This window comes from Microtus oregoni, unplaced genomic scaffold (genome assembly GCF_018167655.1).
Source record: "Microtus oregoni isolate MIOR12 unplaced genomic scaffold, Mior012 000155F_ref0000269, whole genome shotgun sequence".
Classification (NCBI taxonomy): Eukaryota; Metazoa; Chordata; class Mammalia; order Rodentia; family Cricetidae; genus Microtus; species Microtus oregoni.
Window position 1 is genome coordinate 634,522 of NW_024544810.1, and position 121,896 is coordinate 756,417.

Here is a 121,896-nt window from a genome sequence, read left to right on the forward strand (position 1 = left end):
TATGGCTGAATGGTCTTTTCACAACAGAAATCCTCAAATAATGAGTAGATGTGCATCAGTTTATTCTTACTTGCTCAGAAACTAGGGTCTTCCTTAAGATTTCAATCACTCCAGAGCTGATTACTCAAGTAATATTAAGTTCTTCTAGCCATAGCCTATAGCCATCTAGAGTAACATGATCCTAGAGGCACCCTTATTGTGGAAGGCAGCATCTCTGTGAGAAATTATCTGAATATAACTTCCAAAACAGGTTGACAAGTCATCCCAATTCTAAGAGACTTGAACACAACTCGGGCAAAATGTGGGATGAATGGCCTGTAGGTGGGTACACCTGCAGTGGTGCTGTTTCTGGGACACCACCTTGATGAAGCAAAAGAACCCCTCTACTTCATTTGGAAAATGAATCTTGGATTCTCATATTGAAATCACCAAATATTTACAGAGTATCAATCATGTAACAGTCTTAGAGAAAAGACTTATTTCCAATCCAACTAGTTTATTGTTATTGCCACTATTGCTATATCTAGTTACCCTAAGGTTTCAGGTATAAAAACAGATGCTCAAACAGGGAAAATGATTGATTTTAGATCTGCCAAGTAGCAAGTGACAGCTAACATTTCAATTCAAGTATGTTTGATTTAAAAGAGATGCCACTTCCATTACATTGGGTTGTCAGGAAACAAAATCTACTGACTTTCCTATTTCTATCAATAAGCATTTGTTGAAGAAGTGAGTGTCGGAGTGAATGATAGACATATAGAATTGGTAGAGGGACATGGGAAGGAAAAGGAACTTAGGATTTGTGGGCATCCATGTGTGCTAGGACCCAGGATGAGGACATCCTTAAATTTGATTTTAATAAATCTTTACAATCATCCTTCAACAAATGTTATCTAGCATTTCATTTTCCAGATGGGAAATTGAGGACAACACATGTTCTACAAATGCTCAAGTTAGCAGAACAAAAATTTGGAGTTTGGTGTATCCCGCTCTAAAGTTGATTCTTTTCACTACACTGGCTTGGCCTAGAAACCTCTAGACTAGAAACCAAGAAGGAACTGGTAAGAGTCCATGTGGACTATGAAGAAGGGCAGCAACTGAGTAGAACAAAATAAACTAAAGTCCTCAAGACCTGAGCAAGTTGGAGGTAAACTAGATACTAATCATAATTTGAATATGGTTCTGAGAGACTGTCATCAGCTGGGTCAGAGCTATAAAAGGAACTAGATGACAACTGGCTTCCCGTTTGGGGTCCTGATGTCACCCTTCCTTTCAGAGATATATTTAGCCCAAAGTATCTGGTTTGGACCTCAAAAAACAGAGCCGTGATGTGGGATCCACTTATATCCCAAAGGTGAGAGTGGCTGCAAAGGTGTGGTAAGGCATGAGCCAATCTCAAGAGTAAGTTTTCTGACACTTGGCCTATAAATAAAGATAGATCAACCCTCAGGATAGGGTATACTAACACTGTCTCAGCTGATCCTTCCCCTGAGAGGGTTTCATCTGTGTCAAACAATCAGACGCTGAGAGTATCTGATATACTTAGCAGAGGGATGGTAGCCTCTAAACTTTCTAAAGACTCGGTTTTCAGGGGTTGTCTCTTACTAAAAGGAAGAGAGAAGAGCAACAGCTGGGACCATTTTTCTTGCATTAAACCTTCCTGTTCCACTTGGCTTCCCAGGCACGATATGATTGAGCCCTAGGCAGGTGGTTTCGAAAATATGGCTTATTAATAATCATCACCTATAGTAATGCCACTGAAGGTGAGTTTGGGTGTAATTAACATTTTGTTTTTGAATACTTATGACTCTGGCTTAGAATTAGAGTCCAATAGCATTAGGGCATGATGGAAAGTCAGAGACTGAAGTCTTCAGTCACAACTATGCTATGTCTGACCTCGGACAAATCTCAGTCTCTTTGAGTCTATTTCTCCATGCATAAAACAAGAGGATCCCTTAAGCTTTTAAAACCCTCCTAGTTCTGACAGAGTGACCACCATTCTGTCTTCATTACTCTTTCCTCTTTCCTCTTACTACCTCCCTAACTCCAATGGATTTCTGAGAGATGTTCTAGAAGATCCGAATGAGTGATTTTTTTTTTGGTTCCTCCTTCCTAAAATGTTGAGAAGAAACCAGTTAGAAATAAACTGAAACAAAGAGTCTCACAGGTTTCACACAGATGACTATAAAGGAAGAGATGGGAGAAGGAGTAGGTCCTATGCATCTCCAAAGCCTTTGAGATTGAGAGAATCTTGAGAACACGGGAACAAGGATTCCAGGAACATTTATAGAATTCGGAAAAAAATTCTATAAAATTATAAGCAAAATCAGCATTCATAAAAATTATGTTGCAAAAAGGATTAAAGATGAGGTAGGACGCGTACAAGGCCCAGGCACCTGATATTTCTTTCAATTGTGGCATGAATTGTGAATGAAGAGCCTGACAAATAACTGAGTTAGAAGGACACATTCTAAAATTCTATGATATAACTAAGGAATTGCGTGGAAAGTTTCTGGATTTTAAATCACATGAATTAATCATTCCAGAGTTCAGAGGGGCTATGCATGATAAGTGCTCACTAAAGGAAGACACATAGACCATATGTCTAAGTATGAGGCAACAGAGATAGGGCCGTAGCACCCTCATAGAATGTTGGAACTATGGGATAGTTTGTTTTAAGGACTGCACACTGTTTCTACAAGGACACAGAATAGGGTAGAGAGTAAGAAGTAGAGCATGTGAGGTTTAGAACATACTAAGTCCAGAGAAATGGGGACAGAGGTGATCTTTTGGAAAAATAGTATCCTAGTTACTTTTCTATTGCTGTGAAGAGACATCATCACCAAGACAACTCAAAGAAGAAAGACTTTAATGGGGACTTACAGTTACAGAGGATGAGTCCATGACCATCAATGGAGGGGAGCATGGCAGCAGGCAGACAGGCATGACACTGGAGCAATGACTGAAAGTATACATCTGATTCACAAAAATGGACACACACACATACACACACACACAGAGAGAGAGAGAGAGAGAGAGAGAGACAGAGAGAGACAGAGAGACAGAGACAGAGAGAGACAGAGAGAGAAACAGAGAGAGAACTAGAAATGGCATAGGCTTTAGAAACCTCAAAGCCACCAAGTGACACATCTTATCCAACAAGGTCATGCTTCCTAATCCTTTCCAAACAGTTCCACCAACTGTGACCCAGGCACTCAAATAAATGAGCCTATGGGGCCATTTTCATCCATGCCACCACATTCCACTCTCTGGCCCCCCGCAGCTTCATAGCCATATCATAATGCAAAATGCCCTTAGTCCTACTTCAGAGTACCCCATGATCTTTAAATCACAAAACAGTTTCAAAGTCTAAAGTATCTTCTGAGACTCGCGGCAATATTTTAGCTGCAATCCCTTTGTTTTTGTCAGTACTCTATTACTGTGAAGAGACACCATCACCACAGCAACTCTTATAAAGGAAAGCATTTAATTGGGCTGGCTTACAGTTTCAGAGGTTTAGTCCATTCTCTTCATTGAAGGAAGCTCGGTGGTATCCAGACAGATAATGGTGCTGGAGAAGTAGCTGAGATCTCTAAATCTGGATTGGCCAGCAGCAACAATTCCACATCTCCAATATGCAATTCTTTATGAGTCTGTGGGGGCAATTTTCATTTAAACCACCACGTTCCACTCCCTGGCCCTCATAAGCTTGTAGCCATAGCATAATGCAAACTACATTTACTCCATCTTCAAAAGACCCCATAACATTGTTTAAAACTCCAAAGTCTTTTCCAAGACGCATGGAAATCTCTTTTCTTTATTCCTTGTGGCTTCCACATCAAGCATCTCCCCAACCCATGCTGCTGCATGACAGATGGGTAATAGGGACAGCTCTCCCAAACTCACAACTTCAGGGCTGGCTCACCCACACCTCCACCAGTGGGGCTGGCTCCGCTGGGTTGCCCACTCAAGGTGCAGAGCCTGATGTCCCAAGTGTTGCAGCTGGTCATGGGCAGGGGCAGCTTTCTCACCTGCCTCAGGCATTGTTGAGTGGGGGTAGGCATCTCTCCCCCACCCATGTTATGCCAATCTCTTAACTATAATCCCCCTTAAACTCAAAATGAAAAAGCAGATCACATACTTTCAACATACAGATATAAAGTACCATTCCAAAATGTAGAGAAAAGGAACATAGCGAGCAAATATTGGACCAAAGCAAAACTGAAAACAAGCTGGACAAATTCCAAACTCCGCATCTCCATGTTTGATGTCAAAGCTTTCTTCAGATCTCCAACTCCTTTCAGCTCTGTCGACTGTAACACACTTATTTCTCTTGAGCTGGTTCCACTCCCTGTTAGCAGCTCTCCTCAGCAGGTGTCCCACAGTTCTGGCATCTCCAACTTCTTGGGGTCTCCAAGGGAATCCAGGTTTCTCCCTCACAGCTTCACACAATGGTCTCTCTAGGCCTCCATGCAGGGACACCCATGACACACTCCTGAATTCAACACCTTTACTTAGTCATGGAGGGAGATTCCATAACCCCTTTCTTGTATACTTGACTCTAAAGATAGAACCACATAGCCAACACAGCCAAGTTCTGCTGCTTGCTAGGGCCAGAACATGGACCCCTCATTCAATTACATTTTAATCAGATTTCTGTTCTCAATTTTTTTTATTATCCTTCTCTCATATATTACATCCAGACTGCAGTTTCTCCTCCCTCCCCTCCAAGTCTCTCTCCCCCATCTCCCTTCTCTCCAGATCAATGTCCCCTCCATTTTCCTTCAGAAAAGTGCAGACCTCCCTCAAACATCAACCAAACATGGCATAATATGCTACAATAATACCAGATACATACAATCCCATCAAGGGTGGACAAGGAAACCCAGTATGAGGAAAAGGGTCCTATAAGTAGGCAAAAAAGTCAGTGACTGCCCTTGCTCCCACTGTTAGGAGTCCCACAAGAATACCAAGCTACTGAGCCATAACATATGTGTAGAGGACCTAGGTCAGACCACTACAAGATCTCTAATCTCTGTGAGCACCCATGAGTCCCAGTCAGTTGATTCTGTGGTCCATGTTCTTGTGATCCTGACATCTCTGGTTCCTCCCATCCTTCCTTCCCTACCTATGAAGGACTCTCCCAGAGCCACCTAATGTTTGGCTATGGGACTCTGTATCTGCTTCCATCGGTTGCTGGATGAAGTCTCCCTGGTTTCTCTGATGAGAATTATGCTAGGTTCTGGTCCCAGAACATTCTGCAGGCAGGACAAGCTGTAAGTTGAAGATTTTGTGGCTGGGTTGGTGTCCCAATCCCTCCACTTGAGGTCTTGTCTGGTTAGGGAAGATGGCCGGTTGGGGCTCCGTGTTCCACATTACTAGGTGTCTTTGCTAGAGTATCTTAGTTAGGGTTTCTATTGTTGTGATGAAACACCATGACTTTGAGAGGAAAGGGTTTATTAAGCTTACTCTTCCATTTTGTTCTTCATCATTGAAGAAAGTCAGGATAGGAACTTAAACAGGGCAGGATCCTGGAGGCAGAAGCTGATGCAGAGGCCATGGAGGGAACCTGTTCATTGGCTTGCTTCCCATGGCTTGCTCAACTCACTTTCTTATAAACAAAAGAAATTAGGAGGTATCACTATTGCTAATTTCAAGCTGTACCACGTAACTGTAGTAATAAAAAAAACTGTATGGTATTGGCATAATCAAATCGAATCAAGAACCCAGCTGTTAATCCACACACCTATGAACACTTGATTTTTTATTAAGAATCCAGAAATATGCAATGGAAAAAGAAACAAATGGTGCCGGTCTAACTGGATGTCAGTATATAGGAGAATGCAAATAGATCCGTATATATCACCCTACACAACACTCAGGTCCAAGCAAATCAAAGACCTCAGCATAAATACAAATACACTGAGCCTGATAGAAGAGGAAGTGGAGGAAAGCTATAAAAAGATTGGCAAGGGAGACAACTTCCTGAAACAGAATGCCAATAGTGCAGGCACTGAGGTCAACAATTAATAAATGGGACCTCATGAAACTGAAAAGTTTTTATAAGGCAAAGGACACTGTCAATAGAATAAGAAGGCAGCCCTGAGGATGGGAAAAGATTTTTATCAACTCCACATCTGACAGAGGGATAATATCCAACAAAATATACAAAAAAACTCAAGAAATTAGACATCAACAAACTAAATAATACAATTTAAAAGCAGTGTATAGATCTAAACAGAGAGCTCTCAATGAAGGAATCACAAATGTTTGTGAAACACTTAAAACAAATATTCAAAATCCCTAGCTGTCAGAATTTCTTTTATTGTATAGGATTGTTTTAGATATCCTTCATTTTTTTTTCATATGAAGTTGAGTATTGTTCTTTCAAGGTCTGTAAAGAATTATGTTGGAACTTTGATGGGGATTATGCTGAATCTGTAGATTGCTTTTGGTAGGGTGGCCTTTTTTACTATGTTAATCCTACCAATCCATGAGCATGCGAGATCTTTCCATCTTCTGATATCTTCTTCAATTTCATTATTTAAAGGTTTGAAGTTTTTATCATGCAGGACTTTCACTTGTTGGGTAGAATTACCCCCAGATATTTTATATTATTTGTATTTATTGTGATTGATGTTGTTTTATGATTTCTTTCCCAGTCCATTTTGTTTTGCAATATTAGTCTAAGATGTGTTACATTTGTTTATGCTGTGGAATGTTTGTTTAATGATGCAAAATGTGCTGCATTCTCTTATGTTGCATTTGTTTTACTCTGTGAAGCTGTGTTACGTTGGCTGTCTAATACCTGATCGGTTTAATTAAGAGCTTAATGGCCAATAACTAGGAAGGAAAGGATAGGTGAGGTTGACAGGCAGAGAGAACAAATAGGAGGAGTAGGAAGAGGAGAGAAGTATCTGAGGGGCCAGCCACACAGTCAGCTATTGAGTAAGAAGTTAAGAAAGGTGTGTAGAATAGAGAAAGATAAAAGGTCATAGGCAAAAGGTAGAGGGGATAATTTAAGTTAAGCAAATCTGGCTAGAAACAAGCCAGGCTAAGGCCAGTTATGTATAAGAAAAAATAAGGTTCCATGTATTAATTTTGGAGCTGGGCGGCGAGCTCCAAAGAACAAAGGGCAAAGAATAAAAAACAAACAGCAACAACAAAAACAACTACACTAGTGTAGCTAAGTCTTTATCTTTAAATTTATCTTATTTTTCTTTAGATTTACCTTTCTTTTTCTTTTCTATTTTTGAGATAGGGTCTCACTAGCTTTGAACTAATAAAGATCCACTTGCCTCTACAGGTGCCTTCTGAGTCCTGGGATTAAAGGTGTGTGCCACATGCCAAGATTGATATATTTTTAACTTTTTAAAAATTCCTCATATTGGTTTCACCTGGTTATAATCCCACCAAGAGTGAATGAATGTTCTGCTTTCCCCATATCCTTATCAGCATTTGTTGTCAGTTGTTTCCTTGATCTTAGTCATTCTAACTGGGCTAAGAGAAGTATCAAAGTATCTCTAAGTTGTATTTTCTTGATTCCTAAGGATGGCAAACATTATTTTAAAGATATTTCTTGGCCGCAGTATAAGCCTAACAGAACACTGACCATTCCCTCTCTGCCCACGTAAGTATCAGCCATCAAAAAACTGAAAACTTCCAATCTCATTGGGAACCAAACAACAGACTCTATCAAGAGAAAAGGTGCTGGCTTTCTAATTATTGCTATTCCTCGGGCTCTAGGAAAGTACTCAATATTTGGTTAATGAATGAAAGAAGACAGAGGCTTACATCTCATATATGTACAACCAGAACATCATTGAAGTTTTTCAGTTTACCTGGTCGAGAAAGGGGAGGTTCATATTCAGCAGACTGGACCCAGGGAAATACATTTCAGCACAATAGCCATGACTTCTAAGCCTTTAGGGAACAGAAGTCAAAATAACTCCCATGGTATTAGTTTTTACCAAATGACTAGAACCTTCTGCCTATTTCTCTTTGGGGAAGGATGGTGATCAACTTCAGAGCCATTTTAATATCTAGGGACATTAAAATATTAATCAATTTTAAAATGTTTGAAACTGAATCCCAACTTTACTCTTTTTCTGTTGGAGTCCCTAACAGGACACACAGCCATTCTAATTTTGTTTAATTTGCAACTGAATTGAAGAAAAAGAAATCAACATTGGGCCCTCCCTGCACTACAAAAAGGTTGCAAAAACAAAGATAAATATCTATGGTGTACTGAGAAGCCCACCAGATTCCAGTGGATAGTTCTAACCCCAAGGTGACATAGATGATCCTGATAAAACCCAGTGTATCTAAAAACAAAAAGAATAAGAATCATTAATGTGGAAAGGGACTTGTGGGAAATGAGAAAGTGGTTAATAGGGATGAGGATGATTATCAAAAGTTTTAAAAATTATCTCTTGGTGTAAGCTCCAGAATTATTTTATTTATAAGATGATTTGCTTATGGATCTTTTGGAGGAGTTAAGGATTTCTCTTTTCTCCCTCCAAGCCATTCATCTTGGTTTTATAAGACAAAGGCATACACATTTCATTTTAATAACAGCTTGTCATTGACTTTCTGACAAAAGCAGAGTATTCCCAACTTTCCATAAAATATGAGAGCCTAGAAATTACCTCCACATCCTTTCCTGTCTTGTTAGCTTAGATGTGAAATGTCTTTTCTTATGTTAAGTTTTTTCTTTAATAGTTTTAAAAAAAGAAAATTTAGATTTAAGGAGAAAGGACTGAGCCAGCAACCAAGGCCAGAGCAGGCCTGAGACAGCAAACTCCACAGGAGCAGGTACAGGGAAGCAATTGCTGAGAGAGTGGGCCAAAGTCAGAGACTTCTGTGAATGTGGGCATGAGTCTGAGACCTCCGAGGGAGTGGTCCTGAGCCAGGACCTCTGTGGGTCTGGGCATGAATCTGAGACCTCTGAGGGAGTAGACCTGAGCCAGGACCTCTATGGGTCTGGACTTCAGACTGGGACATCCGAGGGAGTAGGCAGGAACCAGAGACCTCTGCGTATCCAGGCATGAGTCTGGGACTTCCAAGGGAGTAGATCAGAGCCAGAGACCTTTGCAGGACCAAACCCAAGCCAGAGACCTCCACAGAAGTGGATCCAGACCAGGGACATTTACAGAAACAGGTCTGAGCCAGCAACCTAGGCCAGGGCAGACCTGAGATAGAGAACTCCACAGGAGCAGAGCAAACCCTGGGAGCACCAAGTGACCTTTAGGAACACGGAGTAACCAATGGGGTGACAGGAACCATGGCACTGACTGTACTATGAGGAGCAACCATCTGAGCCTTGGATCCACTGGCACCTGAAAGATTGATAACCGGAGTCACAGACAGCACCAACACCACCAAGCAGGCAAAACCACAAAGAGCAACATGACACCAGTGGCCCTATACCAGCAAGACTTGAAAAGCCAAATATAGATGAAGCAGAAGAAAATGACCTAAAAAAATAACTTTAGGAGAATGTTTAAGGCTCTAAAAGAGGAAATGAAAAATTCCCTCAAAGAAATGGAGAAAAAGACAAACAAAAAATTGGAAGACATCAACATATCCCTTAAAGAAAACCAAGAAAAAGCAATCAAACATATGAAAGAAACTACTCACAATCTGAAAAAAAATGAAATAGAGACAATAAAGAAAACACAAGCCAAGGAAATTATAGAAACAGCAATGATCAGGAACTACAAACACAAGCATAAACAGCAAAACACAAGAGATGAAAGAGAGAATCTCAAGCACTGAAGATACAATAGAGGAAATATATTTGTCAAAGAAAACATTAAATTTAACAAAATTATAGCGCAAAATATCCAGAAAATATGGAACACCATGAAAAGACCAATCCTAAAAATAATATGTATAAAAGAAGGAGAAGTTCAACTCAAAAGAACAGAAAATATATTTAACAAAATCACAGAAGAAGACTTTCTCAACATAAAGAAAAATATGCCTATGAAGATACAAGAAGCATACAGAACACCAAATACACTGGATCAAAAATAAAGTCCCCTCACCATGTAAAAATTGAAACACTAAACATACATAATAAAGAAAGAATATTAAGAGCTGCAAAGGAAAAAGGCCAAGTAACATATAAAGGCAGACCTATTAGGATTACACCTGACTTCTCAATGGAGACAATGAAAGCCAGAAGGTCTTGATCAAGCGTTATGAAGATATTAAGATACCACAGATGCCCTTCCCTGCTCCCCTATCCAACCTTCCTTTATGAGGGCTGCTGAGAAGCCAAGGACAATGGCACTGGGTTTTGATCCTACTTCATGTTCTGGCTTTGTGGGAGCCTAGCCAGTTTGGATGTTCACCTTCCTAGACCAAAATGGAGGGAGTGGACTTTGGACTTTCCACAGGGCAGTGAACCCTGAGAGCTCTTCAGACTGGAGAGGGAGAGGGAGAGGAGTGGGGGGAGGGGGGGAGGAATGGGAGGAGGGGGAGGGAAATGGGAGGCTGGGAGGAGGCGGAAATTTTTTTTTCAATAAAAAAATTTTAAAAAAAAAGATACCACAGATGGCAGCCCAGACTACTATACCCAGCAAAACATTCAATCACAATAGAAGGACAAAACAACATATCCCATGACAAAATTAGATTTAACCAATACCTAGCCACAAAGCCAGCCCTACACAAAGTACTAGAAGAAAAATTTCAACCAAAGTTGGCTACATCAACAAAAACACAGACAATTGATGATCTCACAGGAGTAAATCCCCAAAAAAGAGAAAAACACAAAATAACATCACCAACAACAAAAACTAAATTAGCAGGAGATAGCAATAACTGGTTGTTAATATCCCTTAATATAAATAGACTCAACTTACCTGTAAAAAAAAAAGACACAGGTTAACAGATTAGGTACAAAACCAGAATCCAACCTTCTTCTACATACAAGAAATACACCTCAACCTCAAAGACAGAGATTGCCTCAGAGTAAGGTGTTGGGGAAAAATTTTTCAATCAAAAGGACCTAAGATTCAGGAGAGCACAGGAGACCCTGGAGCACGAGCTGAAGGTACTCGGGCTCCCTTACAGGGGACCTTGAGGCCTGCCAGGTAGGCAGGCACTCACCACTCTGGGTGGGTAGCCTTAGTGTAGGAGCTTAAAACTGTTCTTGAGCACTGGTCCTAGCATAGAGCAGGGCAGGGTTGGGGGGGTGGTGCTGGGGGGCTGGGTCGTGTGTAAGAAAGACATCCCTGCAGAAGGAGCTGGGGGAGGGGGGTTTGTGCTCTCTTCCGGGACAATCCGCCCCAGGATAGCACACACCCGTCCAGATGTACTCACTCATAATTGGGTTCTAGCCATAAATAAAGGTCAGTGAGTCTATAATTTGATATCCTAAAGAAGCTAAATAAGAAGGTGGACCCAAAGAAAAACATATAGCTATCCTCCTGGTTATGGGAAGTAGACAAGATTGCCGGGCAAAAAACTGGGATCTTAGGGGTGGGGTGGGAGAGGGGTAAGGGGAGATGGGGAGAGAAAAGTGAGAAGGGGAGGATGGGGGGAACTTGGGGAAACGGGATGATTGGGATAAAGGAAGGTTGGATAGGGGAGCAGGGAAGCACATATCTTAATTAAGGGAGCCATCTTAGGGTTGGCAAGAGACTTGGACCTAGAGGGGCTCCCAGGTGCCCAGGGAGATGTCCCCAGTTAGCTCCTGGGGCAGCTGAGGATAGGGAACCTGAAATGACCCTATCCTACAGCCATACTGATGAATATCTTGCATATCACCATAGAACCTTCATCTGGCGATGGATGGAGATAGAGACAGAGACCCACACTGGAGCACTGGACTGAGCTCCCAATGTCCCAATGAGGAGCAGAAGGAGGGAGAACATGAGCAAAGAAGTCGGGACCACAAGGGGTGCACCCACCCACGGAGACAGTGGGGCTGATCTATTGGGAGCTCACCAAGGCCAGCTGGACTATGACTGGAAAAGCCTGGGATAAAACCGGACTCTCTGAACATGGCGAACAATGAGGGCTGCTGAGAAGCCAAGGACGATGGCACTGGGTTTTGATCCTACTTCATGTTCTGGCTTTGTGGGAGCCTAGCCAGTTTGGATGTTCACCTTCCTAGACCAGGATGGAGGGGGGAGGACTTTGGACTTTCCACAGGGCAGGGAACCCTGACTGCTCTTCAGACTGGAGAGGGAGGGGGAGAGGAGTGGGGAGAGGGGGAGAGGAGTGGGAGGAAGGGGAGGGAAATGGGAGGCTGGGAGGAGGCAGAAATTTTTTTTTCAATAAAAAAAAATAAAATTTTTTTAAAAAAAGGACCTAAGAAACAAGCAGGTGTAGCTATCCTAATATCGAACAAAATAGACTTCAAACTAAAATCAATCAAAAGAAACTAAGAAGGATATTTCATATTAGTCACAGGAAAATTCCATCAAGAAGAAATCTCAATATTGAACATCTATGCCCTGAATACAAGGGTACCTTCATATGTAAAAGAAACACTTCCAAAGTTTAAATCATACATTAAACCCCAAACACTAATAGTGGGCGACCTCAACACTCCACTCATACCACTGGAAAGGTCAGTCAGACAAAAAATTAACAGAGAAATAAGGGAACTAACAGATCTTATGACTCAAATGGACTTAATAGACATCTATAGAATAATCCATCCAAACATAAAAGAATATATACCTTCTTCTCAGCACCTCATGGAACCTTCACAAAAATTGACCAAATATTCAATAATAAAACAAACCTCAATATATACAAAAAAATGGAATAACCACATGTATCTCATCACCATGGCTTAAAATTAGAATTCAACAGCAACACTAATTCCAGAAATCCCATAAACACATGGGAATTAAACAATGCTCACCTGAATCATCAATGGGTCAAGAAAGAAATAAAGGGAGAAATTAAAGACTTCCTAAAATTCAAAGAAAATCACCACGCAACATACCCAAATTTATGGGACACAATGAAAGCAGTGTTAAGACAAAAGTTCATAACACTAAATGCCTACATAAAGAAGCTGGAAAAATCCCACACTAGTGAATTAACAGAGCATTTGAAAACTTTAGAACAAAAGGAAGCAAACTCACCCAAGAGAGCTAGATGTCAGGAAATAAATTGAGAGCTGAAATCAACAAAATAGAAACAAAGAAAACAATCCAAAGAAACAATGAGACAAAGAGTTGATTCTTCAAGAAAATCAATAAAATAGACAAACCTTTATCCAACTAACCGAAAGGCAGAGAGAGAATGTCCAAATTAACAAAATCAGAAATGAAAAGGGGGACATAACATCAGACCTGGAGGAAATTTAGAGAATCATCAGGTCATTTTTCAAAATCCTGTACTCCACAAATTTGAAAAATTTAAAAGAAATGGACAACTTTCTGGATAAATATCCCTTACCAAAATTAAATCAAGATCAGATAAGCAAATTAAACAGACCTATAACTGCTGAAGAAATAAAAACAGTCATCAAAAGTCTCCCAACCAAAAACAGCCCAAGACCAGATGGTTTCAGCTCCAAATTCTACAAGATTTTCAAAGAACTAATACCAATACTCCTCAAATTGTTCCACACAATAGAAACAGAAGGAACATTGTCTAACTTTTTATGAGGCTACAATTACCCTGATATCCAAACCACATGAAGACATTACTAAGAAGAGAATAAGAGACCAATCTCACTCAAGAATATTGACGCAAAAATACTACATAAAATACTGGCAAATCGAATCCAAGAACACATCAGAACCATCATCCAACATGATCAAGTCGGCTTCATCACAGAGATGCAGGAATTGTTCAACATACAAAAATCTGACAACATAATCCACTATATAAACAGACTGAAAAATAAAAACCGCATGATTCGATGCTGAAAAAGCCTTCTACAAAATACAACATTCCTTCATGTTAAAGGTCTTGGAGAGAGCAGGGATACAAAGAACATACCTAACCATAATAAAGACAATATACAGCAAGCCAACAACCAACATCAAACTAAATGGAGAGAAACTCACAGTGATCCAACTGAAATCAGGAACAAGACAAGGTTGTCCACTCTCTCCATATCTATTCAATATAATTCTTGAGATCCTAGCTAGAGCAATAAGACAACAAAAGGAGATCAAGGAGATACAAATTGGAAAAGAAGAAGTCAAACTCTATTTGCTGATGATATGATAGTTTACATGAGCGACCCCAAAAATTCTACCAAGGAACTTCTACAACTTATAAACCCTTTCAGTAATGTAGCAGGATACAAGATTAACTCAAAAGAATCAGTAGCCCTCCTATTTTCTATTTTTTATTTCATTCTTAATGTCTTCTTTGACCCATTCACTATTCACAAATGAACTATGTAATCTTCAAGAATTTTTGCACTTATTAGAGATTTGTTTGTTGTTGACTTTAAGTTTTATTACATTATTGTCAAAAAATCAGTAGCCCTCCTTTACACTGATGAGAAATGGGCTGAGAAAGAAAACAGAGAAACTGAAGGGGAGGGGAGAGGCAGGGACGGGAGCAGAGAAAAATGTATAGCTCAGTAAAATCAATTTTAAAAAAGAAAACTTATAGTAGCCCCAGATAAAGCACCCTGTTTGGAAGTAATGATTAATATTCATTGCTGACTTGGCTGCTTTTTGTGTGCAATGGTGTTTGTAGAGAGGATTAACTAAGGGGAAGACCCACACTGAATACCAGCAATCTCATGCTATAGGCTAAGGACTTAGAATTAAAGGATGAAAAGTAGAATTCAGCTGAATGTGAGCATATCCCTTTCTCTCCTTTCTGATGTGCTATGATGTGACCTACTTTCCTCCATTATTCCTTCTGGGCTTGACTGAACCCAAGGAAACTATAAACAAAATGAGGAATTCCTCTCTTAAGGTATTTCTCAGGATTTTAGACATAGTGTCAAAAAGTAATATATTTATTTTTACCCTGAGAAAGAACGTGTGACTTCAGATAAGTATGGCAATAAAGAACAGAAATATCCCATTAAAATTTCCCAAGGAAATGAGAGAGTATAAAAGGGTATCAAGGTTGGAGCGCTTTTGTCTCCTCCACAATAAAGAACCAATAAATGAATTCTGAAATTCCTTTAATAAAGTTCTGGGAGTAAACAAAAATTCATTAGATCCATGCATATAAAAATTTAACCCCTAAATGTAAGTTTATATAAATCTGTATAAGCTTGCAAAATTAAAATAAATCTTAACATAGTTTAAAATTTTTACTAACCAAATTACCGCGTCAAGTAATTTTACATGTTTACTCATTTAATCATAATTAAAATTAAGTAACATAGAACCAAAAATTCCCAGAAATATTGGGATTTTGCTGTTGTTTTCTGAAAGATTATTTGTTTATTTAAGGTATATATGTGTGTGCCTGCGTGAGTTTACATGCACCACATAAAGATTTATAACTGTTGAATCAACCGCCTCTCCAGACCCCAGATTTGTTTTTTTTTAATTTTTTCCCAGAAATTTTAGGTGGAAATGACAAATGTTATGAAATACCTCCAGGAATTCATTTCCTCTAGCAACAGTATACACATTCACCTTAAATGGAATATAGGCTCTCACAGTATCATGCCACTTCAGATGGCAACAGCAACTAAACTGTGGTCTTCAAAGCACTGTGGAGTTTTAGGATTGTGAACAGCTATTCTGGATTTTCCCTCATTTTACAAATAAAGAGAGTAAACTAACGAAAGGTCCAAGAAACTAAATGCTTCCCTGCTAACAGATGATGGGCAGCGCTAAAATGGAATCTAGGTAGCCTGGCTCGAATCAGTACTCTTGCTTTTGCCAGAGGCTTTTCCTCTACTCTTGTTCGCTAAGCTGTTCAACATGCTCAGCCCAGGACTCAGTGTCTATTGTCATTGCTAGGCTTCCTCTTCTCCTCCACAAGACTTGCCTATTGCCTAGACTCTGAGCCTTCAAAACTACATTTTAAATTCTGGTCCCTCAGTTAATCTTAAATAAGCCAGGGGGCCCTCACAGTGCTTTGCTCCTACCTTGTTTCAAATGGTAAGGAGCTGGAAGATATGTGTTTAAACCCCCCCCCCCCCACACACACACACCACCACCACCACCACCACCACCTTGCACGTTATCCCAGCGTCCTAGTAACGGCGGTATCTATTTTGTACCTAGGTGGCTTGGCTCCAAACACTTGTTTGAAATGAATGAATTCGGGCATCTTCTGAATAGAGGAAAGAGTTTACTCTATGAACAAGAATGCCTAGCCTGCGCATTTTTTAAAATGAGAGAGAGAAGCAGAGGGAAGAGGAGTTTGTCTATGAATAGATATGGGAATAGTTGCTATAAGAAAGGAGTAAGGTTCTGTATTTCCCAGAGGCAATGTAGCAAAAGAAGTTCAAGAGAGACTTACCACCGGGATAGAGAGGAGGAGGCACGTCAGAATGAGTTGATGTTTCTGCTTACGGAAGGCTGGTAGGAAAAGAGCACGTCCGTGGGCCCAATATTTCACGGAGAAGGGAGAAATAAAATGACTGTTAGGTAGGCAAGGGTGAAGAGAGGGTCCTTTCAATAGCCGGCATAAAAGTCTAAGGAACGAACAGATTGGCGCAGTTTCCTGTTTCCTAACCCTTAACTGCAATAGCATCAAAATAGCACAGCAGTGCTACCCAGTGGATAAGTGTGGAACTGCAGGTCACAGAATCTAAAGTTGCACTCAACGCTGAGAAAAGCAATTCAGTATTTCTTGCTGACAGACTTCTCAACCTTTGACTACAACCAGTCCCTCCGATATTCCTTCATTGCTTTTCAGGCTCCTCCATAGGTTTTGTTCAGGTTATACGCTTTCCTAACCTCCTCAATACAAATCCTGCCTGCTCTTCTAAGTGTTTTCGTTTGTTTGCTTTGGGATTTTGTTTTTGTTTTTGGCATAAGGTCTCACATATTCCAGGATGTCCTTCAGCTAAGTATGCATTCCAATCTGGCCTTAAATTCCTGATCTCCTTGCTTTCACCTTCCAAGTTCTGGAATCACAGTAATAAACCACCATACCTCGCTTTAGGGTGGCTCCAAATGGCACAAAAACATTGAGATAGAAGACAGGAAAGCGAAATTCTATACTAGTTTTGGTAATTTATTCACTTAATGATCTTGGACAAGTCTCTAACCGTAGGCAGATTTTTCTTTGGGCCACCAGCTCACAAATAATGATGTGGAGACTTATCATTAATTGTGAGATTTCAGCCTTAGCTTAGGCTTTCCCCACTAGCTCTTATAACTTAAATTAACCTGATTTTATTCATCTATATTTTACCATGCGGCTTTTTATCTTTCTTTTATTCTGTATGTCTGACTCGCCCCATGTCTCATTGGCATCTCTTCCGTGCCTCTATTATCTTCTCCTTTCTCTTTCTCTCTTTCCCCAGAAGTCTCGCCTCTACTTCCTGCCTAGCTGTTGACAACCCAGCTCTTTATTAACCCAATCACAGCAATGTATCTTCACACCCTGTAAAAGTATCCCACAACAACCAACCTTTGGGGAATATGAAGTTCTAAGCTTCCAGAAGAGGCACTGAAAATATCACAGAAGGTCATTTGTAAGAGTACTTACATAAATAACAGTTCTAAATAAATAAAGGATACCTATAAAATTTCTTCTTGGACTACCTTGGGCTAGAAAATCCTAACCACTCCAAAAGTTCTTCTGCCACAAATTTCTGTTATTTTGTTATTTATTTGGCCCTTACACCATACACATATGTCTGAATTTTAAGAGGATTAAATGTAATTTGCAACATATATGGACATATATAGATTGAAATCTCTCTTCTGATACTTAATGACTCAATAGCCTTGAGAAGTTCATTTTATTTTGAATTGCCATATCATTATTTAAAAGAGCTAATAATCATTAATACTTGGTGATGGAGGAAGGTCATTGGCTAATAAAGGAACTGCCTTGGCCCATTTTATTGGTTAGAAGATAGGTGGGAGGAGTAAACAGAACAGAACGCTGGGAGGAAGAGGAAGTGAGCTCAGACTCCACAGCTCTCCTCTCGGGAGCAGACGCCTCAGAGAGACGCCACACAACCAGCTCCCAGGCAGACGCACGCAATGAAGCTCCGACCCAGGATGGACATAGGCTAGAATCTTCCTGGTAAGCGCACCTAGGGGCACTACACAGATGATTAGACATGGGCTAAATTAATATGTGAGAATTAGCCTAGAAGAGGCTAGATAGAAATGGGCCAAGCACTGATTAAATGAATACAGTTTGTGTGTTGTTATTTCGGGCATAAGCTAGTCAGGCAGCCGGGGTGCTGGGAACGCAGCCCCGCCGCTCTTATTACTACAGATTGGCGCCCAGACGTGTGGACAACTGAATCCACTGAAAGCCTGAGAAAGCTTGGGAAAGAGAAGAGCATGTTTTCTTGGTAGCTGCAATTTAATAGAGGCTTCCTGACTCAGCTTTAGCTGCAAAACCCTGCAGCTCATTAAGAGGTCCTACCACGAAACACTTAAATGGTGTTGACGAAAAGCTGAACGCATGCTTTTCGGTTTTCAGCCATAGCAGGAAAAAAAGTTGCGCCGTTTAAAAATGCCAGCTTTCTGGGCTGTCCTGCCAGGGCAAACTCTGACTCTTTTACACAGGCGGTTCGTGCGGTTTGCAAGCACAGGCTGCTGAAGCTCGCTTTCTGGCAGGGACCTTGAAATGCCATAGAGTTGTGGCAGTAAACATGACTACAGCCAGTACCTCAGCCATGAGGCTGGAAAGCTAAGGAATGGGCTACATCTAGCCGGCAAAGCCACGCCTTTAATCCTACTGATATTGCTTGGTAAATTAAAGACTCATGTGGTCAGAAAAAGAGAGATATACAGTAAAGAGAGATTCAAAGACAAAGAAAATTTTTAAATGGTTTACAGTGTGTTAAAAATATATGCAGACTAAAAGTTAAAATTCTTAAAGTAAAAAACAAAAAAAAAAGGAAGAGAGTTGTGTGTGGTAGTACACACCTTTAATCCCAACACTTGGAAGGCAGAGGGAGATTGACCTCTGTGACTTCAAGGTGTGGTAGCACACGCCTTTAATCCCAGTGCCTAGAAGGCAGAGACAAACAGATCTCTGTGAGTTCAAGGTGTAGTAGCGTAAACCTTTAATCCCGAATGCCTGGGAGGCAGAGACAGGCGGATCTCTGAGAGTTCAAAGACAGCCTGGTCTACAGAGTTACTTCAGGTCAAAGATACAGAGAACCTGTCTCAAAAAGCAAAGAGTTAAAAGTAAAAATAAACAAAATAGAGGTTAAAACAAAGTTGCACAAAGATGGAAAATACAAGGAGAATTTTGATACTGTATGCTATTATGCTCTCTTTAAATTATTTAAATGCTGAGGAAGGAGCAACAGATGCTAAAAGATATTTATTTATAAATGCTGCTGAGCTAATCCAACATAGATATTTTGATGCCTTGACTTTGAAATTTGGATCTAAGGACATGATGCTTTGGAAAGGAATTTCTTATTTTGTTTTCACAGAAGATGAGACGCTGTTCATTTCTTCTATTCCGATTTGGTATGATGGATCACGACCTCCTGAAGGGTTGGTGTGAACACCTTCAGAAAATTGCTTCGCTCAACTGCCAACTGAGATGAAACTAGCACACAGGTTATACCATGAAAGACCTAATTAACTACGCCCCCATTCAGCAGGAAGCAGTTTGGAGAGAAAAAACTATGCCTGTGTTCCCAAATATGGTTTATAAACGTTCTTTAACATTTAAAGGGGGATATGATAGAGATATGAATAATTTACATTGATATGGATTTTGTTTTAGTGATTTAAATTTAAGGTCAATTTTGTTATATGTACATGTGTTTCTGATCTTGATTAAGGAACTGTGATTGTGTAGTTCATTTAAAAATGTAATGTATAATTAGAAATATAGATTGTTAATAGATAATCATAATAGTCAAGTTTGTAGTCATGTTAGTTAAGATTTTCTAGATGTACATAGATATATTTTAGATAGGCATTCTTCATATCTTTCAAAGATTATAGAATATGGCATTTTAAATGTTTTAATAACTTAGGACTTTTCATGACAATGAGACACTCTGCTCCTGGCAGCACCAATCTACTTCAAAAGGAAGATGGGCATTGAAGAGGCACCTTATGGAGTTTGATAGCCATTTGGGCAAGAAACTGCTCTTGCCTGGACTATTGCATAAACTGGACACAGAGAACCCACAGAGAGAGGACTACTGAACTTGCCTAAGGTGAGATGATCTTTCGGGGTTCCTGATTCATGAAAGAGTCTGCGAGATATTCTGCAGGACACAACAGATAGTGACTGAACTGACTTTGAATTTTCCTGCTTTATGGAAATGTCTGCTGGATACCATGGGCCTGAAGGCTGAAGATGGATGCCCCAACGGTACAGAGGAACTTTGGGTGACTGTCCAGACAGCGAGATGTCTCTGTCATTTCTAGAGTTTTAAAAGTTGCTTTTTTCTTGTTTGCTTAGGTAGTATTGTATCTTTCTGGAGTCTTTGATGGAGTTAAGAATAGTTAGTTATAGTTATAGTTTTCCTTAGTTATGATAAAGATTATTGTAACTTTTACTTGATAACTGTTTTGTTATATATAATTTTGCTATGTTAAAGTTAAAGCCTTATTTTTTGTTTAAACAGAAAAAGGGGAAATGATGGAGGAAGGTCATTGGCTAATAAAGGAACTGCCTTGGCCCATTTTATTGGTTAGAAGATAGGTGGGAGGAGTAAACAGAACAGAACACTGGGAGGAAGAGGAAGTGAGCTCAGACTCCACAGCTCTCCTCTCGGGAGCAGACGCCTCAGAGAGAGAGAGGCCATGCTCCGCTCTCCCGGGCAGACGCACGCGATGAAGCAAGCTGCCAGGTTAGACATGCTGAACCTTTCCCGGTAAGACCAGTGCTCACAGATTATTAGAGATGGGTTGATCGGGATGTGAGAATTAGCCTGTAAGGGCTAGAGCTAAAGGGCCAAGCAGTGTTTAAATGAATACAGTTTGTGTGTTGCTATTTTGGGCATAAGCTAGCCATGCGGGCGACTGGGGTGCTGGGGACGCAGCCCCGCCGCCCGTATTACTACAACTTGGCATAGATGTTATAAAAAGATAAACAATTGCAAAGGCAGTGAATAAGCTACTTCAAGTGCATTGTTAGCATGAAAAAAGTCAATTGTAGTTAGGATGGAGTTGATCTCAATAAACCTTCATTGGTACACAGGTATGTGACACACTCTCAGTTCCTAAATTGATGAGTTCTGAGACAGAGGGAATAATTCAGACTCCAGCTTTGACACCAGCGATCAGAGAGCCCATAGAGCACTACCTATCTAAGCCATGCTACTCAACATGCCTGACTCAATGATTAACACAGACAGCCACAGCTTGTCAAGGTGAAAAGACTACAGGATTTGCAACCCTAAATGGACCACATATACCACAACCTAGCCTCCCAAGACTTAGCAATCATTACAAAAGAAGGGCAAAAAGATGGAAAATCCTGAGACATTAAATGACCACAAAACAAAATCAGTATCCTCTGCAGATATTTGGCAAGTGTATGTATAAACTCATAGTAATTGCGACACTATGAAGAAAACCTATGCAAGCCCAACCAGGCCAAATCTCAGACAGAGATGGAACTTCAGCTCACAATCCCATCCCTAGCCTTAGAGGTTTTCACAATATTTGGCTTCTAGGAGACAAAAAAAAAGAAAACAGTTTTCTCTGACAGTGTAGTCTCTGGTAAATTAACCACTTTTTGGAAGACTATATATCAAAGAATATTTAGGCAGTACATATTGGTCTTGAAGGATTTGGGGCTGGTAAAGAAGGAGAGGTAGATTTAGGGAGAGTTGACTGTATGAATATGATCAAAACACATAGTACAAAACTCCCAAAGAACTAATAAAAATAAAAATAATTATTACCAAAATCAATGGACAAAGGTACATGGGGAATCATTTTATGGGAATAACATGTTTATTTTGAATGATACAATAGCTCTAAAAATGGCCAGTGATTTATTCACACCATTATTGGTATATGTAAATACCAATAAACTATGTACATAACACGGCTACATTGAAAAATATTTTGCCATGTAAACTTTAATCCCATAAAATTTATACCAAAATTATATTAAAGTATATTACATTAAACTTACATCTCGAAGTATTTGGTTTATGTCTTCGGGCTTCTATGGCTGTGACAAAACACCATGACCAAAAATCAACCTGGAGAGGAAAGGGCTTATTTCATCTTATACTTCCAAGTAACAGTTCACCATCCAGGGAAGACAGGTCAAGAACTCAAGGCAGGAAACTGGAGGCAGGAGATGATGGAGAGGCCATGGTAAAGTGATGCTTACAGGTTTGCTCCTTCTGGTTGCTTGGTCTGCTTTTTTATAACATCCAGGGCCACCAGCCCAAAGGTGACCCCACTCACAATCATCTGGGCCCTCTCATGCCAACTGTCAGTGAAAAAAAAATGAATGCATCACAGGCTTGCCCACATTCTGATCTGGTGGTGGTACTTTTTTAAAACTGAATTTTTCTCTTCCAAAATGACTCTAGCATATCTTAAGCAGTTTGGATGCTCACCTTACTAGACCTGGATAGAGGTGGGCGGTCCTTCGGCTTCCCAAAGGTCAGGGAACCCTGATTGCTCTTCGAGAAGATGAGGGAGGGGGACTTGTTTGGGGGAGGGGGAGGGAAATGGGAGGCGGTGGCGGGGATGAGGCAGAAATCCTTAATAAATAAATAAATTTAAAAAAAAATAGACCACACCAAATAGCAAAGAAAAGGCCTCTATGAGACGGATCAGTCATTTATTATTTCTCAATCTCTGACACAATCTTTTTTATTGATTTTATTGAGCTATATGCTTTTCTCTGCTCCCCTCCCTTCCTCTCCCTTCCCTTTCAACCCTCTCCCAAGGTCCCCATGCTCTCAATTTACTCAGGAGATTTTGTCTCTTTCTACTTCCCATGTAGATTCGATTCATGGATGTCTCTCTTAGGGTCCTCATTGTTGTCTAGGTTCTCTGGGATTGTGACTTGTAGGCTGGCTTTCTTTGCTTTATGTTTAAAAACCACTTATGAATGAGTAGATATGATAATTGTCTTTCTGGATCTGGGTTGCCTCACTCAATATGATATTTTCTTAGATCCATCCATTTGCCTGCAAATTTCAAGATGCTGTTATTTTTCTCTACTATTTAGTACTACATTGTGTAAATGTACCACATGTTCCTTATCCATTCTTTGGTTGAGGGGCATTTGGGTTGTTTCCAGGTTCTGGATATGACAAACAATACTGCTATGAACACAGTTGAGCACATGTCCTTGTGGCACGATTGAGCATCCTTGGGGTATATACCCAAAAGTGGTATTGCTGGGTCTTGAGGTAGGTTGTTTCCTAATTTTCTGAGAAATTGCCATACTGACATCCAAAGAGGCTGTACCAGCTTGTACTTTGACTAGCAATGCAAGAGTGTTCCCTTTACCCCACATCCTCTCCAGCATAAGCTGTCATCAGTGTTTTTGATCTTGGCCATTGTTACAGGTGTAAGATGGAATCTCAGGGTTGTTTTGGTTTGCATTTCTCTAATGGCTAAGGATGTTGAGCATTTCCTTAAGTGTTTTTCAGCCATTTTAGATTTCTCTGTTGAGAGTTCTCTGTTCAGGTATGTACTTTATTTTTTATTGGATAATTTGTTCTTTTGATGACCAATTTCTTGAGTTCTTTGTATGTTTTGGAAATCATCCCTCTGTCTGATGTGGGGTTAGTGAAGATCTTTTCCCATTCTGTAGGCTGTCATTTTGTCTTGTTGACAGTGCCCTTTGCTTTACAGAAGCTTTTCAGTTTCAGGAGGTCCCATTTATTGATCATTCTTCTCAGTGTCTGTGCTACTGGGGTTCTACTTAGGAAGTGGTCTCCCGTGCCAATGCGTTCAAGTGTGCTTCACATTTTCTCTTCTATTAGGTTCAGTGTGGCTGGCTTTATGTTGAGGACTTTGATCCAATTGTGCATGATGATACATATTTTCATTCTTCTACATGTTGCTATCCAGTTATGCCAGCACTATTTGTTAAATATAATTTCTTTTTTTCCATTTTACATTTTTTGCTTCTTTATCAAAAATCACCTGTTTAAAGGTGTATGGATTAATATATGGGTCCTTGATTCAGTTCCATTTGTCCTCCTGTCTGTTTTTATTCTAACACAAGGCTGTTTTCAGTACTGTCGCAGAGTCTAAAGTCTGACACATTCTTATTGAACTATATTTACAATAAATGATACTTTTCTTGATTTTGTAAGAGAATAAAAAATTTTAATTGTCAGATCTATAGATTGATCCTACCAAGTCAAAGATTCTATTTTGTTTTAGAAGTGAAAATAAAATTAATATATAAAAGGCTTCAATATTGTATTATGGTTTCTCTTGCTGTGAGGAGACACCATAACCATCACAACTCTTATCAAGGAAAACATTTAACTAGGGTTGGCCTACAGTTTCAGAAGTTAGTCCATTATCATCATGGAGGTGTTTAGAAAGACATGGTGCTGAAAAGGGAGCTAAGGGTTTACATTTTGAGTTGCAGGCAACAGAAAAAGAACTATATTTCACCCTGGGCATATATTGAGTATAGGAGACCTCATAGCCTACACCCACAGTGTCATATTCCCTCTTACAAGACCTCACCTACTCCAACAAAGCCGCACATCTAATAGTGCTACTCCTATTGGGGGTCATTTTCTCTCAAGCCACCACATATATAGTTTTTTTGTGGAATGATGCTTATGTTGACAACTCTTACATGTATAAATCCTATTTTACTATATAAGCCTACTAAAAGTTAAGATATAGTAGACATATGTAAATCTGTTAAGAAGTACTAAAGTTTCAAATTAGTTTTGTTGAAATCTAAGAGATGGCTTTTTTTTATCAAAGCGTTGAACAAGATAAAAGTTCATTTAAAAAATTAAAAATCTACATAGAAGAAATATAAATTCTTCCCTTATTAGTACTTCTTGTAATAAAAATATACAAATAACATTATACAGAATGATCAACTAATATTTAGAAATATACTTGTATATATATACATATATGCATGTAATAACAATTAATGAAAAAGGTTTCAAATTTTAAAGAGAGCAAGAAGCGGTATGTGGGAGGGCTTGGAGGGAGGAAAGGAGAGTGATGTTATATTATAATCTCAAAATGAAAAAATAAGATAAATCCAATGCGTAAATAGATATATATGCTCATTTTTTTTATTTCTCTTAGAAACAGTGCTGTTCTCTAATAGTTAATCACAAAAGAATATGAGACCAAGCTCTGACCACTCAGATTTCATTCACAGATTCCCCTTTACTTTAGGAATAAGAGCCCAGAAAAATCTCAAGTTGGGTGTGTTTGTCTGCTTGCACTCTTTACTGAAAGTAAAACATTTTGTCTTAGCAAAATACCTTGGATTGTGTGGTCTTTGTCTTGGATGCGACAACTAATTTTAATCTCTTAATACAGAAGTACTGCTTTTAACAAAGAAACTTAAACAGCATGTTTAAGAGTCTAGGATATTACTCATGAGCCAAGCAAAGTGAACTTCAGGTATTTCTAACCAATGATCCATCCCTTTTATATATCTTAATTGCTTAAAATTGGGTCTAAATTGCTTATAATCCTCCTGTTTCAGCTTCCCAAGTTTTGGGATTACACACAACTGTTACCATGAAAATGTGACTTTATTTTAATTATGACATTCCACCTCTCATCTCTGAAGATATCACTGATTAAACATCTGGCAAGTTCTCTCTACCTTTCACTGGGAATCATATTTGTACAGTTGGTCTAACATTTTTAGATAAATGACAGATGTTGAGTTAATGACAATAAACAGGCTCATCTTTAACCAATTAAGATGTATAAAAGGAATGGAAAACTATTCTGACTTCAGAAGACACACTTCAGATATATCTATGAGTCAAACAGCGCTAATAAATAGGTTTATAGTATTTACTGTATTCCAAGGACCACTCTAAGTGCTTCATGAATATTAACAAATTTACACTTTCAATTACAGTAGGCTCTTCTTGCTACTAAACTGAGAAATTAGATGATACTTTGATGGGCCTGTCTTCTTATGTAACTTGAGCCTTTCCCTCCAAATACCCTTTCTTTGTTCTGGTTTTGTGACATTTGTGGGTTTTTTCTGGCATGGCTATATAGTCTCGCCTTTGTTGGCTAGGTTTTCTATTCTTTGGTTGGTGTTACCACAATCTGGGTAACATGGTCTGTAAAATTAAAAACAGATCATGGGTGGAAACTCTCACTATAATACTTAAAACTGAGGCTACAGAAATAAGACAAAGGAAATAAAGAAAATGAAGAAAATAAATTGTTCTTGTTTTAGGTAATATGATTCTATATTGAGAAAATTCCAAAATAGTCCATTAAAAGATTCATAGTACTGATCACCAAATTCAAAAAAAAATAGTAAGTAGTAAAATGAACATGTAAAAATCAGTAGCTTTCCTATTATACCTAATAAACTCACTGAGAAAAAAAATCATTAAAATGATATCATTTGCAATAGCCTCAAAAAATCCCTAGGAATAAACTTAAACAAGGAGGTGAATGGCTGCTACAATGAAAATTAATAAACACTGAACACAAATTGAAGGAGATCCCCACATCTGCAACAGAACACCCACAGCAGCCTTCCTTACACCACCTCCATCTCCTACAGATCCCGCAGGTCTTTCCCTTATAACATTCCTCCACAAACACATTGCTTTGTCCAAGACCCCAACTTCAGTAGGTGCCCCCTGCTAACTTTTGATGGGTGAGAGTCTTCTGTTTTGTGTTAATTTCATTGGTTAAATAAAGAGACTGCCTTATCCCTTTAATGGGACAGAAAATTAGGTAGGCGGAATAGACTGAACAGAATGCTGGGAGAAAGAAGCCGAGTCAGGCAGTCACCATGATTCTCCGACCCCAGACGGATGTAGGCTAGAATCCTTCCTGGTAAGACACAATCTTGTGGTGCTACACAGATTATTAAAAATGGGTTAATCGAGATGTGAGAATTGGCCAATAAAAGGCTGGAAATAATGGGCCAGGCAGTGTTTAAAAGAATACAGTTTCCATGTAATTATTTCAGGCAAAGCTAGCTGGGCGGCGGAAAGCGGCCCGCCGCTCTGACTACTACAAACTTTAGGGCAGCTCCTCCCAGGGCAGTTCCTCTTCAGTAGACTGAAGGCAGACACATACCATTCCTATTTTTCCTGAGATCCAATCCCCAAGTCTCATCCCTAGCTCTGTAGCATGAAAATTGAAGTGGTCTTCCTTTCCTTTCTGACCTCATCCTCAATGGATCACAAAGACCTTCTCACCTAATCTTCTTTCCTCCAACTCATCAGAACAACCCAGCCCACAACAACAGCATTCAATGAGAACATGCCAGCTAAACAGGCCAGGAAAATAGAACGCACAGACATTAAACTTTCTGAAAAATCAAAAAAAAAAAAAGGAAAGGAAACAAAAATAAAGAACAAAACAGACACCCAGCAAAGACAAATCAAGAAATCAGCACCTAGACATATATTCATCTTGAACCTGGATGCCTAAACACCACTATAAAAACATAAGAACAGCAAGGGCAATATTTTTTCCACTAGTGTCTAGCTATCTTACCATAGTCAACCCCAAATATTTCAACATAGCTGCTGCACAAGAGAAAGACCTAAATCCAACTATATGGAGATGGTAGAAGTCCTTAAAAAGAAAACTAATGAACCCTTAAAGAAATCCAGGAAAACACAAATAAAAACTGAGGATATTCATAGACCTCTTAAAGAAATCCAAGAACAAAACCAGTTGAAGGAAACAAAACTGAAAATGAAAATAGACTAAAATAAAACACAAACTGAGGGAATTCTGGAAATGAAAAATTTACAAATTCAGACAGAAACTACAGCAGTATGCTTTACCAACAGAATATAAGTTATGGAAGAGAGAATTTCAGGTGTTGAAGATATGGTAGAAGAAACGGATAAATCAGCCAAAGAAAATGTGAAATCTGGGACACTATGAAAAGAACAAAATATAAGAATAATAAGAATAGAAGAAGGAGAAGAAACCCACTTCAAAGGTCCGGAAAATGTTTCCAACAAAATCATAGGAGAAAAAATTCCTAAACTAAAGAAGGAAATTCCTATGAAGGTACAAGAAGCATACAGAACACCAAAGAGTTTGAAATAGAAAAGAATGTCCATTTGCCACATAGTAATTAAAACACTAAACACACCAAAGAATGGATATCAAAATCTACAAGGGAAAAAGGTCAAGTAACATATAGAGGCAAACCTATTAGAATTACAACTAACTTCTCAATGGAGACTCTAGATGCCAAAAGGGCATCAGGAGATGTGGTAAAGACTTTTAAGAGACTATAGATTATTATACAGCAAAACTTTCGTTCACCGTAGATGGAGAAAATAATATATTTCATGATAAAGTCAAATTTAAATAATATCTATCTACAAATCTAGCCCTACAGAAGGTACTAGAAGTAAAACTCCCACCTAAAGATGTGGTGAAATTTTGTTTGTGCTCTAACAAATAAAACTTGCCTAGAGATCAGAGTATGGAGCTAGCTACTAGTTAACTCATAGATGCCAGGCAGTGGTGGCACACACCTTTAATCCTAGCAGTTGGTAGCTCATGCCTTTGATCCCAGTACTTGGGAAACACGTGCCTTTAATCCCAGCATTACAGAGGAGGAAACTGGAAGTGATATGACTGGGCAAAGAGAGGAATATAAGGTGGGCAGAGACAGGAACGAGGCCCTTTTTAGACTGAGGAGTTGGTAAGGTAAGAAGTGATTTGCTTGCTCCTTTGTCTTTCTGATCTTTCAGCATTTTTAAACCTGCATCTGACCCAGACCAGAGTTTGCACTACATGAAGAGGTTAACTGAACCCATGAAAGCACAAGAAATAAATAACCTCACACCAGCAAAATCAAATGAAGAGAAATGCACACACATACAGCACAACCAACAACAACAATAACAACAAAATAACAGGAATTAACAATCATTGGTCATTGATATCTCTCAGTATCAATGGCCTGTGTTCCCCAATAAAGATACAGACTAACAGAATGAAAACCCCCAACCTAAAGTGGTTAATCACCCCACAAAGCAATGAAATAATTTCACACCAGTAAAACCAAAAGAAGGGAAATATACACATTCACTCACACCACCGCTAACAAAAAAAACAACAAAATAGATTTCAAATTAAAATTAATCAAAAGAGATGGGGAAGGACACTACATATTTATCAAAGGAAAAATTTTCCAAGATGACACTTCAATTCATAACATCTATGCCTCAAACAAAAGGGCAACAACTTTGTAAAGAAACCCTACTACAGCTTAAATCACATATTGACCCTAACACATTGATAGTGGGAGACTTCAATACCCAACTTTTACCAATGGACAATTTATCCATACAAAAACCGAACAGAGAAATGTAAGGACTAACTGGAGTTATAAACCACATGGACCTAACAGATATTTTAGAACACTTCACCCAAACATCAAAGAATGTATCTTCTTCTCAGCACTTCAGGGAACTTTCTATAAAATTGACCACGAGCTCAGACACAAAGCAAGTCTCCGTAAATAACAGGAAATTGAAATAACTCACTGCATCTATCAGACAGCCATGGATTAAAGCTGAATGTCATCATCAAAAGCTACAGAAAGTCTACAAACTCTTGGAAACTGAACAACTCTCTACTGAATAAAAAATGGATCAAGACAGAAATAAAGAAATTGCATACTTTCTAGAATTCAATGGAAATGAATACAGAACATAGTCAAACTTATGGGACACTATGAAAGCAGTGCTAAGAAGAAAGATTATAGCACTAGGTGCCTACAAAAAAGAAATTGGAGAAATCTCACACTAGCAACTGAGCAGCACACCTGAAAGGTCTAGAACAAACAAAAGCAAGCTCTCACAAAACGAGTAGATGGCAAAAATAATCAAATTAAAGGCTGAAATCAATAAAATAGAAAAAAAACAGAATACAAACAATAAATGAAACAAAGTTGGTTCTTTGGGAAAACCAACAAAATAGACACACCTTTATCCCAACTAACTAAAAGACAGAGAGACTATGTAAATTAAGAAATGAATCGGGGGACATAGCAACAAATACTTGAGTAAATCTAGAGAATCATTAGATCATACTTTAAAAACCTGTATTCCATGGTTGAATGCATTGGCACAAGAGACAGCTTCCTGAACTGAATGCTAAGATCGATCAACAATTAGTAAATGTGACCTCCTGAAACTTAAAAGCTTCTGTAAGGCAAAGGATACCATCAAGGGGACAAAATTCCACATCTGATAGAATAATAATATCCAAAATATATAAAGAACTAAAGAAACTATATGTTCAAAAACCAAATAATCCAATTTTTAAAAATGGGGTACAGATCTAAACAGAGAATTCTCAACAGATGAAATCTCAAATGACCAAGAAACACATAAAGACATGTTTAGCATCCTGTCATCAGGGAAATGCAAGTCAAAATTACTCTGAGATTTCACCTGTCAGAATGGCTAAGATCAAAAACACAAACAACAATTCATGCTGGTGAGGATGTGGAACAAAGAGAACATACCTCCATTGCAGGTAGGAATGCAAACTTGTACAGCCACTTTGGAAATCAATATGGTGGTTTCTCAGAAAATTGGGGCTTGATGTATCTCAAGACCCAGCTATACCACTCTTGGGCATATACTCAAAGGATGCTCAATCATACCATAAGAATGTCTGCTCAAATATGTTCATAGCAGTTTTATTCATAATATCCAGAAGCTGAAAACAGCCTAAATGTCCATCAGTCAAAGAATAGATAAAGAAAATTTGGTACATTTACACAAAGCAATATTATAACTCAGCTGTAAAAAAACAATGGCATCATGAAATTCGCAGGTAAATGGATAGAACTAGAAAAATATCATCCTGAGTGAGGTAACCCAGACCCAAAAACACAAGCATGGTATATATTCACTCATAAGTGAATAGTAACTGTAACATAACCAATAACCATACCCAGACCCAGAGAGGCTAGATAGCAAGGAGGGCCCAAGGGGGGACATATGGATCTCCAATGGAAGTGAAAATAGAAGAGATTTCATGGGTGGACTGTGGATGGGTAGAGATGAGAACATGAGAGATTGGGTTGGGGGTGGATGAAGAGAGAGAGTACTGAAAGAGATGACTGGAAATGGGGTGGCATTTCTTCAGGATCAAGTAGAAGCCTAGTACAAAAGAAACTCCTAGTGGTCTACAAGGATGACTCAAGCTAAGACTCCTAGCAATAGTGTATATATAGCCTGAACTGTGCCATCTCCTGTGACCAGAAAAGACTTCCAGTGGAGGCATTGGGACACCAATCCAGCCACACAACTTTCAACTAGTCTGTCCTGCTTATGAGATGTTCTGAGGTAATAAGGGTGGCACAGAGATCAGAGTAGTAGCCAGTCAATGACTGGTCCAGCCTCATATGTATACCATGAAAGTGAGCTTACCCTTGATATTACCTGACATTCCAGGACCCAAAGGTTAGATGGCCTAGAGACATAGGATAGAACCAAACATGATTGGAGGGGGGAAAAGGCAATGTAATGATGCCTAATGATATTCTGCTACACTTAAAGATTGGTGACTACCCCAACTGACATAATAGAGCCTTCATCCAGTAACTGATAGAAACAGATGCAGAGACCCACAACCAAATATTAGGCATTAGGCCAAACTTGGAGAATACTGCTAAAGAGGGGGAGGAAGGATTGTATGAACTGGGAGGGTCAAAGACATTACACGGAAATCCACAGAAGCAACTAATCTGAGCTCATAGGAGTGCGCAGAGTCTGAACTGACAACCAGGGAGCCTGCATGGGACTGAATTAGACCCTCTACATGTATGTGACAGTTGTGCAGTTTGTTCTACTTGTGGGATTCCTAACAATGGGAGCATTGCTGTCCCTAATAATTGACTAGCTTTTGGGAATCTGTTTGTCATACTGGACTGCCTTGCCTAGCCTTAATACAAAAGGAGGAGTTAAGTCCTACCTCAACTTGATAGGCCATGCTTTATTGATACACATGGGAGGCCTGCTGGTACAGGAAAATTGTCTATATTCTGTCAATTATGTTTCAAATAAATGCTGATTGGCCAGTAGCCAGTCAGGAAGCATAGGTGGGACAACCAAACAGGAAGTAGAGGCGGGTCAATGAGAACAGGAGAATTCTGGGAAGGAGGATGCCCATTCCTCCCCGGTCGTGTCCCAACCACAGGAGAAGGAAGATGTGATTGCCCCGCTGACAAAGGTACTGAGCCATGTGGCTAACATAGATAAGAATAAAAGGGGTTAATATAAGTTATAAGAGTTAATAAGAATCCTGGGCTAATGGGCCAATCAATTTATCATTAACATAGACCTCTGTGTGATTTCTTTGGGGCTAAATGGCTATGGGACCTGGTGGGAGGACAGAAACCAGGCAGGACATAAACCCAGACAACAGCCTGCCCCTTTCTGAACAAGAACAGAGGAAGAATGGATTGCAGTAAGAGGAGAGGAGGAAGGGAAAACTGTGGTTGGGATATTAAATGAATATATAAATGTAATTAATTTTAAAAATGACATCATGAAATTGGCAGGAAAATGGATGGAACAGCAAAAAAAAGTCATCCTGAGTAAGGTAACCCAGACTGAAAAAGGTCAATATGGTATGTTTGCTTAGGGTTTCTATTGCTGTGAAAAGACATCATAAGCATGACAACTCTTATTTAGGAAAGCATTTAATTTGGGTAGGCTTATGTTGTAAGAAGCTGCTAGTTCATTTCCCTACTGCCTGGCAGCTGAGACCAAAAATAACCACACAGAAAATGTATTAATTAAATCACTGCTTGGCCCATTAGCTCTAGCTTCTTATGGCTAACTCTTACATATTAATTTAACCTATTTCTAATAATCTATGTATTGACACATGGCAGTGACTTACCAGCAAAGTCTTGGCATGTCTGTCTCTGGCAACAGCTCCATGGCTTCTCTCTGACTCTGCCTTCATTCTCCCAGCATTTAGTTTAGTTTTCCCTGTATAGCTAAGTTCTGTCCTGCTTTATATGCCTACAGCAGTTCCTTTATTCATCAATGGTAATCACTGCATACAGAGGGGAATCCCACATCAGGCTTACAATTCAGAGGTTTAGTCCATTTCATCGTGGTAATGTGTAGACAGACATGGTGTTGAAGGAGCCAAGAGTTCTACATCTGGATTGGCAGGCATCGGGAAGAGAATGATACTGGGCCTGACTTGAGCTCCTAAAACTGCAAAGGCCATCCCTCTTGACACATACCCTCTAAAAACGCAGGACCTATTCCAGCACAGCCACAACTCCTAATAGTGCCACTCCCCCATGGGCCTATGGGGGTCATTTTCATTCAAACCACCACGTATGTATTCACTTAAAGGTGGATTTTAGCCATTAAGTAAATGATAACCAAGCTACAATCGGTAGACACAGAGAGGTTAGATAAGAAGGGAGGACCTATGTGTGACACATGAACCTACTTGGGTAGGGAAAGTAGAATAGATTTTTGTGGGTTTACTGGGTATGGGTGATGATGGGAGCAGAAACAATTTTGTTGGCAGATGGAAGGAGAGAGTGAAGGAGAAGACTTCTGGAATTGGGGATGCATTGTGGGGGTGTGTGGAATCCCAGTACAGTGGAAATTTCTTATAATCTATGAAGGTAATCTTAATAAGGATTCCTAGTAATGGGGGATAGATATGGAGCTTTAGTTAACCATCTCTTATAGCAAGGAAAGGGTTCTAGTGGCAGGAATGGGTTGAGTTCATTTGAGTTGTTGGCCAACGGCATCCCATGGAAATCCCCATACAACCTAGGCTGATGCCAAGACAAAGGGTTTCTCTCTACAAACTAACAGTGGGGGCACCACTGCAGAGGACAAAATTTCCACAACTCATTGAATATGGAGAAGTTGAGCTGGTGCCTCCATGAAGTCTTCACTCCTATGTTTTAGTCTTTTTGGTGCAGGGAAATACTCTGTAGGCTACTGAAAGCGAAACATGCTCATCAACCCAGCCACAAAATCTTTGACCTACAGTCTATCATGCCTGCAAAATATGCTATGGCAATGGTAAAACAGAACTTGTGGGAGTTGTCAACCAATATGTGATTTGTCTTCGGTCGACTCCATGAGAAGGAACCCATACCCAACACTGCTTGAATAACCAAGAACCAGAGACTAGATAACCCAGAGACCTATGGTAAAACTAAATATGACTGGTATAAAAAACAAAATCAATAAAATGATTTCTAATGCTGTTCTGCAATACTCATAGATCAGTGAGTTATCCAGTCACCATCAGAGAGGCTTCCTCCAGCAGCAGATGGAAACAGAGGCAGAGATCCACAGACAGAAATTATGCAGAGAGAAGCAGTCTACACTGAAGGTCTCTATAAAAATCCCTACCCTTAGAATTCAGGGACTCCTGTAGAGGTAGAAAGATTTTAAGACTCACAGGGGAGGGAGTATATTGGGAGAACAAGGACTTCTGGATCAACTAAGCACATGTGAGCTCATGGAGACTGAGGCAGAAAGCACAGGGCCTACATGGGTTTGTACTAGGTCCTCTCTCTCTCTCTCTCTCTCTCTCTCTCTCTCTCTCTCTCTCTCTCTCTCTCTCTCTCTGTGTGTGTGTGTGTGTGTGTGTGTGTGTGTGTGTGTGTGTGTATAATATATTTATAATAGCTATTAGCTTAGTATTTTTATGGGAATACTGATTGTGAGAATTAGTGGGTCTCTGTCTCTTGTGCATGCTTGTGGTTGTTTGAAAGAAAATGGTCCCAAAGGGAGTGGCACTATTAGGAGGTGTGGCCTTGTTGGAGAAAGTATGTCTCTATAGGGGTGGGATTCTGGTCTCCTATGTTCAAGCTACATTCAGTGTGATACAGTTTACTTCCTATTGCCTGAAGATCTAAATAAATATTCAACTCTCAGCTCCTTCTTCAGCATCATGCCTGCCTACATGTTAGCATGTTTCCCACAATGATGAGGCTAGACTAAGCCTCTGAAACTGCAAACCATCACCTCAAGTGAATGTTTTCCTTTATAAAAGTTGATGTGGTTGTAGTGTCTCTCTTTACAGCAACTGGAACCCTAAGACACTACTCTTAGGACTCTCTTTCTCGAGTTGGGTTGCCATATCCAACTTCAATATGATAGATTTTACATCATCGGATCCAGGGTTGAGATGAAGTGGGCAGGAACTAGGAGGAGTAGAAGGAGGGAAGATAATGTGGGATGTCCTTCTGTATTTGTGTTGCTTTTTATTGGTTGATGAATAACGCTATTTTGGACAATGACTTGGCAGAGCAAAGACAGACAGGAAATCCAAGCAGAGATATACAGAGAAAGTAGGCAGAGTCAAGGAGACACCATGTAATCACCAAAGGAGACAGACACCAGAACTTACCAGTAGGCCACAGCCTCGTAATGATACACAGATTAATAGAAATGGGTTAATTTGAAGTGTAAGAGTTAGTTAACAAGAAGCCTAAGCTAATAGATCCAACAGTGTGCAATTAACATATTTTCTGTGTGATTATTCAGGTCTGGGCAGCTGGGAAATGAAAGAGCAGTCTCTGCCTACAAGGAAACTAAACTAAAATGTTCCTTCATTTCCTTTGATAAATGAAATGACGGCCTTAGAGAACAATGAAGCAAACTTATAAAGTATATTATTAATAAGACATCTGGCCTAAACTTTTCAAAATATCAGTTACATGGGGGAATGATAAATAAACTATTTTAAATTAAAAATATGTAACGAATATAGCCTCAGAACTTATACTGTATTCTACTTACACTTTTTTTGTGGGGGGAGCATTGAATGTGTAGACTGTATACAGCATAGTGCAAATTAATTTTCTATGTTGTAGTCACAATATTATGATATAGCCGAATATACTCACTTTTAAAAGTTGCATACTAAATTATTTAGAATAAAGTGTCATGATATTTGATACTTATTTTCAAATGATTCTCAGAAAATCTTTGTGAACTGTATAAAAAATAAACTTTAACTAGATAACACAACAGTCTAGCAAATTTACCTGGCCAAATAACCACACCTAAACAAAGTTCAGTAGACCAATATAGAATGGAAACCAGTAAGTAGATATTCAAAGGATGGATGGTAAAATCTTTTTTCTTTTAATTTTTAAGATTTATTCTTTGAGAATTGCATACAGTATATTTTGATAATATTCTTTTCCTCCCCCAACTCCTCACAGATCTTCCCTATCTTTCTCTTTTAAAACAACAAACAGACAAACAAACATGGAATTGGGTTTGTGTTGGCCAGTTCCTGAGCACGGGGCCTACCCTAGAGTATAGTTGATATACCCAAGGTCACTCCATTGAAGAAAACTGATGTTTTCTCTCCCAGCACCTATTGATTGTGACTAGCTTCTTTGCTGAGGGGGAAGCATTTTGTCCACTTCCCCTCCTTACTGGAGTTTTGTTTGGCTTGAGTTTGTGGCAATGCAGGCCACTCAGATTGGTGATAGCATGGCCCTCAGACATCAACATGGCCTTAGGTGGCAGCCCAGGTGGCAGCCCAGATCACAGACATCGGTATGACCTTCACTGGTAACACAGGTCACACACGTCAACACAGACCCCAGCTTCAGTAGTGCCACAGACCTGGAGATAGTTTTTGGTGGCAGTGCAGGCCTGGGCACACATGACCCCAGATGGCAGCATAGGCGACCTATAGTAGCCTGCTCTTCACCATTGGTATGTTTTTAGTTCTGCCTCTCTCCACATGCATGAACCATTCTGCCTCTCCTTCTCTCCCATTTCTCCACTACATCCTAGAGGTGCCCACCCACTAAGGCCATGGGGCACTGGGTAGACCTGGATTTAAAAATAAACCAATTCAAACACAGAATGAGGGAAGACACAGCTTTGTAACAGTTATGGAAATACAGAATAAAATTCGACTCTTTAGGTAATTCAGAGAGACATTTAAATATCAGTTCTGCATGATTCATATATAACAGACTGCGTTCATGAATCAAAACGCCTGCGTCTAAATCTTATTCAACGTAGCTAACATGCAAACATGGGTAAGTCATTTAACCTCTCTGTGCTTCAGTTTCTTCATATGCAAAATGAGGATGATAGTTCATTTAAAAACTACTGTACTGTGATAATTAAATAAGATGCTAACTATAGAGAATAGTACCCAGGACCTAGGAAACAGTGGGATATGTGAGCGGTTATTTACCATTTTATCAATTAAAAACATTGTTCATGTTTTCCTTACTGTTCACTTTGACTACTGCTTAGACAACAAGCTCCAGTGAAAAACGCATATTTGCTCAGAATTGGGAAGCCAGTTTCAATCACTACCTGTCATTACCTCATTTAGAAAAGTTCCAGGTAATCAAGTTCTATCTGTTTGGATTCTATATCTCCGACTTGGAAGGTGTGAGAAAGGTTAGTTAAAAACCTGGGTAAAGGCATGCAAGAGTAGAAAATCTTTCAATTTGACAAGAAAAAAACCTATCTGGCTGGAAGTGGATTGATGAAATGTGGTCTCTAGAGGGTGCTAAAAACACACAAACTAGAACTATAATAAAGATTCTTGGGAAGCTTTAAAAACAGGGATTATTCTCTATAGCCATACTGATGAATATTTTGCAAATCACCATAGAACCTTCATCTGGCAATGGATGGAGATAGAGACAGAGACCCACACTGGAGCACTGGACTGAGCTCCCAAGGTCCCAATGAAGAGCAGAAGGAGGGAGAATATGAGCAAGGAAGTCAGGACCATGAGGGGTGCACCCACCCACAGAGACAGTGGGGCTGATCTATTGGGAGCTCACCAAGGCCAGCAGGACTGTGACTGAAAAAGCCTGGGATAAAACCAGACTCTCTGAACATGGCGAACAATGAGGGCTGCTGAGAAGCCAAGGACAATGGCACTGGGTTTTGATCCTACTTCATGTTCTGGCTTTATGGGAGCCTAGCCAGTTTGGATGTTCACCTTCCTAGACCTGGATGGAGGGGGGAGGACTTTGGAGGAACCCTGACTGCTCTTCAGACTGGAGAGGGAGGGGGAGAGGAGTGGGGGGAGGGGGAGAGGAGTGGGAGGAGGGGGAGGGAAATGGGAGGCTGGGAGGAGGCGGAATTTTTTTTCAATAAATAATAATAATAATAAAACAGGGATTATTGGTGCATGGAATAGTTGTTGCCAAAGAGCTCTAACCTGGGACTATTGTAGATAGGTTGGGACTCACCCCCCCCCGAATATAGTTACGGGTGGCCTAAGTACTTACGTATCAGCTATCAGCCTGTGTTCTATAATTCGGCTATAGTCACCATCAAAATGTAGTAATGAGCTGGTACTGACATTTTTACATTCTATTCTATCATAACTTTATCCCAGGACTATGTAGGATATGAGTGGTGCTGACAAGGAACACTTTGGGGGCAGATCTGGAAATGAGGGTGGGGAGAAAAACTTTCCTAGCTTAAGAAGGACAATGAATGCCCGAAAGATGTCCACTTCCTGGATTTGGTAAGTAAGTATATAATCCTTTGGAAAGAGAACTGAGCTAATGAGGCCACAATAAGCTCAAGTGGCAAAGAGATCCTAAATATTCTTGAGTGATATAAGAAGTGGGAATCTGGAAATTTTCTAGTTTCTGAGTGAGAAGCTTCAGCATCCTTCATCACTCCCTGACATAGGAGACTCTTTTCTTTTCCAGCTACGGGAAATTGAATTTCATTTAAAAACTACACTTTCTGCCTATTTTTAATTTTTGAAAAGCATAAAGATATGAAATAACATGAGTTAACATTTATCATCAATATCTCTCAATAAGAATGGTCTCAATTCCTCCAATAAAAAGAAACAGGCTAGGGCTGGAGAGATGGCTCAGCGGTTAAGAGCACTGATTGTTCTTCCAGAGGTCCTGAGTTCAATTCCCAGCAACCACATGGTGGCTCAAAACCACCTGTAATAAAATCTGGTGCCAATTTCTGGCCTGCAGGGACACATGCAGGTAAAACATTGTATACATAATAAATAAATAAATCTTTAAAAAAAAAGACACAGGCTAACAGAATGGATATGAAAACAGGATAGATCATTCTATTGCATATAAGAAATATACATCAATATCAAAGGTAGACATTGCCTCAGAGTAAAGGGTTGGAAAAAGGTTTTCCAAGCAATTTGACTTAAAAAGTAAGTTGGTGTAGATATTCCAGTATCCAACAATATCTAACAAAGTAGACTATAAACCAAAATTAATTAAAAGATACCGAGAAGGGCATCTCATACTCATTGAAGGAAAAATGCACCAAAAAGATGCTTCAATTCTTAATATCTATGCCTGAAATGCAAGGGCACGCACATTAGTAAAGGAAACATTACTAAAGACAAAACCCCACATTGTACCTCACACATTAATAATGGGAGACATCAGTACCCCACTCTCACGAATGACAGGTTATCCAGACATAAACTAAACAGAGAACTAATAGAGCTAACAGACATTATGGATCAAATGGACCTAACAGATATCAACAACATATTTCACCCGAATACAAAACATATATCTTCTCAGCTAATGGAACCTTCTCCAAAACAGATCATATACCCAATCACAAAGCAAGTCTCAAGAGATACAAGAAAATCAAAATAACCCCCTGCATCCTATAAGACCACCATGAATTAAAGCTGGATTTCAACAACAGAAACAATAGAATGTCTACAAACTCATGGAAACTGAACAAGCCCATATTGAAGGACTGCTGGGTCAAGAAGGAAATAAAGAAATTAAATGGAAGACTTCCTAGAATTCAGTGAAAATGAATGCATACCATACCCAAACTTAGGGAACACTATGAAAGCAGTGCTAAGAGGAAAGTGCATAGCACTAAGTGGTTCCATAAAGAAGTTGCAGAAATCTCATGCTAGCAGTTTGACATCACACCTGAAAGGTCTAGAACAAACAGAAGAAAGATTAACCAAGAGGAATAAATGGCAGGAAACATCAAACTGGGTGCTGAAATAAATAAAATATAAACAAAGAGGGGACTACAAAGAATCAATGAAACAAAGGGTGGGTTGCTTGAGAAAATCAAGATAGACAAATCCTTATCCAAACTAACTAAAAGACACACAGAGAGAATATCCAAATTTAAAAAATCAGAAACAAAAAGGAGGACATAACAACAGACACTGAGGAAATCCAAAGAATCATTAGGTCATACTTCAAAAACTTGTACTTAACAAAGTTGGAAAATCTAAAAGAAATGGACAATTTTCTCATTAGGTGCCACTTACTAAAGTTAAATCAAGATCAGATAAATAATGTAAATAGACCTACAACTCCTAAGGAAATAGAAACAGTCATTAAAATACTCACAACCAAAGAAAGCCTAGGGTCAGCAAGTTTTAGTGCAGAATTCTACCATAATTTCAAAGAAGAGCTAATATCAATATTCCTCAAATTAGTCCACAAAATAGAAACAGAAGGAACATTGCTAAATCGATTTTATGAGGTCACAGTTATCCTGATACCCAAACCACACCAAGACTCAACAAAGAAAGAGAATTACAAACTAATTTTCCTCAAGGACATTGATGCAGAAATACTCAATAAAATACTAGCAAACTGAATCCAAGATAACATAAAGCAGAGATGTAGGGATGGTTCAACATACAAAAATCTGTCAATGTAGTCTACCATATAAAGAAACTCAAAGGCCAAAAAAAAGATCATCTCATTAGATGCTGAAAACTTTTTGACAAAAACCTAAAGCTCCCCTATGATAAAAGGTTTAGAGATAACAGGGATACAAGGGACATATCTAAACACAATAAAAGCAATATACAGCAAGTCAATTGCTAACACTAAATTAAATGGAGAGAAACTCAAAGCAATTCCACTAAAATCAGGAATAAAAAAAAGTTGTCCACTCTCTTCAATATAGTCTTGATGTTTTAGCTAGACCAATAGGAAAACTATTTTTCTATTATAGAAGATCAAGGGGATACAAATTAGAAAGAAAGAAAGAAGTCAAAACATCACTATTTGCAGATGATATGATAGTATACATAAACAACTCCAAAAATTCTACCATGGACTTTCTAAAGCTGATAAACAGTTTCAGCAAAGTAGTTGAATACATGATTCATTCAAAAAAATCAGTAGCCCGCCTATATATAATGATAAATGGATGGAGAATGAAATTAGTGAAACAACATCCTTCACAACAGTCACAAATCATATAAAATATCTTGGTGAAACTCTAACCAAGTAAGTTAAAGACCCATATGACAAGAACTTCAAGTCTTTGAAGAAAGAAATTGAAGAAGATATCAGAAGATGGAAAGATCTCTCATGCTCATGGATCAGTAGTATTAGCAGTAAAAATGGTCATCCTACCAAAACCAATCTACAGATTCAATGCCATCACCATCAGAATTACAGAAAAATTCTTTATAGACCATGACAGAACAATACTCAACTTCACATGGAATACCAAAAATGTCAGGATAGCTAAAACAATCCTGTACAATAAAAGAACATTTAGAAGTATCGCCATCCATGATCTTAAGCTCTATCACAGAGTTATAGTAACAAAAATGATATGATATTAGCATAAAAACAGACAAGTGGATCAATGAAATTTAAATGAAGACAGAGACATAAATTCACATACCTAAGGACAACTGATTTTTGACAAATAAGCCAAAATTATACAATGGAAAAAGGAAAGCATCTTCAGCAGAGGGGAATGGTCTAATTGGATGTTGTCATGTGAAGAATGCAAATAGATTACAAAACTCAAGTTCAAGTAGATCAAAGACCTTAATATAAATCCAGGTACAATGAAACTGATAGAGAAAAAGCCTTGAACTCATTTGCAACCTCCTGAATTGAACACCAATAGCACAGACAATTAGATCAACAATTAATAAATGGGACCACATGAAACTGAAAAGCTTCTGTAAAGCAAAGGACACCATCAATAGGAAAAAACAATATCCCCCACAATGGGAAAAGATCTTCACCAACCCTGAATCTGACAAAGAACTAATTTCCAAAACATATGAAGAACTCAAAAAACTAGACAACAAGTTAATGATTGAATTTTAAAAAATCTGATCTAAACAGATAACAGAGGAATTTCAAATAGCTGAGAAACACTTAAAGATATGTTCAACATCCTTAGCCATCAGAAAAATGCAAATCAAAATGATTCCAATATTCCATCTTGCACTTATCAGAATGGTTAAGATCAGTAACGTAAGTGACAGCTCATGCTGAAGAGGATGTGGAGCAAGGCGAACACTCCTCTATTGCTGGTGGGTGTACAAATTTATATAGGCTCTTTGGAAGTCAGTGCAGCGGTTTCTCAGAAATTGGGAATTGACATACCTCAAGACCCAAAAGGATGCTCCATCATACTGCAAGGGCATTTGTTCAGCTATGTTCATAGCAGCATTATTTGTAATAACCAGAAACTGGAAATAAAGTAGATGTCCCTCAACCTAAAAATACACAAAGAAAACGTAGAACATTTACACAAAGGAGTACTACTCAGCTGTTAAACACAATGACATCATGAAATTTGTAAGGCAAATGGATGGAATTAGAAAAATTATCCTGAGTTTGGTATCCCAGACCCAGAAAGACACACATGGTATGTACTCACTAATTAGTTGATATTAGCTGTAAAGTAAAAGATGATAATGCTATGATCCACAGACCCAGAGAGGCTTAGTAACAAGGAGGGCTTAAGCAGGGACTCAAGGATCTCCCTGGGAAGGAGAAATAGAATAGATTTTACCAGTGGACTAAGGGCAGGTAGAGTTGAGAACAAGAGGGATGGAGGGAGGGAGAAAATACTTGGAAAATGACTAAAATTGGGGGGGGGGCATTCAGGGATGAGGTGGAAACCTAGTGCAATGGAAACTCCATGAAATCTACAAGAGTCACCTTAACAAAGACTCCTAGTAATGGGGGAATACAGAACCTGAACTGGCCATCTTCTGTAACCAGGCAAGGTATCAAGTGGAAGAACTGGGGCACCAACCCAGTCACAAAACCTTCTAACTACAGTTTGTCCCACCTGCAGAGAGTTCTGGGACCAGAACCTAGCAGAATCCTCATCAAAGAGACCAGAGAGACTTTGTCCAGAAACTGATGGAAGCAGATGTAGCACCCCACAGCCAAACATTAGGCAGAGCTCAGGGAAGGGAGGAAGGATCAGAGGAACTAGAGGGATCAGCGACACCATGGAATCAACTGACTGGAATTCATGGGGGGTCTGGCTTAGGTCCTCTGCCTATATGTTATGGGGTAGCTTAGTGTTTTAGGAAGGTTCCTAACAGTGGGAGTGGGGACTGTCTCTGACTCTTTTGCCTACTTTTGTGACCCTTATCCAGTCTTGATGTGATGGTACGTGCCTGGTCTTATGAAAGCTTGCTATGCTGTTTGGTGGATGTACCTAGGAGGGCTGCTCTTGTCTGAGGAGAGGTGGGGTGGGGTGGGATGGGGGAAACTGGAGGGTAGGGAGCTGGGAAAGAGAGACTGTGGGGGAGGAAGAGAGGGGAAACTGCAGTCAGGATATAATATATGAGTGAAAATTTTTAAAAGAGAGAAACTAAGTCCATCTTTCTGATGTCTACAAGAAACTCAACTTTGCCTTAACAGTTGGCACCATATAAACGTGAAATGATGGAAAACCTACTCAAACCAAATGGCAAAGCAAGTGATGCTATCCTACTAGCTGACAAAATAGACTTCAAACTAAAGCTAATCATAAAGAATAAAGAAGAACACTTCATGATAATGAAGGGAATGATTAACCAAAAATACATTATAATCCCAAACACATATGCACCAAATTCTGGTGCAATCAATTTTATAAAAAGGATACTACTAGAATTGAAGAGATTAATATCAATCCAATAATAGTAAGTGATTTCAATACCCCACTTTCTCTACTAGATAGGATACCTAAACAGAAAATAACAAAACAAAACAGAGAAACACAAAAGTTAAATGCCATTTATATCAAATAGACAGATATCTACAGTATATGCCACAGAAACATTAAAGAATATACATTTTCATTATGAGCCCATGGGAACTTCTTTGAAGTACACCACATACCAAAGCACAAAGCACACCTTAACAAATTCAGAAAATTTCAATTATGCCATATAGCCTATCTGATTATAATGCCATAAATCATAAAATTGACAGCAAATAAACCTACATTAAATCCAAAAATATATGGAGGTTAAACAACTCATCAGTGAATGATAAATGGATCAAAGAAAATCAAGAAATTAAAACTTTCCTGGAACTAAATGAAAATAATGCAACACAATAAAACCTCTAGGACACACAAAAACAATCTGATATATCTTTCGTACCACTTCCAACAACCCTACTCAGTATACAGATTTCCCATGCCTCCTCTATTGTCCAGTACAATGAGTCCCCCTCATCTCCCATCCATGCCTTTTTCTGTAACTGCCAGATCTAGCCTGGGTCCTATAACCAGTGCATGGATCTAGTCTGGCCTCTTCTGCCTGCACAGTGAAGGACCAACCCACAGGACCCTCCCATGCCATAACAACCTTTCCACCCAGTCAAATTTAATACCACACTCCAGGTTTGGGCCAGGAAAGATATCCTGGTATACCAGCCCAGTCCCCTTTGTCCACCTGAGTTCATCCCAACCAAGCTGTTTTCCAACCCTCCTGCATATACTCTACTGTAACCTTCTCTGTTCATAACAGACACAGAACTAACAAAAGAAAACATACCCAGATATCACTGCAAAAATGAAACAATACAAAAGAGCAAGCTAGTACCTTCTTTCCAAAACTCACTAGTCCTGTAGGTTTAGTTGCCAGTGGGAATGACCTAGATGAACTCCAGAACATGGAGTTCAAAAGAATGATCCTAAACTTCACTGCAGAGTTCAAGTTTACAGAAGACACAAAGAAACAGTTCAATGAAATTAAGGAAAAAGAGCTTAAGGAGAATAAACTTTTGATTAATGACCAAGAAACACAAACATAAGGCTGATAGAAATGTTGAGGACAATCCAAGGCTGGAAAACAGAATTTAATAAGGACAGAAAAACTTTGAAGAGGACTCAAGATGAAGACAAAATCGAGAAACATGTGGCCCAACTAGAAAACTGAAAGGAAAGCCTTACAAGTAGAGTGACTCAAACAGAAGACAGAAGATCAAGTTTGGGAGATAAAACAGAGGATCTACAGCAGATAAGCAAGGAAGATGAACATATAAAAACCAAAACCAAAAAAAAAAAGAAAAGGAACACACAGGAACATGATATACCATTAAAAAACTAAAAATTTGAATTATAAGCATAGATGAGAGAGAAAAGAATTTTAAGGCAGAAATATGGAACTGTTGACCAAGGTTTGTTCCTACCCTGACATCAAATAGTTATCAAAGAACTATTGGAAACATGTTTTTACATATCATGAACATATCAAACCTTCTGTGTGGTAGTAATAGGATCTGAGAATAGTTCCCAAACTAACTCATATTAATTATGTGTTGACGCATAGTTTTTTTTTATTTTTCCTAAACCTCTGCTTCTTCAACCTTTCTATTTCATCCATCCACACACTTACCTATTCAACATTCTAGTCTTTCAGCCATATACCTATCTATTTATTCACCAATTTCCCCATTGGTCTGCCCATCTATTATGTATCAGGAGTTAAGAAATATCTCTAGAGTCCAGTCCTGTAGATTTGAATCCTAACTCGCTTGTTTCCTTTTCTTTTCTTTCTTTCTTTGTGTGTGTGTGTGTGTGTGTGTGTGTGTGTGTGTGTGTGTGTGTGTGTGTGTGAGATAGTAGACAGACGATACAAAATATCTATGCTTCAACTTTCTTCTATGGAAACTGAATATGATGATAGTATCTAATACATATGACTTTCTTTAAAATTAAATTGGTTAATATATTTACAGTATTTTAAAGAATGTCTGACATATAACAGCCAATTGGAAACAAATGCTGACTGCTGTTGCTGGATAGCAATTAAGTTTCAGACACTTTGGTAAACTATGGATTAATGTAATTAAAATCTTTGACCCAGACTTTCAGAACCCCATATTGAGGAAAGGAAGTAAATTATAATTCAGTGATACATGTATCCAAAAGTAAATATTACAAGGTCTAGTAGTCATAGGATTGGAAGAACAAGATTGCTGGGGTTTGTACTGGAGAACATCTAATAAAGACAACACTAGAGTTGGGTGGTTATTTAATATTTATTTTATTTTATATTGTGTATATCTGTATATGGGGGTGGAGGGTGCTCCGGGTACATGTGAGTTCAGGTAACAGTAGCATCCCAAAGATTCCCCTGGAGCAAGAATTACAGGTGATTGAGAACTGCCCTAAGTGGGTGCTAGGAACTGAACTCTGTTAGTTGGAAAGATTAAAGGAATGAGCCAGAAAGATGGCTTTGTGAAGGTCCTTGCTGCCCAATCTGAAAACCAGAGTTTTATCTCCGAGATCCACATTGTGGAAAGAGAGAGCTAATTATCTCAAACTGTCCTCTGACAACCACACACACACACACACACACACACACACACACACACACACACACACACACAATGGCACATGCATATATGCATACAATAAGTAAATAAAAGAGTATCCATAAATAAACATATTTAATGTCAATTTTTTGTATCATTTGTCGATTTTAAGTTAGACCATAAGTTATATAACATTTTATTAACATTAGCAATAGCTAATCCATAATGTGCATTTTTATAAATATAATTTTGATATATAAATTAGAAGACCTTCTGATAATTTTTAAAAATGAGTTATTTACATTTTGTTTTAATGTGTAGGAGTGTTTGCATGAATTGATGTAAATGTACCACTTGGTGCTTGGTGCCCACATTGGCTAGAAGATAGAATTGGATCCTCTGGACCAGGAATTACAGACAATTGTGAGCACCCAGGTAGGTGCTGGGAATCAAATTCAGGTCCTCTATAAGAGCAGAAATGCTCTTAACCACCGAACCATCTTTCTAGCCCCAAGACCCTTTATGGTAAAGACATAGAATTAATCTTATTGGTAAGGTTTTAAACAGGTTGGAGCAGGCACCAACAGATTAGTTTTAAATGACTTCTCTCCATTAGTTTTACTTGAATCTTGGGAAAATCTATCTTTAAAAAGAAGATCATGGGTAAACAGGCAGTAGTTTTTACTTTATGAAATTATAAGTTTATGCTGAATTTTATCTTAGAAAAACGAGGTACTAAATATTATCTTATATTTTAATAACATCAATTTTATCATATAAAGGCGTATCTAAGTTTTTAATGCTACTGTTCATTGTTGTATCTCCTATAGTCCTAATCATACAAAGGAAACTGTATAAAAACATTGGAACAATGTATATTTATACTTGTATTACAGCTTCAATCTAATATATATAATATTTGTATATTACAAATATTTTAAAAAATGAAACCTATAGCTATTACAGTGTATATTGCCCAGAGGCATCATAACCAACATAAAGCAATTTTTTGACTTATTATTATTTTTACCCATGACTATCACACAAAATGAAATTAATAGCTTTTTTCTGTATGAGGATGTTTTGCCTTCATGTAGGCCTGAGCACCATGTGCATATTTGGCATCCACGGAGGCCAAAAGAGGGTGTCAGATTCCCTGAAACTGGAGCTACAGTGAGTTCTGGGAAAGGAGCCCATGTCCTTCAGAAGAGCAGCTGGTGCTCTTAACTACCCAGCAATCTCTTCAGCTCTGAAATTAATAGATTTTTAAGAGTTTGTTTTTAAAAAATTATTAAAATCTCTATATCCAATGTTAAGTTTTAAACTTTATTATTACAATGGTGAATGTTTTATAGGAATAAATAATATTTTGAAATTTTTATGATATATTTAACAGATTACAAAGTACCGGTTTCATGGATTTTTAAGAAGGTAAATTAGTATATTAATTTGTAGTTATAAGTCTTTTAAATATATATAAAACACTAATGTTTATGCATATACATACACACATATTTTTATTTTTTTAAAAGAAAACAAACTGCCATTTTCATCATACATACCAATCCAAGGTCCCACTTCCTCCACCTATTCCCCCATCCACTCCCCAGAGAGGACAAGGCACATTGCATTCGAGAAGGTCCAAGGCCCTCCCCACTATTTCCAGGCTGAACAAGGTATACATCCAAAGAGAATAGGATCCCAAAAAAGCCAGTACAAGCAGTAGGGATAAATCCTGGTGCTACTGCAAGTGGCCCCACAGTCTGCACCAGTCACTCAACTGTCAGAGGGACTGGTTTGGTCCTATGCTTGCTCCTTCCCAGTCTGGCTGGAGTTGGTGACTAAGGTAGACTGTTTCAGTGAGTGTCCCCATCATGGTCTTGACCTCTTTGTTCATATTCTCACTCCTCCCGCTCTTCAACTGGACTTTGAGAGCTCAGTGCAGTGCTCTGATGTGGGTCTCTGCCTCTGTTTCTATCAGTTGCTGGATAAAGGTTCTATGGTGATATTTAAGATATTCACAGCCTGACTACATGGCAAATCAAGATTGGCACCCTCTCCTCTATTGCTTAGGGTCTTAGCTGGGGTCATCCCTGTGGTCTCCTGTGAATGTCTCTAAAGCCAAGTTTCTTGCTAGCCCCATAATGGCTCCCTCAATCAAGATATTTCCTTCCTTCTTCTCATCCCCGTCCTTCCTCAGTCTTGACCATCCTGCTCCCTCAAGTTCTCCTTGCCACTCCCCTTCTCCCCTCCTCATCCCCTTCCATTCACCCTTCCTTCTGCCCTCACCCCATGCTCCCAATTTTCTCAGAAGATCTTGTCTATTTCAACTTTCCAGGTGGACTTATATATGTTTTTCTTAGGGTTCACCTTCTTACTTAGCTTCTCTAGGATCATGAACTATAGTTCAATATCCTTTGTTTATAGCTAGCAACTTATGAATGAGTACTTACCATATTCATCTTTTTGGGTCTGGATTACCTCACTCATGATGGTGTTTTCTAGTTCCATCCATTTGCGTGCAAATTTCAAGATGTGACCATCTTTCTTTTTAACCACTGAGTAATATTCTAATGTGAAAATGTGCTACATTTTCTTTATCCATTCTTTGATTGAGGGGCATCTAGGTTATTTCAAGGTTATGGCTATTACAGATAATGATGCTATGAACATAGTTGAATGATTGTCTTTGTAGTATGATTAAGCATCTTTTAGGTATATGCCCAAGAGTGGTATTGCTGGATCCTGAGGTAGGTTGATTCTCAATTTTCTGAGAAACTGTCATGCTGACTTCCAAAGTGGTTGTACAAGTTTGCATTCCCACCACCAATGAATGAGTATTCCCCTTACTCCATATCCCCTCCAGCATAAGCTATCATTGGTGCTTTTGATGTTAGCCATTCTGACAGGTGTAAGATGGAATTTCAGAGTTGTTTTGATTTATATTTCCCTGATGACTAAGGATGTTGAACATTTCCTTAAGTGTCTTTTAGCCATTTGAGATTCTTCTGTTGAGAGTTCTGCTTAGTTCTGTACCTCATTTTTAAATTGGGTTATTTGGAATTGGCATAAAAACAGAGAGGTTGACCAATGGAATCAAATCAAAGACCCAAATATTAATCCACACACCTATGAACACCTGATTTTTGACAATGAAGTTAAAATTATACATTGGAAAAAAGATAGCATCTTTCCATTTTATATTTTTTGTTTCTTTGTCAAAAATCAGATTTTTGAAAGTGTGTGGATTCATATTTGGGTCTTCAATTTGGTTCCATTGGTCCTATTGTCTGTTTTTATGCCAATACTATACTGTTTTCAGTATTGTCGCTGTGTAGTAGAGTTTGAAGTCAGGGATTGTGATGCCTCCAGAAATTCTTTTATTGTACAGGATTGTTTTGGCTATCCTGGGTTTTTTTGATTTTCCATATGAAGTTGACTACTGCTCTTTTGAGGTCTGTGAAGAATTTTGCTGGGATTTTGATGGGCATAGCATTAAATCTATAGATTGTTTTTGGTATAATTCCATTTTTATTATGTTAATTCTACCTCCCCAAGATTCTGGTGTCTTCTTCAATTTGTTTCTTCAAAGATTTAAAGTTCTTGTCATACAAGTCTTCCACTTGGTTGGCTAGAGCTACTCTGAGATATTGTAGCTATTGTGAAGGGTGATATTTCTCTGATTTTTTTCTCAACCCATTTATTATCTGTGTACAGGAAGACTACTAATTTTTTTTAGTTAAGCTTGTATTCTGCTACAGTATGAGTTTATGAGTTGTAGAAGTTCCTTGGTAGAATTTTTGGGGTTGCTTATGTAAACTATCATATCATCAGCAAATATTAAGAGTTTGACTTGTTCTGATTTGTATCCCTTTGATCTCCTTTTGCCCAGGCAGGGGGGCACTGAGCCACAGGCATGGTCTCAGCTACTTTCCTCCCCACGCCAGGTGGGAAAATAAGCATTCAGACCTGAAGTGGGTTGTAGGCATCAGCCCAAACCTTTCAGACCACATTTGTGCACCATTTGTTGGCAAAGGTTTCTGTTTCACCTGGTCCCACAACCATTCAGTCCCAAAGAAACACACATAACTCTACATTAATTATAAACTGGTTGGCCTATTAGCTCAGGCCTCTTGTTACCTAACACATCTTACATTAACACATAATTCTTGCCTGTGTTAGCCATGTGGCTTGCTTTTTCTGCATCTGGGTGATAACTGCAGACTGAGACTTTTCTCTTCCCAGAATTCTCCTGTTCTGGTTGTCCTGCCTTTACTTCCTGCCTGGCTACTGACCAATCAGCATTTTATTAAACCAATACAAGTGACAAATCTTTACAGGTACAATACCATGGTCCCACAGTATTTCCCTTTTTTTCTTTACGAAACAAGAACTTTAAATCTAATTTCCTTTGTTTATATTTTTTCTCACCTCTCTTGTTTTTGACCACATGAGTCTTTAATTGGCTAAGCCATAGCTTTGACAGCTGAATCCACCTCATTCCTTATCTTTCTGAGAGTCTAGCTTCATGGCAGAGGTACAGGTAGGAGCCATGTTTATTGCCACAACTCTATGGAGTTTCAAGGTCCCCCCCACCACCAAAAAACATGCTGTTGGCTATTTATAAACACCATTTAAGTGTTTGGTAGTGGGGCCTTTTAAAAGAGCTGCAAGGTTTTTTCAGCTAAAGCTGAGTCAGGAAGCCTCTCTTAAAAGAAATGTCCTTGCCTCTAGCAAACAGAGCCTTCACAAGAATATGCTGCTACCACGAAGTTGTGCTTAACTCTGTTCTTTTGTGTCTAGAACTACTTCTCAAGCTCTCTTAGGTTGTATGTGGATGTAGTTGCCGACATTGGCGCCATTTTATTGGCAGAGGCTGCTTGTTCATTCCTAGCTTCCCAGACCCAAGGCTGCTCATTTTTTTCTGGCTACTGAGACACAAAATAATCACAGACTGCATTAATTAAAACATTGTTTGGTCTATTAGCTTATGCATATTTCTAGCTAACACTTACATCTTAAATTAACCCATTATTATTAATCTGTGTATTGCCATGTGGTGGTTGCGGTCAAACAATAAGCTTCCGTCCAGCACCTGTCTCCTGCCATGGTGGCTACCTGACATCTCCCAAACTATGCCTACTCTCTCCCTACATCTCTGCCTGAATCTTCTGCCCAGCTCTACTCTGTTAAATCATTGTCTGAAAGCAGCTTCTCTATTAACCAATGGCAATAAAATATTCACAGCATACAGAGGGGAGTCCCACATCACATCATGATCCCAGTATGTGTGTATGTGCATGTGAGAGAGAGAGAGAGAGAGAGAGAGAGAGAGAGAGAGAGAAACACAGAGACACAAAGAGAGACAGAGAGAGACAGAGAGAAAACTAGAGTTTCTGGAGTTGAATAGAGCATCCCAGAGACCAAATAATTAAAGTGTCCTCCTTCCCATCTTCAGGTACCCACAAATATCCTTGAGAATGACCCCTGAACATAACTCTGAAATAATTAGTCTCTGAGGATTATTCTTCTTCCAATCTATGTTTAGAACATACTACTCAAATTTTCAGTAAAGTTTTAGACTTTGCTACTCAACAACCGGAGTACCTCAGGAAATGAGCAGTATATACTGTAACTTGTGTTTTTGACCTCTGTTGGTCAGTCTGCATGACTAAGATAACTCTGGATTCCTATTCATTTGCCTTTCAGATATGTTCTCCAAACGGCAGGTGTGTTGGCACATGTTTTTGATCCCAACACTCGGGCGGCAGAGGCAATCAGACCTCTTATTTTGAGGCCAACCTGATCTATGGAATAAGTTCCAGGACAGCCCAGGCTACACGGGGAAACCTTACCATGAAAATCAAAACAAAAACAGATATATTCTCTACCATTACAGAAATTATAGGAATTCCCTTTCAGATATGCAGATAGCAAGAAATTTTTTCCCCCAGTCTCTATGCCATCAAGAGATTATGACAGTTGTTTCCTCTGTTATACAGAAAATGTATATATTTTCAGTTTTTAATTTAATATTTTAAATTAGTATACAAAGTAATAGGTTTCAACCTGGAATTTCATGCTCTCCAATCTCCCTGCTCTCTGGTGCTAGTTCCCATTCCTCAGTCATTAGTCCCACTGCTTTTATGTATTCTATTAACCCTTTGTCTCCGTCATGGCCCTCCATTATAACCTCATTTCCCCCTTTCAAGATCTTTATTTTTAGTAACATAATCTTTGTAATAGCTACATGCATATACACACAAATAAAATTTAAATTCTAGGAAAGCATGTGATTTTGTACTTGTGAATCTGGGATGTTCCACTTGACATAAATTCCACTGTCATCCATTTCCAATTTACATGTCCTGATTTTGTTTTACAGCTGAAGAACATTCCAGTGCATAAATTGAATGTTTTCCTTGTCCAATCAACTGTCAATAAACATCCAGTGAACTGTGTAGTAATAAACACTGAAATAAGTGTAACTTTGGGGCTATATTCAGATAAAAGTACAGCTGTAGCCTGTTCTATTTTAGTTTTCAGAGAAACTTTCATGCTGATTTCCATCACGGCTGCAACAGTTTACACTCTCAGCAGCAGTGAATAAGAACTCTTCTTTCCACACATCCTCACCTGCATTTGTTTGTTTGTTTGTTTGTTTTGCTGAGCATTCCATCAGGACTGAGATGGACTCTCAAAGTAGTCTTAATTTGCATTTTTCTAATGGCGGTGGATGTTGAACACTTTTTCAAGTATTTTTTGACAATTTATATTTATTTTGAGAACTGTCTGGTCAGTACATTGGCCCATTTATTGGTTGAAAGATTTGGAGGTTTAACATTTATTTATTCTATATATAGCTTTTAAATCTAAACATTATTGATATGGGATGCCCTTCTTTAAGCTGTGAATATATTTGATAACCATTGGTGAATTTAAAAAAAAGCTGATTTTGGCCCATAGCCAGGCAGAAAATCCAAGAAAAGACAATGGCAAAAGAAGGTAGAGTCTGAGAGACACTAGCAGCTGCCAGGGAAGATGTGTGGTAACAATCCACAAACCCCATGGTAAAATATAGAATAATAGAAATGGGCTAATTAAGTTGTAAGAGATAGTTAATAATAAGCTTGATCTAATAGGCCAAATCAGCTTTTTTATTCACCAATGGTTATAAAATATATTTGTAGTTAATATTAAGACTCATAGTGCTTATTTGGGAACTGGTGGGTGGGAGAGAAACCGCCAGTTATGTATTATTTCCTTGTCTGAGGTATAACTACTAGCAAAGATTTTCTCCCATTCTGTAATCTGTTTCTTCACCACTCCCTGTTTTTTATATGCATAAGGTTTTAATTTCATATAACTTCATTTGTCAATTCTTACAGTTATTTCCTGTGCTACTAAGAGTCTTTTTTTTCCCAGAAATCTCTTCCCTATTCCCATATCTTAAAGTGTTTTACCTGTTTTCCTCTATCATCCCTTCAGGTTGATTTTTAATTTATTTAACTTTATTTTATGTGCATTATGTGAATTAATGTGAAGATATCATATCAGATCCCCTGGAACTGGAGTTACAGACAGGTGTAAGCTGCCATGTGGATGCTGGGAATGAACGCAGATCCTCTGGAAGAACATCCAGTGCTCTTAACCTCTGAGTCATCTCTCCAGCTGCCTTTCAGGTTTTATAGTAGTGTTTTTGATCCATTCTTGTTCTAGATTGCCTTTCCACTGCCATGGTAAAATATTAGCCAGAGAGAGAGGGGGGGAGGGGAGGGGAGGGGAGGGGAGGGGAGGGGAGGGGAGGGGAGGGGAGGGGAGGGGAGGGGAGGGGAGGGGAGGGGAGGGGAGAGGAGAGGAGAGGAGAGGAGAGGAGAGGAGAGGAGAGGAGAGGAGAGGAGAGGAGAGGAGAGAAGAGAAGAGGAGAGAAGAGAGAAACTCATGGAGGAAAGTGCTTACTTTGACTACATGTGCTAATCACAGTCCATTGTGAAAGAAAGTCAGAGCGGGAACACAAAGCAGAGAGTTAGAGGTAATAACTGAAACAGAGGGCATGAAAAGATAATGCTTACTGCCTTGTTCTCCATGGCTTGTTTGGTGTGTTTTCTTATGTATCTCAAACCACATGCACAGAAGGATACTGTCGTAAGTGAGCTGGGGGCCCTGCCACATCAATCAGTAATTAAGAAAATGTCTACAGACCAATCTGGAGGAAACATTTTATCAGTTGAGCTTCCCTCTTCCCAGGTGACTTTAGGTTGTTTCAAGTTGACAGGAAACCAACCAGTATGATTCTCAATTGCTTTTGTGCAGGATGAGAGGTGTGCTTTCAATTTGATTCTTCTGCTTGTGTTTACCCAGTTTTCTGGTACCAGTTAGTAAAAAAAAAAAAAAAAAAATGCCTACTTTCCAGTGTAGTTTTTCACTCCTATTATTAAAAAAAAAAAAAAACAACAGCTGGATGTATTTATGTGTGTTTATTTCTAGGTCTTGTATTCTATTACATTGTTTTACACGCCTGTTTGTGTGCAAGTCACATGCTGTGTTTGCCATGGTGGCTTTGTAATATAATCTGATATCAGACGTTATGATGAGCTCAGTACTCTTTTCATGTATGCTTGCTTTGGCTGTTTGAAATATTTTGAATTCCCAACGTGAATTTTAAAAAGTTTTTACTTCTGTAAAGTATGTTGTATTGGTTAGCTTTTGTCAACTTGACACAAACTTGAGTAACCTTGAAACCTCAATCGGGAATTGCCCTCTATCAGACTGGCCTATAAGTAAGTCTGTGGGGGGATACTTTTTATTAATAATTGATGTCTGAGGGCTCAGTCCACTCCTGGGCAGGTGATCTTGGGTTGTATAAGAAAGCATCGGGTTTAGCCATGAAACAAAAAACATTGGTAAGCAGCACTCCTCTGTGATCCTACCTCAGCTCTTGCATCTAGATTCTGCCCAGCTCCTACATCCAGGTCCCACCTCAGTTCCTGCATTCAGGTTCTTGCCTTGAGTTGCTGCCCTAACTGATTTCCCTTGAAAATGGACATTAACCTGTAAACCAAAAGCCTTTTTCTCACCAAAGTATGTTTGCTCATGGTGGTTATCACAGCAACAGAGAAGCAAACTAGAACAAATATTATTGGATCTTGGATGGGGATTTAGGTGAATATAGACACTGCTCTCAGAACAATACTCATTGGCACACTATGATTTTTGCCGAAGTGTGACCGTGGAAGGTTTTTTTTTATCCTCTTCTAGTATCTTCAGTTTCTTTAATTATTGTGTTAAAGTTTTCATTTTAGAGATCTTTTATTTCGTTGGTTAGGTTTAGTCTCAGATTTTGTGTCTGTTTTGTTGTGTTTTGGTTTTTAAACAAATTCAAACAGGATATTTTGCCAGTTTGTTTCACAGCAATTTCATACCTGGTATATAGAAAACTTCAGGGAGTACAGGAGATGGCTCAGCAGTTATAAACACTGGTGGCTAACAGCTCTCTGTAACTCCAGTTCCAGAAAATCTGAGGCCCTCCTTTAGCTTTCGTGGGCACCAGCCACACAGGTGGATTTCCAACATTTATTAAACAGGATATCTTTTCCCCCAGTATATGTTTTCTGTGTGTCTTTTAAAGTACTGGTTTTGAAGCTCTGTGGACTTTGTTCTTAGTCCTCTATTGGTCTACATGTCTGTCTTTGTGCCAGTATCATACTGATTTCGTCTCTATGGATGTTTAATATAGTTTGATGTCTAATAATGTGATAACCTTCAGCAGTGTTCATCCTGTTCGGATTGATTTGAATGTCTATGGTCTTTTGTGCCTCTAAACAAATTTTAAGATAGCTTTTATAGTTTTTTGAAGAATGTCAGAGTAATTGTGATGGGAATTACATTGAATATGTTCATTACTTTTTGTACTATAAGCATTTCATGTATTGATTATGTCAAGCCAGGAGAAATAAATATCTTTCAAGGTCTAGTGTCTTTCTTTAACTTCCTTTTTGTTGTTTTTAGCATTTTATATCTACCTTGTAGAAGTCTTTTACCTTCTTACTTAGGTTTATTCCTAGATTTAAAAAAATCAAATATTTTATTGAGAATTTTTGTAACCAAGTTCATCATGGAAAATGTTCTCTAATAAGGCCATTTCTACTCCAATAAAGTCGTTAATTCCTTAAAGCACCACTTCCTGTGGACCAAGCATCCAAACACACAAGTCTATGGGGGCCATACCTTTTCAAACTACCACACTGACAAACACTTTAAAAAGTTCAACTTTTTTTTTTCGAGAGGATAATGCATGGAGCAGCAATGAATGTGACTGAGCAAGTAATAAAAATGAGAGAATAATGTAACAACCAAACTTGTTTGCCTTGGATTTCCCATGTTCATAGCCTGAGCTAAGGCATAACTTTTTATATTAAGATGTGCACTCTTCTGTGAACCTGACCCAAAGAGCAAAATCAATGTCTCTGTTTTTCTACTAGGATATTCATTTACTAAAAACATTAAATTGAAGGAAAACAAATATCCAGTATAAATGTTGAAAGTAACACTGCTTGATAGTATTTGTTTGTTAATCTGGGTCACTTGGGGTTAGTTGGGAGTCCCTGGTTTAATCCATTGTTAAACTCTGTAAAAGATTTTTGAGAGGTATCCCTAAGTTCTTCCTCATCTGGTGGTTTCTGTGATATTCAACAAATAAAGAGCAAAAGCCTTGTGTGAAGGATGGACAGAGGGAGAGGAACAGACACAGATAGCATCCTGGTAGACATAGGGACACAGATCGAGACCCATACAACAGACAGGCTACAGATGGAAAACACATGGAGAAAAGCAGAGAATTCAAACTATGCTCACTCTTGGTTAAACTACCCCAAGGGTAAGTACATTGATTCCTTTCTTTAAAGTGATACCAAAACATACTGGTGACTGATTTTCACTAATGTGTTTAGCAGAAAGAAAGAAAGAGCTGCTAGGTTTGTGTCAGAGTCCTATCTGGGTCTCCTGTTTCTGTGATTCTAAGAGGTATCCATGAAAGTGAAAGGAAGAAAGAACTGGGAGAAAAGGATTGAGATGTTCAAATTAGTGGGTCATTAACGTGTTACCTGCCTCTCCCAAGATTATATTATGCAGAGTTATTTGGGAGTGCTGTTTGTCGCATGTCCCTGGGTTGACATAAGCCCAAGTGGGTTTAAGGTCCCTCTCTGTTCTGGCGATGCCTTTTGTTTGTTAGTCACTGGCATCTCCCCTAATTGCTATTCTTCTGCCGCTGAGTGGTATTATACCATAAGTCAATCAGAAAGGGCTTTACTAATACCCATGGGCAAGATGTTCACTCATCAGATGTACATAAGAACCTGTTTTATGGTGGTTCTCTCAAAAGAAGACAGGCTGAAAAAGACAAACAGGAATACTTCATTTGGCAGAGACAAGGACAAATGACTATACAAACAAAGCCAGTGTGCCAGAGAATAAAACATTACAAAGTTTAAGATACAAAATTCCTTAATTGGCAGCAGGCCCAGGCTGCTCCAGGAGCCAGCGTCAGTAATGTGGTGGGCCGTGGTGACAGCAGTGGCCTCCAGAAACTATCCAACCATTGGAGCTTCAGCCCTGCCTGCAAACAGAAGAGCGATCCCTGGAGCCGCAGCACTGCCTGCACCTGGAGGAGAGACCATCAGAGCTGGGCGCTCCACCTGCTCCAAGAGGAGCGCGCAGCTGAGCCTTGGGCCCGTATACACAGTGGAGCAGTGGAGGAGCGATCACCGGAAGAGGCTCAACCCTGTCTGCAACTGAAGGAGCGTTCAACGGAGCCACAGCTACACCAAATGGAGGAAGAGGGGATCCCCCAACGCACAGTCTCCACCTGTATAGATAGGAGGACTGGATGGGTAGACAACAGGGCAGGATTATGCTCAACAACACAATGAACAATACAGCACCACCAGAAACTAGCGGTTTGACAGCAAGAGCTAACCACCCCAACACAGATGAAGCAGAAGAGAACGTCACTAGAAATAACTCTATGTAGATGATAGAGGCCCCTAAAGAGGAAATGAAAAATTCTCTTAAAGAAGTGGAAGAAAAGAGAAATAAAAAATTGAAAGAGTCGGTGCTCCGGGTTCTAGCCACTCCGCCACCCTCTCTGTCACCTCGGCCGCTGCCCTCGCTCGCCATGCTCTCCGCCCGCGTCCCGCTCGCCACCATCACCGACCAGCAGCAGCTGAGGGTGTCGCTGCTGAAGCGACTCCACCTGTCCGAGAAGGAGAACACGCCCCCGAGTCTCAGCGGGACCCGCATCCTGGCGAGCAAGGCTGTCCGAGAAGGAGAACACGCCCCCGAGTCTCAGCGGGACCCGCATCCTGGCGAGCAAGGCTGCGAGGAGAATCTTGCTGAACCTGGCCGAACCGGAAAGTAAAGAATCTACTAAGCCCAGCGTTGAGGATGAGCCCTTACTGAGAGAAAATCGCCGCCGCTTCGTGGTCTTTCCCATCGAATACCATGATATCTGGCAGATGTACAAGAAAGCCGAGGCCTCCTTCTGGACGGCTGAGGAGGTCGACCTCTCCAAGGATATTCAACACTGGGAAGCGCTGAAACCCAACGAGAGACATTTTATATCTCACGTCCTGGCTTTCTTTGCGGCGAGTGATGGCATAGTCAATGAAAACCTGGTGGAGCGCTTTAGCCAAGAAGTTCAGGTTTACAGAGGCCCGCTGTTTCTATGGCTTCCAAATTGCCATGGAAAACCTACATTCTGAAATGTACAGTCTCCTCATCGACACTTACATTAAAGATTCCAAAGAGAGGGAATATCTCTTCAATGCTATTGAGACAATGCCTTGTGTGAAAAAGAAGGCCGACTGGGCCCTGCGTTGGATTGGGGACAAAGAAGCTACCTATGGAGAACGAGTTGTGGCCTTTGCTGCTGTGGAAGGGATCTTCTTCCCTGGCTCTTTTGCGTCAATATTCTGGCTCAAGAAACGGGGACTGATGCCTGGCCTTACGCTTTCCAACGAGCTTATTAGCAGAGATGAGGGTTTACACTGTGACTTTGCCTGCCTGATGTTCAGGCACCTGGTACACAAGCCGTCGGAGCAAAGAGTACAAGAAATCATCATCAACGCAGTGAGGATAGAGCAGGAGTTTCTCACGGAGGCCCTGCCTGTGAAGCTCATCAGGATGAATTGCGCCCTGATGAAGCAGTACATTGAATTCGTGGCGGACAGGCTTATGCTGGAGCTAGGATTCAGCAAGATTTTCAAAGTAGAAAATCCGTTTGACTTCATGGAAAATATTTCACTAGAAGGAAAGACAAATTTCTTTGAGAAGCGAGTGGGCGAGTATCAGAGGATGGGGGGTGATGTCAAATTCAGCAGAGAATTCTTTCACCTTGGATGCTGACTTCTGAGTAAACTGCCTGCTCTTTGCTGATTATTGTTCTCCCCTTGTCATAAAAAAATCAGCAAAAGCAATCAATTGGCTACACCGTGAATTTGTTAACCGGTATCTAAGAACTGGGTAGCTACCTCAGTTGGTCCCTTTTTGCTAGTTGTGTCACTAGAGGAAGGATGTTAAAGGTACTCGGATTCTTAGGGGAGATTCTGCCCTTGGCTTCTGGGAGTAGTGTGGGATAGCCTTTGGCCCCAAGCACCAACAGACCCAGGCTCTATGAGAGGTGACCCTCCAGCAAGCAGGATTCAGCATTTGTTGCCATAAGACTGTTTAAAAGATGTGAGCCTCATTCACTGCTTCCCGTGGACTCTAGCGTTTACTTAAGTTTGTAAATAAAACTAGCACTTTGCACACAAACATAGTACTGTCAAGGGGGAAAGCCTGCTTTATTTGGTTTCTACACCAAGCACTAAGTAGTGTTTTGTAAGAAGAGCATTGCCAAGCTTAATTCTTCAGTGAATTGAGATGCTTCATCATCGTTGAAGTCAGTCCTGTGCAATTTAGGCATTAGCCTGCTGGTGCTAATCGTGTACAAGGTGTGTGTGTGAGACCCCATACATCAGAGCATCTCTGCTTCACACAACCTCCAACTTTGAGTCACGAGAGACTTCGGCATGATTTGGAACACTTGCTGGCTGGCCCAAGCCCAGTCGTCATTTTTGTGAAAAGCGGTATTTTTTTTTCAAGGTATTCTTTGCCCCATTTCTAGTTAGTGCAGAGTCTTGAAAAGGCTTTGTAGATAGGATTTCCAGTGGTAGCCCATGCACCAGTCTTGGCTTTTGTCAGTGGTAAAGCCAGGGCTGAAGTCAGCTTTCCTAAAAGATGCAGATTTTTGAGTGTGTGAACAGGTACTATTGAAATTTGATCCACTTATTAACCCTGACTAGGCCTAGAACTTGCTGTTCAGACTAGGTTAGCCTCTTAAACTTAACCTGTCTCCCAAACACTGGGATTAGGGTTTGTGCCACAATGCCCGGCTTTACCTGGTGAATTCCTACTGAACACCTGAAACCGTACTGTGTGGGCTGTTAATGTGTGTTCAGTTCAGATTGCAGGCTGAAATGTGGACAGTAGATGCACCTAACAGCCAGTGCGAATTAGTCTGTTCTGTGTATTGATCTGTTTTCGTGTTTATGGAACAAAATCCAGAATTCACCCAGTGAGTTTGAGGCTAGTTAGGGGTACATACGTGAAGCGTCTTAAAACCCAAAACAATGAAAGCAAGCTTATTGGTTACTGGAGTAATACACATTGGCCTCTGGCCTTCTTGCTAGCTGATGTTATTGTGTTTCAGCAGTTTGACCCCTGATTTTTCTTTATTGTATATTTCCATATTTCTGTAACATGAGACCCTTTGTACCTTTTAAATTATTGTTACCAAAAATTAATAAACTGAAGTCTTGCGTGGCAAAAAAAATTTGGAAGAGTCAACAAAGCCCTTAAAGAAAACCAAGAAAAGGTGAACCCAAGGAAAAACATATAGTTATCCTCTTGGCTAAGGGAAGTAGACAAAATTGCCGGGGAGAAAATTGGGATCTTGGGGGTGGGGTGGGATGGGGGTAAGGGGAGATGGGGAGAGAAAAGGTAGAAGGGAAGGAGGGGGGGGACTTGGGGAAACAGGAGGATTGGGATAAAGGAAGGTTGGATAGGGGAGCACGAAACCACAATTCTTAGTTAAGGGAGCCACTTTAGGGTGGGCAAGAGACTTGACCCTAGAGGGGCTCCCAGGTGCCCAAGCTGAGGTCCCCAGTTAGTTCCTTGGGCAGATGAGGATAGGGAACCTGAAATGACCCTATCCTAGAGCAATACTGACGAATATCTTGCATATCATCATAGAACCTTCATCTGGTGATGGATGGAGATAGAGACAGAGACCCACACTGGAGCACTGGACTGAGCTCCCAAAGTCCCAATGAGGAGCAGAAGGAGGGAGAACATGAGCAAAGAAGTCGGGACCACGAGGCGTGCACCCACCCATTGAGACAGTGGAGCTGATCTACTGGGAGCTCACCAAGGCCAGCTGGACTGTGACTGAAAAAGCATGGGATAAAACTGGACTCTCTGAACATGGCAAACAATGAGGGCTGATGAGAAGCCAGGGACAATGGCACGGGGTTTTGATCCTACTTAATGTTCTGGCTTTGTGGGAGCCTAGCCAGTTTGGATGTTCACCTTCCTAGATATGGACGGAGGGGGGAGGACCTAGGACTTACCACAGGGCAGGGAACCCTGACTGCTCTTTGGACTGGAGAGGGAGGGGGAGAGGAGTGGGGGGAGGGGGTGAAGGGTGGGAGGAGGGGGAGGGAAATGGGAGGCTGGGAGGAGGTGGAAACTTGTTTTTTTTCTCCTTTTCTCGATAAAAAAAAAAGAAAAGAAAACCAAGAAAAAGCAATCAAACAGATGAAGAAAATGGTTCAAGACTTAAAAACTGAAATAGAGGCTATGATGAAAACACAAACCAAGGGAACTATGAAAATGGAAATCTGGATAAATGATCAGGAACTATAGTCACAAACAAACAGCGGAATATATGAGTTGGAAGAGACTCTCAGGCATTGAAGATATGGTAGAGGAAATAGATTCATTGGTCAAAGAAAATTTTAAATCCAACAAATTCTTAACACAAAATATCCCTGAAATCTAGGACACCATGAAAAGGCCTAACCTAAAAATAAAAGGAATTGAAGAAGGAGAAGAAGTTCATCTCAAAGACACAGAAAATATATTCACACATACCACAGAGAAAGTGGAACTTGAATTTCAAAAAAAGATAAGTGATCTCCATGGGGTACAAAGGAATATAAATTATTCACAAATCCAATGGCCAAAGAATTATTGTTAACTGTCTGTAGAAATCATATTTGTAAAGAAATAGTGGGAAGACTTTGAACATTTAGGACAGATGTGAAATATTCTGTCTAGAAATGATGTGATAACCTCAGATAAATGTGGGTTTTGACATAATCCTCAAAACATGGAACTATGACAAAGACAAATATTAAAGAGTCTGGCTATTTAGAACTTCCATGGTAGTCTTGACTCAGGCAAATTTTGGGAATAACGTATAGAAAAATCCTACTCGAGGTGCTTGGCTCTTTCTTTAATTTTTTTTTCTTTAGGATTAAATATCCTGAATTGCCCCCACCAATCAATGCAGGCTGTTACAGTTGCCAACTTGCCATTTTGGCTGAAAATACTCTTTCTTTGCATAGTCCAAAATTCAATACTTCGCTGAATATGATAGTCATAAATATCTGAAATTTATTACTTAGACTAGCTGATTAATGCATTAATCTATTACATTTTCTATATTAAAATCTTGCCATTTTGTATTATGTTCTGCAAAATAATTTATATACAGAAGCATAGGAAGCTTGTTGAACATGCAGATTTCCACAAACATATACTCAAAGTTCTGATTTAGTAGATGATTCTAGTAGTCTATAAGCCATACTTTTATGTTCCCAATGAACAACTTTGACTTTATTCTTTTTATTGCGATTACACTATTTAACAAGAAAACTACTTTCTTAGCAAACTTTTAAATATGTATTGCAATTTATAAATTTAAGTACAGCATTGTAGAGCAGTGCTCTAACTAGGAAGGAGAATAGAAGAGATCTCCTGGTTAAACTGGGGGCAGGGGTCAGTAAAGGGGAAGGGAATGGGGGATGAGAACATGAGGGAACAACATAGTTAAGTTGATGGAGGGATTCAGTAGGAGAGCAACGAAAGCAATATCTTGATAGAAGGAGCCATTATGGGGTTAGGAAAAACCTGAATCTAAGGAAATTCCCAGGAATCCACTAGGATAAACCCAGATAAGACTCCTAACAATAGTGGAGCATTGCTTGAACTGGCCTTCTCCTATAATCAGATTAGCGATTACCCTAATTGTCATCATCGAACCTTTATCCAGTAACTGATGGAAGCAGATGCCGAGATCCACAGCCAAGCACCAGGCTGAGTTCCAGGAGTCCAGTCGAAGAGAGGGGGAGGGATTGTGTGAGCAAAGAGGTGTCAAGATCATTATGGGGCTCAGAGGCAGCTGACCCAAGCTCGTGGGAACTCATGTACTTTAGGCCAGCAATTGGGGAGCCTGCATGGGACTTGAACTAGGTCTTCTGCATGTGGGTGACAACTGTATGGCTTGGTCTGTTAGTGAGGCCCCTGGCAGTGGGACCAGGATTTATCCCTGGTGCAGGAACTGACATTTTAGAGCCCATTTCCTAGGGTGGGATACCATGCTCAGCCTAGATACAAGGGAGGAGGGCCTTGGTCCTGCCTCAAGTGATGTGACAGACTTTGTTGACTTCCCATGGGAGCCTTACTTTTCTGAGGAGTGGATGAGGGGTGGAGTAGGAGGAGATGGAGGGGAAGGAGAAGGAGAAGGAGAAGGAGGGGGAAGTGTGGTTTGTATGTAAAATGAATATTTTTTTTTCTGAGACAGGGTTTCTCTGTAGCTTTGGAGCCTGTCCTGGAAGTAGCACTTATAGACCAGGTTGGCCTCAAACTCACAGAGATTTGCCTGCCTCCCTGAGAGCTGGGATTAAAGGAGTGTATCACCACTGCCCAGCATAAAATGAATAAAAATTTAAAATAAAAATAAAATAAAAATAAAAGGTGAAATGACACAAAGTTGTTTAGGTGTGAAAAAAGTTAATCTGGGGAAAACTGAGAGGTGGGAAGTGAACATGGTCAAAATATATTTTACAAAACAATCAAAAACATACTTTAAAGAAAGAAGGAATAGAGTTGGATTGATAAAGTGGTAGGGAGATCTGGGAGGGGATGAGGAAAGGGAAACTGTGATCAGAATATCCTGTACAAAAATTTTCTTTTACATTTAAGAAAAAAATAAATAACTCAAAAAGAACTAATTTTAAGATAAGATAGAAAGCATAGTTTGTCTTCTTTTTTTTATTTAAATTTATTTATTTATTAAGGATTTCTTTTTTTTTTAATTTATTTATTTATTAAGGATTTCTGCCTCGTCCCCACAACCGCTTCCCATTTCCCTCCCCCTCCCCCGATCAAGTCCCCCTCCCTCATCTGCTCGAAGAGCAATCAGGGTTCCCTGACCGGTGGGAAGCCCAAGGACTGCCCACCTCTATCCAGGTCTCGTAAGGTGAGCATCCAAACTGCCTAGGCTCCCACAAAGCCAGTACGTGCAGTAGGATCAAAAACCCACTGCAATTGTTCTTGAATTCTCAGTATTCCTCATTGTCCGCTATGTTCAGCTAGTCCGGATTTATCCCATGCTTTTTCAGACCTAGGCCAGCTGGCCTTGGTGAGATCCCAATAGAACATCCCCATTGTCTTAGTGTGTGGGTGCACCCCTCGCGGTCCTGAGTTCCTTGCTCGTGCTCCATCTCCTTCTGCTCCTGATTTGGACCTTGAGATTTCTGTCCGGTGCTCCCATGTGGGTCTCTGTCTCTGTCTCCTTTCATCGCCTGATGAAGGTTAATATTCATGAGGATGCCTATGTGTTTGTCTTTGGATTCACCTTCTTATTTAGCTTCTCTAGGAACATGAATTATAAGCTCAATGTCCTTTATTTATGGCTAGAAACCAAATATGAGTGAGTACATCCCATGTTCCTCTTTTTGGGTCTGGCTTACCTCACTCAGGATAGTGTTTTCTATTTCCATCCATTTGTATGCAAAATTCAAGAAGTCCTTGTTTTTTACTGCTGAGTAATACTATAATATGTATATATTCCATACTTTCTTCATCCATTCTTCTGTTGAAGGGCATCTATGTTGTTTCCAGGTTCTGGCTATTACAAACAATGCTGCCATGAACATAGTTGAGCATATACTTTTGTTGTATGATAGGGCCTCTCTTGGGTATATTCCCAAGAGTGGTATTGCTGGATCCTGGGGTAGGTTGATCCCGAATTTCCTGAGAAACCGAAACACTGCTTTCCAGAGTGGTTGCACAAGTTCGCATTCCCACCAGCAATGGGTGAGTGTACCCCTTTCTCCACAACCTCTCCAGCAAAGGCTATCATTGGTGTTTTTTATTTTAGCCATTCTGACAGGTGTAAGGTGGTATCTTAAAGTTGTCTTGATTTGCATTTCCCTGATCGCTAAGGAAGTTGAGCATGACCTTAAGTGTCTTTTGGCCATTTGAAGTTCTTCTGTTGAGAATTCTCTGTTCAGATCAGTGCCCCATTTTATAATTGGGTTGATTAGCCTTTTGCGGTCTAGTTTCTTGAGTTCTTTATATATTTTGGAGATCAAACCTTTGTCAGTTGCAGGGTTGGTGAAGATCTTCTCCCAGTCAGTGGGTTGTCTTTTTGTCTTAGTGACAGTGTCCTTTGCTTTACAGAAGCTTCTCAGCCTCAGGAAGTCCCATTTATTCAATGATGCCCTTAGTGTCTGTGCTGCTGGGGTTATACATAGGAAGTGGTTTCCTGTGCCCATGTGCTGTAGAGTACTTCCCACTTTCTCTTCTATCAGGTTCAGTGTGTTAGGACTGATATTGAGGTCTTTAATCCATTTGGATTTGAGTTTTGTGCATGGTGATAGATATGGATCTATTTTCATTCTTCTACAGATTGACATCCAGTTTTGCCAGCACCATTTGTTGAAGATGCTCTCTTTTTTCCATTGTATACTTTTAGCTCCTTTATCTAAGATCAGGTATTCATAGGTTTGTGGGTTAATGTCAGGGTCTTCTATTCGATTCCATTGGTCGACTTCTCTGTTTTTATGCCAATACCAAGCTGTTTTCAATACTGTAGCTCTGTAATAGAGTTTGAAGTCAGGGATGGTAATGCCTCCAGACAATCCTTTATTGTATAAGATTGTTTTGGCTATCCTGGGTTTTTTGTTTTTCCATATAAAGTTGATTATTGTCTTCTCCAGATCTGTGAAGAATTTTGATGGGATTTTGATGGGGATTGCATTGAATCTATAGATTGCTTTTGGTAGAATTGCCATTTTTACTATGTTGATCATCCCAATCCAAGAGCAAGGGAGGTCTTTCCATTTTCTGGTGTCTTCTTCAATTTCTTTCTTCAAAGACTTATAGTTCTTGTCAAGTAGATCTTTCACTTCCTTGGTCAGGGTTACCCCAAGATATTTTATGCTATTTGTGGCTATCGTGAAAGGTGATGCTTCTCTGATTTCCCTTTCTGCTTCCTTATCCTTAGTGTATAGGAAGGCAACTGATTTTTTGGAGTTGATCTTGTATCCTGCCACATTACTAAAGGTGTTTATCAGCTGGAGGAGTTCTTTGGTAGAATTTTTGGGGTCGTTTATGTACACTATCATATCATCTGCAAATAACGAAAGCTTAACTTCTTCCTTTCCAATACGAATCCCCTTGATCTCCTTATGTTGTCTTATTGCTATTGCTAGAATTTCAAGCACTATATTGAAGAGGTATGGAGAGAGTGGACATCCTTGTCGTGTTCCTGATTTTAGTGGGATGGCTTTGAGTTTTTCTCCCTTTTTATTTAATGTTAGCTGTTGGCTTGCTGTAAATAGCTTTTATTATATTTAGGTAGGACCCTTGTATCCCTATTCTCTCCAAGACCTTTATCATAAAGGGGTGTTGAATTTTGTCGAATGCTTTTTCAGCATCTAGTGAAATGATCATATGGTTTTTTTCTTTCAGTTTATTTATATGGTGGATTACATTGATAGATTTGCGTATGTTGAACCAGCCCTGCATCTCTGGGATGAAGCCTACTTGATCATAATGGATAATTTTTCTTATGTGTTCTTGGACTCGGTTTGCCAGTATTTTATTGAAAATTTTTGCGTCGATGTTCATGAGTGAGATCGGTCTGTAATTCTCTTTCTTGTTTGGGTCTTTTTGTGGTTTTGGTATCACGGTAACTGTAGCTTCATAAAAGGAATTTGGCAATGACTCTTCTGTTTCTATATTGTGAAATACATTAAGGAGTATAGGTATTAGTTCTTCTTGGAAGTTCTGGTAGAATTCTGCATTGAAACCATCTGGTCCTGGGCTTTTTTTCGAAGGGAGATTTTTGATAACAATTTCTAATTCTTCGTGAGAAACCGGTCTATTTAGATCATTCACCTGGTCTTGGTTTAGCTTTGGTATATGGTACTTATTTTAAAAAATGTCCATTTCTTTTGTATTTTCCAGTTTTGTGGCATACAGGCTTTTGTAGTAAGATCTAATGATTCTCTGAATTTCCTCTGTGTCTGTGGTTATGCCCCCTTTTCATTTCTGATCTTATTTATTTGCGTGTTCTCTCTCTGTCGTTTAATTAGTTTGGATAGGGGTTTGTCGATCTTGTTGATTTTCTCCAAGAACCAGCTTTTTGTTTCATTGATTCTTTGGACTGTTTTCTGTGTTTCTATTTTGTTCAGCCCTCAGTTTTATTATTTCCAGTCTTCTACTTCTCCTGGGCGTGTCTGCTTCTTTTTTTTTCTAGAGCTTTCAGGTGTGTTGTTAAGTCCCCAATGTATGCATTCTCTGTTTTCTTTAAGTGGGCACTTAGTGCTATGAACTTTCCTCTTAGCACTGCTTTCATTGTGTCCCATAGGTTTGAGTATGTTGTCCCTTTATTTTCATTAAATTCAAGGAAGACTTTAATTTCTTTCTTGATTTCTTCCTTGACCCATGTGTGGTTCAGTAGTTGACTGTTCAGTTTCCATGAGTTTGTCGGTTTTTTGGGGGCAGCGTGGTTGTTGCCTTCTAACTTTAATCCGTGATGATCTGATAAGACACAGGTGGACACTGATATTTTTTTGTATCTGTGGAGGTTTCCTTTGTTTCCGAGTATGTGGTCAACTTTTGAGAAGGTTCCATGAGCTGCGGAGAAGAAGGTATATTCTTTCCTATTTGGGTGGAATGTTCTATAGATGTCTGTTAAGTCCATTTGCTTCATTACCTCCAATAATTCTCTTAATTCTCTATTAGGTTTCTGTCTGATTGACCTGTCCCTTGGAGAGAGAGGTGTGTTGAAGTCTCCTACTACTAGTGTGTGTGGTTTGATGTCTGCCTTGAGTTTTAGTAATATTTCTTTTACATAAGTAGGTGCTTTTATATTGGGGGCGTATATATTCAGGATTGAGACGTCCTCCTGATGAATTGTTCCTGTTATGAGTATAAAGTGACCGTCTCGGTCTCTTCTGATTGATTTTAGTTTGAAGTCAGTTTTGTTAGATATTAGTATGGCCACACCTGCTTTTTTCTTAGGACCATTTGCTTGAAACACCTTTTCCCAACCCTTTACTCTGAGTAGGTGCCTGTCTTTGTGGTTGAGATGTGTTTCTTGCAAACAGCAGAATGTTGGATCCTGTTTTCGTATCCAATCTTTTAGCCTGTGCCTTTTTATAGGTGAATTGAGCCCATTAATATTAAGTGATATTAATGACCAGTGGTTGTTTTTTTCTCCGGTTATTCTTATTGCTTTTGGTAGTAGAGATTGTGTGTCTCCCTTCTTTGAGATGTGCTCGTGAAGGGTCATTAGATGCCTGGGTTATTGTAGGCAGTGTTGGCAGTGTTGGATTCCTTGGGTTGCGATTTTCCTTCTATTACTTTCTGTAGGGCTGGATTTGTGGCTACGTATTGTTTAAATTTGTTCTTATCCTGGAATGTCTTGTTTTCTCCATTGATAATGAATGCTAGCTTGGCTGGGTATAGTAGTTTGGGTTTGCCTCCATGGTCTCTTAGCTTCTGCAGAACCTCTATCCAGGACCTTCTGGCTTTCATAGTTTCCATCGAGAAGTCAGGTGTAAGTCTGATCGGTTTACCTTTATAAGTTACTTGCCCTTTTTCTTTTGCAGCTCTTAATATTCTTTCTTTAACCTGTATATTTTGTGTTTTGATTATTATATGGCGAGGAGATGTTTTTCTTTGATCCAGTCTGTTTGGTGTTCTGTATGCTTCTTGAATATTTAAATGAATATCTTTCTTTAAGTTGGGAAAGTTTTCTTCCATAATTTTGTTGAAAATATTTTCTGGGCCTTTGAGCTGTGACTCTTCTCCTTCTTCTATTCCTATTATTCTTAGGTTTGGTTTTTTTATTGTGTCCCATAGTTCCTGAATGTTTTGTGTTGAGAATTTGTTGGCTTTGCTGTTTTCTTTGATCTGTTCGTTTATTTTCTCTATGGTGTCCTCAGCATCTGAGTCTTTCTTCTAGCTCTTGTATTCTATTGATTATGCTTGTTTCTGTAGACTCTGCTCGTTGGCCTAGAATTTCCATATCCAGCTGGTCCTCAGTTTGTATTTTCTTCTTTGCCTTCATTTCAGTTTTCAATTCTTGAACTGTTTCCATTACCTGTTTGATGGTTTTTTCTTGGTTTCCCAGGGTATCATGTACGTATTTACTCATTTCTTCAAACTTTTTGTTATACTTCTCATCCATTTCTATAAGGGCATTTTTTACATGTTGTTTAAGGGACTCTATTATCTTCATAAAGTTGATTTTTTCCATTTCTTCTGTGTTAGGTTGTTCAAATACTTCTGTTGTAAGATCATTGGGTTCTGGTGTTTTCATGTTGTTTTTCGGATTATTGGGTGAATTCTTTTTTTTTTTTTTTTTTTTTTTTTTTTTGTTTTTTTGTTTTTCGAGACAGGGTTTCTCTGTGGCTTTGGAGCCTGTCCTGGAACTAGCTCTGTAGACCAGGCTGGTCTCGAACTCACAGAGATCCGCCTACCTCTGCCTCCCGAGTGCTGGGATTAAAGGCGTGCGCCACCATCGCCCGGCTATATTGGGTGAATTCTTGCCTTGGTGCCTGCCCATCTCCTCCTATTGATCCTATCCAATGGGTCCTTTAAGAACCGGATCAGGTTTCCTTGCTGGCCAAGGGCTCCGCTTACAAAATGCCCTCACTCTCTTTCGTGGTTCCTGCTGCAGGCCAAGAACCCTCTAACCCCTCCGAAGGATCTTCAGGACAGGACCAGGCTCCCCTTGTGCCAGGGACCTGGCCAACCAAAGGCCTACCTCTTTGATTCAATTGTAGTAGGGCGATCTGCTCTCCTTATTGCACGCCTGTCCCCGCCGCTTGGGTCTGCTGCTCCGCCGCGTCTGGCGGCTGCCGCTCCGCCGCGTCTGGCCGCCGCCACTCTGCTGTGTCTGGCCCTTATTAAGGATTTCTGCCTCGTCCCCACAACCGCTTCCCATTTCCCTCCCCCTCCCCCGATCAAGTCCCCCTCCCTCATCTGCTCGATGAGCAATCAGGGTTCCCTGACCTGTGGGAAGCCCAAGGACTACCCACCTCTATCCAGGTCTCGTAAGGTGAGCATCCAAACTGCCTAGGCTCCCACAAAGCCAGTACGTGCAGTAGGATCAAAAACCCACTGCAATTGTTCTTGAATTCTCAGTATTCCTCATTGTCCGCTTAAGACAAAAATTGATTGTATTAAGTTGTTTCTTTGTTGCAACGTTTTTGAGAACTTCAACTGGAAATTGTGTATTTTGTATAGCCAAGTACTAATTGTGCCACAGCATGCCAAATGTTATCAACATAAAGATAAGATTATAGGCTGCAATAATTGTGACAAACCTCTCTATTCATGATCCAAAGATCCATTATCCCATGTCTATTTTTATTTATTTCCTAACAATTTAATATGAACACATGAGAAACAGAGGTAGGAGAACCATCAGTTTGAGTCCAGTCTAGACTACATAATAAATAAAGCAATAACATAAACACAGACACATCTGAGTGTAGTAGCATGTACTTGTCATTTCAGCACTCCAGAAGCAAAGACAGGAGAATTTCTATTATTTCAAGACAAATCTGGGATAATTAATGAGTTCTAGTCCAGCCTGGGTTCCTAGCCAACAAAGGCAATAGAGAAAGTTCCTGTCTCAAAAAACTGAACAAGCAAACAATCAAAACCCTCACAGTTACTGTGCTATTTGTTGTGAAATTTATACTAAGATGCTGAAATAGAGAAAAATTATAGAATAAACAGAATATAATCAAAGGTTTTCTTCCTTTTTACCTGATTAGTATATATTCATTGGGATATTTTTCAATGTAAAATCCCACATTACCACTATGTAAATGGTGCTAATACAATTTCTTTCTATTATATAATTCAGACTTACCTTGTATTTTGGGCCTTAAAGTAGCACCACAGTATAAGTAAGTGGTTGAAAGTGAATATAAAATATGCATTAAATGAGGTAGAAGGTCATAAGATACAGCAAACATTGTGGGGGTAAGAACATTTTATTATGAAAATTGATCTTTAAGAATTCAAATAGACCCAATAGGTCAGGAACTCACTCTAAAAGAAGGTTCTAGATAAGAATAGTGGCACATACCTTCACTCCCAGAATTTGGAATGTAGAAGCATGTAGATCTCTGTGAGTGCAAGGCCAATCTGTCTATATAATGAGCTTCAGGCCTGTCAAGGCTATATGGTGGTATATATATATATATATATATATATATATATATATATATATATGAACTGAGAAATAAAAGCTGAACAGTGGCACTGATGAAAGAAATCATGAAAACTGATATCAATCTTAGTATGTATAATGATGATTGTCTATGAATAAAGCCAGAGCTTTAAAGATGGCAAACTTTATTCAAATCATTCAACATGAGATACATGTATATAATAGAAATAACTGTTAACCCAAACCTAATCTGTCCCTCTCCCATAATGATAGATATAGAAGCAGATTTATAGGCCCAGGATCACTAGATTTTTCATCTACAGATAGAAATGTGGGGAAATCTTCTCTAATGGTTGAGGGCAGAAATTATGTGCCACTTCCAGGCCCGGCCCATGGAAACTTCCACATGATCAACTATATTCTTTCCCTTGTTCCCATGGTAGAAATGGCAATGACTAGAACATTGTGAAATCTACAGTTTGAGAGTAACGGAGTCCATCTGAATGAGACTTAGAGTAAGTAGGAAAGCAGAAAAATTACCTTATACAACACAGACACACATTAAACTTAAAGAAAGAAGGATTTAGTTGAGCTATGGTTCCATCCTCATAAGAGTTCATCATCATCACAGTGGGAAAGCATGGCAACAGACAGGCAATGCTGCTGGAACAGAATTGGAGAGTTCACATCTAAAGCAGAAGAAAAAAGCAGACAGAGTGATGTGGGATTCCCCTCTGTATGCTGTGAATACCATTGGTTAATAAAGAAGCTGCTTTGGACCTATTGTAGTGCAGAATAGGGCAAGGTTGGAATTCCAAGTAGATAGAGGAGGGGAGAGTAGTCAGGGCCAGGAAGAAGCGAAGTAACTGCTGCAAGAGACAGACACCAGACACTGAACAGAAACTTACGAGTAAGTCACAACCATGTGCCGATACACAGATTAATAGAAATGGGTTAATTTAAGATATAAAGCTAGCCAATAAGAAGCGTGAGCTAATAGGCCAAACAGTGTTGTAATAATACAGTTTCTGTGTGATTATTTCAGGTCTGGGTGGCCAGAAAACGAACAAGCAGCCTTGGGTAACAGGGAGTGAACTGGAAATGACATCAGGCTTTGAAATGTCAAACCTGGCCACCAGTGATATACGAGACCACACCTGCTAAACCAACCATAACTGTGCCATCACCTGGAGCCCAAGTACTCAAATGCCACTATGAGCTCATTCAAACTACTACAGCTTCAAAATGCAACTGTTCTTTAGTCAATTGCCTATTATAAACTGGATGCTTGTTTAACATACAAAGAAAGAAACCAAAGAGTAACTTCCCTTAAAAAATCAATAAATCAATACAGAATGAAAGAGCAGGGCACTGAAAATGTAAAGGCAGAAAATTGGTGGAGAAATATCTTGAACAAGAGGTTTTAAAGGTATATGGAAAGACAGAATGGCACTTTGGGGAATCCAAGTGAAATCACCAGAGCAAATTTTTAAATTATATTTTGTTAGAAAATTTAAGATACTGTATAGAAAAAAAGATATTGTAAGGAATTGATGAATCCAGTTGTAAAAGACACAACTATGTGATGGCTCTGTCTAACTTTTACCATATGTAGCAATTAGTAGGTGCACAGTCAGTATCTGTTAAGAGAACTGAAGGGTCTAAAGGCTCTCCTACCAGTCCTCCTTTTTTGGGGGACTCTTTCTAGCAGAAAAGGCTAGACAGAAGCTGGGCAATTCTCTTTTGAATGCCACAGAGACAAAGAGAGCCTAAAGACGAAAGCACTAAAATTTAGAGGTCTCAAGTCCAAAGAGGCACTAAGAAGACTGTCACACTGCCACACTACGCTTCTTTGCGACAAGTTGCAGAGGAAGAAAACAGTAAGGAAAAGGTTTGGGCATCCTTCCACTTTCAGGATCCAACTGCATTACTTAAGACTTAGGGAAGGTGAGGTCACCCTCAGAGATCAGAATTCCTTTATCTTCCCCCCAAAGCTTGCACTTGGGTAGAACTGGAAAGCATCCATGTAGAACACGAGGAGAACACTTTCCCCTCATTCCAAATCCAGGAAGGAGAGGATACAAAACAATCTACCTCACAGCAAAGATACATCTGGTTAAACTAAGCATCAGAGGAGGATTGTGTCTGATTCTGTGGTCACTCCTGGGACTTCGGGCTTAGTACACGTACATAGAAAAATGACCAACTCTGAAAAATCTATCAGGGCCCTGAAATGAGCTGTGGCATTATGCCTCTTTTTCCATGAGTTAGGAGGGCCTTCTATTCCAGACATACTGCACAAATCTTTTAATCTAGTATCAACTCTGATCATCTTGGGCCCAAAAGAGAAAATGTTCTTTTTTACTCCTTCCTTCTTTAGTACCAAGACTCCATGTGTTCATGGTGGGCTGCATCTGCAGATAAGAAAAGGTCCTGATCTGTGGACTGATGCAGGTTCCAATAGCCCCAGGTCTTACTGCGTTTCTCTATTAATTACTTTTACATAGTGCCAAAGAAGAAATTCTCCAAAAGGGCATGGGGGGGGGGCCTTCCACACTATCTCACAAAGTAAACAGGGACACTCACTGGGCCTACACCTCCAGCCTGTGATGGTTGGCTCAGGGTATTTGGGCTTCCATAGTATACTGCTGCTTTAGCATAAGATATTTAGCACAGGAGGGGTTCATCATATACTATAATGCCCCAGGAAGGTAAAAATCTCCAGATGTTCAGTGCTCTCTATTCAGCACTTCCTCCAGCCTGCAGTTCACAGTGCCCATGAAGTCACCTGGAACTTCAGAAACTCATTCTAGTACACCAGAATTGGCACAGAGTAGCACAACTGTGTCAAAAGAACATCTGGACATCTGGGATTCAGCAAGCAGAGAAGTATCTAAGACAGGCACCACCAGTCAGGCCCCACTTTGGACCTCCCACTGAGGACACTTTTAGAAACAAGGATTTAGGTCTAGAATTTCTGACTCACAACATTTAGGATTAAGATGAATTAGAAGATCATGACTATGAAAGCCATAGGGACAGCTGACCTGAGCTCATGGGAGCTCAGGGATTCTGCATGGGACAGAACTAGGCCTTCTACATGTGGGGCACAGCTGTGTGGCTTGGTCTGTTTGTGGGGCCCCTAGCAAATGGACCAGGATCTATCCCTGGAGCATGAACTAGCTTTTTTTGGAACCTGTTCTCTATGGTGGGATGCTTTGCTCAACCTTGATGCAGGGGTTGGGGTGGGGTGGGGTAGTGGCTTGGTCCTGCCTCTATTTGATGTCCCAGGCTTTGTTGACTCCCCATTGAAGGTCTTACCATTTCTGAGGAGTGGATGGGGATGGGGGCTGTGAAGAGCAGAAGGAAGGAAGGGGGAGCTGCTGTATGTAAAATGAATAAAAATTTTGGTGGCGCACGCCTTTAATCCCAACACTCGGGAGGCAGAGGCAGGCGAATCTCTGTGAGTTCGAGATCAGCCTGGTCTACAAGAGCTAGTTCCAGGACAGGCTCCAAAACCACAGAGAAACCCTGTCTCGAAAAACCAAAAAAAAAAAAAAAAAACACAAAAAAACTTGATTGAAAGAAGTAGAATTAGAAGAAAGCACAAGAGAAAGTTAGTGCTATGCATCTGGGAATCCAAACTTCTGTTAGCAAAGGAATAATGTGGCAAAGAGTTATTTGCAATGCAAAACGTGAAATTATTGAAGTGAAAAATTGGTGGTGGTGCGTTTTAGTGTGTCGGAACTGAAATCTTTAGATTGTGCTGATGCTTTTATCTGGCACAATGCGGCTGAGCACAGTGGGGGTGGGGAATAAAATAGATGATTTCTTGGCATTATCTGTAGTGTAGCTTCGGCCATGAACTGAAATAATGTGCTGATGCATTTAAGTGGTCTCCAAGGACAATTTTGGAGAGATATTCATTGGAGGCCTCCGAGAACTGATCTAACCAGCTAACCACATAATTGGTCTTAGGCACAGTGCCAATTACTGATGAGGAAGTAAATTTTCTGATATTCTGGTGTCTCTCACCGTGAGAACAAAACAGTTTAAAGCCTGATTGACGGCAGGCTCTCCTGATATGCCATTGTGCTTAACTAGAGAGAGAACAAACTATAGAGACTGGGCTATTGTACATGCTAGCATGCAGGGAGTGGTCAAAATTCCTAGCACCATAGTCATACTGTAGAGGGGTAGCTAGGGATTGGGGATGTTGTACAATAGCACATTGCTTCTAGTCGGTGTGCCTTTCCATAGTTCTCATTTTGTTCTCTCTTTTCACTGTTGTGTAAACAATGTGCTGAGCTCATTGGGAATAATATTTTGGCAGATGTGGGATTTCCAGAAGTCTTGACAGTATCTAGAGCACTGCCTTGATTTATTTGCTTACTACCTAGGAGACAGAAAATTTCTTTGTATAGAATCCTGGTATTTGGCCCTGGCTGAGTTTCCAAATGTTCCATGCTTTGATATCATATTATATGGTTATTTCAGCATTGATTCATTGTTTGACTTTAGTCATTTACCTTCTAATTTCTTCCTTGTACATCCTTGTGATTCACCCCAATTTTGTCATTTTAAATGTCAAATGCTTTAAGAAGAACAGAGAAGAGGAAAAGAAAAATGAAAAAAGAGAAGTGATATAAATTGCCTGGGAATCTGAGCATTTTCAATTAGTGATAAATAGAATTTGGAAGCCTTGGTATTCATGGTTTCACAGTTCAGCTGGATTTAGGCCCTCATATTTTTTATCCTAGCAAAAGTCAGGCAAGTGACTGACGAGTTTCCATGCATCACTGTAAGCAGAGGCTGCTTTTTCATTTCTTGGCCTCCCTGACCCAAATAATCACAAAGAAACTATATTAATTACAACACTCTTTGACCAATAGCTTAGGCGAATTCCTAGCTAACACTTACATCTTAAATTAACCCATTTCTATTCATCTATTCATCACCATGAGGCTGTGGCTTATGGGGTAGGGTCCTGGCATCTTTCTCCTTAGGCAGCTACACGGGTGGCTCTCTGACTCTGCCTATTCTCTCTATATCTCTGTTTGGACTTCTCACCTGGTTTTGCCCAGCTAAGCCATTGGCCAAAACAGCTTTATTCATCAACCAATAAAGCAACACATATACAGAAGGAAGTCACATATCACATCACCACAAATGTCACAGGATTTAGGCCTTTTAAATGTCTAATTTCACCCTAGATCTTATTTGTCACAGCAAATCTAACCTCTCCCCATTATCTTTCTCACAGAGGGGACACTTACTGCCTTGCTTCCTCTCTTGTCATAGTCGTACTGCCTTATATACTATATCTCCACGAGGCTCACCCTCTCAAGACCCAGGAAAAAGATAATAGGACCTAAATTCCTCATTATTGTCTCTGTGTTGGCTCTCCTAGTTTCTCTAATGTAGGAAGACACATCTGATAAAAAGAAATAAGAACATTCTACCTGATCCTTGCTGAGGTACACAGTTATCATTCCACAGCAAGTGAAAAAAAATTGCTTTCATTCACTGTGAAACCTTGTCTCTAGTTTTTAGGAGCAAAAACCAGCTGCAAAGGGAAACTCCAATACACACATTTATACCCACATTATGTTTTTTAAAATCTTGAGTGTAGTTAAGGAGTAATCACAAGCATATCTTTTAAAGGATAATTTTTACAATGGTCAAAAATGGTGCTCTTCCATAGATGATGACTCAAGATGTTTACGGTGGGAAATATTTCCTCCTAAATGAGAAGTCGATTTATTTATGAGAGTCCGTGGAACAAGTTTGTAAAGTACATTACTCACTAATATCTAGGGCTTTCATGTAATAGGCCCAGCCCTCATTCCTTTTGATTATAGAAGCTGAATCAGACTAGCGTAGGATATAAATATACATGAATATGATTTTTTATTATTTTATTTTATGTGCATTGGTGTTTTGCCTGCATGCATATCTGCGTGAGGGTGTTGTATCCTCTGGAACTGGAGTTACAGGTAGTTGTGAGCTTCCATGTGTGTGCTGGGAATTAAATCTGGGTCCTCTTGGAGTGCAATCAGTGCTCTTAATTGCTGAGCCACCTTTCCAGTCACTGTGAATAGGATTTTAATAATCACATGGCCTTCATTATTTTATCATTTATGATGATTGGGGCTACAAACAAAATAAAATCAATAATTGCTTCACCTAGTGAAGTCTAGAAATGGGGGGGGGGAACTTTCAGGGTTGATCTTGTGACATAAGTTTTATTTCTCTATAATTTTATCATATTTTCTTTTTCATGCCTTATACTTTATCTTCAGAACAAGTACTATGACAGTTATGTACTATCATATAATTTTATATACCAGTGTTCATAAAAATTTATATACCACAGTATTCATGGAAAAAACGGAAAACTTTGGTTTTAAAATTTATTCTAGACTAATGAATAATAACTTTCCTTAGAAGCCACCAAGAAACTTCTTCAGTATAGGTTGCCCTGGTTGTTAGTCTTGATACAAATACTAGAAAAGTTAATGATATTGAGCCACTGCATTGTTGGTAGGTAAGTTTAGTTTCACCTAAGGCATAGGAGATACCTAAAGAAAGTTAGGTACCTTAATAAAATAATAATATTTTTATTAAGGAACGGGGAGTTAATAGATTTTACAAAAGCATGTTCCATTCCTTTACAGTGTGTTCCCTTTTATAGACAGTGTTTTCCTTTTATCAAGATAGAATGTAAAAGAATTCTAATAAAGATTTTAATATCGTGTTATGTACGTGCTTGGTGTGTATGAATGGGCATATGTACCACAGCATGGTGGTCACAGTGCATGTGTGTTATGTGTGTGTAGGTCAGAGAACAATCTTTATGTTATGGAGTAAATTGTCTCCTTCCACCTTTATTTGGTTCTGAAAATCAAACTCAAGCCATTAGGCTTTCATGGCAAGTGTTTCTACCTGCTAAACTATCTCACTGGTCCTTATAAGGGAGAATTTTTTACCTCCATGTATAATACTTCAGTTACAGATCATATTTCCCCAACTCCTAGCTAATTGTAGCTTTTGTTTTTGTTTTTTGTTTTTGTTTTTGTTTTTCAAGACAGGGTTTCTCTGTGGTTTTGGAGCCTGTCCTGGAACTAACTCTTGTAGACCAGGCTGGTCTCGAACTCACAGAGATACGCTTGCCTCTGCCTCCCGAGTGTTGGGATTAAAGGCGTGCGCCACCACCGCCCGGCTAATTGTAGCTTTGTATGTAATTTTTTTTTTTTTTGCTAGCAGCATATATTCAGAAGCATATTTCCAACAGCTTAGCCATACTATTGAAAAGAAAGTATGAGCCCCCTCTTTTCACTTTACATTGCTGAAATGTAAGCATGGTAATTGAAAACATCTTAGATGGCAATATGAGATCTATAGGTCGTGGATTATGTGATGAAAAAATGGAAAGGAAACCTGGACCCTTATCAGCTCATATTTTAATATGAGGAAAAAAATTCATTTTGGTTAAAACATGAACTGCCAGCTTTTAAAAGATTTATTATTTATTTATTTAAAAAATCTTCAAGGGTATCTTTTTTTTCTGCTCATCTCCTGTTTACAAGGCAGAATTTCATCTGTAAATTGTTCCACTACCTTGTCCTGCTTCCTTGGCATGAGCTGTGCTGGAAGCAGGCTCAAGATTCAGGGCAACAAACTTCAGCACATCTGGATTCCTGAGCACTCCATAGCCTTGCAACCAGGAAAGAACTGTATTTCTATTCACTGTTTCCCAAACCAGACCCACCTGATTAGCATGTTCAAAAATTTCTCCAGCATATTTAAAGTATTGACCGTGGTTGTGGTTTTTCAAATACCAGACATTTATCTCTTCCTTATCTTTAAAATTGTTTTCTTGCTCATGTTAATGTTCTTTCTTAATTGCATCTTAGTATAAAAACAAAAAACAAAAGCACAAATATGTGGATTTGCTGTGTGCACTGGTAGGTCCACAAAGAAAAATGCAAAAGTCTTTATGCCATTTACAGTAACCGCTCAAAATATCAAAAACTAGAAATACCATGTCTGCTCCAAGGTCAGCCACCTGGGACAATACAACATTCACTTTTTCAGATTTTTTTCTTCACCACTGTTTAACAGTGGAAACTAAAAAAAAAAAAAAAAAAAACCAAACAAACCCAAAATCTAATAGTTCAAATATATAGCAGTTACTGTGTACAGTGTGTCCCCATCCAATAACAGAATATGTTCACCCTTACCTCCTCTTTCCTTTCAGCTTAAGTGGAGGAAGGGGGACTAGAAAGTCACGTCGTAGCAATGAATCCCCTCAGAGAACTGCAATTTGCCAAGATTTTAACTGCCTCAGGGAAAATGCTACTGGAAGAAATAGTGATATCTATTTTCCAGTAAATGTGGAGTGAAAACTGTAGGAGAAGGGCTGCTTGTTGGTTCCCAGCCACCTGGCTAGCTTAGACCCAAAATAATCACACAGAAACTGTATTAATTAAATCACTGCTTGGCCCATTAGCTCTAGCTTCTTATTGGCTAACTCTTACATCTTAATTTAACCCATTTCTATTAATCTGTGTATTGCCACGTGGTCATGGCTTGCCAGCTAAAGTTCCCAGTGACTATTTCCAGCAGCTCCATGGCTTCTCTCTGACTCTGCCCTCGTTTTCCCAGCATACAGCCTAGCTTTTCCTGCCTAGTTCTGTTCTTCCCTGCCAAAGGCTCAAAGCAGTTCTTTATTCATTAACAAATAAAAGCAACACATAGACAGAAGGACCTCCCACACCAGAAAACTAATTTCCCCGCCCTTTTTTTTTTTTTCGAGACAGGGTTTCTCTTGCAGTTTTGGAGCCTGTCCTGGTGTGAGCCACCACTGCCCAGCTTCAGAAAACTAATTTCTACCTTAATTTGAGGTATAATCTCACTGTTTAAAGACACAGCTGCTATACACTTGACAAGTGTAGCAATCATACAGACTACCTGAAGGATGCCCCTAATCAGTCAGCAACATTACGATGAGCATTTTTGAAAACCCATTGTGAGTTTTTGTGAGAAGTTCCCCATAATTGGTAGTGTGGCTTCCTACAAACATGCTCTACTTGTCTAAAATCTCCTCCTTGGTTAGCATCTCATTCTTGCTTTTGTCTGCCTTGTAAACCAGGTGCCAGGCTGTGGCGGTCATAGTCCTGAGGCAGGATCCAGTGGCAAATCTCAACCTTGTCTAGCTTTTTCATCCTTGTGCTGATCTCAGAAATCATTGAACTATTCCCATTAGGACACAACTCAGTTTGGCTCAGGACTGTTGTCTTTGTGGGAAAAAATGTCTGCCATATACGCTTTCTGGTCCGGAAAACCATCCCCGTTCTTCTCAATGCCCTCTAGCATTTCCAGAACTACAATCCCCTGTTTATGTTCAGACTCCTCTGGGTGCAGACAGGAAGTGAACTCCTTCAGAGTAGCTGTCAGGTCACTGTCCTGATTTGAAGCCTTAAATCTTTTCTCATCATGTGGCAGTATCTTTTTTTATAATTTTAATTTTTTATTTTATTTTATTTTATTTTTTTCGAGACATGATTTCTCTGTAGCTTTGGAGCCTGTTCTGGAACTAGCTCTTGTAGAACAAGTTGGCTTCGAACTCACAGAGATCTGCCTGTGGCAGTATCTTTTTAAAAGTATGATGGTGGCCCTCAGCAGAGTTTCCTAGGTAGTTGATGTGGAAGCCCCCTCTGTATGCTGTGATTACCATTAATAAATAAAGAAACTGCCTTGACCTGTTGATAGAACTTAGGTAGGTGGGGAAGATGGAACTGACTGTTGGGAGAAAGAAAGGCGTAGTCAAGGACACACCATGGAGCCGCTGCTGCCTCTGGAGATAGACGTGCTGAAACTTTGCTAGTAGGCCATGACCTTGTGGTGATATACAGATTAATGGGGATGGGTTAAATTAAGATGTAGGAGTTAGCCAATAAGAAGTTAGAGCTAATAGGCCAAGCAAAGATTTAATGAATACAGTTTCTGTGTGGCTATTTCCTATCTAAGCTAGCCAGGCAGCCAGGAACAAACAAGTGGGCCTTCTCCAACAGGCACCCTGCTTATATTCTTCCCAGGAAATCTTTTTGTCTCTGTCTGTATCATAATCCTTCCAGACTTTAGCGACATTACCATAGCTGCATCTTTTCTGGACCTGGTTGATTCAAACGTTCAGTTCCTCAGTGGTGACAAACCCATTTCCATCACTGTCAACTTGATCAACAATTTTTCGCAACCCCTCTTTGCTCTCTTCCGGGCTTAGCTAATTGAAAGTCTTGGTGGCCTGCTTTCCGAGGCAGGCCTTGTGATCATACTGGCAGCTCTGATTGTCCAGGAGGCTGCCGCTTGCCCAGCTCCGTCTAGCAGCACCACACGGTCCTTGTGCCCCATGGGCTTATCCAGCAGAGCTAGTGCCAGCACCACCAGCAGCCCCAGGGCTGGTCCCAGGAGGCCACCGGGCGCCAACAGAGGGAGGGGGCAGGGCAGTAGGGGCTTGCAGCAGTGCTGCGGCTGCTGTCTCCTCCCCAGTTGAGGGACACACCCAGCTGGTGTAGGGAGACTCCAGGCTACCCCACTCATGTGCCCATTAGCCAAGGCAATGCCCGTGCTATTTATTTATTTTGATTAATGTGTATATATGTGCGCCTGAGTGTATGGATGTGTACCACTATTTTGAGACACATGAGAAATGTGAACTCATTCCAGATAGGAAACAGTACACAGACCAAAGTGCAGCTACCACCAAACTCCAACTTGGTAATTCAAGCAACCTTATTTGGGTTACTTACAGGAATGTGGATGAGGAGTTACATATAGGTGCACATATAAGTCAAAGACAGCTGCCTTGCCAAAAGCCCACCCCAGCATGAGTGGCACATGAAAGCTAGAAACCCCTGGAGCACACAGCACAACCTGTGGGCATCTTAAGAGGTTAAAGAATGCCTATTGCATATAGTTCCATTGATCTGTACCTTTTCCAGGAAACTTTGACTACTGTCTGCTTCTTCCAGGCTGTGTGTTCATTTGGTTTCAACAGTCCTTAGTGTGTGTGTGTGTGTATGTGGGGTGTATCTATATCTCTATATAATATCTATCTATCTATCTATCTATCTATCTATCTATCTATCTATCTATTATGTATCTATCTATCTATTATGTATCTATCTATCTATCTATCTATTATCTATCTATCTATCTATCTATCTATCTATCTATCTATCTATCTATCAACTTGAGGAGGGAGGAGCATAGAGAACCTGGTCAATATCAGGGACCTCCTGAAGCTATTTTAGCTTGTTTACTTCCTTAGTTTAAAGAACTTCTCTTCAGGATAGAGCATTCTACCTCCACTTAGAGAACATTTTGCTCTCTCACTCTCTATAAACATTGTTTCCTAACATAGCTAGTTGTATCACCTCCTCTTTCACATCTTCTGTCTTGAGTGTCCCTCAAAAATAGAAGGTTTTAATCTTTGAAGAAACTGCTACACAATAACACAAGCATGCAAGTGCCCACAGAGGTCAGAAGAGAGTCACATTCCCCTAGGGCTGGAGTATCTTGATGTGGGTGCTGGGGACTGTCCCGAACTGACTGAGCAGTGAGTGCTTACCACTGAGCTATAGCTCAGCCAAACTTTCACTTTTAAAACATGTCTTTTATAACAAAATGTTGTAGTGAGGAGCGGGCCTGCTTTTGGTCCCGGCCGCCCAGCTAGCTTAAACCCTGAAATAATTACACAGAAACTGTATTAATTAAATTACTGCCTGGTCCATTAATTATATCTAGCCTCTTCTTGGCCAACTCTCACATCCTGATCTAACCCATTTCTATTAATCTGTGTTCACCACGAGGTTGTGGCTTACTGGGAAAGATCCTAACCTACGTCCGTCTCAGGCCAGAGATTCATGGCGTCTGATGGACTCTGCTCTTCTTCCCAGCATCCAGTTCTGTCTTTCCCGCCTACCTAAGGTTCTGTCCTATCAAAAGGCCAAGGCAGTCTCTTTATTCAACCAATGAAAGCAACACATCCTACACCAACAAAATAATGCAATAGACTGTCCTTATCCTCCATTTTTTTCTTTTCATAATCTCATTTACTCATAGTCAATAATGGTCCAAATATATTAAGTTGCAAATTTTAGGAATTAAAAAATAAGAACCCTAAGTTTTAAATAGTATTTATTTCAGTATATTGTTATATTTTCTTTAATTTTATTATTATTACTAAATATCTTACTGTGTCTAACTTCTAAATTAAGCATTCTCATAGATTCATATGTATATAAAACAGTACTTCATACTCCCCAAGGTTTCATTCAACTACTGAGGCCTTCCAATTTATTCCCACAGATAATGGTAGAAAACTACTAATCCTTGCTTATTTTCAACGGTTTTAATATAAATTCAGTTAAGAAACTGAGTTTCAATGGGATGTTCTTCAAACTGAGGAACTTAAATGTATTCTCAGTGATCCCAAGGCTCTCCTACCCCAGGCCCATATTTGAGGTTGAATTTCCTCAGTGTTGGAGCAGCAGACATGTGGCTAGGAGCAATTCTGAATGACCCCTAAGGTTAGACTGCATTTAGTGTAGCGTTGCCCAAGTTCTTCAGTTTGTCTTTGTGGTGACTAATGCTGGATTACCAACAAGCAATACTGAATGTCAGAGGAGCTCTGAGTATCGGTTGTGGGTGACGGACTATCAAATGAGTCAAGACTAACTCGGTAAAGTCCATTTGCATCTCATCACAATTCAGATCTTGGTTATGAAGTTCATGACCCAGTTGTAGTATTTATTTCCTATTTATCCACCTAAGAACAGAAATAGGCAGAAAAATTACTGGCCCAGCTCTCTAGGTAACTGTGAAGCAAACTGATCACCTGCTTGTTCCTCATTAAAAATTTTAGCATCCAAAGACCACGATGAAGGCCGTTACCTGACTATTTCAGCTTACTGATGGTTAGTAGACTTCACTCAAACACTTAGAAAAGGAACAGATAAATACTAGGGCTAGAATGTTCCTGTGATTAACTATAGTTATGCCCAAGGATGGGAACTTAAAATGTTGTGTGATTATGAGTGAGCTGGCGCCCGACCACGTGGAGCTTTTTCGAGCCCTTTAAGGCTCTGGCCAGTTGGGGCTGCGCTGCGTTCATTTGGACATAGATACCCACACCACCTAGCGTCTCCGCCGCGCGCCGCTCTCCCCCGCTTCCCAGCAGAGAGCGATGGGATCTAAGAGCACCTAAGCGCCCCCGGCAGGGCTTGTGCCAGCGCTCCAGCCCACAGGCGCACTTGGTGCTGTGTCCTTGGCTCATGCCTCAGGTCTGGACCGCAAGCGGCAGCATCTTTGCGCGCCCCTGTTCCGTGCACCCACCCTGTCGTCAGCTCCCCTCCAGCCGGCCTGCGCGCTTGCATCAGATTCGCAGCCACCTCTTCAACCCCCAGCTCATGCCTCTGCCTCCTTGACAGCTGGAAGCAATTTTAGAGGAAAATGTCTCCTCTCCCAGCAGAGTTTGCCTTCAGGTTTAGGGACATCATTTAGGGGTTGGTTATAAGTGGTATGTGGTTGAGGGATGGGGGGAGATATTTTATAGGCTCAGGGGTGTTCTTAAAAAAAAGAGAGATAATTGGTGATGGGATAATAGATTGGTATTTGTGGTTATTGTTTTTAGACAATTATATTGGTATTGATTCTTGTATATTGATACAAAGTTAAATTATATTAAATATTGTATGCGAGTATGCTTCTACCTCTGTTTAAAACATTTTTTATGTATTGATATAGATTGTATTGGTATATATATATATATATATATATTTACTATATTGCTGTGTACATTTCTACCTCTGATCAAGATACTTATACATTGTTTACATTAACTCCTGGCTGGCAGTTGTGAGCCCACCAAAAAAGAAACAAGATGTGATTGCTTAGCTAAAAAAGGTACTGGCCATGTGGCTAATATAAATAAAAATAATGGGATAATGTAAGTTGTAAGAGTTAATAAAAAGTCTGAGATACTAGGCTAATCAGTTTATAACTAATGTAGACCTCTATGTGATTTCTTTGTGACTTAACGACTGTCAAAAGCAGGCAGGACAAAAAACTCAGTCAACAGTGAGCAAATGTTGATAGGTTTACTCAGAGTGGGGTTAATGCTCTGGTCAAACAAACAAATGCCAAAGAAGAGTTGTTTCTTTGAAGAGATTGGCAAACTCCTGGCCAAACTGAACAATAGTAGAAGAAAGAAGAGCCAAATGAATAAAATTATAAATAAAAAGGGAGAAGTGACAACAGATGCCAATGAGATCCAGAAAATCATAGGGATGCACCTTAAACACACATACTCCACTAAACTGGAAATTTTAAAGAAATGATGGATTTCTCGATGCACTGGATGCACAAAAAATTAACCAATATGAAAAAAATGTTTAAAAAAAGCTATATGCAGCAACATGGTTAAAGTACTAATTTAAAAGGCCCCCATCTAAAAGAAACCCAATATCAGCTGAATTCACTGAAGAATTCTACCAAAACTTCAAAGAACTAACACCAACACTTCTCAAGCTATTCTCCAAAACAGGAAAGGAATAAAGGCTTTCAAGATCTCTGTAAAGTCAGTAATTACCCTAGTACCAAAACCAGATAAGGATATAACTAAAACCAGAAAATTACAAGCCAATCTCCCTGATGAAATTACATATAAAAATTCTCATTAAAATATTGTGAACTGAAATCAAGATCATGTCAAATAGATCATTCATTGTGACTAAAGTTGGTTTCATTCCAGAGGTGCAGGAAAGATTAAACATCCCTCAAATTATTTATCTGGATTCCAGTTATTCCAAATCTGGACCAGAATATGAACAACCTCTTTTATTCCATCACTGTTTTTTAAATGACTTTTTCCTTATCTATTTCAGGAACAGTTACTCAGAATGAACTTTGCAGAAACATCCCCTTCAGAAGCATGCAAATGGTCTAAGGTTAAACAACTTTGGCAACTAGCATTGTGCATGTTTGTTTGTTGTTTAGCTAAGATATTAAGGGCCCTAGCAGTTGCATATGCTATAATTTCAGGAACAACTTATAATATGATAATATAGCTTAGCATATATATATATACATATATATATATATATATATATACACACACACACACAATAACTCTAAGACTGTCTTCTAGTCAGGTGGTCAGATCATAATAATGGATTATGTATTTAGTGGGGCATTCATTATATTTCTTTTCTTTTCTTTTTTTTATTAAGAAGAAAAAAAAACATAAACAAAAAACAAGTTTCCACCTCCTCCCAGCCTCCCATTTCCCTCCCCCTCCTCCCACCCTTCTCCCCCTCCTCCCATCCTTCTCCCCCTCCTTCCACTCCTCTCCCCCTCCCTCTCCAGTCCAAAGAGCAGTCAGGGTTCCCTGCCCTGTAGTAAGTCCTAGGTCCTCCCCCCTCCGTCCATATCTAGGAAGGTGAACATCCAAACTGGCTAGGCTCCCACAAAGCCAGAACATTAAGTAGGATCAAAACCCCGTGCCATTGTCCTTGGTGTCTCATCAGCCCTCATTGTTCGCCATGATCAGAGAGTCCGGTTTTATCCCATCCATGCTTTTTCGGTCACAGTCCAGCTGGCCTTGGTGAGCTCCCAGTAGATCAGCTCCACTGTCTCAATGGGTGGGTGCACGCCTCGTGGTCCCGACTTCTTTGCTCATGTTCTCCCTCCTTCTGCTCCTGATTTGGACCTTGGCAGCTCAGTCCAGTGCTCCAGTGTGGGTCTCTGTCTCTATCTCCTTCTATCACCAGATGAAGGTTCTATGATGATATGCAAGATATTCATCAGTATGGCTATAGGATAGGGCCATTTCAGGCTCCCGCTCCTCAGCTGCCCAAGGATCTAGTTCGGGACATTTGAAATGAGAACGTGTTGCTCTTGGGTCACTTCATTTTTCTGGCTGAATCTAACTCGTAGAAACTTTGTGGTCTAGCTCAAACTTAGGAATTATCCGAAGGAATGAACAGAACAATCAGTAGAACCAAGAGCCCTCTTTGTGTGTGGGGCAGTGAGGCATTAGCAGTTTGCTCTTAGCAGTTCCTAAATGGCGTGGACAGAGTTCTTATCTGCTATGTTTACTTCTGCTTCAAAAGAAAACAGAAGGCAAGCAGCCTACTCTACAGGGAGAACCCCAGCTCTCAAATGAAGCACAAAACAGCATGGGGCAGACTGAAGTGAGGTACTTGATCTGGGAGGAGTTGGGGTGGGTGACCTGAAAGTGGATATGATCAAAATACAGTTTACATGTATGAAATTATTTGTGTGTCTGTGTTGTATGTGTGTGTTTATGTGGTTCTTAGCAGGCTCCCTCCACAATTATGTCTCCATCATTTTTAAAGACTTTTTAGGGGACCACAGCCAAGGCAGCCATCTGTCTGTATGAAAAATGAAGCATGTTTTCCACCTATTTTGCACGGCAGGTCATGTGAGCAAAACAAAACAGGACCCTACTTCAGTCCAGCTGAATTAAAATCAGTGTGAAAAAGAAGGCTCAACTTAGTTGAAGAAGTACTGTAGGATGCTGGGTGTGGTGTTGCATGTCTTTACTCCCAACACTAGTTGGGTAGAGGCAGGTACATTTTGAGTGGCAGTCAGCTCGGTCTATAGACAGTTCCAGGATAGCCAGGGCTACAGTAAGACCGTCTCAAAACAGAACATCATATGTGTTACTGAGTCATAACCTAATATTTTAATTTCCACTGAAGGAAATTACTGATGGCCAATTGATCAAGGCACAAAAAATTAGGGCAGAGGCCTGGGCCACTTTGATATGATTCCAGTTCATTTTCAATGGACGCACTCAACTAGATAGACTTCTGCAATGTTCTTGCTCCCCAGTCCCGCCCTGGCAATCACACCTACCATTCCCTAGCTGAGCAGACCAGGACATAGAGATCATTCTCTGTGAAACATCAACTCCCCTCTGAGGAGATTCTCTATTTTCTCCTAATTTCCATCTGATTTTTCTTGATTCATGAGACCCTGGGAGACCACGTAGCTTCTTTGTTGGTCTGAAAAGGGAACCCAGGGAATCTCTCCCATTGTGCTCCTTTCTGGATGAGACTAACTTCATGAGTACAAATTAGTCCCTGACGATGTCCAGGAACTTCAGGGATGGGTCTGAAAGTGTAGATGATATGAAGAGCCCTGACTAGGACACAGGGCATAAGGTGAATAAAATACAGAATCAAATACGAGAGTTTTCTCTAATTTCAGTTTCAGCTTTGACTTGTTTTCCCTGTTGAGTAACTCCCTCAGTTTCTTGGTTTTCCCATTTCCCTTTAAGAGTAAACCCATCAGCCAAAGATCACAAGAAAACTATTGTGGAACAAACAACAAGGAAACACTTTAGCGACTGGAGGTCCCTCATGAACCCAGAAGTTTATTAGCATTCAGCAAATGAAATATACATTGTAACATACAGGCAGTGTATCAAGATATCCAGATGCCAGTGAGTACTAGAGATGGAGAGGTCACAATGCAGATGATTCCGTGATGTCCCAGGAATGGGGAGGGAAGCTCAGACACAGCAAAGAGCTCCACTCCCCTTTCTATACTGGAAGACAGAACTCTTACCCATGGAGTGATGATGTACTGCAGTTCCTAAAATCTTTCTCCTTCCCCCAGCCATTTTATTTAACATGACCTAAATATACATTCCTGGTTTACCCCAACCCTTCCCCACCCCCATATATAGCAGGGAAAATAAGCACCAATAGTAACAGGAATAATTAAAGCCCCCTCTTAATAAACTCAACCTCACAAATATACATGCCATGTGGATTTTCTTCTTTGGAATGATTATAGGATGGAGAAACCGTAGATCAAGCCACCCAGCCATGACTGTAACAGTCACCATTCCCCAAAGTGCCATCCTGGCTAAAGAGGCGGCTCAGCCATTAAAGGCTAAGGTTTAAAATCCAAAAGACAAGAGTTCGGTTTCTAAAAGTACCATCCACTTGTGAGCTGGAATAGGGAAGAGAAGAAGGAGGCAGGAAGGGAAAAAGATTCTCCCAAAGTAGCAAGAGGGAGTAAGGAATTACCTAATGTCTTTTGCGGACAATGTCACAATCTACTAAGTTCCTGGTAAGTACCATTCAAGGGTTTCCTCAAGGAGATAACCAATTCCTAGTGTTTCAAATATCATTGTCAACTGTCATCCCAAGTCTCTTGGTAAGAATGTAGCCCTAAGGCTCCTTTGGGGAAACTTAATACAACCAATCACACAATGTGGGCACGATGCTTTGCAAACAGAAGCAGAAACCTTAAAGGAAGGGAAAGAATAAAAAGGAAAGAGGCATGAATACTCTTCCGAATGTCGACACCCGGAGAAGGAAGGGCTCAAAAGGGAAACTTAAAGCTAAAAACATGCTGTCTGCCAGGTTGTACATGCCTGAGTTACCTGGTATTGGTCTTCGGTACCTGGGCATTGTCTGTCCTTACCGTGCAGAAAGAGAATGGATAGGGTAACACAGCCAGGAGGGAGAGGGAAAAGAGGGAGGGAGGGCCCTAGACAGTTAAGATGACATCCCTCTGCACACGCAGCAGCAACTTTTGTGTCATCTTTTTGTTGAAAACTGTAAACAGCACCGCTTAAAAATAAAATATATCAGAAAAGAACAATTGATAAACATTGTTTCCATGAATATAAAATGCAAACAATATAAAAATAGATAATTGGCTTTTGATGTATATATATTTATATATATTAAAAACAACTTGGATGCAACATACATATGGGTAAACTTGAAGTATCCCTGGTAAAGCCCCATGCCTCCCTCTATCAAGTGAGCCTAGGGGCCGAGGGCAGCGGTGGCGCTGAAACAGGTTGAAAAAGCCACTGGCGGCAGGATGAGAGCATGCACCCAGCATTCTGAGTGTGCAAAGCTACTTCCCTCCTTGGTATAGCACTAAGAGGAGGGACACTGGCATTTACTGAAACCATTATCCACAAGGCTTGTGGTCTGGTATCCGAGTTAAAGCCAGATGATCCCCCAAGGCAGGGCTTCCTTGGAGAATCTAAAGCACCAAGAAATTGGCATCCTGGCTTTGGAAGAGGCCTGCTAGGTGGCCTTCCGTACTCACATTCACTGGTCCTCTAAGGACTGGGCTATCGAGGAACACTCAGGATCAGAACTGACATTATAGTGTTGTTAGGTGACAAGATGATGCTAGCCCTCGTCAGTCATCACATCTCCCCTCGAAGTCACAACCAAATGCATTGTCTGAGGACCTACAATGGAGACAGGAGGTTCATCTGGCCACAGCCTCAGTGCAGACATGATAGCCACACTTCCGGTAGTTGGGGGTATATTTGGTGTCAGGCAAGGAAGTACATGCCCATGTTTGGACAGCTACCTGGAGACTGGTTGATTTTTCCCATTGTTAACCATGTTGTCTTATGATACGTCCTCAGCCAGATCTTCTTTCTTCTTCTAGGCTGCATCTTCCATTTATTTTATAAAGGAGTTTGCTTCTATAGCCATATATCTTACTGTTCCGCTTTAGGTTGTGAAGATTTTGTCCCCGGGCTAGCAGCCTGGTCAGTGAAAGGACTTTTAGCCAATTATGTTCTCCGACCCATAAACTTCTACTTAGCCCCAGGTCCTACTCTGAGGTATGAATTTTCAAAGCACAGCGAAATGTGTCTGAGTTATGGCAGGTCCCTTCAGAGACACTGCACTGTGCTGTCCTTCCGGACCTTGAGGGCAACGCTCAGTTATAGGTGAATCGCCTCTTCCTCTTCCAAAACAGGCTAGTAGCCCTTCTTCTCCAGTGGGTCATGGAGGCTGTTCACAGTTCTACTGCCTGCTGTGGATGGCAGCCAAATGTAAGCAGGAGCTCCAGCTGACTCGAACAGGCAAGGGGTGTGGCTTTTCCTGTTCTAAAGGCATTTGGTGGTTAATGACTACCATCCAATCAGGCCAAGCTCAGCCTCATCCTCCCAGAAGAGCTCTGGTGAGAGGCCAAGTGGTTAAAACCTGGACATTTGTCTCTTGGAACAATGTGGTTGGGGTAAGGAGGCCCTTTCTCACTCTCTGTCACTCTCCGCTTCCACAATGGATACACATCTTCATGATGTAGCCGACATCGACCAAGAGAGCTGCTCTGAGGTCCTGGAAGGTGCTGCTGGGGCCAGGCCAACTTGTGGAGTCACTTCCAGGGCTTTAACTTTTTCCAACCAAGTCTGCTCTTTTTTGGAGAAAGGTACAGGGCCAGTCCCAATCTTAGACATGGTGACAAAGACTATCATGGAGATATTCCCTGACAACAAAAGCAGGTCCACAAAGTTATCTTGACTCAGAAGGCCATCAGCATCTGTTTCCAAGGTAAACGGCCACATCTCTGGCAAGAGCTCTGTTGATTATCTTCACTTAATAGAGGTGAAGATGGTTCTGAGGTGAGAACGGGGACAGGGCAGAAGCTAAAAGAGTACTAATTTGGATCAACATATCCACTCTAAAATATGGTATTTCCAATAAAAAAAAAAAGATCTTTTTATAACGTCTTGCTATGTAGCCTTAGCTGGCCTAGAACTCACTATGCAGACCAGGCTGGCCTCAAACTCATAGAGCTCCACCTGACTCTTGCTCCCAAGTGCTGGGATGAAAGGCATGTGCCACCATGCCTGGCCCAATAGAAAATTGAAAAGAAACTGTCTCACATGGATGATTAAGGAAAGTTGAACTGGCCAAGATAAGACGCTGCAATGTCTTCCAGATAGCAAGCTCTTCCCCAGTAATGCTTCCAACTTAGTTAAGAGTGAAAACTGCTAGGCTGGGTTTGGTAGGAGGTAGAGATAGGTGGACCTCTGTGACCTAGAAGCTGTCCTGGTCTACATGGTGAATTCCAGGCTAGCCAAGACTAAAACATGGGATCCTGTTCCCCCAAAAAAAGAAAAAGAAAAAAAAACTGCATGGATGTACGAGAAGGGAGGGTGCTGTTCATTTCATAAAGGATTGCAAGTGCCATGCAAATCAGTCCTGCAGCTTGGCAGAGCAAGGGCACGTTACAGTCTTTCCTCTCAAGAAGCCTGGTCCTTTGACAATACTAAGAACTTGGCTAATAGGGAGATGAATGATTTTTAGAGTGCCCACAACAATAGACGAGACGCCTTTGGCATCCTGTCATGGAAATGTAAGCTTGGAACCACTTCACAAAGGAGTGGGCAAGAATTAAAGAACTTTTTTGATTTGAGAGGAAGGGTAGGAAAGCTTTTCCATCCTAAGCTGAGTTGCTTCAAGCTCCGAAGTCGGAGATACTTCTTAGTGTCTGGGATAAGTGGATCTCCCTTTCTGTTTTCCTCCTTTCCATCCCACAAAAGCCAATGCCTTCTAGTCAAGCCCAATTTAGGTGGCTTCTCTTCCCTTATCTCAATTAAGAGACTACATTCCTTGTGATGAGATTGTGAGAAGTTCAATTAGGGGAAAAGGGGGAAGTTCTAAAGTGCCTGCAATGGCCACAGGCTTAAGAAACAAACAAGGTATCATTCCACAGCTCAAGACCCCACAGCAGTTTCTACAATCTACCTATCTTTGTACTCTGCTTGAGTATAGACCCATTTATTCACTCCATTATGGGGATTAGTGCTTTTGTCTTCAATCTAGACTATGCCAGGCCAGGTTTAAAGAACATCATCTAGCTGTAATACCAAAGTCCACAGCAATAGGGAGCGAGACACATGCTACTTGATCCATCTAAACATAACTAACTGGGACGAATAGATTATAGTCATTTGATGTCACGGAAAAGGGGTTAGGAAGGATATGTACCATAACTTTATATTGCTAATAGCCAGAAAGACTCCCATCTCTGGGTGAGAGTCAGTGCAAAAATTGGCTGCTCATCAGTGGTTCATTAGTCAACAAGGGACAAAAGACGAGGGGCTCAGCCTGCAATAAGGATGCATCCCAAGCCCTATATGGGTCAGAAGAAACCCCAAAGCAAAAACTGGAGCACAGAAGCAGCAGCTTCCCTAGGCAGATGTACTTGAGCTGAACCTGGCCAAAGATGTCAGAGGGAGGTGGGAAAACAAAGTGACAACTCAGAGGAGTTTATCTTGGCCAAAGAGATGTTCAAGTTAAACAGCAACCCCCACCCCCACCCCGCTGCCCAATCCCTGACCCCCATCACATGCTCAGGTCTCCACTCTGGAACTGATGACTACTTGGCTAGGTTTCCATCCATGGCAGTGGAGGAGTAGCTGGTAGAGAGAGAGGCACCTTGCTCGCCCCTCTCCTTTGACAGGTCAAGGTTGGAAGCTCTGTAGTGATTGGGTTGAAGCTGAAGGGGTTCAGGCCGCACCCTGGGCAGCTGAGGGATACCATGGGTGATGCCTACAGGCTTGGCTTGAGCCAGAGAGTTGCCTCCAGAAAGGCAACCGGGCTCATCTATAGGTAGGAGTACACCCCGAGGCCTGGCCCTCCTACTTTGGGAGGCCTGTGACTGAAGATTATAGCAAGGACCCATGGGCAGGGGTAGGTGTGAAGGTCGAGAGAGCTGAGACAGAGTCTCTCCAGGTGCTCTTGGAAGCCCTGGCCCTGGCAATGCCATTGCCACAGGAGGTACGCAACAGGTTGCCTGCCCGTATGAAGCCTGACTGAACGGCTCATCCAACTGACTGGGGCTTATCCAATCAGGGTCTGGCTCCATTGGAAGAGGACAGTAAGCCCAGGCAGGCCAGTCATAGGCCCCTGGAGGTTCAGTGTAGAGGGACAAGGGACTATCTCGTCCCCATTCTCCTTCCTCTTCTTCGCCTTCTTCATCTGAATCTTCCTGGTGGGCCTGTAGCTCATCAGACTCCATGTAACCCTGGGCTAGGTGAGAATTAGAGAGTTCCATCTCTAGGGTCTCTGCGTTGTCAAGGGAACGGCTTCTTCTATTGAGTGCCATTGCAGCAGGTGGAGGCCGAGGGTGTATGCCAGGGAGTCCCAAGTATCGAGGGAGGCTGCTGACACCCCAGGGCAGGCCTTGGTAGAATCGACTATGATAGCTGTTGAAGGCATGTTTGTGGTAATAACCCAGCTCGAAAGCTTCCAAGGAGGCTGTGAGGTCTTCGTCGTTGTGGAACTCAGGGTTTTCTTCACACTTGCCTTCTCCATCCCGTTCCACATCAGCAATGTCAAAGGTGACCATGGGGGGCAGCTCAGGGAGGTTTTGAGTGAAGGATGAGTCAGAATCAGAGCTGCAGGACATGCTGGAAAACAGGTTTCCGTTGCTGGTAAACTCGACTAAAGCCTGGGAGAAACTCACAGTGGCATTCCCTTCCTTCTCATCCTCTTCTTCCTCTGGCTCCTCAGGGGGCGAGTAGCTAGGGTAGGCCCTCCTGGGAGAGCCTCCGAAATTTGCTTCTTGCATGTCTGGCTCAAACATAGCATCGCTCTGGAAGAGCTGCATCAAACAAGTACTTTGATCTTTTTTGGAGCAAGTTCCCTCAAAACGCTTCTCCAGAGGACGGAAATCCCGCCAGTCTGGTTCACTGCTAGAAGTAGCAGGGAAAGCTGAGGTGGTTCCCCTGTGGGAAGTCTGAGAAGCTCCCGAATTCCCTGCCACAAGGCCCATCACTGACGGGCCTAAGGGCCTCATCTGATACTCCAAGACAGGCTTCTCCTGCCGTACCTGGGTCTCTCGGATTCGACCCTCTTGAGCATGGACCTCTCGGGCCTGAGCTTCTCGGGTTCGGACATCTCTGCCGTAAGATTCCCGATTGTGGTTGTCTCGAGCATAGGCCTCCCTGGCGTGAGCCTCTCTAGCGCATGCCTCTTGAGCTTCACGCTGCTCCCGGCGGAGCTCCCAGTAGAACAACTGCTTCTGGATGGCCACTAGCCGTTCTTCCTCTGTTTCCATTGCTCCGGGTGGCCGAGAAGAAAAGGGCTCCAAGTTCAAAAAAGGACCAAACATCTCAGAGCCTCGACCATGGAGATCATAAAGGCAGTCATCCCCAGGTGGCGAGTTCTCAAGACTGTCATCTGGCTCATAGAACTCATACAGGGCGTCACCACTATAGCTGTCCCTAGGTAGACAATCCCTATGGACAAGGCCCAGAGCCTCACCTGAATCATCCTCAAATCCTGGGGTGGTCGAGTCATAATAACCTTCATCACTATTTGGAGCCGACTCTTGCTGGTCACTCTGAGGAGTCAAAAGTTCTCCAGGGCCTAGGCTAGGATAAGACTGCACTGGATCAAGGAGCATATAGCCCTGGTGGCTAGGAGATGTAGCAGTATGGTAGCCCAGGTTCATATTAGATCTTGGGTATATCTGGGCATTTGCCCACAGATACTCTAAGTCACCATCTTCCTCCCCATCCTTGACCTCCTCTTCCTCATCCTCTAATTCTACCTCCTCATCCTCTTCTTCCTCATTGTCATCATCATCCGGCAAGGCCATCTCCTCCCCACCACCTTGGTAGGTCACCAAGCAGGAACTTCGCTTGGTCCCATCTCGGGTGGCCCTCTGGCCACCAGACGCCATGCTATCTGTCATGCTGTCCATGTCTTGTTCTGCTATGATGTCACCACAGCCTGTCAGTGAGTCAAAGCTTTGCAAGGATGTGACATCCCCAAACAGGAGGCTAAGCTGATCTCCAGCAGGGCCATTGGGTAGGTTTGCCTCTCCCGTGACCACCTTGTCTTCTGTTTCTGAAGTGTGGGAATCCTCTAGGCCACTAGCTTCAGGAACAGGCTTGGGCTGTGTGAACTCTGAGGCACAAGTCCTTGTGAGTTTTTCTGGATTTTTACAGGCTGTCTTGTCAGTAGTTGGTGAAAAATGTTCTAGTGCTGGAGAAATTTTTGGTCCAGAGGCATCCCGGGGCTTGGCATTTTCCTTTCTAGCAGCTTGGAAGATCTCCTCAGAGCTGGGCAGAGAGGCTGAACTCACCTGCTCATGAGACCGGGATCTGGCCCCCTCAAGGTCCTTTGCCCCTGGTCCATTTTGATCAGTTTCAGAAACCTTGCTCTTCCGGTGACGGCGGATGCTACTAAAAAAGCCTTTCAGGCCTTTCTTAGGCTTGTGCACAACTCCAGCTTTCTCTGTGGCTTCAGTCCCAGATGTCTTAGGTCTAGAGCCTATCTCCAAAGCTCCATGGGTACTCTGGGAGCTAGGAAACTGAGAAGGTGACTTGGACAAAGGTACGGAGAGGCCTGTTTCTTCGATGACAACATCTTCGGGGCCATGAGCTGCCTCACTCAGGCCGTCATGGGTCTTACTCTTGTTTAGACCCTTCTTAGAATTGCCTTTCCCAAAACTTTTGCTTCGTCCACCCCCAAAGAAACTAGGCAGAGTACAGATTCCCTTCTTGCCACCAAAGAGTTTCATGGCAGTTTTCTTCAGCCTACCTGGGCCGGATAAGAGTGGCTCTGACGCTGGTCCTTCTGTGGTCTCGGTTGTCTTATTCTTGGCTCCCCTTTCAGCTCCCTGGTCTTGGGTATCTCTAGAGTCCGGTGCGCCCTTGATCTGACCAGCTTCATCCTTTTGAGTCTCCATGATGGTGACAGCTCTTCCACTGGAAACGCAGCCTTTGGATTTCAGGGAGAGCTACACCATGATCAGTCAGGAAGTATCACAGCTGGGTCTGAGGGAGATAAGGAAGACAAAGACAGAGACAGATACTGGTGAGCCAGCACACAGGATAGGTTTGTTTTTCGTGGGTGATTATTGTCTAAGGATTGAATGGGACCAGAGAGAGAATAAGTAAACACTGATAAAACCTTAACTATTCGGTATGTTTGCTTTGCTGCTCTAGCTTCTTCTGGATCCCAGAGCAGTAAAAACCCCACACTGAGCAACAGGCAGCGATCATTAGCTTCCTCCTCATTAGTCTTCTACCTTTAGGTGGCTCAAAGTACGGGGCTGGGGGAGGATTTGACAGAGGCGATTGTAGATGTACAAAAAGTCCAATTGTCTATAAGGAAGCTTATCCATGATTGGGCTGGAGTCAGGAAAGGAATAAAAAGGTTGCTTCTAACCTCACTAAACTTTTGAAAAGTGTGTGGTGAAGGTGCTCATTGAGTCTCCCCAGGCTTCAATTGAACACTAATAGCCTGGGCTATCACCAACATTTTTCTCAGGGTTAGGAAGTAAAGCTCATCTCCAGCTTTATCTTCTGCCCACAGGTTCTCTTAACGTCGTCACTAGGACAATGGCCAAACCTTCTGGAGTCCAGAGAGGGAACACTATTGAATTGCAGACCAGGGCTCTAATCTGCAAAAGAATCCTCTGGGCTCCAGTATCCTTTGTCCAAGAGGTCTACCAAGATCCACATCCCTAAACCCCTGTAGAGACTAGTGAGGGGAAGGTTGGGAACGGGCTCTCTATTGACTATCCTGCTGCCAAGGGACTTTAATTTTGTCCTTGGCAAGAGTAACCACCAGATTCTACCAGAGCAAACATTTTCTTCTACTCTGTTCCTCTCATTATCTTTGTCCCCATCTCGCTTGCAATCTGGGAATTGATCTTGAAAAATACATAGCCCTACGTGATTCATGCTCCTAGACTAGGATACAAATTGAACTAAATAAACCTGCTGTAAGCTGCGACAGTCTGGTCAGGGCTTCCTAATCCAAGTGCCAGTAGAATTGGAATGAAAAGAAGGGTTAGCCTTCTATACCAGCCTCATCATTCCCTTAGTCCCCGACAAGGCTAGTATCTTTGACTGACAGTGAATGACCCCTAAAGCACTATTGAGCCTGCAGAAAATCTGGCGACCCCTCCTTAGGAAGTCCCTCCCTCTCTGAACCTTCTTTTGTAGATCTACAGTAGCAAAGGGAGACAGAACAACGTCAGGGATTGAGAGGGCAAGAGGCTAGGAACAGGGAGAGGAAGAAAGGGATAGGAAGGACTGCAGCAGTCTAGGAATCGCTAGCTGGTCCAGGGACTGGATGCCACATTATTAAGGTTCATACAGCCATCTGCAGTAGAATACTGTAGTCCAGCACTGAGGCTGAAGAGAAACCCACAACTATATGCTAATCCTTGATTTCATTAGACGAAAATCTCCTAGTACCTAGGTTCCTATCTTCCAAACAGTTTTGTGTCTGGTACCTCATCTACTTGATACACTTAAATCGTCAGAGTAACAACCCAAGTTCCATTGAGAACACTGTGCTAACCAACCAGAGTAAAATGAGCTCTGGTTTGGAGATGAGAGAAAAGCTTATCTGATCTTCTCAGTGAAGATAGATGAATTGCTATATTCTCAGGATATGCATTTCTCTGTGCAACACACTGTGACATCATGCTCTGCAAACTCAGCTCTGTCACAGACAGTCCCCTCCCCACTAAGCACACAATCACCCAGAATTCTGGGATGCATGCTGTAATGAGAACATCACTAGCAGGACTGTCATTGTGATATTGGGGATAAGGTGACAGCAGCGCAATTATATGTATTTCCTGTTGTGAAATTCATGTGTTATTTTCAACTTCTCTGAACATCCAGTAGTGACAGACACTAAGGTCAGTCCATCAGGCCAAGCCAAGAAGAGGAACTCCCAGTCCCTGCTTTAGAGAGCTTACAGACTAGGAGGGAGAGAATCTTATCTACAGAAGCCTGAAGATACATCACAATGTAGTCCTTAAAGAATAGCCTCTGCTTCTCCATTTCTTTGTTTTTGTTTTTAGAGACAGGGTCTCTCTCCATAGTTCTGGCTCTCCTCGAGCTTGGTATATAGACCAGGCTGGCTTTAATGAGCCTTGAAATAAACTTAAAAGGTAGAATATTCCCTGGGCTCAGTTTTCTTGACCAAAAATCACTGTTTGGGGAAGACCATAGACCTTGGGAGAGAATCTACTACTACTATTTTGCTAAATGGATTTCATACCGAACAGTTTCCTAAGTACTTATCTTTGAACACTGAGATCAGTGAACCTCATCAGAGCTTATTTCTGCAGTAGGCAGAAATTAATATAGAGGCTTACAACTGCTCAGTGCTCACAGAATAAGATAAGGTGGAGTGCTCAGCCCTAAATACAAATCAGGATCACATTCCCTACCCCCAAACTCGGGGATCTTTATGGAAGGGAGGGCAGAAATACTGTAAGAACTAGAGGCAACAGAGGGAAGCTGCAAAAGATTTTCTGGCTATGGCAGGGCGGTCACACACGAACTCTCAGCAGCTGTGACTGCATACACAAGACCTGCACTAGATCAAGCCAGCCAAAATTTCAGTGTGGACTAGGGAGAGCCCCAAGAACTCCTTTCCCTACCTGAAGAGCTGCCGGCTGATGTCAGCTGCTGGAGGAGGGAAAGTCAGTTTTCTTCAGCAGTGCAGCCCCTAGTGTATTGCCTAGGCTCCAGTGGATGGCCCTATATCCACATGCATAGGACAGCATGAATTGGACTTGCTGGACTAGAAAACAAAGAAGGTACGAAGCTGTAAGGGAGATAATAAAGGGGGCCAGAAGGAGGAGATGAGGGGTGGTGGGTGGTGGATAGATAGGATCAAATACATTTTTATACATGTATGAAATTCTCAAAGAACAGATAGGTAGATAGGTAGGTAGGTAGATGGATACATTGATAGATAGATAGATAGATAGATAGATAGATAGATAGATAAAAGAAAGACAGAAAGGAAGGGGAAGAGAGAAAGGGAGAGATGGAGGAAGGAAGGGAGAGGAGAAAGGGAGAGAGGGAAGAAGGGAAGGAGGGAGGGAGGAGGGGAGCAAGCAAGCAAAGATGCTTTGAGGAGGATATGGCATTTGGTCTGGGCTTTGTCAAGCAGTAAGGAATGGAAAGAGCAGTTGCAGTGATCTAGATGGGGTATGTGTTCTTATCAATTGAAAAGGGAATTATTCTAAGGGAATCAAACAGTTCTTCGCAATGATGATTAGGTGAAGAGAATCTAAACTTGATGCCATCACTGAAGAACAGTCTCTCTGGACCTTGTCAGCATGCTACATGGGGGTAGAAGCTAACTTATCACTACTCTCTACAGCAATGGTTCTCAACCTTCCTAAGGCTGAGACCCTTTAATACAGCTCCTCATGTTGTGGTGACCCCCAACCACCAAATTATTTCATTGTTACTCCATAACTGTAATTTTGCTACTGTTATTAATTGTAATGTCTGATATGTAGGATATCTGATAAGCCACAAGTGTCATGACCCACAGGTTGAGAACCACTGCTCTACATTATCACCACACTGTCACAGATTTGGGCTACAGGGCTAGAATTCAAGCCACACCAGTCCTCCCATCTGCCAAGAGTCACTATCAGGTCTAAATGAGACTATCCCCCATAGATACAGATGTATGCACATTACTGTGCTGTTTGGGGGAGGTTTAGGAGGTGTGGGCTTCTTGGAGGAAGTACATCACTGGAGGCAGACTGAGCGGTAATAAAGACCCCCATGCCATTTATAGTTTGCTCTCTCAGGTTTGTGTGTAAGATTCAAGATGTGACCTCTCAGTGTCTTGTTATTGCTCTCATGCCTGCTGACTGCTTCCTGTGTCATCCCCATTTTTATGGATTCTAAACTTCTGGAACCATAAACCCTTCTTTCTATATTTGCTTTGGTCACGGTGTTTATCACAGCAACAAAGAAGGAACTATGACAGAAATTGGTGCCAGAGTGGGCTGCTGCTGGTAAGAATCGGAACATGCATTTTTCGTTGTTGTTTTTTTATGGGTTTTTATTTTTTGTTTGTTTGAGGAATGTGGAAGATTTTACATCTCTGGACTAGAAAAGCAGTTGAATGCTGCAAGCAGAGCTTAGTGGGTTGAGACTGGAAGACAGTGCTGAGATCAAAGCAGACTCTAGAAGCTTGGCTCAACGTTGGTTGAGGGGTTGCTTGTTCATTCCTGGCAGCTCAGACCCAAAATAATCACACAGAAAACTGTATTATTTAAATCACTGCTTGGCCCATTAGCTCTAGCTTCTTATTGGCTAACTCTTACATCTTAATTTAACTCATTTCTATTAATCTGTATATTTCCACGTGGCTGTGGCTTACCCAGTAAAGTTCTGTCTGACTCTGGCAGCGCTACACAGCTTCTCCTGACTCCACCCTTCTTTTTCCCAGCATTCAGTTTAGTTTTCCCCACCTAGCTCTGTTCTGACCTGCTCTGCTATAGGCTCAAGACAGTTTCTTTATTAACCAACGATATTCACAATATACAGAGGGGAATCCCACATCAGCTCAAGAGGTTTCAGAGGGAAGCAAAGACTTCAATAGCAACTAGGATAGAGGCCAGTTCTGTGTTATTTTGGCAAAAAGTCTGGCTGTATTCTGCCCTTGTCATAAGAACTTGCCTAAGGCGAAATCAAAGAGTAATGTACTAATTTTTTTGGTGAAGGAAATTTCAAGGTAGCATAAAATTGAGTCTCTGGGGGTGGTTATTAGTAATGACTGTTATACTGGTCCACAATGAAAAAGAACAAGTGGTGTGGGCAGAAAGAAATACAAAACGTATAGCTTGAAGAAAAAAGACTCACCAGGAAACTTAATGCTGCAGCTAAGGCTTCTAATATCTGAGACTATGGGGCATATCTCATTTACCCTGGACAGAGATTCTATTACCCCAATGTAGACCGCCCTCTTAGCCAGATCCCAGGTTATTCTTGCTAAGCAAGGATCAATCATTACCTCTCTCTTGCCCTCCTCCCCTGCTGAACCATGACCCCCAAAGCTGTTCACAGGATCCCTGCCTGGGTTCCATACAATACCTTGAAGGAGTGCAACAGGACTATCCTATAGCTAGCAGCTCCCTAATCTGCTCTTCCCCATACGCCTCAAAACAAAAGGACAAACTCTGAAGCTCCCTGCGACTGGGACTGGATTCCCTTAGAGCTCTTGCCAACTGCAGAGTTCCTCAACACTCAGATTTCCCAGTCAGGGTGGCTGGCTGTTTTTCAGATAGGCTGCTGGGAACTCTCCCAAGATACTCGGTGCTCCCTGATAAAAGGCTGCTAGCTGCAGTCACTGCGACTACAGCAAAGAACAGGCTGCGGCAGAAAATGGAACCACACAAGAGCCAAGAACCAACCTCAGGCAATTCTGGGACAAACAGACACTGGCTCCTAAGGAAGTGCAGCTTTCTTTTCCACTCCACTCAAAATCCAAGTAGAAGAACAGCCACAGAGCTGCCTGAAACCCTTCTCCCAGGGAAGAATTGCTTCAGGCCAACCATTACAGTTCCTATTCTTAGCCTAGCTTCAAGAGACCAGCTTAACAAATTTAGGAAAGGCTGGACTCTGGGAAGAAACAAGGGTAAAGCTTCAGAGGCATGACCTTTACCCATAAGAGTTTCCAGGCCTGTTTCAAGCAGTCTTCATGAAGACAGACCCATTCCCAATGTTTCCAGTCCCTCAGCATATTAGTGCACAGTGGGTAAGAAGGTGTGAGAATGTGCGCATCCTCCCCTAGAGACCCAGACAGTTCCTCGCTAGAATTAGCTTGGCATGCTGGGAAAACTCAGCAAGATATCCAACCTGACACTCAATTTCCTTAACTGTGAAATGGGACTATTGAGAATTCCTATTTAGCGAGACTATTGTAGGAACAAAATCAATGCATGCGAAGCCACAGAAGCTCAAACATTGTGGCAAATCATGTTAATGTTTATTCCAACTGGACGATCTCTAGCAGTAAATCTAGCCCAGTCAGGGTTGACTAGGGAGGTCTCCAAAGCTCTACAGCTATGTCTGAATCCCTTTCAGTTTCCCCTGGTGATTATGTAGTTATGCCACGGAAGCTTTACTTGCTCATTAGACCAACTTTGAATTTTTAATGTTCAGAGAGCAGACAATCTAGATCATCTGGAAGATTCTAGCTAGGTTCCTTAGTCCAAACCAGAAAAATCGACATTTTAAACTGAGCTAAAAATGCCATCATCAAAAGAAATGCAATTAACAGACATCCTTCAACCACTGAGGGTACCGAGCAGTACACAAGGCATTTCCTATTCACCAGCTCCACTGCTCCCTCCCAGCAACCCCCTAATCCCTGCTAATGGGTAATGGTAACCCCTTGTCACAGAAAAGAAGTGTGCCTAGGCTTGGGGAAAGATCTGTCTAAAGTCACTAATGGGATTATGACAGAACCCGATTAGCTTCCGGGCCTCTTGGGTTACAATCCCATACCACTCTGCTTCACTGGGCAGGGGCCCCAATTAAAGAAATATGACGGTTGTGAATAGAATCAAAACACATTATGAAATTTTCAGAGAACTAATAATTTTTTTTAAAAAAAAATGGGGCCAGAGAACGGCGAACGTTCCCTTGCCACCTTTAATAGCTATTGTTTCCTGCCCCTACTCCACCCTGCCCCAGCTCAGTTTAACTATGCCTGAAGGATTTCTTGTCCTTACTGGCTACTGCTTTTTCCTTACCAAGTACACACACACACACAAAAAAAAAAAAAAAACAAAACACAACAACAACAACAAAAATGTTGACTTGAGAATCCAGGTGCTACCCATTCAGCCCAGAACTGCTTTCCTCATCAGCAAAGCTCTCAGCACTACTTTCAAACTATGAAAGTATCTTCCGTTTCCTTGGGAGATAAATTTGAAGGGCCCAAAAAGGCTCAACTAGGAAGCTGCAAAGTGCACAATTTCGAGTTTGAGCTACTTAAAGATAATGACTTCTCCCAGCAGGGCGATGTGGCACACACCTTTAGTGCCAGCACTCAGGAGACAAGAGGCAGGCAGATGTCTGTGAGTTAAAGCGGGTTCCAGGACAAGTCAGAGCTGTTACACACAGAAAAACTGTCTTTTAAAAAGTTAAAAAAAAGATAATGAAATAAAAGATTATCTACTACTCGAGTAGTATATTACTAGAGCTCACCAACTAGACCTGACGTCAATACTGGTGGCGGGAAAGAAGGGCTGCTGGTTTGGATCTTTTTGGTGGAACAGTGGAGGTGGTTGAGAGAGCCCCTCTTACCCACTCCGCTGCCACCCTTTGCTAATGGGCAGCAGCCCTGCTGTGAGAAGGCTCCTTTCCAGAAAGCAACTCATAGACTCCAGATGCAGCACAAATCTCAAACCTGGCCTTTTATAGTTTCCATGATTCCCTCGCAAGTTTCTCAGCATCCTTGTTCACATACTCATCCTCGTCCTTGCTTACTCGGTTTTGGGCTAGCTTCAGTCTGCGTATTGAGCTTGCTCACTGGGACTCCCTGGCTCATCGGCACTGCCCCATCTAGCATGGAGCAGGGGCTCGGGATGCTGGTTCGGGTGCGCTCTAATTCAGTTGGAGCTTGCCAGCCTGAAACTGGGGTGATGTCAGCTTCCCCCCTTACAGCAGAATGGTTTGAAAAAATCTCTCTCTGAGACAGACATACCTGATCTGTGAAAGGGAAAAAAAAATATTTACCTACCTTGCAGGGTTGTGGTTATGGAGTAAAGATGATCAACACAAAGGCAAACAAATTACTCTGCATAGAACAGATACTGCAGATGAGACTGCTTACGATCAAGGTACCTTCTCTCTAGCTGTTCCTCAGCTGCCACTCCAAGTCCCCTGAAGATGACACAGGCCTTCCATTCAAACCCCTTTGCCTGACCTTCACCATCTGCTTCTCCTGCCTGCCCCTTGAAAATTTTGCAGCCTTACTTCACTGCCCAAATATACAGGACTTTTATTCCGTTCAGAAGATAGGGTACCAAGACACAACCTCTCCCTAGAGGTAGGTTTACCTGATGGTTTTTCTTTTTCTCTTTTATTTTTGTGTTGTTTGGGGTTTTTTGGTGCTGGGGTAAGAAACATAGTACCTCCTATGAGCAAGGAAAGTATTCCACTCCTCAGCCACACCCACCCGAGGAGATTTCTTTTAGGGATCATTACTCAGTTCACAATCAGGACGGGGCCTTTGAGATCCACATCCTTGTCCTTCCCTTGGAGTCTCCACTGAGGTAGGGACTAAGTCTGCATAGCCTCCCAGTGTGTCAATACTACTCAAGCAAAAGCAAGCTCGGAGACAGGGTGCACCTCCTCCATCTATTCAGAAAGGCTATATAAACTACTTCCTCTTGGGGTGAAAACTTTATCATCTAGTTTATCTGCCTAAACAGGATTTGTGGTGAGAAACTGATAACATCAGGAGTTTCCCTTTTCAGTTTCAGGCAGGACCTGAAGGAGAGGAGAAACCGCGAGGGAGAAAGTTGGAAACCCCTTCTCTGTCTTTGCTTCTGAGGGACTGGGATTTAGCAGTTCCCTATATTCCCTGACAGACAAAAGGACAAGCAAAGGGATCCACGGCTAAGTAATTAAGACAGTGAGCTTCCAATGGGGCTCACCCTCCTGACCTTAAAGCCCAGCTTAAAACAAAAGCCTTGCAGGCTTTTTCTCCAGCAAGAGGTCCCCTGCTGAGGGACTGGCTCAACAAGTTCAAGGCCAGACCAGGACGTGTTTACACAACAGTTGTGGGTCGAACAGCCACCCCCCCCACCCCCCTCCACCCCCCCCCACACACCCCCCCTGTCTTTCGTCAAACTAACCAATCTTAAATTAGGGAAGGAAGACCATTCAGAGGCTTAAAAACAAAACACAAGCCCTCCAGGAGCCGCTAGGCTTGTGCTATCCCCTCTGCATTGCCACCCTCATTCCCTCTGTATGCTTGCGCTCTCTCTCTCTCTCTCTCTCTCTCTCTCTCTCTCTCTCTCTCTCTCTCTCTCTCTGTGTGTGTGTGTGTGTATTGTGTCTGCGCACGTATGCGCGTGCATCTGTGTGTGTGTGTGTGTGTGTGTGTGTGTGTGTGTGTGTGTGTGTGTGTGTGTCTGTGTGTTTCACCACCCATAATAAAAACCTTTCTTTACTGGCTGATTCCATCTGCTCCTGTTTGCCATATCCGAGAATTTCTCCACTGCTACCTGTCCATTCAAGGTTTCCCCTGAATTTTAATTATTTAAGTGGCAGAGAAAACAAAACTGATCAAAACCCCTAGAGAGTAATGGTTCTACAAGTAAACTCCTGGCATGACAAGCTTGCTGCTGTTTCTCTCATTCCCTTATTTCTCTAGCCGAGCGAAGCAGAGCTATTTCTTCCACACACACTCTGAGTGCAAATAGGACAGTTCTTGAGGCGGCAACTTTTCCCAAATACCTTCCTCCTCCTGACACTTCCAGGCCCCAACATTGGGCAGGCCTTTATCTCCTGACTGAGAGGCAAAACAGATAGGAAAGGGGTGGGAGTTCCCATGATGCACTGCCACATGAACCGGGCAGCCTTCACTTTTGAGGAATGGGATGGTGGGAGGAGGGGGTAGTTCGTCAAGTGGAGGCTGCTGGAGACCTTGGGTACACCATAAAGGGTACCACACAAGAGCAATAACTTCTCATTAAATTACTGTGTGGCCTTAAGCATGCCTTGCTTCTTTCTAGGGCACATCTACGACCAGAGGGATCTGTGGGGCTGAAAGAAAATGGGTTAAAAGAGGTCTGGAGGATATTTCTTAGCTTTATCTAAGTAAGTATTTAGGCCAAGATGCCCTCCCCCCCTCATGAAAAGGCCAAAGGGAAGCTGATAGTATGGAACCTCCTTCTGGAGATAGCACAGTCCCCAGTTCTATTTATAGATTTTGAGGGAGCCACTTGTAGCATGCTTTCAATCCCGTTCAAAGACCCCATTTCAAAATCCTTTCAGAAACTCCATTCCTGGCCTGGGTACGGCGGTGGACCGCTTTAATCCTAACATTCAAGACAGGCAACCGTCAATGAGTTCAAGGACACTGGCTGACAAAACAAGTTCCCGCACAGCTGGAAGTACCCAGTGAGACCCCGTCTCAAAAGAACAATAAACCCCCTTCCAAAAAAAAAAACTACACATACACACACACACACACACACCCTAATCACCCCATTGTTCAATGATCTCCCCCTAAAAAGATTAGCTCACCATTCCAAAGTTTGGCCCTTGGGAATTCCCACCACAGGGTCCTAACCTCTTTTGTACCTCTGAGCTGGGCTGTCTCAACCTGCCTGCCAGCCACTCCCTTTCTTGTCTAATTCGGCCTCCTCTTTCTCTCCCAAACTCCTGTACGTCCCAGCTGTTTTACAAGACGACACCCCCACTGCATCTATGGATCTCTTCCATGGCACTTTGCCTGTAGGCTCATGAATCAGCAACCAAAAGTATGCAGAGCCCCAGGCTTTGAGCAGTCCAGACCCCGAGGTTATTATGGAAGGAACTGACTATGACTTTCTCTTTTAATGTAGCCACCCAATCCCCCCTTCCACCCACATTAGGCACTATATATATATATATATATATATATATATATATATATATATATATTTAAGTTTCATGGGCTGGGACAAGCAAACTAAGGGTAAAGGTGTTTTCTAAAGATCCGCAAAGACAGCAAGTCCTTCTGGAACGTTCATTCATTAACTGCTTTCTAATGCTAGGAGCTGAGGGGATTAGAGCTGTAGGCTAAGTTTTATTTACCCCCTGAAGGTTCCGAGAGAACCTAGGTGTCTAGCAGGGGGAAACAAGACAGTTAGAGGAGCCCAACTACAGAGGAGTTTCAAGAGAGAGGTCTGGGGCGACAAGCAGCAGCCTGAAAGGCCCCAGGGCAAAGGGTGGTTAAGAACTGGGGCCTGAAAGGAAAAGGACTTGGACAGGAGCTGGGCGAGAGTGCGCTAGGGTGGGAAAGGTGGCTGCTGGGCTGAACAAAAAACAGCAGAGAGCCAGACCTAAGATATAAAAAGTTCAGCTGCAAATAGAAGTTTGTGCTGAGGTCTGGGAAGCGCAGGCAGGGTGACAATGGTGTAGTATCTGCCATCCTGGCTGCCATCAAGGAGGTTCCATGCTAACCTTCCTAACTAAGAAATTAATGGGTCTCACTGCCCCCCCCTTCAAAGACATCCAGCCTGCAGAGTCCCTTAGTCAATTCCCCTCTCTTATTCTTCGGGAATGCGTTAATAGTCCAGAGGGGTGCAGCGTAGGGCACATGAGAGATACTGCACTTGGGGGGAGGGGGGGTAGATCTGTTGGAATCTCCTCTGGTAGAGCAGAGTCCAACAATGCAGTGCCCTGGGTCCTGTCCATGCCAGTCCTACTAAGGCAGGCTGGCCAGAGCCCCAGATGTTTGTATGCGGACAGGTCTGACTAGACTTTTATCAAGGCGAGTCCAGCGAGGGAGAGAATGGTTCTGCTGGATTAGTCCGACTGCCACCTCTGCCTCCCCTCCTACCCATGGCTCAGCTGGCAAGCTTAGCCCCCTCAAAGGGGAGCTCAGAAGAAGTCACGCCTTTGGGCGGCCACCAGTGTCAGAGGTGTCTGCAGCAGACAATGACAGCAGTCTGGCAGGCTGGGTGTTTTAAGTAACTGAGAAGTTGTAGGATTTGTCTGCTTTACATACACCGTGTGTTCTTTACTACAATGACTGCCCCCTCCCTCCGCTTCTAGAGCGGAAATCCCCCCCACAATATTGTGCCACTGCTATTTTAAACCGAAGGTTGGAGAGAAAAACGTGCCCTATGCCCTACAAGGGAAAAGAGACGCGGGGGGGGGGGGATTTGGGGGCGGCAACAAAGCGGCCTTGCAGCTCTAACCCAAGGACCAGCCCGCCTGCAATGGGGGTGGGAGCCAAAAGAGAACCGGAGGCCCAGGAGGGGGTGCGGCTGGTTGGGACCACGGGACCAAGGTTCCAAGGATAAGTGGGAAGTTCAGAAACCCAACTGTGCTCCCTTGAGGAGGAACAGACCGTGGATATCTTAATCCACCCTAAAGCCAGTATCAGTCTGGCTCTGGCTAGCGCGCCAGCTTCCTCTGCAGAGCAGAGACCTTAGGAGACACCGCAGAGGGGAGGGGCCACAGCAAGGCCTCGCGGGTGAGCAGCATTGGCCTAACAGCTGTTCTAGCAAATGTACTACAAACAAAGCTAAGGAGTTCCAGGCCTGCAAGCACATTCTTGGGGTCCTAGCTAGTGGTGTCCCTCCCGGAACCACGCAACAACACGTGTGGGCCCATCCCAGCCTCCCCTTACAACCTAGAGGTGTAGCCCAGGCTAGTCCGCCCGCCTTCCGGCCCTCCCACCCCACCCCCAGCCACAATCGCCTGTACCATAAAGACTAACGGCCTCTGGGTCCCTCACTGGACAGTACGCAAAGCAAGTTCCAAGAAAGAGCAGCGAGAGCCCAGGACTCCGACCAGCCTGGCCCTAGATGCCCTCCTCCAGGCGACCCAAGCAGAGCACGCGGGTATGCACTAGACCTCCAGCAGGATGGCTCCTAGCTGTGCTCAATGCTTACCTTGCCAGGTCCAGCTCCCAGCGCGTTATTGTCTGCTGAACTGCTCTGCTCTGAGCTGGAGCCTCTGCTGAGAACGCCGCCACGACTGCCCCTGCCGCAGCCAACACCACGGCTACAGCATTCTTGTGCACCGACTACCCTTCTCCAGGCTCCGGGCAGCTCCCCCATACCCTCTTCACCCTGGACTCCACAGTTACAGGGTGGGACGTCCGTGATCTGATTGGCAGGCAGGCGATCCAATCGCCACAGTGGGAAGGCATGCCCTGGCCCGCCCACTGTTTTCCTTGGTGCTTTTCTCTTTAAATGCAAATAAGCCGGGCGTGGTATTGGCAGGGGGCGGAGAGGTTGCGGAACCCCTACCCCGGGCTCCTCACTTCCGCCCCCACGCGGGGCGGGTTTCAGCGTGGCTACACACCCGACTCAAAGAGCTAGTCCCGCCCAGAAGGGATAGCCAGATTCTTGGAACTCGGTTTCGATTTTGCGAGCATTCCTATTTCCGTAGCCCGTGTTTTCGCGCTACCCCTCCCGGATTGCTACCACGGAGTTTCTCCACGTTCTTTGAGACCAACTGGGAGAAGTGGGGCAAGGAAGTGGGGGAGCCATAGAGATCGTGGGGCCTGCAGAACCCTTTGGCACCGTGGCTGGCCCATTGTTATGTGTGGCAGCAGGGCCTAGTGGCAGTCCTTCCCAGAGAGGAAATCACCTGTCAGGAAAGTGACCTGCCTCCCCAGAGCCTCAGCTTCCTAGCTGGCGTTGGGCTCTTAAGGAAGGTAAGATAGAGGTCAACTTCCAGCAGTCACCAAAGCGCATAGTGCTGCCCAGGAAAGGAAGCTGCTTGCCTGAGGATGTTTGGACTGCCACTGACTGGGGCATATTTCAAATACACACTTACGTCCTTTCCAGACAGCTTTCACATTTTGTCTTAAGAAGATAACTGTTTCTATAGTTTGACTCTCACTCAAATGCCATGCCTTCCAAAGTACACGGACTGATTCTCAAGAGCTCCGGAGCACTCTCCTTCAACTGGGAGTCTCATTCTGTGCAGATCCGTTTTCTGGGAAAAAAAAAAATCTAAAACTAAAAGAAGTTTTGTCAGAGTGAGGAACTGTGAGGAGGCCTGTCAGACCAGCCTTGCAGGCTACCGCGTCTGGAATGTGGCAGGGAGCCAGTTGAGCTTAGGTCTCTAACTAGCCTAAAGACATTAAGTGGCCTTAGTAACTGCCACTGCCAGGTGAGCTGGAACAACAAAGAATCCAGTTGTATAACCAGCTCTGGAATGCACAGAAAGCCCAGCTTGAACAGTCTGTCAAGGTCTAAAAGGGGAGGGGGAGTGGATTGAGGTTGCAGAGCAGGGAAGGATTAGAGAACAATGACTGCCCCCGCCCCCACCCCGCTCCGGCCCCTCGCAGAGTTCGCTGCCGCTCTGCTGGATCCTGTCTACCTTGTAAATATCCAGACACCGAACTGGTAAGCTTGGACTGCCGCCACGGCCTGTGTGAAGCAGCGGAATTGACGTGGCTGTAAGAGCTGGGATCCACTTTCCTTTCTGCCTCAGACCTGCTGTGAGACCTTGGCCAATCTGCTCCTCCTTTCTGAGCCAGTCATTCCATTTCCACAAAGAGGGTATAAACTCTGCCAGTTCAAGTCAATTCTATAACATCCCACGATGTTCCGTGACCTTCAGTGACATTCTAGACATCTTTACGAAAAATTAGCAATGTGAATCAGTCCTAGTCCTGGGTCTCAATAAATGTTGAATGGCAAACTGCTGTTAACTTACTCTATAAAACCTTTCCCCTAGCCTGGTTTGAGTGGCTGGGCTATAACATTTCCTGGATGTCTATTATCCTGCTCTGCAAAAATCTTGGTTCTTGTTTGTTGGACTTGCTATTCCGTATTTTCTTTTTCAGTACCTCGTATCATCCTCGGCTAACCTGTGTCTCTGTCACTCGAGACCTGCTCACATTTCACACAGACCTTTGATTTTGAGAATTAGACCAAGAGTTTTGTTTGGAAAAGGTAGTTTTAAAATCCAGAGTCCTGGGAAACAAAAGGCAAGACAGTCTTGGCTGTGAGAATATGGACAAACCAGCCAGGCTGTGGACTTGAAATAATCCGGGGCACCGCTGTGTTTGCTCCCACCAAAGGAGATAGTCCTGCATGGCCTTTTCTCAGTCTCGAAACTTTCTGACAAACCGGTCATCTTTGGATGTGATAGATATTAGGCTGAGACCAGAAGAAATAGAAAAAGAGAAAAGGGGGGAAAGACAGGGGGAAAAAAGGTCTAAAGGAACCTTCAAATTGGACCTTTGTTTGTGGTCATGAACTTTCTAAGTCTTAAGAGGAAAATACATGTGCATTGCAATTGTGGTATATCATTTGTGTTTTATTGAATAAAGCTAGCCTGAAGGTCAGAGGGTAAAGAAGCCACACTAGCAGCCATACCATACAGGCCAGGGAGTGGTGGCACAGACCTTTAATCCCAGGACTTGGAAGACAGAGGCAGACAGATCTCTGTGAGTTCAAGGCTACCCTGGGCTACACAAGATCAATCCAGAAACAGATCCCGGTGGTGTTGGTTTACATCTTTAATCCCAGTGTTTGGGAGTCACACACTTTTCATCCCAGCACTAGAAAGGTAGAGCTATATGGCTGGGCGGAGAGAGGAATATAAATGGGAAGAGAGAGAAACGCACTGGAGTGTGGAATCTGAGGTTAGTGGAGCACATTGCAGGATCACCTCTTTGTCTGAGGCCTGGTAGAGGTAAGATTTCTCTAGCTGCTTGGCTGCTTTGCTTTTCGAATCCTCAGCTTGAACCCCAATATCTGTCTCTGGGATTTTATTATTCCTGCAACACACTACACCACGTATACACCAAGCAAGACCATGGGAGGGGATAGTACACTTCCTCAGTGGTGTATCACTCCTCCCCGGCAGTTGGAAAATGAAGTGTGAACATAAAAATGCCCCCTCTCAAAGGAGCCCTCTAAAGCGCCCATCTCGAATGCTGCCTGAAAGGTGAGCGAATAGATCGTTTAATCAGGCCAGGAGCTAATGGTGGGAAGCAGGATTTCTTTCTTAAGTCTTAAGTTTATCTATCTGCTACACAATATTTTCCAGCTCCAGCAAAAACCTATGTAGAGTTCGGTTGATATCCCTGAAAGGCCTGCTTCTTTCTGAAGGGAAATGGAGGAGTGAATCTGGGGGGTGGGATTGGGGGCTGAGGAGTGGATGAGGGAGAAACTGTGGTCAGGATGTATCAAAGACAAAAAGAAAAATAAGAAAGAAAAAAAAAAGAAAAACCTATGAAGACAACCTGAGTTCTGTGGCGGCAACTCCATGAAAATTCTGACAATCCTGCCTGATTACAGTGCCCACTGCTGTGTAGTCCATGGGTACCACTTCTAGTGTAAACCTAGTGATCTATATTAGGAGTTTCCACAGTAATCTTAGGGGACCCGAGGATGAGATTCTGAGAAGATCAGAGAGCTAACTCAGATATCTGGCAAAGGTGCTTTGGAGCAATACAGATGGGATGATTTCATTTTTACCAACTGGGAAGGAACATTAGGAAAAAAAATGGCCTCGATAACAGAGTCAAGTTTGAAAAATGTAGGAAAGATTCCGATCCAAAGTAGAAATGCCAGTACTGTGAGCAGGCACACTGGGCTGAGCAAGAGCTAAAACTCTGATGGAGAAAACAAGCTTGAAATCAGACTAGAAAAGTAGTTCTGGAAGCAAAATGTAAAAAAAAAAAAAAAAAAAATCATGACTAACTGGACATACTGATGGCCAGCTAGCTAATTTCCCTCTTTCCTGGGAAGGAGAGTACAGTGGCTGTGCAGGAGATGCTGTGGGCTGCGGTGCCAGTTGGTGCCGGCTAGCTTTTTATCAACTTGACACAGGATGTTATCATCTGAGGGGAGGGAACCTCAATTCAGAAAATGCCTCCATAAAATGGGCTGTAGGTAAACCTGTAGGGCATTTTCTTAATTACTGATTGATGGGGGAGGGCCCAGCCCATTGTGGGTAGAGCCACCCCTAGGCTGGTGGTTCTAGGTTCTATAAGAAAGCAGGCGGATCAAGCCATGTGAAACAAGCCAGTAAGCAGCACTCCTATATCCGCTCCTGCCTCCAGGTTCCTGCCCTGTTTGAGTTCTTGTCCTGATTTCCTTTGGTCTAAACAGCAACGTGGAAGTGTAAGCTGAATAAACCCTTTCCTCCCCAACTTGCTATTGGTCATGTGTTTTATCACAGCAATGAGTAACCCTAACTAGGACTGAAATCGGTACCTGGATTGTACTGCAGTGGCAGACCTGACCATGCTATTTGGGGGCAGTATCTTGAAAGGAATTTGGAACTTTGGGCAAGAGAAGGCACTGAATGTTCAAAGGTTGCTAAGCAGTTCTGTGGGAACTTGGAAAAGCCAAACGCTGAGAAAATTGCAGATGATAGAGGCCCGGTTTGGGAAGCTTCTGAGGGAGGCTTGAGAGTTATTCAAAGACTCCATAGGGACTGGTGCTTATTTTGAATTAAGACTCTGTGATTCTGGTTACCTGGGGCTAAAGATTCAGCCATGATTAACAAGTACCCCTGAAGTGAAACCTTTGTCTTGCTCGGTCAACTGATGCTGGTTAGCTGGTTCTGAGAAATTAGTGGTGATTAAGAAAAGACCAGCCATCACCAAGGTGAAATCTTCTGGCCATTGTTTCCTCAGAGTCAGCACAGAGAAGCTGTCTTCCACTGGTGGCCAAGGTTGTACCTTGTGCTGGCAAGCTGAACTTGGTAGTGTAAGAGTCACCCAGGTGGTACTGGTTTTGAAGACATTAAGGGGTCCATGGAGAGAAGCAGGGGTTTAGCACTGTGGAACAGGGTTAGAGTCTCTGAAGGGAACTGTGTGGTTTGAAGCAGAATGACCCCCAAAGGGAGTGGTACTATTAGGAGGTGTGACTTTGTTGGAGTAGGTGTGGCCTTGTTGGAGGAAGTGTGTCACTATGGGGGGTGGGTATTGAGGTCTCCTTTGTTCAAGCCATGTCCAGTGTGGCACACAGTTAGTTGCCTCTGCTGCCAGCAGATCAAGATGGAGGATTCTCAGCTCCTTCTCCAGAATCACATCTGCCTGCACACTGCCATGTCCCACTGTGAAGATAATGGACTAAACCTCTGAAACTCTAAGCAAGTCACCAGAAATAAATGCTTTCCTTTATAAGAATTGCTGCGTACATGATATCTGTGATAGAAACCCTAAGAGAGCCCAGGAGAGGCTATTGGGAAAAGTCCAGTCCACCTGCCGCAAGAGACCCCAGCATTTTGGAGAAGTGAGTGCCATGGAAGGACCACCACAAACAGTAGCAGGCATGAAGTAGAGCCGGTTGGGGCTTAGCAGACAATCCTTGTGTACTGCAGAGGGCAGAGCCAGGGAAGTTACCAAAGCCCCTTCAAGGAACCAAGAAAACCATGAATGGATCCCAGACGTTGGACACTAAGTTATTTATACAGTTGGAATTTGGTTTTGTGCAGATTGTGGCTATGCCCTGGTTCATCCGTCCTGAAGAAACTTGTTAATGTGTTCTTGATTTTACAGGCTCTCACAGTCAAGAAAACTTAACTTTTAAAGAGTTTTTGGAATTTTACAGAGACTTTGGATTTTAAAAGAGACAGGATATTTTAAAGAGACTAGATTTTTGAGTGCTTAATGTTTAAAGACTGTTGGAAATGTAAAATCTGGAATGTTTATATTGTGTTGATGCTACTAAAGTGTGATCTTGGGGATGAATGAGAAAGGTTATGTTTATGTCAAAGCTGGCAAAAGGTCAACTGTGCTGGCTACCTTATTGTTGACTCGACCCAGGCAACAATCATCTGAGAGAAGGGAGCCTCCATTAGGAAAATGTTTCCATTAGATCTGGACATCGGACATTTTTTTTTAAATTAACGATTGATGTGGGTGGTGCCATCCCTGGGTTGGTGGTCCTGGGTTCTATGAGGAAGCAGGCTGAGCAGGCCATGATGAGGAAGCCAGTAAGCAGCACCTTTCCATGGCCTCTGCATCAGCTCCTGCCTCCAGGATCCCTGCCATGTTTGAGTTCCTGTCCTGACTTCCTTCAGTGATGAATGGTACTGTGGAAACAGAAACCAAACTCACCCTTTCCTCCCTCGGTTGCTTTTGGTCATGGTGTTTCATCATAGCAATAGTAATCAGAACTAGGACAGACACAGCTCTAGCACTTAGATGCAGCACAGTCTGTCTGGGCAGATTAACCACCACTCCGAGTCTTAATTTCCTCTTGTACATTAATAAAGACACCACCTGTTTCAGATTTTTTTTTCTGTTCACAGTGTTAGAAACAAAAGAGGAAGGTTTTATTTTGGCTCCCAGTTTGAAAGGGTATATATAGTCCATCATACTGCAGAAGGCATGGCAGCAGGGGTAGCTCCTGACTGCAGTGGCAGGACTGCCTGGCAGATGCGAGTTATATAGTGCTGACTAAAAAGGAGAAAGTTTGGCCAAGAAATGGAATCAAGCTAACCTGAATGCTTGTTTCAGCTACCCAATTCTCTCTGAATAGGCCCCACTTTCTAAAGGTTCTACACCTTCCAAAAACAGTGTCACAAGTTAGGGAGCAAGTGCTTAAACACTTTAGGGGACACTTCACATACAAACTATAACTTCTGCATTAAATTCAGAGACTAATGGCCACTTTTCAGCGTAAAGTGCTTTTAGTTCAATTTCAAAAGTACTCATAGTCTGAGAGTCTCAATGCCCGTCAAAGTTCTTTTGTTGAGCGGAAGGAGGGAGAACATGAGCAAGGAAGTCAGGATGGCGAGGGGTTGGTCCACCCACTGAGACAGTGTGCCTGATCTAATGGGAGCTCACCAAAGCCAGCTGGACTGTGACTGAAGGAACATGTGATCAAACTGGACCTTCTGAATGTGGCTGACAAGTGGGGCTGACTGAGAAGCCATTGATAATGGCACTGGAATTTGTTTCTACTGCATGTACTGGCTTTTTGGGATGCTAGTCTGTTTGGATGCTCACCTTCCTAAGCCTGGATGGAAGGGGGAGGGCCTTGGACTTCCCACAGGGCAAGCTACCCGGCCCTCTCTTAAGCCTGGAGGGGGAGGGGGGGAGGGGGAGGGGGGAGCTGGAGAGAAATGAGAGGAGGGGAGGAAGTGGAAATTCTGAATGGTATTATTTATAAATCAATAAAAAATAAATAAAAATTCTTTTGTTTTTGTTTTAAAACAATCTTTTCTCACTTTATAAACCAATGCCAGTTCCCACCCCTCCCCTCTTTCCACTCCCCTCACCTTCCTCCCCCCACCCCACCCCCCACCCACTCCTCAGAGAGGGTAAGACTTCCCATGGGGAGTCAACAAAGTCTGGCATATCACTTTGAGGCAGGACCAAGGCCCTCCACCCTGTATATAGGCTGGGCCAAGGTAACCCTCTAAAAAGAATGGGCTCCAAAAAGCCAGTTCATACACTAGGGATAAATCCTGTTCCCACTGCCAGTGGCCCTAGACTGCTCCAGCCACACACTGTCACCCACATTCAGAGGGCCTAGTTTGGTTCCATGCAGGTTCCCCAGCTGTCACTCTGGAGTCAGTGAGCCCCACTACCTAAGGTCAGGTGTTTCTATGGGTATCCCCATCATGGTCTTGACCCCTTTGCTCATATTCTTGCTACTCCCTCTCTTCGACTAAACTTTGGGAGCTCAGCCCAGTGCTCTGCTGTGGATATCTGCATCTGCTGCCATCAGTTGCTGGATGCAGGTTTTATGGTGATGTTTAAGGTAGTCATCAATCTGACTACAAGGCAAAGCCAGTTCAGATACTCTCTCCACAATTGCTTAGGATCTTAGCTGGGTCATTCTTGTGGGTTCCTGGGAATTTCTCTTGTGCCACGTTTCTTGATGGCCCCAAAATGACTCCCTCAATCAAGATATCTCTTTCCTTGCTCTTCCTTTCTGTCCTTCCCCCATCTCGGTCATTCTATCCCCCTCATATTCTCCTTCCCTTCTTCCTTTCTCGCCTCCCCCTCCCCTTCTGCCCTCCCTTCTCCCCGCCCCCATACTCCCAATTTTCTCAGAAGATTTTGTCTATTTCCCCTTCCCAGGGGGATCTATGTGTGTCTCTCTTAGGGTTCTCCTTGCCACCTAGCTTCTCTGGGGCCATGGACTATAGGTTAGTTATTCTTTGCTTTATGTTTAATACCCACTTATGAGTGAGTACACACCATGTTTGTCTTTCTGGGTCTGAAATGCCTCACTCAGGATGTTTCTTTTCTAGTTCCATCTATTTGTCTGCAAATTTCAACATGTCATTGTTATTACCTCTGAGTAGTACTCCATTATGTAAATGTACCACATTTTCTTTATCAGTTCTTTGGTTGAGGGGCATCTAGGTTGTTTCCAGGTTCTGGCTATTAAAAACAATGCTGCTATGAACACAGTTGAGAAAATGTCCTTATGGTATGTGTGTGCATCCTTTTGGTATATGCCCAAGAGTGTTATTGCTGGGTCCTGAAGTAAATTGGTTCCAGTTTTCTGAGAAACCGCCATACTGATTTCCAAAGTGGCTGTATGAGTTTACACTCCAGCATAAGCTATCATTGCTGTTTTTATCTTAGCTGTTCTGACTAGTATAAGATGGTTTCTCAGAGTTGTGATTTGCATTTGCCTGATGACTAAGGGTGTTGATTGATTCCTTAAGTGTCTATCAGCTTTTTGAGATTCTTCTGTTGAGAATTCTCTCTTTTTTCTTTCTTTTTATTATTCCACCTCCTCCCCTTCTCCCATTTCCCTCCCCTTCCCCCCCTCCCCCTTCCTCTCCAGTCCAAAGAGCAGTCAGGGTTCCCTGCCCTGTGGGAAGTCCAAGGTCCTCCCCCCCTCCATCCAGGTCTAGGAAGATAAGCATCCAAACAGACTAGGGTCCCACAAAGCCAGTACATGCAGTAGAATCAAAACCCAGTGCCATTGTCCTTAGCTTCTCAGTCAGCCCTCATTGTCAACCACATTCAGAGAGTCCGGTTTGATCACATGCTCCATCAATCCCAGTCCAGCTGACCTTGGTGAACTCCCATTAGATCAGCCCCACTGTCTCAGTGGGTGGGCACTCTCTTTAGATCCCTATTTCTCCTGGGAAAGGGAAATATACAAGATATCCTGAGAAAATTGGGAGCGTGAGGTGGGGAAAGAAGGGAGGGTGGGAGATAAGGGAGAGGAGAGAAGGAGAGGGGAGAGGAGAACATGAGGGAATGGGATGGTTGAGATGAGGGAAAGACAGAAATGAGATCTGTATGCCATATTTTAATTGGATTATTTGGTGTTTTGGTGTCTGGTTTCTTGAGTTCTTAATATATTTTGGAGACAAGTCCTCTGTCCAATGTGGGGTTGGTGAAGATCATTTCCCATTCAATTGGCTGCTATTTTGTCTTATTGACTCAGTCCTTTGCCTTACAGAAGATTCTACAGTCTCTTGTGAGGCTCTTAGCTATGAGATCTTGTAAAAATAAATTAATCACATAATTTTAATACACGTGACAAAGAAAAAAACTCCCATTCCGACAAAGAAGAACAGAGGTATATCAAGGAAATTTTGGACCATCTGGGGGCTCTAATCCCAGCTCTCAGAAAGCAGAGATCGGGGAATCTTACTGAGTTTAAGGCCTGGCAGGCTTACACAGACCCTGTCAAAAAATAAATAAATAAATGAACAAATAAATGAAGGGAGGAAAGGAAGGAAGGAAAAAATGAAAGGAAGGAAGGAAGGAAGAAAGAAAGAAAGAAAGAAAGAAAGAAAGAAAGAAGAAAGGAAGAGAGAAAGAAGAAATATTGAACTAAATCAAGACAGAAACTACCAAAAACCCTGTAGTTCCGTATCCGCATCTATATCCAGGGTTCATGATGACATCATCTGGGCTCCAAGTAGTTTCCCTTAGCCATCTGCAACGTATTACTGGCTCTTCTTTAGGTCAATTCCACTGAATGCCTACAGTTTTCCTTGGTAGACATTCCACATTGGTACCTCCAACATCCTGGTGTTTCTATTGCAAATTAACCTTCACCAGCACAGCTTCATACAATAGCCTGTTTTTGACTTTTTCTATTATTTATTATTATTATTGTAGGGGTGAAGTGTGTACCCTAGCACAAATTGCAGAGGTCAGAGGATAACTTTGTGGAGTCAGTTTTCTCCTTCTACTTTTAAGTAGATTTGGGGATTAAAATTAGGTTGTTTGTGTGTTAAGCCCCTTTTTTACCCACTGAGCCACCCTGCTGGCATCCATACAATGGCCTCTATAAAACTCCTTGCAGGGGACTTGACTCTGCCATACATTACCTGGTCTTAGCAGCATCTTTGAACCTTGGTATATCCATGATCCTGTAACTTGCATTCCTCGTGTGTGCAAAATGAGCAATATGTGGATCATGATGACAGTTTCTGCTTTTGGAATGAGACGCAATAGTCTACTGTCTTTTGGGCACAGACGCAGGGGCTGATGTGTGTCTTAATGGCTGCAGCTGGGGAAATAATTATCTAGAGGTGTGCCTCTTGTGTGAGTCCAAATCCAATAGAGTTGACAACGACGAATAACTCTCATACACCCTGGAGCTTTCCAGCAGGTGGGACATTATTCTCATTGTCTTACTACAGAGTTCATAGCTTTTCTTTAATTGCACTAATCGCTTTAACAGTTACTACCCCTTTGTCTCTATATGCAGCTACTTTGTTCATTACTCTGAACTAGCTCACGCCCCTTTCTATCATGCTTTCCTTGCCAACTGCAGCTTTTAAAGTATAGTTTGCCTCCACTTTCTGTTCTCTATCACTGTAAATCTTGCTGTCTGGCTAAGAGCAATGAGGAGTAACCTGAACCTACGCTGTACTGAAATCCTCTCTAAACAACTTCTTTCAAGACTCTTCTGTTCCTCCTGAAACTTTGTGCCAGGATGTAGCCCAAAGGAATTGCAGCCCAATTTCTGATAGA

At 41.6% G+C, this 121,896-nt stretch overlaps 1 protein-coding gene and 2 pseudogenes across 2 annotated transcripts; 1 reads left to right on the top strand and 2 right to left on the bottom strand.

The window, feature by feature from the left end:
• Positions 1-58,987: 58,987 nt before the first annotated feature.
• LOC121445077 lies at positions 58,988-60,223 on the top strand (annotated as a pseudogene).
• Positions 60,224-81,605: 21,382 nt separating this feature from the next.
• On the bottom strand, positions 81,606-83,221 carry LOC121445066 (annotated as a pseudogene).
• Positions 83,222-94,824: 11,603 nt separating this feature from the next.
• On the bottom strand, positions 94,825-111,062 carry LOC121445074 (APC membrane recruitment protein 1). 2 transcript variants are annotated; one of them, XM_041647067.1, is made up of 3 exons: positions 110,903-111,062; positions 100,907-101,049; positions 94,825-98,273 (listed from the first exon to the last, which is right to left on the bottom strand). In XM_041647067.1, the coding sequence occupies exon 3, from the start codon at positions 98,183-98,185 to the stop codon at positions 94,865-94,867; it is 3,321 nt and encodes a 1,106-aa protein (XP_041503001.1). In that variant the 5' UTR covers positions 98,186-98,273; positions 100,907-101,049; positions 110,903-111,062; the 3' UTR covers positions 94,825-94,864. The 2 variants fall into 2 exon arrangements, with proteins under 2 accessions (XP_041503001.1, XP_041503000.1); XM_041647066.1 differs by lacking the exon at positions 100,907-101,049.
• Positions 111,063-121,896: the final 10,834 nt, after the last annotated feature.

What these genes read in the sequence shown, in the direction of transcription:
- LOC121445074 (XM_041647066.1), bottom strand. Translation starts at nt 98,185, where the DNA reads ATGGAGACTCAAAAGGATGAAGCTGGTCAGATCAAGGGCGCACCGGAC.